The following is a 144,179-nucleotide window of genomic DNA, read 5'->3' on the forward strand; positions in this document are numbered from 1 at the left end:
TATATATATATATATATATATTCGGCCCCATCCCAAGAGTTTCAGTCATAATGGATGCCAATAAGCTTCAAACCAGCATCAACTTCAACTGCAGGTGAAAATGAGGGATTTTAATGGTGAACACAAATATGGACATAGTCATGCACGAGAGAGAGAGAGAGCACTTTCTTAACAGAAAAAAATGATATATTGGCAATCAACCAACCTGCCAGTTTCCGTTTTAAAAATTCAACAAGAAATTCATAGACTTGGCTAATCGACTAAAGAAAATAAGTCGACGCAACAAACCAAGCTTTTTGTTCCAAACCAATTAAAAAGAAAGTTTGAACAAGTTTACTCATTTTTTATCCATCTACAAGTGTATGCTGAGTAACCAATGGGGGCTCAGCTTGTCTGGTAGGAGCAGTTAGTGCACGTCACCTTGTGTTGGGACGTTGCAAGTTCGAACCCAAATGGTATGGTTGTATGACTGGTAGGGGTCTGCCTAACCCCAGCTTTCTCTGTCGAAAAAGTGTGTTAGTAAGCCCCAATTATTCTGCAATGAAGGTCAGCTGAGTCTATCACCGATTTGGAATGTACAGATTCAGTTCGAGAGAAAAGTAAGAGGAATGATTTAAGAAATGCAACAGAAATAAAGCAATGAACTGCTTCATTTGCAAGACTGGATATTTGTAATGTACAGGCTAGGCCAAATGCCCTTTTATTTTTCAAGTATGCAAGATATCCGAACACTTGTGATGAAAGATACACAGCATCTGCTCCCGCAGACTGACCATCTCAGAGTAATTTCCATCCAACAAAAAATAATGTATTTACAAGAACTTTAAATTATGGACACACACTCAAGTGGAATGAGAATCATTAGTTTAAGATTAGGCTGGAAGAGAATAAACAAAATATTATCTTTTCAATGTCCATCCTTGTTCAGCAAGTGCTTCAAGTATCCTACTAGCTGCTGCTGCAGTGTCATTGAGGGGAGGATAACTCCAGCTGTCTGATATCTGCAGCATCCAATCACCACAGAAATCATCAGAAGTATAATCTCAAATATCAGTTACAACTTTAAAATTGATTTTTTTATGACGAGGAATCCTCGCCGAAGTGAGGAAAAACAACTTTAATATTGTTAATCAGCTTTGAATTTCTGTCGTCAAAGCTGTGCAACTTCCATAGGGTTCGAGAACTTGCTTGACAAAAGATGACATCTTATTCTCACAAGAATAATAAATTTTCCATTTTGTGACAGGATAAAAATGAAAAAATAAATAAAATTGAAAAAATTAAAAAAATTAAAAAAAATCATTTTACATAATTTAGAAGTCCAATTAAACTATAATGCCCTCTAATTACTCCCTTGAAAAGTATTGCATTAGTGCAACAGAGAATTACTTACATTCTCATTACCAGTGAATGGTCGAACCACACCTCGGTCCTTGAGGGTTTTATGGAATGAAGAAAATTTCCATCTACACCTCTCAGCTCCAATTACATAAACAGGCATCCTGTAGACCACCATGGGAGAGAAAAAATAAGCACACTGCCAAACAGTTGTAGAAGAGAGGGGGAGGGATGGGAAAGCAAAAGCCTCCCGAACAAGTTCTTCAAAAGCAACAGTCTCGAAAAATGTACCCAGTGCTACAAGCCTCACTCAGCATAGAAACTGAATCTGCAGTAATCACAAAAGCATCGGCCCAAGCCAAATGGCCCATGTACGGATTTGGACCTAAATTCACCATAATGGATTATTAACACCATTGAACAACTTGGTGAAATTATAAAAACATTTCTAAATTTCTCTTTTCCTTCTTCAAAAATTACCTTCACCATCCCATACGTAAGCCTTTGGATGATCACCGAATTCTTTCAGAATTATATCAGAAACCTGTTCATATGATTTAAGAAACAAATTATACGACTCACAGAAAGGCATATATTATAATACAAGGAAAATGAACAGATGAGAAACAAGAACAGAACAATAAAAATGCTAGTGGCACCTTCTGAGGAGTCCTCCTCGAGAAGGAGATTCTCAGGCTACCGCATGTGGTCAGCACCTTGTGCAGTGAAGCAGCTAATTGGTTGGCAAGGTCCACACCATATTTGCAGTGTCCTGCAATTATAATTCTTAGTTCCTAGTCTAAGTTCTACACAATATTTACAACCTACAACTAATTTGGTTTTACCTTGTATAGTTCATATCTGGTGTATAACCAATCCATGCACCAAATGATCATAGCAATCATGAGATTTCAGAAGTCAATGTGACATCCAAACAAAATGAAAAAAAAAAAAAAATCATACACAGGATTTTGGGTACAAATTCCCACAAGCCATGGGTTTACTTGTCAAGAACCTGTATGCTTACCTCACAAGAAAGTGTGAAATAACAAAAACTAGTGAATCTGATCACTTTTCAAGTTTTAACATTTTAGGTACGAGGGATTCAACCGTGAAACCAACTTCTTTCCTCTGTCGTCAACTCCTCCGTGAGAAAGCCTATTGGGCAAGGATGCCACTATCCAAGTGAACCATTGATGCTCAGCTACACAGAAATGGGATGATTTGTTTTTTTCCAAGGAAATTTGTGGAAGTTAGTTTTTCGATTACCCTTTGAGGGAGGATCAAAGAAATAACTGTAGACATGGGGAGAAAAACAAAACCAATAAAAGCAAATATAGGATCAGGAAATAGTGCAGCCAGGAAACACAGTCGATTAATTGTTGGTTGATCTCCATACTAGAATTCTCTTTTCTTTCTTAAACACTTCTAAAAGACATTTGTATGTGTTTTTCACTTAATTCTAATCTATAGATCTATTCATCATTGTATATTCACTAAAAATGTTTTGATCAAATTGATTTGATGAGAAACCTTGATTTCTATTTCACCAAATTTGTGCAATATAAGCCATTGATTCTCAATTGCTCTAAATACGCATTTAACAACAAAACATGTCTAATCTAACACATGTTCTCCACTTAGCTATAGAGAATACGTCTATGAGTTTGGACTAAGCAAACACCAGGAACTTAATCCCTTTGGAGCTGTTGAGGACAATTAGGAGATAAGACTGTTTAGAAGCTACTCTCTCTCTCTCTCTCTCTCTCTCTCTCTCTCTCTCTCTCTCTCTCTCTCTCTCTCTCTCTCTCTCTGTGTGTGTGTGTGTGTGTGTGTATTAGGAATGAGTCCTAAAAGATCAAATAAATAAGGCTTGATGATGATTATAGTTACTAATATATAACTATATACTGTAAAAAAAAACAACTTTTTAAGGCTTTTAATCTTGGGTGATTTTGGACTAGGTCAAAGTTTACCATGTCTAGAAATGGACCAAAACCCGCACCCAGCCATGTTGGGTGGCATACCTGCACATGCACCCACATCTCATCATGTTGACACGGATGCTTCGACCATTTTGAAGAGTCTGTGTGACATAGATAAACATCTATTAGCAAATATTTTGGGAAGTATTGCTAGGAAAAAATTACAAATGAACCAAAAACAGGTATATATAGCTCCACCATTAGGGGATTCTGAATGCCATTCCCAAGACAGGATAAAGAAGGGTGGCATCAGTGGTTAACAGGCAAGAAACTCTAGCCACATCCTAGGAATACAAGTCCTAAGAGAACAAATAAATAAGGCTTGATGACAATGATGATGATAGTTACTAATATTCAACTATATGGAATAATTTTTTTTAAGTATTTAAGGTTTTTTTTAACAGGCGATTTTGGACTTGGTCAACATTGACCATGTCTAGAAATGGACCAAAACCCGCACCCAACCATGCTGGCTGCTGCACCAGCACCCGAACTTGTGGTGCTTCAACCCTTCCAAAGAGTCCATATAACATAAACAACATCTATTAGGAAATATTTTGGGAAGTTTGTTAGGATAGGAAAGGTTGGACACTTTAATTTCTAGTCACCTTATGGAGGAAATATGATGGTACCCATGTGTATATGTATGTTGTGTGTTTGTGTGTGCGTGAGAAAGAGAGAGAGAGGAACTTAAATAGTTAACCATGACAGAATACTCAAAAAGCCCACCTATGAAGGCCAATTGTTCAAATAGTGCTTATAAAATAACCAATGAGAGACTAAGAAACAACCTGCGAAGAGTGTGATGCAAACTTTTCATCATCTGCATGCAAAGAAGGGCAGCATAGATAGAAAACACTCTATTGTAAAGGTACTATTAATTTGTCATGGATCAAGACTTTTTCTAGTCACTCTGGGAGATACCCCTCAAAAGCACACATTTCGATTATTGCATCTCAGAAATCATATGAAAAGTTCTCACAAAATTTACATTAAAGGATAAATCGGCTGTTTGACTGCAATTACGAAAGGACCAATTATTTGAAAATGCAACCACTGATAACCAAGAGATGAATATAGAGAGCAGAAGAAAAATGTTTGTATTTTCATTTTTTATTTTTTGTTTTAAAAAGGAAAAACAACCCCTTGACACATGTTTAACCATGTCTGACACAGTCAAACATGTTTGACTGCATCAAACACTGTCAAGTGTGGCAATCACATGTTGCTCACTTAACCGTGTCGCTTAACTTGTAGGCCATGTCATCAGGGACACGGCCAAAACGGCATGTCCATGGGTCAGTGGATATGGATCCACCTCATGCAGAAGTTGTTTAACCGCACAATCCCTTGATGGGGATTTATTCTATTACATGCTTGTATTATTTTTTGTTTTAAAAGGGAAAATCATGCCTTCACACATGTTTAACCATGTCCGACAGTCAAACATGTTTGACTGCATCAAACACTGTCAAGTGTGTGTCAATCACATGTCGCTCACTTAACTGTGTCGCTTCACTGTAGGTCCATGTCATCAGGGACACAGCCAAAATGGCATGTCCATGTGACATAGTGGATATGGATCCACCTCATGCGGAAGTTGTTTAACTGCAGAATTCCGTGACAGGGCTTTATTCGATTACATGATAGGAAAAGATCCAACACTTCATTCTAAAAGGAATGCTAAGCCTGGATCACTCTTCCGGTGGAAACTCTAGAGTATTTTTGTTATGAACCTGAAACTGATAGTATCCACTGTATGCTAAAGGATTAAAGTTCAGCTCAAGAAAACACAAATAATTCTCAGCATCCATAGAGGTATCAAAGGTTCAGGCATACCCTTAAAAAGCAAAGACTGAGCCCTAGAATCTTTCTTTTCCAATAGCCTAATTATTTAGCCCTGAGCTCTAGAACATTTACTTATCCAAAGATCAAATCAGATACCAAAATTACGGCGCAAAGAAACAACAGAGCACTCTAATTATTGCTGAGTCAATTTGTAGCATTCTTTTAGTCCTATATGGGAAAGAATCCTTTGGCAAATATACATATTAGCTTAGCTAGGGAGCAGAGAAAAGGTTGCCACTTCCTACAAGGTGGTGATCCATGTTATTGAGCTTCCAAACACAAAGAACTTTGGTGCATCATCCATAATAATAAATGCCGAGCGAGAAGAGAACTATATTTCTCAGTAGACCATATCCAAATAGAGAAGCAGGGATCAAAGAGATTACCAGTGATAAAAAATGAATGTCTGGAAAAATACCCTCAGCGATTAAAATATCAAGGGACATTAATGCAACCTCATTATTGCTAAAGGAAGCTGCAGGAGGATCCAAAGAAAGAACCAATGACCAGAAAGACAACCCTAGTGACATATAAAAAACACGCAACAGGAAAAAGAATATACTAATCTTTTCTTACCATTTCTGAACATCTATGTCACATGGATACAGAATGGGAGTCAAAATGGAGTATCTGTGTGATATAGCGGAACATCTATAAGTTACTGAACCAAAAATAAGGCATTGATGATACTCATGATCCCTAAAAAATAAAGCCAACCATGCAAAGGTTGTGTTTACGCTATTGAATTCACATTAAGTGCATGATCCAATACCTACTCTAGATCAAAGACCAAAAGAAAAGATTGTGAAACATACTGTAAAATGCAAATAAAGATAACTACAGATGTTAACATATGCTGTCAAAAACTGACCAATTATAATTCTATGAAAAAATCTGATTGAACCACATCTTACTTGAAGGTCCTCCAATGTTCACCACAAGCAAAGGCTTAGTAAGAGGTGCCAACTCATCATGCCAGGCATTAGCTGAAATTCGCAGTGCACTAGAATCAGCCTGATGTAGTGCCCCGACTGTAAGAATCTGTCATCACGAAATTGTACATCAGTCAGCAGATCCTCCTTGGAATCAGATGTAGTACATTTGACATAAACATTTAAAAATGCTTCTGAGCATAAGCATTAACGTGCTGATCGTATAACATACCACATGCTTATTGGGTGGTTCACATGGGGTGATCCATCTTCGTAGAAAACGGGGGATCTGTTGTTGCCCAGCAGGAGTTAAGGGGTAGTAATCATGATGTGGTGTGACTACCATGTCAAACCTACTCAACTTCACCCTTGGATGTTGTATCTGAAATTAAACCACAAAGGCCGTACCGGCATGCCCATGAGAAATCTTATAGAATATGTCATGAACAGAACCAACTCAGCAAGCACAAGACAACCCAAAACCCCACAACGACTGGGAGAAAAGGGGTGAACCAGGGAAACTCTGTAATTAAAAAAACAAAAAAAAAACAAAGACAATAACAGTTTCTCAGACAAGTCCATTTAATCAATCAGCAAAAAGAGAAACTAATTCAATGAACTTTAGCTTCGAAAGCATAAAAGCTAACCAACACCTACCAGCTTGTGAAACCTATGATTTCACACTTCAACTTAGATATTACTTAGGAGACCCTAATGCTCCCATATGCTAGGTTGGAAAATTCCTTCTGATAACAAAAAAATCATATTCATGACAATTTTGTAGTCTAAAAGTAACAAAAAATCAATAATTTTAAATATTTTTCATGTGATGCTTTTAGCCATTTTTCCCATTTCTCCAATAACAGACTCATGGGCATTCGTTATTGCAAAGATAGCGCCCAAGATTTTGATCCAAAAGAGATTGACAGGTTGCATTTGTCAAACAAATATAGTCTGGCGACTCTGGCCCATATTCTTCCCTCATCCAGTTTTTCGCTTTTGTTTTGTCTTTTTTTTCACCAGAGAATGTGGCTTTTATTTCTTGTGCCACATAATCAAGCCGTTATTTCTTTAAAAAGAAGATGATAAAAAATTAAATCAACTGCAGCTAAAAAGCACAAGCTAGAAGTTCTAGGTGAATGACATAGAGGCTAAAAACAGAAACAGAATTCATTTAACAGATAGAAGCTATGTCACAAAGATAAAGGTTGCAATATGTGACTTGAGTTCAGTGAGCAAGTTCGATTTTTTTAAAAAAAAATAGGACAGCGACATGGAATTTTTTATTTTTTATCAATAAAAACCTAGTTTTTTTATCATTTTACTATATAAAAACACATTTTCAATGATATATTATTAAAATTTATTAAAATATTAAAATACTAAAATAATGTCCATACGTGTCAGAGTCATGCCAGTGTGTCATAGCATGTCCGACTCGTGCTCTAAATGGCGTGTCATTGTAACATAGGATAAAATACCCAAATTGGATGTACGAATGCAATTTATTGATGAAAAGTTTTCAGTAACACCCTTCTCATGTGCCCAGTAGCTATTCCATGATGACCTTCATTGATGTAGAGAATTACATGGATAATACTGCAACAATCCCTTCAAAGAAAAAAAAAAGATATTGGAAGTAAGAAAAGGAAACAAACCAAAATACCTGAACAACAAAAACGCTCTTTGGAGCTAATCTTTTTATTGAACTTGCTAATGAGACTGTATCTCGACCAGAGGCAACAACCAGAAGAGGGCCTTCCCTGAAAGTAAAAGACAACACAGTTAGCACTCAAAACTCATGCAAATCAAAGAAAATTTATGTTTCACAATTTATTGAATATGCATATTTAAGTCCATAAAGCCCAATGCAAGTTGGATATGCATATATGGAAAATCAAATCGTACTTCTCAAAAGTCTCTTGAGCCATATTGGCAATCTGTCTTGCATCAGCTTCTAGTACAGATGACAGGCCTGCACTGCCACCATTTTCAGCAGGAAATGGCATCATTTTTTTCTTTTTGAAGGATGATACAACTTGTGAATCACCCCAAAGCTGTCTTAAGACATAGTCCAGTCTTTTGTGGATAGACACTGGAAGCCATCGCAGCCACCCGTTAATACCTCCAGTTGGTCTAGTAACACGCTGAAGAGTACAAGGAGTAGGTGATTGAAAATGTGACACATTTAACAACCAGAAATTGATTACCACGGTGAAACAAAGAAATATTTTCTCTACCAAATGATCAAATTCAAGCAGAGCAACCTCCGAATCAACTTTTGTTCAAACATGCATTACTTGAACTTGTTTAAGCCAATTTAAGCATAGCTTACTTCACCTCTATGGGAAGTCACAAGTCACAGGATTTCCCACAAGTTCAGGTGGAAGCTATCAAAGAAAAAGCAAGAGAGTGCACACAGAAGAAGATGAGAGAAAACTCACAATGGAAAACTTCATTCGTTAGGGTTAAAACATGAGGAAGTTATACAACATATAGGGTAGATCAATTTTCCTATACTACTAAGATAATTGTGGACCAGTATGGCCCTCTTACTTTGACTACTACATTACACTTCAAAGGATATCTTATGGAATTTTACATATTGTTTTCCCTAACTATTTTTGTATAAAAATCTCACTTACACCCTAAAAGGTGCATTTTCCTACAAACGATAACTAAATAAATTTTTCATATAACAGTAATTTTAGGTAAAACATTTTAAAAGATGTCCTCAATTTTCTCTTCCTAGTTTTTTTTTGTTTGAAGAGTTGCTTACATTTTATCAATGGTTAACCATTTCCTCAAACAGTAGATTGATCTTATCTTTATATGTATTTCAACATGCTAGTTAGAGTTGTTAAGATTTATGTAATATATGTATCACTATTTTGCGTGCTACCCCTCTTGTTATGTATTTGTACATTTCAGTCTTTATATGGGTATTCTTATATTTTGTCATAGTTAGGAGTAAAGTCAACTGTTTTTGTCTTCTAGTGAGGTAGAGGAGAAGTCTCTATTGTTGTATCTCCCTCATTTTGAAGTAATGAGTTCATCTTCTTGCTTTGATATGGTATCAGAGTCATGTCAGATTGAAAGAGAGGGCTGGGATTGTGACTAGAAGGGAAAAGAGACTCCATTGATTGATAATCTGAGTATTGCATTGGGAATCATGCCATGAAGTAGTTGCTGACATCATCACATCAGAATGAAGTTTCAGACTTGCTTTGACTGAGGTAAGGGCTTGATAGAGCTTGATTTTAGTAGCCCAACTGTCCAACAAAATAAAAATCATGTCAAGCAGAGCAATATTGAATTTTCTACTAATTTTTCAAGATTTTATGGATTTTGGGTGAAATAGTGACCAGATTTGAGAAATCTGTTCATACATAGCCAATCAGTGGTTATTTTTGGCTTTGCATAGATGCATTTGGGTCGTTTTGGTGTCAACAATCTATTGGAAGCATTTATTGCATGAACCTTGGCACTTTTGTTGAGGTTTATTGAGGTTTGAGATACCTATTTTAGGCGGAATACCTATTTGGGGATTATTGGTTCAATCGGCTGACTGTGGGTGCAATAATATGCTGGTGTTTGGTAATTTTTTGCAGTGTTGTGTGTAATGTATCATATGATTTGTATCGTATGATATGGTATGATACGTATTGTTACTTTTTAGAAATATGATACGATATGAGTGTGTATCGTACCCGTATCGGGTGTATTGTACGATACACCCATGTATCGTATCATATCGTACGATAGAAGGCATATTGTATGATACAGGTGTGGCGCACTAAAGAAAGACCCCAAACTTACTTTTTAAGTTTTGGGTTTTAAAGGCCTCTTGAGGGCCGACTTCTTCATTTGTCTAGAGGTTGTTAGAAGGGAACCCACGCACTCTAGGAGCCATGAGATCAATTTGAGGGCTTATTCATGCACAAGAGAGAGGGATTTTGCGATTTTCTCAAGTAAGAGTGCATTTCCAGCATTTTTCCACTCAAGGAAGTGGGTTAAGATAAAAAATCCTTAGTTTTTGCTTTTTATTGAGTTTTTTTAGAAGAAAATGGCATCAAAGGATCCGGCATGGCAATGGGGCACTCAAGTAATGAGTGAAAACCGATTAAAAATCAAGTACAACTATTGCCAAAACTCTCTTTCAGGTGGTATCTCTCGGTTGAAGCATCATTTAGCTGGGACACATTATAATGTGCATGCATGCACGTAAAGAAAATTGTCGGATGTCGTGAAATGGCAATGCCAGCAATTATTTGATAATCTGAGTGGAAAAAGACAAGAAAGAGAGATGACTGGAGCATAAATGGAGTATGTTGAGCTTTAAGGAGATGTGTCTTACGAAGATGAGCTTCATACTTTTAATCCTACAACCCCTAGCATAGGATCAGAAGTAGAAAGTTTTGCAGCGAAGGGAAAAAGTATGTATAGTGTCAGTAGTAGTATCGTCATGGGAACAAAAAGAAGTAGAGGAGAAGAAAGAAGAGGAGGAAGAGGGAGTTTTTCGAGAGGAAGTAGAGCTAGAGACTCTATTAGAAGTTGCTTCCCTCCTAGGATTGCCCCTGGGGCACAACCCAACATTCATACTGCTATGACTCCTCAACGTTTAGTCGAGCGCGGTTGGGATATGGTTCTATGATTCCTGTGTTCCTTTCAATGCGACAAATTCCTTTCATTTTCAAGTCATGACAGATGTCATAACCAGTATCGAACCTGAATACAAGATGTCTTCATATCATACTTTGAGAGGAAAAGTTTTAGATACTAATGTGAAAGAAGTGAAGACATATTGTGATGAGATGAGGCAGTCATGGAGAGAAACTGGGTGTAGCATCATCGCATATGGGTAGACAAACAGAAAGTCAAGGACCTTAATAAATTTTCTTGTCTATTATCCCAAAGAAACTATGATAAATTTTCTTGTCTATTATCCCAAAGAAACTATATTTTTTAAGTCAATTGATCTGCCTGATACGCCCAAGATAGTAGTATATTGCTCAGAGTTTTTGATGAGGTTGTGGAAGAGGTTCAACATCAAAATATTGTGCAATTTATTACTAATAATGCAGCAAATTATAGGGCAGCAGATAAAGAATAGGCTAAAAAATTTGGGTAATTCTTTTGGACCCCTTGTGTTGCCCATTGCATAGACCTCATGCTTGAGGACACCAACAGCATGGATGAGATAAAGCAAACTGTTGAATGCTGCCAAGAAATTATTAAATTTATTTATAATCATGCATGGGTTTTGAGTCTAATGAGAAAGTACATTGGTGGTGTTGAGTTGATTCGTAGTGCAGTTACTAGATTTGCTACAAATTTTTTGACAGTGCAAAGTCTACTAAAGAATAGAGATGCACTAAAAAAATGTTTTCATTAGATGAGTGGAATGCATATCCCCATGCATAAAAAAGAAATCTCAGAGAAATTGTAGATATTTTATTCAGAAGTGATTTTTGAGATTCATGTGTGAAGTTGTTCAGAATAACTATACATTCGGTAAAGGTGCTTCGATTGGTTGATAGTAAAGGCAAATCAGCTATGTGTTATTTCTATGAGACCATGGATAAAGCAAAAGAGGTCATTAGAGCTAATTTGAAGGGAAAGAAAAATTATATATACCTATATGAAATATCATTGATTATAGGTGGGATTTATATGTGAGGGCAACCTCATCAACATCTTTATGTTGCAGCATATTATTTAAATCATGCATTTAGATACTCCGCTGCATTTAAAATGGACAGAAAAATCAACAAGAGACTTTTATATTGCATCGAAAGGTTGAACCCTGAGTATAGCATTTAAGATCAAATTCATAAGGAAATAAAAACTTATAATAATACATTGTATGATATGGGGTGAACTGCAACAATGTGAAACTGTGTGAAGATGAGTCCGGGTAATTTATTTTGTCTATTTCAATTTTAATTTCATATTGTTATTTATTGTATGATTGTATATCTGTTAGTGTTGTATTGATTTATCATTTTCTTGTTTTTTTTTCAGACATGTGGTGGGTCATGTTTGGAAGTGATGTTCCAAATTTGAGAACTTTTGTCATTCACATTCTTAAACAAACATGTAGTGCAAATAAATGTGACAGAAATTGGGGTGTCTTTGAGCAAATCCATACCAAAAGAAGTAATAGATTTGAGCATAAAAGGCTCAATGACCTCATCTACGTTCGCTGCAACTTACAACTGAAGCAGAAGTATAGAAAATTATAAAGTTTATGTCATTTTCATGTGTTTATTTAATGTTTTTTTATATCATTCAAAACTCAACTAATTTTAATTTTTTTCATGTCATCTTTTACTATGAAACTTTGGGAGAGGGTGATTGAGTCTAGGTTGAGGAAGGTTGTCATGATATCGGAGAATCAATTTGGTTTTATGCCTGGAAGATCAACTATGGAAGCTATACATCTTCTTAGACAACTTATTGAAAGATATAGAGAGAGGAACAAAGATTTGCATATGGTTTTTATTGATTTAGAGAAGGCATACGATAGAGTACCTAGGGACGTTCTCTGGTGGACAATGATGAAGAAAGGTGTTTCTCTCAAGTACATTAGTATAATTAAAGATATGTATGAAGGAGTAGTAACCAATGTCCGCACTTGTGGAGGGGTGACAACCAATTTCCCGATAACGGTTGGGTTACATCAAGGATCTGCTTTAAGCCCTTTCCTATTTGCAATAGTGATGGATGAGCTTACGAGATCAATTCAAGAAAATGTACCGTGGTGTATGTTGTTTGCTGATGATATTGTTTTGATTGATGACTCTAGAGCTGGGGTTAATGCTAAGTTAGAATTATGGAGACAGACATTGGAAGCTAGAGGTTTTAAGTTGAGTAAGAGTAAGACTGAATATATGGAATGTCGGTTTAGTAAGCAACGAAGTAGTGATGGGAGTGTAGTGAAGCTTGGTGAGCAAGATATACCGGTGAATGATTATTTCAAATATTTGGGATCCATCATTCAAAAGTATGGAGAAATTGATGGAGATGTAAATCATAGGATAAAGGTTGGGTGGATGAAATGGAAAAGTGCTACTGGAGTGTTGTGCGATCGTAGAATGCCATTGCGGTTGAAGGGAAAGTTTTATAGGACGACTATTAGACCCGCTTTACTATATGGTACGGAATGTTGGGCTGCCAAGAGACATCATATTCAAAAAATGAGTGTAGCTGAGATGCGGATGCTTAGATGGATGTGTGGAAATACAATAAAAGATAAGATTCGGAACGAAGAGATACGTAAGAAGGTAGGTGTTGCACCCATTGAAAATAAGATGCGAGAGAATCGTTTACGGTGGTTTGGACATATTCGGCGAAGGCCTAATGATGCTCCAGTTAGAAGGTTGGAGAAATGGGAAAATATATTAGTTAAAAGAGGTCGGGGTAGGCCTAGGAAGACTTGGATGGAGATGATAGGAAAGGATATGAATGCTTTGAACCTCACCGAGGACATGGCGTTGGATAGAAATGATTGGAGGAAAAGGATTCATGTGGAAGACCCAAAATGAATTTCTTTTTTGGTTCATATCGCTGACCCCAATTGTTTTGGGATGAAGGCGTAGTTGTTGTTGTTGTTGTTGTTGTATCTTTTTAGGCAAATCGAAAAAGTTATCATCAAGGAGGTATAAAGAGCAATTTGATTTCATCAGTTTGGAACATTTTAATGAATTGGATGCATAGGTTGAAGGAGTAGGGACTCTTTTGAATGAAGATGGCATTAAATTGATTAACATGGAAGAAGCACATGAGGTAGATGTTGAAGACCTCATATATCTTGGAGACGATGTGGATGTCGAAGGAGGAGAAAAAGAAGATAATGATGATGAAGAATATTATTATGATTATTGAGGTTTTATATAATATGTTTTAAAAAAACTTGGTTATTCAAGTCATTCCAATCAAGTTTGATGGCACTAACTATGTATGTTGGGTGGACTTTATGAGATCAATGGTGGTGGGCTTTGGTTACGGAGGATATTTGGATGGCACTAAAATGAAGCCAAAAAAGGGTGATCCCAATTATGAATATTAACATCGTAGAATGGGAGAAGGAAAACCTGAAGATTAAATCATGGCTTCCAGGCTCTATGGAGCAAAATACTGCTGCAAATATTTTGAGGTATGAAACAGGTAAGGATGCTTAAAGCTATTTTTAAGCAAGTCTTTGAATAGACAAATTGGGCTCAACAAAATATCACCTTGGTGAGGGTTTAAAACAAACAATAGGAAGGTTTGATGCATCTAAAAGAGTTAGTTCTGAAGAATCTAGAAGTGATGTGAGCCTTATTCATTAATTTTATTGTAAGAAGCTCAGTCACATGAAGAAGTCATGCCTTGCGTTGAGGAAAAAGAGGTGTGAGGCCCTTAGAGTTCCTTGTGTTGAAGAGACATGAAAGTCTAAGGATACTTTGCCCATTGTGACCAGTGTTCATTTTATTCCTTCAGCAGGAAGATTTTCAGATTTTTTGTCAGTTGTCCAGTCTAATACTTTAGAGGAGACTCAACAGCCTTTTGCTCAAACTGATGGTTCAGTATCTTCTTCTTCCACTTCTTCTTTGCCTACTTTTGGTAATGCTATTGTTAGTCCTTCGAGTAGTTTATTGGAATGGTGTCATATGACTGCACAAAAGTCTATTCTAACCAATTATCATCCTTGTAGTGGCTCATTTTGCATTGCACATGGGTCCTCTATGGGAGTTTCTAAAGATGGATCTTTGACTCCCTTGTCTTGGGGGGAACTTGAATATCTCTCAAGTTTTTCATGTCGCTTCTTTAGCCATGAATCTTATTTTTGTTGGCTAAATTACTAAATATAATTGTAATATAATATTTTCTCTTGTGGCTTGTGTTGTGCACTATGTCACAGGGATTCGGCTAGCAGGGTGCCACACCCGCGTCGACGCAACTCGACGCAGGTGCGGCACCGGGTGTGGTCAACCCGACCCTGGGTGCATTTACCGCACCCAAGGTCATTTATGTCCAATTTTTTTATTAAAAAAAATTGTTTTGGGGGCCCCTCAGAGACCACCCCCCCGCCCGCTGACCGCGCAGCGGGACCTGCGCCGGGGGGAGCTCCCAGACCCTCCTTTCTGCAAGGGCAAAAACTCTGAATCAGGATCCACAACTCATCAGCTCGACCCCTCCCCTGCACAATATATATATATATATATATTATTTATTTATTTTTGCCGCACCCCCGCACCCAAGTTTTTTTAAAGTGCCGCACACTCGCACCCGCACCTGCACCCATGTGACAGGTTGTGTAGGATCAACTTTTAAGAAAGAAGATTGGAATTGGCCATAAAGAGGGCCTCAGGTCAGTACACCTTGCAGATGTACTCTAGATCATTAGATATGTGAGACACTATGCATTTTGGGATGTTATTCTCTTTGTCCTCCTCCGCAGTTCTTAGAGCCTTCTGTGATGCAGATTTTGGAAGGTCTGGTCATGATCATCTCTCTACTAAGGATTTTGCATTTTTCTTGGAGGCTCTTTAATTTCATGGAAAAGTAAAAAGCAATGAAGAGTTGCTTTATCTACAGCTGAGGCAGAGTACAAAGCTATGGACAGGTTACAACTGAGATTATTTGGGTCAGATAGTTGTTGGGAAAATTAGGGGTTCCCATTTGTGGTCGGACCTCCTTGTATTATGACAATATAAGTGTTATTCATATCGCAAAGAATCCAGAGTTTCATATTGTCAGTTTACCAGGAAAGCTTATGAAGATGGAATCATTTCTCTTGAGCACGTGAGCTCTAAGGATCAAATTGCATGTGTTTACTAAGAGTCTTGCTCCTTTGCATTTTAGTTCTTTCCTTTTCAAACTTGGGATGATTTCTCATGCATCATCTCAAGTTTGAGGGAGAGTGTTAAGATTGATGTAATATATGTATCACTATTTTGTGTGCTACCCCTCCTGCTATGTATATGTACATTTCATTCTTTGTATGGGTATTCTTGTATTTTGTCATAGTTAGGAGTAAAGTCAATTGTAATTGTCTTCTAGTGAGGTAGAGGGGAAGTCCCCTCTATATTGTTGTATCTCTCATTTTTGAAGCAATGAAGTTTCCTTTTGTGCTTCCTGTCACCTTCTCTCTTTTAGAGTTCATCTTCTTGCTTTGATAACAGTTAAAAAAATGGTTGTCTGCACACATAAAAGGTGCATAATAGCAATTAGGTAATAAAGCAAAAGAGACGTCCATCCATGACCTTCTCATATGTCGTTGATTTTTTTTGTTTTGTTGTCATATCATGTTTTCTAATTTTAGCAAAGAGATCATTATAACTTATTTTTATTATTAATGTTTTTGTCATTTTATTTTTAATCTTTATAAAAATTTTAAGATCAATCTGTGCTAGAGATCATCAGGCTCAACCATGACCCAAAACCAACCAGTCATTGGCACAAGTAAAATTGCCTTTTTTTTCCTACCCCTTCTGACCCTCCTCCTCCTCCTCCTTAGGGGTGTCAATGGATCAAGCATGACCCAAACCTGATCAGTGTTCATTAACAAATAAACAGATCTTACTAAATATCTGGTCATGAGGTCCGGTCATCATATGGAGCCAGGTATGGTTTATGAAATTTCATACAAGACCCAAGTCTGACATGAGTCCGGCTTAAGATTGAATTTTTTAATGTTTAATAATGTACAGAAAAAAATAGTATCTTATTGGGTCTGGTCAGAATCTGGCTTACATGACCCTTATATACCCCAAATATGGTTTTGCCTTTGGTAGTTCCGGTGGGACCTAGATCCGGACCTAAAACCAGCACCTCTGACTTGGATCTAGGTTTGAAACAACCCAGGTAGCTGTCAGGTCTGGTGAAGGTCTGATCTGACACTATTTCTCCTACCAATTAGATACATTTTTCATCCCAAGTTTGGTCCAGTAAAGAGTCCATGCTTGACCCAGTCCAAATATGGATCAGCTTACATAGCATAAAATTATGTCAATGATTAAATAACAACGATTGTAGAACTTGCGACCTCAAGCATGAAAGCCATTGTGTTGAGAAAAATATTAAGTGCTATAATTGCAGACAAACGGGACACATCGTCAGGAAGTGTCCCCAATCAGTGTGAGGAGATGGAGCCAGACCCAAAGACAAACCAATTGCTTCAGGCAGAGTTTATGTGGCAACTCTGCCAGAAGTTCTGGCTAGTCCGGACGTTGTGGAAGGTAGACTTCTTGTCTCTGGTGTTTTTGCTCATGTTCTTTTCGACTCGGGAGCAACACAGCTTTTCTACCTCTACTTTTGTTGCACTATTACCTGTTTCACCTATACTTCTAGACATAAGTTATCAAGTAGAAACACTAGTAGGAAAAACCGTTTATTTGGATAAGGTTACCAAATGATGCATGGTGTAAATTGAAAAACGTCTATTGCCGGTAGATCTAGATCTCTTGATATTGAAATTTAAGGGAGTGGATGTTATCTTAGGCATGAATTGGTTATCTAACCATTAAGCAACTATCAACTGTCGGAGAAAAAGTGTCAGTTTTCAACACCCCGAAACCCTGATATTCACCTTTCAGGGTGCTAAAAAACTAGCAAAATCGACAATTATTTCATGCATTCAGGCCAACCGTTACCTACAAAAGGGTTGCCTGGGGTATTTTCATAGCCAGTACTTTGGACCCGCCAAAGTAGATGCCAGAGTTGATGCCACTAAATTTAAGTCCTTTACATGTGCATGAATTCATCTTGGACTACATAAGCTGTCAGAGGATGCATATGCTTGATTAGACAGAAACCAAATAGATTAACATAGTTTAAGATGATATATGCGGCGAATGGTTGAAAAACCAACCCTATCCAAATTGTTTTTATTGAGGGATCCTAATCGTAATAAAGGCATATGTAATAAAACTAGCCTATGTCCATGTGGCTGAATTTTCTGGCTTAGCATGAGATGGAGATAGACCGAACTCATGTTAATCACTTAACACTGTGCAGATCACTTAGTGAGAATTAGAATGCACATGCTAGATAGATAGAGACCAATAGCATACCTCTTGGTCAAGAGAGCTGGCTACCTGTGATCATCGCAAAAATTTTCCTCTCTTGTTGTTTCTCTCTCTTCCTTCTCTTTTCCTTTTCTAACCTCTATTTTCTTCCTTTTTGAAGGGAGAAAAATAAAAGACAGAAAAGAAAGAGAGAAGAGAAGAGAAAAGAAAGAGAAGAGAGAGGAATTCTTTTGCGGGGTCTCACTTGACCTTGATTTGAAAATATTTAGCAAATAACTCGCCTCCGTTTTGAAAATATTGCGGCAAAATGGAGAGACGTGATTCGTTCGTCGGTACGAAGTTCGACCGTTCCTGGCGCCTTACCAGGGGTAATCGAACCAAGGATCGAATTTATGCCTTTTGCTTTGCCTAAATATTATCTAAGAATTTATTCTAAATCTAAATGCACAAAGAATCATGCTTGTGTAATGCAGGGATGTATGTTCTTTTTGGAAAAATGATTTAAAAAAATCTCCAAGTGCTTGATAATGGAGTGAAGAAATGGTTTTTTGAATGGTAGAATCTAACTTAGGACTTGAGATAGATCAGAGAAGTTCTAAGTTTTTGAAATGATCAGAATTGGGAAAATAGCTCTTTTGAATTGGGAAAGAATGGTTTGAAGATGAGATAAAAAGGAAAAAGGAAAGAAATTTCAAAGTCAGAAAATAAACTTTGAACTTAGATTTAGGAGAAGATATAAAACTTGTAATGAAATTTGAATCTAAAATTTGAAATCATGATGGTTTTGAGAAATCCAAATGGTATTTAGAAATAAAGTGGATTTAGGAAGTTCAGATGAGATATGAAAATGAAATTGGATTTGAAATTTAGAGTTGGGAATGGAATTTGAATTCTGGATCCTAAATAGGATTGGATCCAAGATCTGGAATCCAAGATCTGAATCCAAGATGGAATTGGATTCTGAATCCAAGATGGAATTGGATTCTGAATCCTAAAAATGGATTTTGGATCTTAAAATGGATTTAGGATCTGAAATCTGAGATCCAAGATAGAGTTGGACTCTGGATCCTAAGATGGATTTTGGATCTGAAGTCTGAGATCCAAAGTGGAACTGGGTTCTGGATCCTAAAATGGATTTAGATCTGAAGTTTGAGATCCAAGATGGAATTGGATTCTGGATCCTAAAACGGAATTGGATCTGAAGTCTGAGATCCAAGGTGAAATTGGATTCTGGATCCTAAAGGGAATTTTGGATCTAAAGTCTGAGATCCAAGGTGAAATTGGATTCTGGATCCTAGAATGGATTTTGGATTTTGAAAGTCCAAATGGGACTTTTGAAAATGGATCTGGGTTTTGAAAACCCAGATTGAATTTAAAATTTAGGAAGGGAAGCTTTGAGATTCATAATCAATCTCAAACTTTGATTTTGAATTTGAAGATAAAAGATAAACTTGGTTTTGAATTTGAAGATGAATCAGAAATTTCAAAGTTAATTTGAACTTTGAATTTGATTGGAGTTTTGAATATAAAATGAATTTGGAATTTCAAAGTCAATTTGAACTTTGAAATCTGATTTGAATTGGAATTTTTATAAAATGGATTTGAAATCTCAAAGTTAAATTGGACTTTGAGAATGAAAATGAAATAGAATTGAAAATGAAAAGATGAATTTGGATTTTACAAGAATTGAAGATTGATTGAAGAAGATATTAACATCACTTAGAGTTTTGAAAAAGGGAATTTTGAAAATATGATGCAGTTCTATCCTAAATGATGAATGAATTTAAAGAATTTAAAATTGGATTTTGAAAAGCATATCTCATTCTTTAAATGAATTAAAATAAGATTGAAAATATAATGCATCCTTGACTATGGTCATTGAATGTATTATATAATAACCTATATTTAAATTCACGTGAAGAATAAAACATATTTTTGTGATTTTATAGAGTTTAAAATGAAATTAACTCTCAATATACCCTGACTATGACCATTGGTATATGTATTGAATCAATTTTAGACTAAACTCTGATAAAAGAGAAAAATATTTAAAGAAAATATGATGAATTTTGAAAAAGGATCCAGTGTTATTTTATAAAAGATAAAAATATTAAGTCTTGTTTACATCCTGACTATGGCCATTGATGTAAATCATCAACTTAGGATTGATTTACCTCTTACGAAATGGTGCACGTGTCATCCGTGTTTCACCATTGTGAGATTTTGGAAAATAAAGGCAAAAAGCATAAAAATAAGCAATTTATGATATTTATCATGCTCATACATTCTAATCTAATGCTTTGAAATGTAGAATTCTCATTATAGCCTGTCTATTACATCATGGAATCGATATTACAATTTCTAAACCAAGAAAATAACATTTTCCACACACTTCCTGCAAAATCCAAATTAGCTCAAGATGAAAGATATATACATAAAGAGATGTCATGTTATATGCCCATGATGGAATGAATATCCAATGTGCCCATGTGATCTGTTATGCAAATATGAAAACAAAAATTCAAAGTGTATATGAGATGTACTAGATGATACCTAAATATCTAAGGAAAAATGAGGCATTAGTATGCATAAGAGTGACATATTGAGCAAGGCAATGAATATATACAGATTATCTATGCCTTGTATTGTATATAAGTGTGGTGGATTGTTGATGGATGAAAGGGTTGTATACAGGGGAAGTGCAGGAGTGATGCTACGGAAATAAAATTAAGTTTGAAAGTGGGAGATGCATGATGGATATGCTCTGCGAAAACTGTACAGGGGGTATGTGGATATAACACATGATAAATGTATTATACAGGGGGCTATAAAAATGTGGTGATAGGCATAAACTAAGGGGTATGGAGGCATTATAGAGGTGAATGATGTGGTAACTCATGCAGATCCTATTGCATAGACAACGATCCTAATACGATTGGTAGTATGGGATGTAATGCTAGTGGTAGAGGAATGCTTGATGTAAACAAGGTGCTGAAGTGTAGCTGCTAATGCCTACAGAGTTGTGGGTTAAAGCCTTGGTGTACCTGGAACCGTGTGTTGGCTGGGAGGAGCATAACAATATCTTTGGTACGTGCTTTGGCTCTGCTATGGATATATTAAAAGCTACAGCAATATTTAACGCTGCTATAGGTAAAAAAAAATCATAGCGATACACGGGTGTTGCTGGGAATTGAAAGTTGTGAAGGTGATAGTGCAAAGTGGATGCATATGAAATTACTGTAATGCTTCAAAGGGGCTAATATACTAATATGGCAGTATAGATGTGCGTGCTTGCAGGTATTGATTCTAGTAGCCCCTAGAATATTGTTGTATATACTTAAATATGTCACTGCAAAAGGTAAACACCAACATAATTTCTCCTACAAGAGCCGTGGAATTATGCATACTTGGTCAATTACAAATAAAATTTGCTCAATGAGCCAATGATGAAATAATGAGTGCTGAAACAGGTATGTACACTGTGCATGTGCAGGGAAATGAAGGATATTGGGTATATATATATCAAAAGAGAAAAAAAAATACTGCTATAAAGGTGGCTGTTGGAAATAGGCAAGGTTGGTGCACAGTGGGGGCTGTGCATGGAGGAATTGCAGAGGCAGTGATGGGAAGTATGGTAATACAAATGAGTGCTGGGGTTAGGATGCACTGTTGCGTTTCTGAGACCTCTTACCAGTTCAGTTGACCAGGGCTCTACCCGAAAGTGACAGAAGGTGCTGAAGTTGAAGCATGTTCACGCTCACCTGCTTTCATCATATTTGTCGGAAAAACTCTCTTTTCTTGCTTCACATCAAACCTTCTTCCCAGACTGTTGAGATTCAATCCACTTGTGGAAGCTCCCAGGCTTTCCAGCTTTGCAGAAGATATGGTGGTCCTGACGCTGTCAGAATTTTCTGACAGAGATTCTTCGGGCTTTGAATCAAAGGAATTGAGTTTTTTTTTTAGTACCCAAAATGAACTAAAAGCTCATGCTTGTGCTTCCCTGCAGATGACCTTACGCTTTTCTCACTCAAGAAATCATGGTGATGACACAGTACCGAGTAAGAGGAAGAAATGTCAAACATGTCAAACTTTTTTCTAATGGAACTGATATTGAGTATGCTAATTGAATTTAGACTAATTTTGATGGGCATGCCACAATATGTACAGTATCTCGTACCCTCGACTCCAATGAAAACTCATAACTTGGAATATGATCTCACAGTTCTTTAACATTGGCATCTATCTCATTGTATGAACAAATGCTTAAATCTTTCATAGGTGTATTATGTCGATGTCTTCTATGGAATCCAAAGTCCATTCCCATTTCCCCAATCAGCAACCGATATTTTTCTGCACTTGACTTCTTCTTGGTGGCAGAGAAGACAAAGCAGTCCTCGCACATTCTGTGTATATCAAAGAGTTTCTTGTGAATCCAGCAACAAATCAATGAGGAGATGACAGATCGACTTTCTATAGAAATCCAATGCCTTATTCCCCATGATATGGTTAAACCTATAACAAACATGGGATTTGCAAACCAAACTTTCTAATAAATTCTGTCATTGCACAAGAGAGGAAATCATTGAAGAACAAAAGAAATATTAACAGCCACTCAATTAGTAACACAGAAGTGGAACTTGTGGAAATTTTCCAGTAGTTGTACAGTTAGTCTTCTGGTTGCCATTGCCCTTGTTATAGGAATCTAGACAACCTACTCCCCGACTTGACTATCCACTCAAAAGGAGCAGGAAATTTGTACACTGAATATACACACAAGAGTTTTCTCTTTCCAAAAAAAAATGCCTATATACATAGAACTTCACAAGCAAACATATCATGCTTAGCAGAATTACCATTCACATAGTTATCTGTGTTACACAACTGCCCCAAAATCTGATATATATAAAAAAAAAAATGAAATCTGAAGTATCCACTACAAACAAGCATAAGGGATTGTTGGTATTGTTGGGATAGTATATGATGGGCAATCATGTTGCAGAAACTGAACCCGACATCCTACAGAAAAATAAAAGCTAAATATGATGCAGACTTTTCCAAATATCAAAACATGCTGATAAATACACCTATTAATAGATTCACATAGCAAGATAAGCACACATTTTAACTGTAAACAGCAAGCAGACTGGAGCACAGCGGTTGTAGTTCCTATAATGGACATCAATTTTTGCACAAAATTATGACAAGGATTGCAAATCCACTTTGTTTCCTCCAAATTTTTGTTGCAACCATTGAGAGACATACCCATGACCGAGGAAGCATGTCCTCAAGAGGTGTGATGACGCTGGATGTGTTGTAGTAAAATGTAAATGGCAACAGACCTAATCCTACTCTAATGGATCACAAGGGATGGCAAAATACATCGTGAGGGGAATTCCACCATGTCCAACAAGACTATCTGCCTAAGGAAGGAATTAAAGATAACCCGAGGAGCAAGAACTAACGTTTTGCATATCCAATTTGAGAGAAACACAGTTCATACCTTAATTCTTTTATTTTCCAGCACTATCTAATGCACGCATGCAGTTTAATCACTTTCAATATGCAGGATACACGGATAATGAATAATCGTATGCTATGCAGTAAGATTGAAGCTTAAAATAAGGATAAAAAGGAAAATAAAATAAGAAAGGAAGAGATATAGAACCGACCCTAAAAAAAAAGGATGAATACGGACTATTCGTGGCTGGGATCAAAGTCATTGCGGCTATCAGAATAAAAAAAATCAAAGATCGGTAGATAAACAGAGAATCGATCCTTGATACATAAACTGATTGCTAAAAGCTAATTGAAAATCAGATACGGAGGAAAAATCGTTAATCAATTGACAACGGAATTGATAATAAGAAATCACCCAAAAAAAAATGTTGGAACATGACTGTTCCATTTCAATCTTGCTTGTCTGTAACTCGATTAACTATATGCAAATCGAGTCTACAAATGATGCGTTGATGGAATCAAAATAAGGAAAATCACAAGAAAACTGGAAGAACAGGAGGAGGAGGAGTGCTTACCGTGTTCTAAAGGCGACCTTAAAAAAAAGGGAGAAGCCTTTCCTCTGCTCGACGGTGGGGATTTATACCACTTACCCTACAAAATTTCTGGAGGAGAAGGGGGGAAGAATTCTCTATACCCTTGATGGTTGGCGTGAAAGATAGATGGCTTCCTTCGAAGGAACCAGATATGAAGTTTATTATCTCTTCTTATTTGCAAGACCTTCAGAGCTTTGAAGAAGGCGATGGACAACGGATCAGAGGAGGATGCCAATGGAAAGGTGAAGAATCGATTGTAATGGATGACAGTGGAGAGGTAGGAGACGAATCTCTCCTCCCTTCTGTGTGCTCCCCTTTTAAAGAGCAAAAAGGAGGATTCCAGAGAGGAGTTTGGTTGCAGATGGATGGAGGAGACTCCTCAAGGTGGTTGGCGATCGAAGGTGAAAACGAGCGAAAGATGTGCGCGGGAAGGAGTTGTTGAGAATTTTTCTTTTTTTCAAAAGAAGGGTTCCTTTTTAAGAAAACTTTTGTAAAATGGTTTAAAAATGAGGTTTTTAGCAAAATCTTCAAAAACCACTTATTTTTCTCGTAGTTTTTCCAATGTTTTTTGTTTTTTGCATTGTTTTTTCATTTTTGTTGTATTTTTGGAACAAAAATCTAAGATTTTACAGGAAAACAAAGATTAAACACTAAATTTTTGTATTTTTCTGAGAAATATTTACAAAAGTGTTTTTCCGAGAATTTCAGGCCATTTTGGGGAAAATTCTTCAGAAGAATGGGTTTGGACCCAAGTTTTGAGAAAATGTTCGAGTTTTGAAACTCGAATCGAGAAATACAACACGATGGATCCAAACGGGTGCCTGATGGACTGTCCGAGCTATAAAAAACTATTTTTGGTATTTTCTGTAATTTTAATTTAAAAGTTGGGCAACGAGGCTCAGATTTGGATCTGGACAATGGATCCGGATCCGAAATCAAGTTAAACATATAAAATGAATTTAATTTCAGTAAAACTTGAGAAATGTACTGGAATTTAGATTTAAAAGTGACTCAATTACTCAGGAAATGATATCAGGGGCGAAAAGGGAATATTTAAAAGATTTTAAAAAAAATTGGGGTGTTCACACTACCACCAGCCATTCACTTGAGGCTTTTAGGTATATCAAAGAGATCGGTACATATCCCTATTCAAGGAGGGGTAGATACAGTCCCATATGACAGATTCAGGTTCTCTTCTCATGGTGTACGTGGGTGTTCCTTACTTCCTCCATATTCGCTGAAGAACTTAGTTGTCAAAAGTGGCACCTAGGCACCACCTAGACTGGCTAGGCACAAGGCCATTGCTTAGGCTTATGGGTCTGGGCAGTAGGGCCTTGTTTCCTTGCCTAAGCCCTACCTAGTTGTCTTGTTTTTTTCTTCTTTTTTCACTCTTTCTTCCTTTCTTGCTTTCTTTTTCTTCTTCCTCCTCTCACCACAAACCCTTTCTTTTTTCTTCTTCTTTCTTTCTTGTTTTTCCTTCTTCTTTCCCTTTTGTTTTTTCCTTCTCCTTTTCTTCTTCCTTCTCCTTTCACCCCTCCACCTTCTTCTTCTTCTTCTTCTTCTTCTTATTCTTCTTCTAACAATAAGTTTGGATTTTCTGTCTTGAGCTGCTAAATTGATTGGAACAGAACCATCTTGTTTACCATCAAAATTACCTTTCTATCCTCTATCTGCATATAGGTTCCAAATTTGCTTGCTGCGGAATGTGGCTATGGTAGTAATCAAATAACAATATGCAACACAGACAATTCAGTGTGTGGACCAACTCCTACAAATCTTGTCAGAGACTGCACTTAGGAAATGCACAAAAACATCAACATTCAAGGATTAGGAGACAGAATGCAAACATCCTACATTGCAGCGAGTATAAATGCTTTTCAACTGCCCTTGCATCTTTTGCTTCACAATTCACTACTTTGGCTAAAACAAAAGATGCAAAGTGATCTGGAGCATATGAGGCTAAAGCTATCAGGTAGTGCTCTATAAAATCCTACTGATTCTAGCATATTTTCCTGGTAACTCTGGATGTTGCTTGCCACCTCCTCTAGGTTTTTCCTTTTTCTTTCCAATTAATAGTCTTCTTTATATTTTTGGAAAGAAATTTGATGTCAAATATGTTTAATGCCTCCCTTTTGTTTTCCATGTTTTCCATGATTGTTTTGTTAGCTAGAACTTCCCATTTATTGTTTCTAATGGTTTCATTATCAACCTATACCAGAAACTAATTATAGAAGCTAACCTTATATGCACAATACACTAGCATTAGTCACTAGGTTCCCATCATGTGTAAAAGCTGTCACATGGGCACGGGTGCGGATACGGGTACGGAGGGTACGACACAGCAATTTCAAAAAATGCGGATACGGCGACAAAGGATATATATATATATATATAGAGAGAGAGAGAGAGATATAGATATAGATATAGATATATAGATATAGATATAGATATAGATATATATGATTTAATATAAAAAAGGGTAAAATGTAAGAAATATATATATATATATATATATATATACAACTCAAAACTCCAAGACATAAAACTGCAAGCAGTGACTCAAAACTCCTTTAATAGCTCCTTATACAGGCCGTCTCTCTCTCTCTCTCTCTCTCTCTCTCTCTCTCTCTCTCTCTCTCTCTCTCTCTCTCTCTCTCCTGCTGCCAAGGGTGGGAAGGGGGAGGGTTTCGACAGGAAAAACAAAAAAACAAGAGATTGTGGGTTTTGGGTTGCGTCTTAGTTGGACTGACCCAACCCATAGGCCCACGTACCCGTGCCACACTCGGTACCTGTACATGTGTCAGGCTGTGTCGACACGGGTCCGTGGCCTATTTCACCGTGTCTATGTGACAGTGTAAAAGAGGCCCCTCTTCTAGTCACTTGTTGCAATTGAAAGAGTTCTCCCTCAGATTTGGTCATCCTAGCCTATGTTGTGGTCTCTTCAAAGGCAACATCAAATACAATGGTTTATAGTAGGCCTCATTTTGCATAGCGTACAGCGTCACGGTAGCATCTAAAATAAACATTATATAGTGGAATGCATAACTTGAGAAATAATAGTTTATCTTTCTCACAACAGTTGATCTGAAAACACCCATGATGTTGTTGATTCCTTTTTCTTACTAAGAGCACAGCCTTTTCTTATATCTGGAAAGTAGAGCACACCCTTTTCTAAAGTATCAGCTTTGCCCTTTCCTTTTATCTTGAAAGTTGAGCACAACCCTTTTCCTGAAGTATGCAGAACTAAGTCCAGTTTGATTATGTAGAAATCCTTCACTAGATAGCCCAATATGCCAAACTGAAAAATCTGACTCTGACAATATGGACATGCAATTTCATATATTTTCTAATCTGAGTCTAATCCAAATAGGCTCAAAGCACCTTTTTAAAAGATCACGCATATTGAGAAAAAATAAGTGTGTGTGCATACACAATAAGATGTTTCCTGAAAAAATAAAGAATAGGGATCCAAATCTGCTGAATCATGTCACAGACAATTCTAGTCATTATGACAGAACTCCATAATCCTATTCACACACACACACACACACACACACACACACACACACACACACACACACACACACACACACACACACACACACACATGCGTTCCAAATTCCTAACATGAACCAGTCCATAGAGATCTAGAATGTGAAGTCTTCTCTCATATAAGAAATCATAAAGGCAAACCAATTAAGCACACTACAGACAACAAAAGTCATTAAAACCAACAACATGAACAATTTGGTTTCAACCAAATAATCCAAACCCAACCACATAATCATTATCTATATTCGGCAATATCAAGCAAAAACAATTTAAAAGAATGAAAACAAAAAGGAAAGAGAGAAAGAATCAACAGAAACTTACATATAAATACTGCCTATCAGATAATCCGAGAGACCGAACCAATCCGATACACTGATTTTCTGCTCCCGGGAAGCCGTTACCGATGATTACTGCCCGCCGAATGACGCTATAAATTCCACCTTCAAAGATCTCTGGCATCCCTAGAGTACCACTTGGGGGCTCTGGAAGCTTGATTGTCCTCATGGTCAATGCTGGTGAAACAGGGAAACCTAGAAACCCCACAAATTTAACCCAAACTCATGCTTCTCTTCCACTTGTTCGCTAGAATTCAAAACAAAAAATAAAAAAACCACAACTAACATACCTCTCTCTCTCTCTCTCTCTCTCTCTCTCTCTCTCTCTCTCTCTCTCTCTCTCTCTCTCTCTCTCTCTCTCTCTCATGTTAACAACAAATCAGATCCATGTCAAAGAACCTAGGCATCTTGATTCAGGGAACAGATGTTTATGTGAGAATCAAAGATCTTTAAGCATGGAGGTGATTGCTGGCATCCAAAAGATTTGATACACAACTGTGGGATAAGATACACTAATTCTTTGGTACTTATAAAGGGTATTGAACATACAAGACTCAATCATATTAGCAAAAGTTTAAGCAACAATTTATTTGCCATGATTTTTGGGAGATTTTCAAATTTTTATTTTTCTCCCTTTTGGGGAAAACAACAGAAGAAAAAAACAAGCATTTTTAAAATATGAGGAAAACAAATTAAATAAAAAAGTGTGTGAATTTTTACAAATAAAAAATATAAACCACAATAATTTATTTAAATGATAGAACTTTTCATATTTTTGAAATATCATTATTCTGTTAACGTTTTAAAATACTAGCTTTTAGTCATGAGATTTAAATAAATTTTGTGATATTCATCACATTGAACTCAGTTGCTAAATTGTTAGGATCTGATGGTACCATGTCAAGCATGATAAATTTTGTACCCATTGTTAGCATGGATAAGGATGTCAATATTTCGGATCTTCAATCATTAAGCAGTTGAATCCGATATGGATTTCGAAGATAGGAAACATGACCATAGTTCCAGTTGAGTAAAAATGAGTCCATATGAAACCAGATAGGTTGCATTTCCACTGAACCTCAAGCTCAACCGAATCCAATTTGGATCGTCCTTAGATTTGAATGTTGTGACTTGCACAGCTATAAAAAGCTTAGTACATAGACCATATTGGTCATAGTCCAATCATCAATGGTATTTGCTTGTTATCAACTCACACATTCACACTTGTGTGTGCATACAGACAGAAGCATGTCCCTTCGGCCCAAAAGGATTGCAAAACACCTTCTCTTATATACCCATAAGAGTAAAGTATGAAAGCAAACCAATTGAGCACATCACAGACCACAACAATTATCAATATCAACAACACGAACATTTTAACTTCAACAAGACAATCACAAATCCAAACCCACCACATAACCATCATCTAATTTGGCTATCAAGCACAATATCCAAGGCTTCAACATGCAAAATTGATAAAACAAACACAACAAAGAGAAAGAGAGAAATAAGCAAAAGAAACATACTTATATGCCACTTCTTCATCATTTCACAAGCAAATGCCTCAAACACACACAAAAGCAACACCAAGTAAAACCAACCTAAGTTTCTTCTTGTTTTTTTTTTTGAAGATTATCTATTTTATATTATATATTCTCACTAATAAAATCTATCTTTACAGTTTCCATTAATTTATATTAGTTAAAAATTCAATTTGACCCCAACACCAAGCAAGACCCACTTCACATCTATTAGGTTGACAATCAGTTGATGTTTGTACTTTTTGATTGTTTGATTTTGTGCACATATAATATCTACTATTGAATCATTTACAGTTAGTTATGTTAACCCTCATAGGTAATTTTATTAGAAGTGTTGAGGTGAGGTGAAGTGTGTTAAAATATATGTAATTCATATATATATATATATATATATATATATATATATATATATATATATATATATATATATATATATATATATATATATATATATATATATATATATAATACCTGATAGGGGTATTTTTGTCATTTCACAAGTACCCGATAGGGGTACTTACAACAACAACAACAACAACAACTACGCCTTCATCCCAAAACAATTGGGGTCAGCGATATGAACCAAAAAAGAAATTCATTTTGGGTCTTCCACATGAATCCTTTTCCTCCAATCATTTCTATCCAACGCCATGTCCTCGGTGAGGTTCAAAGCATTCATATCCTTTCCTATCATCTCCATCCAAGTCTTCCTAGGCCTACCCCGACCTCTTTTAACTAATATATTTTCCCATTTCTCCAACCTTCTAACTGGAGCATCATTAGGCCTTCGCCGAATATGTCCAAACCACCGTAAACGATTCTCTCGCATCTTATTTTCAATGGGTGCAACACCTACCTTCTTACGTATCTCTTCGTTCCGAATCTTATCTTTTATTGTATTTCCACACATCCATCTAAGCATCCGCATCTCAGCTACACTCATTTTTTGAATATGATGTCTCTTGGCAGCCCAACATTCCGTACCATATAGTAAAGCGGGTCTAATAGTCGTCCTATAAAACTTTCCCTTCAACCGCAATGGCATTCTACGATCGCACAGCACTCCAGTAGCACTTTTCCATTTCATCCACCCAACCTTTATCCTATGATTTACATCTCCATCAATTTCTCCATACTTTTGAATGATGGATCCCAAATATTTGAAATAATCATTCACCGGTATATCTTGCTCACCAAGCTTCACTACACTCCCATCACTACTTCGTTGCTTACTAAACCGACATTCCATATATTCAGTCTTACTCTTACTCAACTTAAAACCTCTAGCTTCCAATGTCTGTCTCCATAATTCTAACTTAGCATTAACCCCAGCTCTAGACTCATCAATCAAAACAATATCATCAGCAAACAACATACACCACGGTACATTTTCTTGAATTGATCTCGTAAGCTCATCCATCACTATCGCAAATAGGAAAGGGCTTAAAGCAGATCCTTGATGTAACCCAACCGTTATCGGAAAATTGGTTGTCACCCCTCCACAAGTGCGGACATTGGTTACTACTCCTTCATACATATCTTTAATTATACTAATGTACTTGAGAGAAACACCTTTCTTCATCATTGTCCACCAGAGAACGTCCCTACGTACTCTATCGTATGCCTTCTCTAAATCAATAAAAACCATATGCAAATCTTTGTTCCTCTCTCTATATCTTTCAATAAGTTGTCTAAGAAGATGTATAGCTTCCATAGTTGATCTTCCAGGCATAAAACCAAATTGATTCTCCGATATCATGACAACCTTCCTCAACCTAGACTCAATCACCCTCTCCCAAAGTTTCATAGTATGACTCATGAGTTTTATACCACGATAGTTTGTGCAATCTTGTATATCACCCTTATTCTTATATAAAGGCACCAAAGTACTCTTCCTCCACTCATTAGGCATCTTATTTGTTCGCCAAATCAAGTTAAAAAGATTTGTCAATCATTCTAAACCTTTCTCTCCCAAGCATTTCCAAGCCTCGATAGGTATACCATCTGGGCCAACTGCCCTTCTTGATTTCATTTTCTTCAAAGCCTCTGCAATTTCTTTCTTTTGAATCTTGCGCATGAAGTCACGATTTATCTCATGAAAAGGAATGGAGAAGTCTCCAAGATCTTGAGCATGACTATCATTAAATAGCTTATCAAAATAATCTTTCCATCTCTCCTTAATCTCCTCATCTTTGACTAAAACCCTTTGCGTTTCATCTTTGATACATCTAACCATACCCAAATCCTTCGATTTCCTATCTCTCATCTTTGCAAGCCTATAAATATCCTTCTCGCCTTCTTTGGTATCCAACTTGTCATAAACCTCCTTATATACCTTAGCCCTCGCGTTTCGAACAACTTTTTTAGCTTCCTTCTTTGCTATCATATACTTCTCCAAATTCTCATTATCACGACTCTTACTTAGATTTCTATAACACTCTCTTTTAACCTTAATAGCTAATTTGACATCCTCGTTCCACCATGATGTATCCTTACCTAGTGGTGCACCGCCTTTAGACTCACCCAATACCTCCTTAGCTACTTTTCTCATACCACCCGCTATCTTATTCCACATTGATTCTGAATCCTCCTCGAGACACCAATCAACTTCCTTAACTACCTGCGCTACAAACATTCCTTGTTTAGCTCCTTTCAGTGCCCACCACTTAATTCTAGGATCTATCCTATGTCTATCCCTTTTGCGGCATTGTCTAATTCTAAGATCTAAAATTAAGACTCTATGTTGTGTAGCTACACTTTCTCCTGGTATAACCTTACAATCGATGCAACAACCCCTATCTCTCTTTCTAAGTAGGAAAAAATCTATCTGACTCGTATTAACCCCACTTTTAAATGTTACTAGGTGAGACTCCCTCTTCCTAAACCAAGTGTTTGCTAAGATCATATCATAGGACAAACAAAAATCTAAAATCCTTTCTCCACTTTCATTTCTTTCTCCTATACCATAGCCTCCATGGATATTCTCAAATCCATCCCTACTAATGCCTACATGTCCATTAAGGTCACCGCCGATGAAAAGCTTTTCTCCATAAGATGTCTCTTGTACTACTCCATCTAAATCTTCCCAAAATTGATGCTTAATGGAATCATCTAAACCTACTTGAGGTGCATAAACACTAATAATATTAATAATATCCGTACCTAATACTAATTTAATAAGTAAAATTCTATCACCCTTCCTACGGACCTCAACTACATTATCTATAAACTGACGACTCATAGCAATCCCTACTCCATTCCTATTCCTATTTATTCCTGTATACCAAATCTTATATCCCCAAGGTTCTATCACTTTAGCTTTCTCACCTACCCATTTGGTCTCTTGAAGACATAAAATATCAATCTTTCTCCTACACATAACATCTACTAACTCTACCAACTTACCAGTTAAAGACCCTATGTTCCAAGTGGCTAACCTAATTTTATGGTCTTGGACTAACTTCTTTACCCCCACCCGTCCAACAAAGTGAGGGAACCCTTGCCTATTTGACACCACACCCGGGCGCCGGTGTGACGCGTCGCTTCTGGGCGACGACCTAGCAACCCTTGCACATTTATCACTGCCTCCGGGCCTAGAGAGTACAGCGCGTCGCTCAGTAGGGAACCCTCCTCATTTTCATAGGGGTACTTGTTTTTCTTATTTTATTTTTCTCTTTATTTTTTGTAAAATCTATTTTTTTATTTTTTGTTTTTTGCTCACACAAAAGGGGCCCCACCATGTAGTCGATGGGGCCCCCAACGGTCACATTTGTGACCGTTGGGGGCCCCCAACGGTCACATTTGTGACCGTTGGGGGCTCCCAACGACTACATGGGGAGCCCCCTAGGTGGCTCTCCTTTTAAGGCCTCTTGGCCCTCTCCCTCTCCTTCTCTTGTGTATAAATAGGGGTGAACCCCTCTTGTATTCCTCACTCTTGAGAGCTCTCTCTCTTTCAATAAGAGGCATTTATATTTTTATGTTGTGTTGTCTCTTGTGGGTTTGGGTATTAGCCCTTCTTTGTTTGTTCATTAGTAGATGTTGTAAGTGCTTAGTGCACTCTTTGCTTTTCCGCATATTTCATTACATGGTATCAGAGCCTTGTGTATGCTCTTCTTCTTAATATAGCTAGTGGTGTAGCTATATTTGTTTTTTTTGTTTCTCTCTCTCCTTGGTATCCTCTTGTGAGTGGTTATTATGGAAGGAGAACAAAAGATTGATCTCTCCTTCAAGCTCAATGGCTCCAACTACATGATGTGGGCCGCCGCCATGGAAAACAACCTCAAAGGGAAAAGCTTTGGGGATACGTTATGGGCACCATTCCGGAACCACAACTCCAACTAACTAAGATGGAAGGCGATCAAGAAAAAGCTCTTGAAGGAGATGCCCGCATGAAGGCCATTGAAGATCACCAATCTAAAATAGAAGATTGGGAAAGTAAGCATGCCAAGATTCTTGTTTGGTTCATGAACAATGTGGAGCTCAAGATTTGCACCAACATTGCCAAATTTCGGATGGCAAATGAAGCATGGTTCTTCATGAAATGTATGTTTACACAAAAAGACCTTGCTCGTCAATTCTTTCTTCAAGAAAAAATCCGGACTATCAAGCAAGGAGAAATGAGTGTTAGGGACTACTTTAGCACTCTTGGCCCTCTATGGGATGAGCTATTCTTACTAGAACCAAAATGGGTTTCTAGTATAGATGTGGAATTAAGGAGAGAACAAATGGAAAAAGAACACTTTTTCCAATTTTTACATGGGCTTAGGCCCGAATATGAACAAGTTAGATCCTCCCTCCTACATAGATCAAAGCCTCTTCCCTTGGAAGATGCCATAGCCGAAATATGCCAAGAAGAAACCCGTCTTGGCATGATTAAAGGAGGAAATGATGTCTTGGCCGTATCAAAACCCGGCAACCATATGAAAACCTACAAACCTCCACATTTTGGAAGGCAAAATAACTATAATGGCAACTATAGAAAAGCCATTTGCCATCATTGTCAAGAACCGGGTCATATAAGACCTAATTGCCCTAAGTTGAATGAAGCACCAAAAAATAAAGTTGCTTCCGTTGAAGAAGCTACTCAAAAGAAAGATGAAGCAATCAAAGGAATGGACTCTTTTTCTCTTGCTCAACTATCGGAGGCACTACAAACTCTACTCAAGATTCCATCAACTTCGGGTGCCGCCGTAGCTTCCTCCTCTCCTCCAGGTATGTCGTCTTGGATCCTTGACTCTGGAGCTTCCTTTCATATGACCCCCCTTGAAAATGAGCTTTCCGATTTATGTAATAATTATAAAAACTCCTATGTTTCAACTGCCGATGGTACATCTTTACAAGTAAAAAGTTTTGGAACCTTAAACTTTTCAAAAGACTTCTTTGTGTCAAACGTGAGAGTTGTACCTCAACTTAATTTAAATCTCCTCTCTGTTGCTCAAATATGCGATCATGGATGTAAAATCTCCTTCTCAACTAAGGATTGCTCTATACAGGATCTCCGGTCCGGGAAGCTGATTGGGCAAGGCCATAGAAGGGGAGATCTCTATTACATGAGCAACTTGAAACTCCCCATTAACTCTTTTTGTAACCATGTCCAAGATAAAAATATTGATATTTGGCATCAAAGACTTGGACATCCAAGTTTCTCAAAAATGTACTCCTTTCCATTTGGAAAGAAATTTTGTAATGAGAAACATTTTGTTTGTAAGAATTGTATTTTTGGCAAAATGAAATCTACTCCTTTTCCAAACCGAACTTTTGTGTCCAAAAGACCTTTTGAGTTAGTCCATTCGGATGTTTGGGGTCCTTCCCCCGTCATGTCTAAAGGAGGGTACTCCTATTATGTCACTTTCATCGATGACTACACTAGGTATGTATGGATCTACTTTCTCAATTTAAAATCTGAAGTCTTTGATTTTTTCAAAAAATTTCATATGATAGTTAAAAATCGATTTTCAAGTAATATCTCTACTCTTAGATCCGATTCGGGTGGAGAATATTTATCAAATGAATTTTAAAACTATTTAGAAGTAAATGGAATTTGTCATCAAAGATCGTGTCCTAGGACTCCCCAACAAAACGGCTTGGCCGAAAAAAAGCATAGACATATCATGGAAACCACTAGGACACTCCTTATTTCCAAAGAAATTCCAAAGAATTTTTGGGCCGAAGCGGCCTTAACCTCAACTTATTTAATAAATAGAATGATATCTTCTTCCTTACAAAATACATCTCCATACGAAAAACTATTTGAAAGAACACCAGACTTCAATAGATTAAGAGTTTTTGGATGTAAATGTTTTGTCCTTACTCATAAACGGGACAAATTATCTCCTAAAGCTATTGAATGTGTTTTCTTGGGTTATGGAGAAAATCAAAAGGGTTTTAGATGTTTTGACTTGAAAAATAACAAACTCTATGTATCCAAAGATGTAACATTTTTGGAAAATGAAAATGGTTTTGTGAAAACTAAAGATATTGACGAAAGTGAATATACTTTTTTATTTGATCTTCTATCTCAAGAAGATGAGACTCCTCAAGAAGAGGAAATCTCTAATGAGTCTTTGAATGACCTAGAGGAAATTCCTCTCGATAATGCTATAGATGAGAATAATAGACCAATCCAAACATATGTTAGGCGAGTTCAACAAACTCAGATAAGTGCCTTAGAAAAATACTCTCAAGGATCCGACATTGAAGAAACATCTTTAAGGAGATCCAGTCGGATCTCCAATCCTCCAAATAGGTTTGTTTCCTATGAGTCCATAACTCCTAGATATAGAGCATGTCTAATTGCGTTGCATTCATTTCATGAACCTTCACACTATAATGAGGCCAAAAATATTCCCCAATGGGTTGAAGCCATGAACTTAGAGCTTAGTGCCCTTGAAAAAGCTAAAACTTGGGAAATAACTTCGTTACCCATTGGAAAGAAATCAATAGGATGTAGATGGGTCTTCAAAATTAAAACCAAGAGTGATGGTTCATTAGAACGTTATAAAGCACGGTTAGTAGCTAAAGGATATGCTCAGGAATATGGTATAGATTATAAAGAAACCTTCGCACCTGTTGCTAGAATGACTAGTGTTAGGACTCTTATTGCTATTGCGTCTGTGAAGAAATGGCCTATCTATCAACTCGATGTTAAGAATGCATTTCTAAATGGCGAATTAAATGAAGAAGTTTACATGGATCCCCCACCAGGAGTATGTATTGGTAAAAATAAAATTCTTAAACTTAAAAAGGCATTATATGGTTTAAAACAAGCTCCAAAGGCTTGGCATGATAGATTTAGTAATGTAATGACAAGTTTAAATTTTCGTTCATGTTATACTGACACTGCTTTATTTGTGAAAAGTGCAGGGTCTTCAGTAGTTATTTTACTACTTTATGTTGATGATATGATCATCACAGGAAGTGATGAGCAAGGTATTAAGGATATTAAAAAGGTTTTGAAAGAAAATTTTGATATGTCTGACCTTGGTTTCTTAAGATATTTTTTAGGAATTGAAGTGGCGTACTCTCCTCGAGGGTACATTCTCTCTCAGATGAAACTTGCTGCTGACATCTGTTCCAAATCGGGTATCTCCGATGATAAGAAGACAGAAACCCCAGAAGTCATCAATGCAAAATTAAGGTTGGAAGATGGAACACCTCTCGAGGATCCTACTCCCTACCGGCAACTTGTTGGGTCTCTAACCTACCTATCCATCACACGGCCAGACATAGCTCATGCTGTCCACTCTATCAGTCAGTTTCAACATGCACCTACAACTGTGCACATGAGTGCAGTCTTAAGGATCGTCAGATATATCAAAAATACCATAACTAAGGGAGTTTTTCTTTCTTCTGCCTCGTCACTTGACTTAATTGCTTATACTGATGCAGATTGGGGAGGAAATCCCAATGACCGAGTCTCAACTACCGGTTTTTGTGTTTTCTTAGGTGACTCTATGATTTCGTGGAGATGCAAGAAGCAACACAAAGTATCATTGTCCTCGACGGAAGCAGAATATCGTGCTATGGCCACTACAACCATGGAACTTGTGTGGCTAAGAAGCCTCCTCAGTGATATGGGCATTGTCATCTCTACTCCTTCGAAGATGTGTTGTGACAACAAAAGCGCAATCTATATTGCAAGCAATCACACCTTCCATGAGCGTACCAAACATATTGAGATGGACTGCCATTACGTTCGGGATGAATACCTAAGAGAAACTATAGCACTACCTTACGTCACATCAGAGTACCAGTTGGCGGACTTCTTCACTAAGGCTCTTGCGGCTCCTCGGTTTTTGTTTCTCCTTAACAAGCTTTCGGTTATATCCCCGTAAAGCTTGAGGGAGGGTGTTAAAATATATGTAATTCATATATATATATATATATATATATTTATATATATATATAATACCTGATAGGGGTATTTTTGTCATTTCACAAGTACCCGATAGGGGTACTTGTTTTTCTTGTTTTATTTTTCTCTTTATTTTTTGTAAAATCTATTTTTTTATTTTTTGTTTTTTGCTCACACAAAAGGGGCCCCACCATGTAGTCGATGGGGCCCCCAACGGTCACATTTGTGACCGTTGGGGGCTCCCAACGACTACATGGGGAGCCCCCTAGGTGGCTCTCCTTTTAAGGCCTCTTGGCCCTCTCCCTCTCCTTCTCTTGTGTATAAATAGGGGTGAACCCCTCTTGTATTCCTCACTCTTGAGAGCTCTCTCTCTTTCAATAAGAGGCATTTATATTTTTATGTTGTGTTGTCTCTTGTGGGTTTGGGTATTAGCCCTTCTTTGTTTGTTCATTAGTAGATGTTGTAAGTGCTTAGTGCACTCTTTGCTTTTCCGCATATTTCATTACAAAGTGTTCCCACATCATTGAAGTGAGGGTACTGCATATGTATCAAGGTAGTGAAGCATACAAATCATGATTGAACAATATCGCTAAGGAGACTCCCTCTCTCCACTCCTCTATGATAGAGTGGGGAAAGGTCTTTTTGCTATATTTAGAAAAAACTACCAGGCCTGAAGGGTCTCAGACACCTCGTGTTTGCAGATGACTTGGTTTTGATGCGGTGAGTAAGTCATGAGAAGATGTTAAAAGGCTAGTGTTGCTAAATTTGTTCTCAGCATAAAGGCTAAAATAAATGAGAGAAATACAAGATTTTGTTGTTCAATGGAGATACATAATTGCAGCGGCTAGTGACAAACATATGTGGCTGCAAAACAGTGGAACTACCAATGGAATACCATCTGTTTTCCCTGATGAAAGGTATTGCTAGGGAAGGTTTGTGGAAGAGAGTGGAAGAAAGACTTGACAAGAACCTTCATAGCTGGAAGGACAACTACTTGTCTTTGACTGAAGAGATTATGCTTATAAAGCACATGGTGGCAACAGTGCCAATCTATTTCTTGACAACATTTCATTGGCCTAAGAAGATCAAGAAGAGAGTTTCAAGAGTATTCAAGGATTTTTTTGGATGAGGAGAAGAGAAACGAAGGCTCCACCACTCATTTAATGAGAAATAGTTACTACCCACTCTCAGGGGTGGGCTTAATATTACACATATCATAAACCTAAACATAGCATTCATTTTGAAGCGTTATTGGAAATTGTTTGAACAAAATGATTGGTGAGAGAGATTTTGAAAACCGAATACATTATCCAAGGATGGCTTGGTAATGGAAGGAGAATAATAAATGGTGGAAAAAATCAAGATTGTCTAAGGATGGCTGAAGTACCTTTTGTTTGTGGATAGAGCAAGAATGGGTCTAGGAAAGTGGGATTCCATCTCATTTTAGAGGTTCCACTCAAATCTTTTTTTCACCTCTTTATTCTTGATTGCCAGGTATCAAAGCATTGCAGTGAAGGTGTAACAACCGTGGAAAAAAAAAAAAAACGTGTCCGACTCGTGTCAGACACGTGCCTTGCACGTGTCAAACACGTGTCACGGTCTGGGCCGCTTTGTCGGGCCCGGATCCGAGCTAGACCCGGACCCGAGCCCGGACCCAGGTTCTCGAACTCTCGAGAACCTGCGTCTTTTAAAAAGACGCAGGTGTCTCGAGCGAGGGGCAAAACCCTCGCCCCTTCTCTCTCTCCTCTGCTCTGATCTCCCCCCTCACGCTGCCTCCGGCGATCGGAGACGCTGGCGAGCGTTCCCCTCAGGCCGCCTCCCCGACGATCCTCGCTGCCGACCTCCCTGCTTGGATAGCGGCTGCGCCAGGGACCCCGAGCACCGACGACACGCCGCCGACCTCTTCCCCCTGTCTTCTTTTGTTTGCCGGCAGGGGGCTAGGCCCCCCCTGCCTTCGATTGTTTCCCCTGCAGGGGGCGGAGCCCCCCTGCACCATTCTGTTGCTCCTCGGCAAGGGGCTCTGTCCCCCTGCCTCTTGCATTGTGTCGGCAGGGGGCGAGGCCCCCCTGCCTCCTGCATTGTGCCAGCAGGGGGCGAAGCCCCCCCTGCTTTTCTGTTTTCGAGCAGGGGCTTGCCCCCTGCATCTCCGTGTTCTCTGGCAAGGGGCTCTGCCCCCTTGCCTTGTTCTTGCTGCCGGCAGGGGGCTGCGCCCCTGTCTCGTGTTCTGACAGGGGGTGCTCCCCCCCCTGCCTTGTTGTGGCAGGTGTGGCAGGGAGCTTCTGCTCCCTCCCCTGCTTTTCCTTGTGCTAGCAGACAGGGAGCTCCTGCTCCCTGCCTCTGCTGTTGTTGCCAAGCAGGGCTGAGGCCCCTGCCTCTGGCACCCTTGTCTGCAGGATGCAGAGCTCCTGTCTCTGCCTCCTGCAGGCAAGAGGCCTGGTTGTCTTGTTGCTTCTTGTTTACCTTCGGCATATGCTAATGTTCTGAGATCTCCAGGTTGAACGGTGGATCCAGCTCGCCCTCTGTGGCTCGAGCTCTTCTTTGCCTACGCTGCATGCGTACGAGGACCCGCAACCCCTTAAGGTAGGGGATTCTTGCGTGAAAAGACAATGAACTGATAAATGCTAAAATAAGAAAGATAACTAAAAGAGGACGATATATGTATACGTATAATATATATACGTATGTCTTTACCTTCAAGGACGCGGTTTCGCGATCCTTGTCCTCTTTACTTTCCTGCACTTTCCTTTCTGTCGCCGCCGCGCTATATGTGCCTAGGCTTTCCATTCCTGTCTTTACAGTCCATGTCTTTTAACTCAAGGACGCGGTTTCGCGATCCTTGTCCTCTTTACTTTTTCGCACTTTACTTTCATGCTGCCCCGCGCTTTGCGCCTTGGCATTTACTTGCTTATGTCTGCCTTGTTCTCCAGGATGTAGATCCTGGTCCTTCTTTACGTTCTTGCACTTTACTTCCTGCATTTATTTGTTGCCCTGCGCTTTATGCATCATGGCCTTGCTTCTTTTTACTTCTCGCGCTTTACCTTCCTGTGCTGTCGTGCTGCTCTTGCCCTTATCTTTTGTATGCGTTTGTCTTTACCTTGTTGCCGCACTTCGTGCATATGCCTTGCTCATTCATGTATTCCATTGTTGTTGTATGCTTCTTTACTTGCTTACGCTTATCGATCTATCGAGGTGCAACCCTATGTCTCGTGAGTCGTCCTTTACACTTGCGTAGTCAGTATAGGATCTCCTACCTCACGAGTCGCTTGTGTAGTTGCCTGCTTGTGCGTTACGATGATCGAGGTATGATCTCATACCTCGTGTGGAGCTTTAGCGTTCTACCCTCGCGGTGCGGCTTCGCCCCCGAGTCTTGTCCCTCGTCGTACCTTTGTATTAGTATGTGCATGAGTTTGCCTTTTATCAGCTTGCACTCTCTGAGTGCAACTTCGAGTGCATAGTGTATATCGTCTCACTTGGCTTACAAGCCACGACACACACTTATGCACTTCAGTTCTCAAAAGACATCGTCTTAGGTGCAAACCTATTTTCAAGATGTATATCTTGTAAAACAGAGGTAGCGGTCGAACCTCCCAAATTGATGTATTTGGGATAGATGTGTTACAACCTTAGTTTGCTTATTCGATACGACTTAGATAACCTTATTTAGGATCTTGTGCGCGAATAGGGGCGGGGATCCTAGCAAGGTACTTGCGCCATCACTAGATCGGCGTTACCTCACCTCTGATACGAGACCTAGTTTCTAGGCTTTCTGGTTCAACCAAGATTGTAGTGACTTCCTTTGTGAAGGTATTGTTGGATCTCTTACGAAGAATCCATGTTCCTCCTCTTGTAGTTGTACCCTTAGTCACATACGATATGTTTGGGCTACGAGAGCAGAACGAGAGGTATACAGTAACCTCTAAGCGTGTATTGACAGATTAAGCTAATCCTGTTATGTTGCTTTCGCCTAATAGGCGGGTTGCTCGCAATTGTCTAAAGGACCCGAGCACGATCAGTTGGAACTGGAATGATTTCACTGTAGGCTTCTATAAAGTATGAGCATTGGGAATTCCTGCGAGAGATCCATACCCCTCTCATCGTGGTTGTACTTTTGAACAGGTACGTTGCGTACTACGATGAGTAGGATGAGAGGTCTATGTCTGCCTCGAACATGCAATGGCATGTGTTTGAGATCACAAGAGTGATGTTTCTACCCTCACTAGGGATTGACCCCTTTCAGCGTGATTATGCATTTGAATAGTTGCGATGCGTACTGCAGTGAGTAGGATGTGAATTGTTTGGTTGCCTTGAACGCGCAATGGCGCGTATAACACACTTAAATAATAATCATGCGCCTTCACAGGCAAGATGCTCGATTGGGTTGAAAGACCAGAGCATGAGAATGAGACGACGGTTAAGAAACCCTCCGTCGTGCTCATTCGGGACGGTTCATCAAGAGAGAGGATGGATGGTACAAAACTCCGATGCACAACCATATGTGGCAATCTCGGGCAAAGATCCGACCTTCCCCAGTCATCGGAGGTTAGGGGAAATCCTTTGAGCCACTTCTGCAGAAGTACGGATGCGCATCCATTGGGCCTTTGTTTGCCTTTGGGGATTTACTCTCTTGCTCACAGACCGTCCCCTTAGGAAGCGGACTCAGTCAGTCATTCTGGGTATAATAAAATACATAGCATAATGGACCCCCGAATCGATCTCGGCTGTTTCTACGTTTTGCCTTGTGCGTACCCACAACGGCCTGCTCAGTAATGAGACAAGATATAACTTATGTGCATGATCTTGAGATATGCATATTGTGACGTGCATTGCTTGCTTGCTTGTTAGCTCGGTAGTTAGGTATGCTACTCGTTGAGCAAGGAACGCCTGTCGAGGCGTTACCCTTTTTGGTTAAACTGCTTACGCAGTTCTGTGCTTGGTGATAACTAGCTTCTCATACTAGTTGATTGCTTATCCTGTGTAGCTTACAAATTGCTTGTGATGCAATAGCTTGTGCCTCACGATTAATGTAGCTGTTGGCCGATAGGCTGAACCATATAATGGTACTTGTATTTATTACGAATGTTGTTATGAATACCTGTCTTTTGCAATTGCTTTTGTTTGGCTGGTGGATAGAGTTAGTTACTCTTTACCTATTATATTTGTGAGATTGCTATAGTGGTCTGTTCAAGCACTCTGATCCTTCCTGCTCTTTTACGTAGCTGTCTGCTTTACTAGAGTTTTGCTTACTCCACAGCACATTTGGTTAGATCTGCTAGTCTTGATTTGGTTAGATCTGCTAGTCTTGCTTGTTTCTGCTTGGGTTAGCGTTTATCTTACTTATTGCAGCTTCTGCTCTTTCTTGTCCTTTGCACCCCTACTAGTCTGTTGTGTGACTGACCCATTTTCATGGGCAGGTGGTGAACAGGTTGAGACAGCTTGCGATGGCATGATGACGCGATGCACTCAAGGCAATGCCCTTTCTTGACGTTGCGCTCCTGGGGATACTTTTGATAGATGCGGTATAAGGTTTCTTTGAAAGCATCTCTTTTGATTATAATTTTGCATTTCTAAAAAACTATATTACCAAAATGTGGTTCTTCTTTTCATTTCAATAAAATATATATTTGAACTGCAAATCGGTTTGTAAGGGGGAATCTGCCTTTGGTTGTAATGTGCTCAAGGTCTAGGGACTTGTTGTTTTGAACCTGATCTTCCGCTGAACTTCTGTTTTAAACTCTGATAAATGATTGATTTCAAAGCTTTCAACCTTTTTCATAAAAGGTTTCAAGTCCATGATTTTGGGGCGTTACAACTTTTGGTATCAGAGCAACTGGGAAAGTGGTAATCCTTGATTATCCGCCATCTACATCGCACTGTGAGTATCTATTTCTCTTAAATTGTTTTGTAGTTATTTTAATTAAAGAATGTGTTTTTGCTTAGATGTCGTTCAATAAACTGATCAAATCTATAGACGCATTAACTGGAGCAGTTGAGCAGCTCCAAGCGATGGTCCAGAACCTGGATCATAAGGTTGATAGGTTGGTTTGCACGAGCACCAATCTAGAGCGAGGTGTCAGCCCTTCATGTTTTGTCTGATCCGATGTGCCTTCGGAACCCTGTTGATTGTCACTTTTGCAGAAAGGTGGGTCATTCTGCTGAAGAATGCCACTTTAACCAACGACGCGACCGAAAGTCTGTCGAATATAGTACTGACGACAAGCGTCGACCTACTAAAAGACAGAAACTAAGTGAAGAAAATGAGCTTCAACGATCGTTAAACCCAAAGTGTCTGAGATGCGATCGTGTTCACCGAGGACAGGCATGTCCCCGAGCCTCTGGTGGCTGTTTTTATTGTGGCAAAGTGGGCCACTTTATCCGTGATTGTCGCATAATGAAGGTCGATGTCCTTCGGCGAGTGGGCAGTATGCCCCAACCTTCTCAGTAGTAGCAACAGAACACATAGAAAACGTCGAGTAGACACTTTTGTTAGTCTTAGTTTTAGACTTTTTGTGTGTATTGTTGCATATTTTTGTTAAGTAAAAGCTTATCGATGGAATTTCGTGTGACTTTGGTGTCTTTGTGATCTTAATGATTATGATGCTTATTAGGTTAATGACGTATCACGCCTACAACTGATTAACTTTTATGTGGTTGACTTGTACGCCTACAAATCATTAGTTTAGATCACTTATATATATGACACGTCACGACTACAAATGATTAGTAGTTTGATGATACATCACGCCTACATAACTATGTTGCAGGGGTTTCCCATTTATGATGGGTTGTGTGATTTTTTATCATCCTTATATAGCATGATTGGCGAATATTATGAGTATTGGACTAGAGAAGTCTTGTAGATATGTGCGTGTGTTTCACGCTGAAGTGGTCGAATGCGATGTGCTTCGAGGTAAGAATTGTGGATGCATATCATGGTGCAAAGATTTGAATTGTCTTATTTGCACATGCAACTTGAATCCTGTAAATTTATTGAACTGCGTAGGAGCTACGTAAGTTGAAGTTAAGTTGATTCATAATACGTTATTTGCGTAATTTCTGTGTATAGAATTTATGCTTTGATTGCGCATGCTTTGAGGTTCTATTTGAAGATATAATGTTTCTTGTGGCATTTATGAGTTGCGTAGTTTAAATCTTCTATGTAATGCGATTGATATGCCACGTGATAAGAATTGTTGGAAGAATGTGTGATTCTGTGTTTTGTTCTGCCATGTGAAGTGATACGATGCATATTGTTGATATATATGCTTATGCCCATTTTGGTGGTTGCTGACCCTGAGTGCGGTCATTTGTTTTAATCAGTCGATTGTGTTGAAGCATGTATCACTGGGTATGGCGTCTGTTGAGGATCTGGTCTCCAATGGATTATCTGCGAGGGGGGGGGGTGTATGACCAAAATCAGGTGACCCACTAGAGTGGTAGAATTCTGTGAGGACGTGCACTATCCAAGACCGGGTAGCCGCAAAGACGATGAACTGTGAGGAAGTGTATGGTCCAAGACCAAGTATACCATCTAGGGCGGTAATTCCTCGTGAGGTCGTACATTTTCCCATACCAGGTGATTCGGCGTGGATCTTGTCGATTATTAGTGGCTATCGACCCAGTGAGCGGTCATTTGTGTTGATTCGTGTATCGCAATGATTTTCTTTGTTTATGGCATTTTGTTGAGGATTGAGTTCCCAAGGGTTTTCTGTGAGGGTTCGTATGACCAAGATCTGGTGACCCACTAGAGTGGTAGAATTCTGTGAGGACGTGCACTGTCCAAGACCGGGTAGCCGCAAAGACGGTGAACTGTGAGGAAGTGTATGGTCCAAGACCAAGTATACCATCTAGGGCGGTAATCCCTTGTGAGGTCGTACGTTTCTCAGGCGGGGAACTTGTGTGACTTTGATTTTCATGAAAGGCTATGGTGAGCTCTGTTGATCTTCTGATATTGATTAGTATAGTCAGTTATGAATCTATAGATTTGGCTTTCTGTTTTAGCATGATTATATGCCCAACTCAGATGTGAGAATTAGATCTTTATTGATTTTTAGATCTTGATCATGTTTCAGACCTTCTGTGGAAGGGTGGGCTTTTATAAGAAAGTATGTCGCCTTAAGTGAGTCTTGATAGGTGGCAGTTGGCCGCATTAGGCCTTGGGAGAGTATAGATTGTGGTTATTCATAACGCAGAGTTTGTTAGAATTTGCGAGTGTGACACACGACGTCTTGACGATGATTTAGAGACCCCGTTCAAGGAACGTAAGCTAGAGCAATGTCTCGTTTTGTCTCTTCATCCTTTATCGCGTCTAGTAGAAGTTAATGTTTAACCTTTCCTTTTGGTCTTCTGCTAGACTCGTTTTCTTTGATGACTCGTCGTGTCTCTTCACCCTTGAAGATAACGAATAAGCATTCTTATAAGCCTTCTGCTAAACTCCTCCTTTTATGACTCTCTATGAACTCTTGCGAACTCTTGCGGAGACAAGTGTTAGTAAATTCACACATACGCTTTGTTCGATCAAGTTGTTGGTTTCGAACCTTTCTTTGGGACTCATTATGTGTTGTCCTGATCCCTTCAGAAGCTGGTGTATGGGGGCTTATGTGCGCACGTGCATCCTGATCTTTACCTAGTTCCCTTAGGCTGCGGTCTAGGCAGATCACCTTCCTATGAAATTTCGAGGACGAAATTCTTTTAAGGGAGGTAGGATGTAACAACCGTGAAAAAAAAAACGTGTCCGACTCGTGTCAGACACGTGTCACGGTCTGGGCCGCTTTGTCGGGCCCGGATCCGAGCTGGACTCGGACCCGGGTTCTCGAACTCTCGAGAACCTGCGTCTTTTAAAAAGACGCAGGTGTCTCGGGCGAGGGGCAAAACCCTCGCCCCTTCTCTCTCTCCTCTGCTCTGATCTCCCCCCTCACGCTGCCTCCGGCGATCAGAGACGCCGGCGAGCGTTCCCGTCAGGCCGCCTCCCCGACGATCCTCGCTGCCGACCTCCCTGCTTGGCTAGCGGCTACACCAGGGACCCCGAGCACCGGCGACCCGCCGCCGACTTCTTCCCCCTGTCTTCTTTTGTTTGCCGGCAGGGGGCTAGGCCCCCCCTGCCTTCGATTGTTTCCCCTGCAGGGGGCGGAGCCCCCCTGCACCATTCTGTTGCTCCTCGGCAGGGGGCTCTGTCCCCCTGCCTCTTGCATTGTGTCGGCAGGGGGCGAGGCCCCCCTGCCTCCTGCATTGTGCCAGCAGGGGGCGAAGCCCCCCCTGCTTTTCTGTTTTCGAGCAGGGGCTTGCCCCCTGCATCTCCGTGTTCTCTGGCAAGGGGCTCTGCCCCCTTGCCTTGTTCTTGTTGCCGGCAGGGGGGCTGCGCCCCTGTCTTGTGTTCTGACAGGGGGTGCTCCCCCCCTTGCCTTGTTGTGGCAGGTGTGGCAGGGAGCTTCTGCTCCCTCCCCTGCTTTTCCTTGTGCTAGCAGACAGGGAGCTCCTGCTCCCTGCCTCTGCTGTTGTTGCCAAGCAGGGCTGAGGCCCCTGCCTCTGGCACCCTTGTCTGCAGGATGCAGAGCTCCTGCCTCTGCCTCCTGCAGGCAAGAGGCCTGGTTGTCTTGTTGCTTCTTGTTTACCTTCGGCATATGCTAATGTTCTGAGATCTCCAGGTTGAACGGTGGATCCAGCTCGCCCTCTGTGGCTCGAGTTCTTCTTTGCCTACGCTGCATGCGTACGAGGACCCGCAACCCCTTAAGGTAGGGGATTCTTGCGTGAAAGGACAATGAACTGATAAATGCTAAAATAAGAAAGATAACTAAAAGATGACGATATATGTATACGTATAATATATATACGTATGTCTTTACCTTCAAGGACGCGGTTTCACGATCCTTGTCCTCTTTACTTTCCTGCACTTTCCTTTCTGTCGTCGCCGCGCTATATGTGCCTAGGCTTTCCATTCCTGTCTTTACATTCCATGTCTTTTAACTCAAGGACGCGGTTTTGCCATCCTTGTCCTCTTTACTTTTTCGCACTTTACTTTCATGCTGCCCCGCGCTTTGCGCCTTGGCATTTACTTGCTTATGTCTGCCTTGTTCTCCAGGATGTAGATCCTGGTCCTTCTTTACGTTCTTGCACTTTACTTCCTGCATTTATTTGTTGCCCTGCGCTTTATGCATCATGGCCTTGCTTCTTTTTACTTCTCGCGCTTTACCTTCCTGTGCTGTCGTGCTGCTCTTGCCCTTATCTTTTGTATGCGTTTGTCTTTACCTTGTTGCCGCACTTCGTGCATATGCCTTGCTCATTCATGTATTCCATTGTTGTCGTATGCTTCTTTACTTGCTTACGCTTATCGATCTATCGAGGTGCAACCCTATGTCTCGTGAGTCGTCCTTTACACTTGCGTAGTCAGTATAGGATCTCCTACCTCACGAGTCGCTTGTGTAGTTGCCTGCTTGTGCGTTACGATGATCGAGGTATGATCTCATACCTCGTGTGGAGCTTTAGCGTTCTACCCTCGCGGTGCGGCTTCGCCCCCGAGTCTTGTCCCTCGTCGTACCTTTGTATTAGTATGTGCATGAGTTTGCCTTTTATCAGCTTGCACTCTCTGAGTGCAACTTCGAGTGCATAGTGTATATCGTCTCACTTGGCTTACAAGCCACGACACACACTTATGCACTTCAGTTCTCAAAAGACATCGTCTTAGGTGCAAACTTATTTTCAAGATGTATATCTTGTAAAACAGAGGTAGCGGTCGAACCTCCCAAATTGATGTATTTGGGATAGATGTGTTACAACCTTAGTTTGCTTATTCGATACGACTTAGATAACCGTATTTAGGATCTTGTGCGCGAATAGGGGCGGGGATCCTAGCAAGGTACTTGCGCCATCACTAGATCGGCGTTACCTCACCTCTGATACGAGACCTAGTTTCTAGGCTTTCTGGTTCAACCAAGATTGTAGTGACTTCCTTTGTGAAGGTATTATTGGATCTCTTACGAAGAATCCATGTTCCTCCTCTTGTAGTTGTACCCTTAGTCACATACGATATGTTTGGGCTACGAGAGCAGAACGAGAGGTATACAGTAACCTCTAAGCGTGTATTGACACATTAAGCTAATCTTGTTATGTTGTTTTCGCCTAATAGGTGGGTTGCTCGCAATTGTCTAAAGGACCCGAGCACGATCAGTTGGAACTGGAATGAGTTCACTGTAGGCTTCTATAAAGTAGGAGCATTGGGAATTCCTGCGAGAGATCCATACCCCTCTCATCGTGGTTGTACTTTTGAACAGGTACGTTGCGTACTACGATGAGTAGGATGAGAGGTCTATGTCTGCCTCGAACATGCAATGGCATGTGTTTGAGATCACAAGAGTGATGTTTCTACCCTCACTAGGGATTGACCCCTTTCAGCGTGATTATGCATTTGAATAGTTGTGATGCGTACTGCAGTGAGTAGGATGTGAATTGTTTGGTTGCCTTGAACGTGCAATGGCGCGTATAACACACTTAAATAATAATCATGCGCCTTCACAGGCAAGATGCTCGATTGGGTTGAAAGACCAGAGCATGAGAATGAGACGACGGTTAAGAAACCCTCCGTCGTGCTCATTCGGGACGGTTCATCAAGAGAGTGGATGGATGGTACAAAACTCCGATGGACAGCCATATGTGGCAATCTCGGGCAAAGATCCGACCTTCCCCAGTCATCGGAGGTTAGGGGAAATCCTTTGAGCCACTTCTGCAGAAGTACGGATGCGCATTCATTGGGCCTTTGTTTGCCTTTGGGGATTTACTCTCTTGCTCACAGACCGTCCCCTTAAGAAGCGGACTCAGTCAGTCATTCTGGGTATAATAAAATACATAGCATAATGGACCCCCGAATCGATCTCGGTTGTTTCTACGTTTTGCCTTGTGCGTACCCACAACGGCCTGCTCAGTAATGAGACAAGATATAACTTATGTGCATGATCTTGAGATATGCATATTGTGACGTGCATTGCTTGGTTGCTTGTTAGCTCGGTAGTTAGGTATGCTACTCGTTGAGCTAGGAACGCCTGTCGAGGCGTTACCCTTGTTGGTTAAACTGCTTACGCAGTTCTGTGCTTGGTGATAACTAGCTTCTCATACTAGTTGATTGCTTATCCTGTGTAGCTTACAAATTGCTTGTGATGCAATAGCTTGTGTCTCACGATTAATGTAGCTGTTGGCCGATAGGCTGAACCATATAATGGTACTTGTATTTATTACGAATGTTGTTATGAATACCTGTCTTTTGCAATTGCTTTTGTTTGGCTGGTGGATAGAATTAGTTACTCTTTACCTATTATATTTGTGAGATTGCTATAGTGGTCTGTTCAAGCACTCTGATCCTTCCTGCTCTTTTACGTAGCTGTCTGCTTTACTAGAGTTTTGCTTACTCCACAGCACATTTGGTTAGATCTGCTAGTCTTGCTTGTTTCTGCTTGGGTTAGCGTTTATCTTACTTATTGCAGCTTCTGCTCTTTCTTGTCCTTTGCACCCCTACTAGTCTGTTGTGTGACTGACCCATTTTCATGGGCAGGTGGTGAACAGGTTGAGACAGCTTGCGATGGCATGATGACGCGATGCACTCAAGACAATGCCCTTTCTTGACGTTGCGCTCCTGGGGATACTTTTGATAGATGCGGTATAAGGTTTCTTTGAAAGCATCTCTTTTGATTATAATTTTGCATTTCTAAAAAACTATATTACCAAAATGTGGTTCTTCTTTTCATTTCAATAAAATATATATTTGAACTGCAAATCGGTTTGTAAGGGGGAATCTGCCTTTGGTTGTAATGTGCTCAAGGTCTAGGGACTTGTTGTTTTGAACCTGATCTTCCGCTGAACTTCTGTTTTAAACTCTGATAAATGATTGATTTCAAAGCTTTCAAAGTCCATGATTTTGGGGCGTTACAGAAGGAGATCTGAAACAAATCTTTAGGATGGGAAATCATCTTATGTAGACAGCCTAATGATATAGAGCTGTATGAGTGGAAGAATTTGATGAAGCTCATTAGAAATAAGAGTTTGACTGACCGTGAAAACGGACTAATCTAGAACTACTCACACTCTAGTACATTCTCACCGCCTCAACTTATTTTTCCCTGTTTCCTCTGGTGGTTGCACCTCTTCCTTCAAAGGGATCGTGTCTAAAATCAAATCCAAGGGAGTGAATATTTACTTGGCTAATATCCTTTGAAGCAGTTCTTACCCTTAGCAATTTAAAGTCATGAAGGATGCTAGCAAAAAGATATTTTCTATGTGCATGGGGAGAAGAGGACTGTTTTCATCTCTTTTAGGAGTGCAGTTACTATTTTGAGCCTTGTGTGGTCAGACTGGGGAGCTGATCAATGAGACAACACCATAGCATGACATTGAGGAAGTTGATCTTGGCAGGGTGGGTAGAGAAGAAGGGATCCAAATGGTTATTCATCTCAAGAGCTTGGCCATTTAATGTATGCTGGCTTATTTAAAAAGAGCAGAACCTGCGGATCTTTAAGGGGAATCCCAATGATCCAGCTTTTATTCACGTGAACTGCCAACTCTCTTTATGAGTGATTGCATGAAGTGTTGTGGCCAGACTGACTTACCTTTGATTTAGAACACACAGGATTGGCTGTTTTTCTTCTTAATATTCTGTCATTTCAGTGACTTCTTATCAGCCTCTACAACTGTTTTCACTACTTATTTCTAATAAAGTTTGGCTTTTCTTAAAATTAATAAAATAATTTACAAAGAAACAAATGAAATCAGCAATCAAAGTCCATAAAAGACAATAAAGGTATATGATGTACATGTATAAATTTGAATACATAAAGAGGTCCTTAAAACACATGATCTAGCATTGCTTTAACTTATGTAATAAGTAAAAGAATTACGGCTAGTTTTGGCTTATAGCTTATTGATTATTTGAAACTTATTTATTATGAGAACATATTCATGAAGCGATGTAATGTTGCTATTTAATAAATATTCCAACTTAATTTCAACTTGATCACAAAAAATTGCATCAAACAAAGTCTTAAGAAACTCGAGACTTTTAAAAGAAGAAGAAGAGAACACCAACCTCTGACCTCCATGCAGAAGCAACAAGCTGGAAACTTTCACAAACAAGCTCTTTCAATGACAAACCTTCAGCTAAGCAATTTCAGAGTTCGAAAAATAGGAATAATTCTGCTACTAGTTGAAGATTATTGGTTATAGGACGATGGTGAAAGAGACCACAAAATGCTGTCCAAGAAAATCTTGCCATTTTCGTGCAAACAAGAAAGTGGGCACTGATTAATGGAGCAAAATAGTCTAGCAAATGCATGATACAGATGAGAACAGTAAAGTTATGTCCACGAACGCGGATACAATATGGGCAAGGGACATGCATAAATGGTTTATGTGAAAATTAGGACAGGACGTCTTCTCTTGAAAGATTAATTTATAAAATTACATCGCGCAATAAATTTTGTATACATAAACATAATTTCTACGAAATTTGATTAATCAAGGAATATACAAGTAAAGTTCAAAAACCAAATAATTAAGAAAAACTCAAAGAATGAGGGGAAAAAGAAGAAGGGAAAGAAGAAGAAGAACGAAGACAAGCAGAACGGAAGAAGAAGATACGAAGAAGAGAGAGAGTACCTGGGTGGGGGGGACAGCCTCTTCTTCTTCTTGCTTTCGAGAGAGAGCGAGAGAGGAAGGTGCCTAACCCATCGGGCCCTCTCCCTTTTTTTCTCTTTTTGGGGAAAATTTAATTCAAGGACCAATATTTTTCCTTAAATTTCAAAATAAGCTATAATTTTCTGAAATTTCAGATATTAGCTAAATTTTTCCTGAAAACAGTCAAACGGGAACTTCACAACGTCTATCATCTTGGAAATCGTCATTCCTTTTTGGTTTCTTATATACTCCCTTAAAAATTGAAAATACTCATTTATCTTCATAAAAAGAAAAAGTAAACAGTCTGAACTCTGCATGATAAATGTCACTGCTGTAACGTGGTTAAAGAAAAATAATAAATACAGGTCCTTGTTTATCAGTTTTTAAGAATAGAAAATTTTTTATATTTGAAACAAGTGAAAAAATTTTGTTTTAGAAAAAATATCATATCAAAACTTCTCATAGATTCCTACTAGTATGTTTCTCACTTTCAAACTGTGCCCTTGGTGGGAATTCTTTTTTCAAGGATGGGAAGTTCTCAAGTTTGTTAATTCTTTCCATCATCCGTGAGCACCATAGAGACGTCAGAACCTTTAGTCGATTAGCAAAGCGGAAACGCCATTGAAATTCATTACAACATCGGTGGGATCAATGAGCTTTGCAACCTTCTCCGGCTAGGATCTCTCTCTCTCTCTCTCTCACACACATTGGTTACAATCTTTTTTGTTTTCCCTCCACTACAAGAAAAACTCTAATTAGCGACAAAAATTTACGATGAAATTTTTTTGTCGCAAATTTATAACGGATTAGCTAGAGAAAACTATCTGTCGCTAACCTTCAAATTATTTGCAGAATTAGCGATGGAAAAAATTCCATCGGGAATCCGTCGCGAATTAGCGATGGATTCGCTACAGAACAATTTTGTCTCAAACTCCGTCGCAAAATCACGATAGCTCAACAGCAAAAAAAAATTGTCGTTTGTCTGTCTCACATTTGCGACGGCGTTTGCGATAAAATATTGTCGTCGCTAATTCGTCGCTAAATTTCTCATAAATCTCTAATACGAGCCCCTTTTCCCTTTTCTGTTTCATCAGTCGCCTGCCCGCCACCCGTCGACCTCCCGTTGTCCGCCCACTGCCCGGCGACATCTCGTTGCCCGCCTGTCACCCATCGACCTCCCGACGACATCCTCTCTCTTTCCCCTCCCGTTCTCTCTCTCTCTCTCTCTCTCTCTCTCTCTCTCTCTCTCTCTCTCTCTCTCTCTCTCTCTCTCTCGTTGCTCCCCCTCTGTGTTTTCTGGCGAGCCTCCTTCCAGGTACACCCTCCATCTCCTAGGTCTTCTTCCTCCCTAAGACTGACAGACTCCTCAACGACCCCCCTTCCACCATGTTCGGCAGCCCCTTCATCCCCTTCCTTTTTCTTTTTCGGCAGCCCCTGTCGCTCATGTTCCTCTTATAGAGGGTTGGCAGAGGCAAGACCCTATCATCGGCTGGCTCGAGAGGGCCGACAGGGGCCAAGCCTCTGTCGCCCCCTCTCCTTTCCAGCAGGGTTGCCGCTTGTGTTGCCTCTTCTGTCAGGTAGAGGGCTCCCAGGGGAGGGGCTGCTCGTGCCTCGATCGGTAGGGTGGCTGGACCCCCTGTCTGCCTCTTGTTCAGGCAAGTTGGCAAGGGCTGAGCCCCTACCACCTCCCTTTTTCTCGGTAGGTTGGCAGGGGCCGAGCCCTGTGGTCGTCTCCCTCTCTTTTTTATCTTTTGGTGGGCAGGGGTCGAGCCCTGACACATCAGTCTTCTTGATGAGGCGGCACAACGCAGCCAAGCCATGTCGCCTCCCTGTTTGCCTCGGTAGGTTGGTAGGGGCCAAGCTCTGCCAACTTTCACCGGCTTTTTTTTGGCAGATTGGTTGGGGTAACGCCCTTGCCGCCTATAGTTTTAGGGCTCGTTTCCGACAGAGGCATCACCCTTGTTGTCATCGGGTAATAAACTTCATTTTAACATAATGTCTCTTGCAGATTTCTTAACGGATCCCGTTTGTGCCCCGCCACCCATGGTAAGTAAGTGACAAAAGCAATGAAAATTGGGTAAATACCTGTGGTGAGTAAGTGATGCATGTGCATCACCGGTTATTCAATTTCTTGGATGCAACATTTTTCTGTTCACACACTCACTTAGTTGTGGATATCTAGGACTGCTTTGATGGAGTTTGAAGATCATGTTGAGTATGATTTTAATGTATAAAAATAGAAGTGCTCTTATTTTTGGAGTTCGGATTTTATGCTAGTCATGGTAGTAGTTAGCAGGATATTAGAGTGTGTTTGATGCAGGTACATGTTTGACATTGTTTTGATATGAATGATTTGAATGTATTGTAATGTTTAATGTGATTGTATTCATGCTTGTATGAAGTTACTTTCAATTTGATTATGACTTCCATGTGAAATTGTATTATGAAAACATGCTTCAAATGAATATATCGTGTTATGAATGAGTTTGCACATGAAAATGAATGATAAGTTATCAATGCTTCAAACATGCTTCAAATGAAGGGATTTGCACATGAAAATATTAAGTTATCAATGCATGCATCATAGTTCTTGTGATTGTATGACATTATATATATATGTATATATATATATCAAATCATTACATCTACCACGAATGCATGAAAAATTTGATATTTTCTTCATCATAGCATTCGGATGATTCTCTTTTAACTGGTTAGCATAATATCTATAACATCATACGACAAAATAACTGCAAACCATGAATGAATGTACCGTAGGATAGTTGATAATGCGGTATCGCTTGAATATATGGATAGTGTTGACAGTTTTATTGAATTTGCAACGGCAAGTGTCAGTACAGTGGATCCCACAGGTCGAATTAGGTGTCCCTGCAAGATTTGTAAAGACAATTGATTTATAGAACCTCATGGAGTTAGACATCACCTATAAAGAAAGGGTTTTGTGAGTGATTATTAGAATTGGACGTTTCATGGTGAAGAATTTAAGAACAATTTTGATGCACAGGTGAATGTGGTGCATGATAATTCATATATGGATTTGATATTTGATGCTACAAGACCAAAACAAGGTTCTGCTATGGGTCCTAGTGATGTAACAACTAGGGTAGAGGAAGAAGCATCAAACGATGCAGCTAGTAGATTTCATGATTTACTTAGAGATGTTGATGAGCCACTTTGGAATGATTGTGAGAGTCACACTATCTTATCTGCAGTTCTTCAACTAGTGAATTTGAAGTATGAGTCTAATTTGAGTCAATCATGTTTTGATTGTTTGTGCTCTATTGTGAAGAGTATGTTGCCCAAAGATGAGAAATTGTCACAAAATTTCTATCGTACGAAGGTTATAATCAATGCTTTAGGTATGGGGTATCAAAAGATAAATGCTTGTCCAAATCACTGCATGTTGTATTTCAAAGATCAGAAAAATAGCAAATCATGCCCATCATACGGGCATCCTCGATTCAAACCAAAGACAAGAGGCAACTGTAGTACAAGGTCAAAATAAGTGTCATACAAGTCGCTCCGCTACTTCTCTCTCACCCCTAGATTACAACAATTATATATGTCTTCGAGGACAGCTAAACACATGAGATGACACGCAAATAAAGTTCGACATGATGAAGACAAGATCACGCATCCTATTGACGCGAAAGCTTGGAAGCACTTTGATCGTACTCATCAGACCTTCGCAATGAAAGTGAGAAATATTAGGCTCAATTTATGTATAAATGGATTTAATCAATTTGGGGGTAGATCAACTCCATACTCGTGTTGGCCAGTATTTGTAACCCCATACAACCTTCCTCCAAGCTTGTGTATGAAGCGTCAAAATCTTTTCTTGTCTTTATTGATCCCTGGTCCGACCTCTAGGTCAAAATCTTGATGTATATTTAAGGTCATTGATTGATAAATTGAAAGTACTGTGGGATGACGGTGTTCTCACGTATGATAGCAAAAAAAAATAAATGTTCAATATAAAGGTTGTTGTTTTATGGACAATCAGTGACTTCCCTGCATATGGTATATTATCTGATTAGAGCACACATGGGAGGTTGCATGTCTGTATTGCATGGAGGATACAAAATCTTTTAGATTAACGCATGAAAGAAAGCTGTGCTGGTTTGATTGTCATCATCGATTTCTACCCAGCGACTATCCATTTCGATGATAAAAGAATGTGTTTCGAGCAGGCACAACTGAAATGGAAGGTTCACCCACAAGATTGTCTGGCATTGAGATTTTAAGAAGATTGTGATACTTTTCATATGGACTAACAAATGCCCGTAGCCTGACGTCTTTCTTTGGATTTATGAGGGATCACAATTGGACAAAGAAGTCTATATTTTGGGATCTACCATATTGGTCAACCTTATTGATATGACATAATTTGGATGTGATGCATTTGAAGAAAAATGTGTTTGATAATGTGTTCAATACATTAGTGAATGTGAAAGGAAAAACAAAGGATAATCCGAAGGTCTGTATGGATTTAAAAGTAATATGTAAAAGACCAGATTTGGAACTCAAATAGTACAATGGTAAAGTACTGAAACCAAAGGCAAGGTACGTGCTTGGACCAGATCAAATAAAGCAGGCATGTCAATGGTTGAGACAATTGAGATTTCCAGATGGATACGTTTCTAACATTGCTCGGGTTGTGAAGATAGACGAGAGACAATTATATGGGTTGAAGAACCATGATTGTCATGTCTTTATGCAACGATTGATACCCCTAGCATTCCATGATATGTTAGACAAACCTATATGGGGGGTATTATCCGATTTGAGTAGAGTTTTTAGAAGATTGTGCGTATCGAAAGTCGTAATATCTGAGGTAAAGAATCTCGAGGATTCTGTCGTCACTACTATTTGTCAGCTAGATAAGATATTTCTGCCAACATTTTTTGATGTTATGAAACATTTGATCATACATTTGCCATATGAACTAATGGTTGGTGGTCTTGTACAATATCGATGAATGTACTCATTTGAAAGGTATATGTTTTCTTATATTTTTCTCTTCAATGCTATTGAAAAATTTATTGTAATCCGAGATGTATATTTTTGACAGATGCATGTTTGATCTAAAAAAAAAGGTTTGGAATAAAGCAAGAGTAGAGGGCTTTATTTGTGAGGCATACACTTTAGAAGAGATTTCAAATTTCTCATCTATATACTTTGAACCTCATATTCCAACACGTTACACATGCCCACCTCGTAATGATGATGGAGAACAATTTACTATAGCTGACAAACTGTCGATATTTCAACCACTTGGGCATACCTTTGGCAGTTGTCGGTCAAGATTCTTGGAAGATCAAGAGCAAGACGCAACACAAATCTATATCATTTTTAATTGCTCAGCGATCGACCCATACAACAAGTATATGTAGACGCAATACAAATCTATATCCTTTTATGTTTTATACGTGCATACATAGTTCAGTAATATAAGTATTTATTAAGTGCAGACAATTTGATCTAGAGTTGCGAAGAGAACTTTCACATCTCACTGATGCAGAAGTACAAAAGAACATAAAAATAAGTTTGTAGCATGGTTGATAGAGTTGGTAAGGATGATGACATACATTATCTCCGTGTAAACAACAATAAGTTACTTAATTAGTCATGATCAAAGTCATTGTTTATGCTTGTAGGTCCGCCATAGTGATGTTAAAGATCAAGGAATATGTGATTTACAAAATTGTCTAACCAAAGTTGTGCAATGTTACAACGGGTATATCGTAAATGATTATCGATTCTATACAAAAGACTACGGTGTAAATAAGTCAATGATGAATAGTGGCATGTGTGTCAAGGGTAGCAGCTACAGTGAAAATGAACATGACTACTATGGTGTTATAGAAGAAATAATGGAGTTGACTTACTTAGGCATAAATAATAGGGTAACTTTATTCAAGTGTCATTGGTTTGATCCCACTGCAACAATAGTCGACAAAGTCTCAGGCATTATGAAGGTGAATCATAAATCAAGGTTTGGAATATATGAACCATTCATATTAGCCTCACAAGCTCAACAAGTTTACTATACTTCATATATGAGTACAAAGAAGTCATATAGAAATGAATGGTGGGCAATTTTCAAGGTGAAGTCCAAACTATACCCCGAGTATGATTAGTTACATGAAGACAAGTTAAATGAAGAGAGTGATTACTATCAATCAGACGATATGTATGACTTCTCTTATGGTCATGATGTCGCACATGATATGCATGTCATATCTCTATTGGTCGATGAAACATTCATTGAAGAATGTGATCCAAATGATATACCAAGTGGATGGGCGGCCAATGAAGAAGAAGATGAAGAAGAGGAGGAGGAGGAAGAAAAAGAATATGAAAGTCAAACAAGTGATGAGAAAGAATTCTCGAGCTAGTAAAATAAATTTTGTAATGCATACCTCTATTTGATATAAATGTTTTGAATGATTTGAATGTATTGAAATATATTGCAATGACTTCAATGTATTGCATGACATTTTTTATTCTTTAATTATGTATCATCGATACGTATAGAGTTATGATTTGAATGTATTGTAACGTGTTTGAATGATTTAAATATATTGCAATATTTGATGTGAATGATTTGAATTATTTGAATGTATTGAAATATATTGCAATGGTTTGAATGATTTGAAGTTATTGCAATGTTTGAATGTATTGCATGACATTTTTTATTCTTTGATTATGTATCTTTGATACATATAGAGTTATGATTTGAATGTATTGTAACATGTTTGAATGATTTGAATGCATTGCAATATTTGATGTGAATGATTTAAAATATTTGAATATATTGAAATTTATTGCAATTGTTTGAATGATTTGAAGGTATTACAATATTTGAATGTATTGCATGACATTTTTTATTCTTTGATTATGTATCTTCGATACATATAGAGTTAGAATTTGAATGTATTGTAACATGTTTGAATGATTTGAATGTATTACAATATTTGATATGAATGATTTGAATTATTTGAATGTATTAAAATGTATTGCAATGATTTGAATGATTTAAGATATTGCAATGTTTGAATGTATTGTATGACATTTTTTATTTGTTAAAATATGGTTCATGGAGGTTATAATAGTCGATCACCTAGTGGTAACCAGTCTCAACCTTCATCTTCACGGGTTGCTTCGATATGTATATCATTTAACTAATTGTATACTTGATTAGTTTAAATATGCATTGTGTGAATTTCTAACTTATTTTTTTACAGATGATGTTTCGCCTACACATGACCTACCTACACCAGTTGTTCATATAAGTCACGAGACAACGCTGAATGCAAGGTCTTCTCAGTTTGACACAAGAAGACTCATTCAAATAGTGTATATCGATAATCGACCGTAAGTATTTCATTTTCACTTATCCTAACTTATCTTATAAATATTGTATATTAATAGTTAATGTGTACCAATTCATGTGCAACGCAAGGTTCGAGCCATAAGAAGTAATACGAGAGATTAGGCATTCACTAGTTCAACATCTACCAAGACCGATCGCTCAATGGAAAGAGTACCCGAATGAGGTGTTGGACAGATTGTGGTCATCATTCATGGTATACAATCGTTTTTCATAGTTAATGTGTTTCATATTTAATTTGTTATTATAGTCATGTCTACTAACTTTCTAAAAGTATTTGTAGGTTTCGAATCGCTTCATGACTACGATGAAGGAGCAGGACACAAGGAAGGTGTGGCAGAAGGTGGCTGTCAGTTGATTTACAAACATGCTGCACAATATAAAGACTGCAGTAAGAAAAGCATCTCACAGGATAGATGATCCACTGCAGTGAAAGAGTCATGGACCTTCTACTATCAGGTCAGATGTTTGGGATGCAATGCACGACAAGTGGGCGGAGCATGAATTTTGAAACCGCTCAGCGAAGACTGCACAAAACTGAGCGAAGATGCTCGATGCCCATCTACACACAGGTGGATCTTGGACTTTTGGGAGCCACCTGAATAAAATGGTAACTCATCAATATATATATATATATATATTGTCAGTTTTATAAGTATTGTTGCATACCTATTAAATAATTTTTTTATCATTTAACTTCGCAGAAAACAGAAAAATGAGACATTGTGCCATACAAGGATGTGCTTGTTGAAACACATACACGTAAGACCACATGAAAGTTCGTATCAGAGAAGGCGAGAACGACAATGGTATGTATTTATTATATTAATAAATATTATAATATATAAATTATCATAAGCATTATAATTCTTAATTATTAATTCATACTGTAATCATTACTTTGTAGAAGTCATATGAGCAACAAATGGTAGAGCGATATGGCGATGACTCTACTCAATATCCACCTTTTGATCCTGCAACATAGGTGACTGCAATAGGTGAACCCAAAAAAGGTCGTGTATTCGGGTTTGGGAGTAATATAAACACTTCACCAGTCCTTGGCTCCTCCAGTCACGGCTCACAGAGTTCTCCCGCCAACATTAACTCCAAGCATCCAACTAACCCGCCTAATTCTTGAGATGGTGTCTGTCAGCTTGTTAAGGACATAATGCATGACTATTTACATGAAACAATTTTCGACGTTGTCCGTAATGAGTTGTGCAACTTTTTTTAATACAGGAGAACTTCGTCTGCAGGTGCCTCTTAAGTATGAAAGTTTCATGTCGTTAGATTTCAAGCTAGTATATGCATAATTAGAACACATATTTGCATGATTGAATCATTATGAATTTTTTATGTCAGCCTTAGAATAATATGAATTTTGTTAATATCCTTCACTTTATTGCTAGCTAGATTATATGTAATTCACTCATGTTACTTTGATTGTCTTAACTTAGGTGCATTGCATATAATTTATTTTATTATATTTTATTTATCAATATTAGGTTTTTATGATTAAATTATTCAATTTATGCTCTTTCATTAAAGAAATCAATAATGAGGACACTTTAGCCATTTGGTTAGATTAAAAAAAGGCCAACTTAATGAATTAGTACGGAACTTGTCTTTGAAACATAGGTAAAAAAAGAAGGCAGATAAACGTAATAACCGATATCTTGGGTGAGCTTTATTGCAAATAGCTGATAACTTAGACAGCCTTTTGCAAATTAAAGTTTTAGACCTTGCCAATACCCACAGTTTTAATATAGGGATTAGTGATCTTATAATACAAACCATGCACTTGGAGTAAAGAGATAATAAGGGATAGTTTGGGCTATAAGCCAACAATGGTTCCCCATGCTTGGCTAAGTGGGTCAGTTTAAGGCATTCAAGCTGAAAGATGTCGTGATTTCAATACTCAGAGTGTGCTGCATCCCTTGCGATAAGGCATTCTACATGAACCAAACCCAGTAAAACCATATTTTTCTATCATTTTTACATTGAAAATTGCAGGTCTTAATAGGAACTGGGGTCAGGTCCAGGTCTGGTATAAAATTTCACAAACTATACCTGGGTCCATGTATTAATCAGACCTTCAGGTCCAGACCCGGGTGTTAATGGGGTCTTCTTATTTATCACCATAACTGAACCCTATAGGGTTTGGTTCGGGTCGGGTATGGGTAAACGAGGCCCATTCACAACCCTACCTCCAGATACCCCACTTTTGGTTGATTCAACAAGAGCAGAATCTACTATATCTTTAAGATGTATGGTTTTAGGGCTACGCCGAACAGCATTACAAGTTATCACAACTTTTGGTCTGCAATCAATAATCCTTTGGGCAAGAGACTGCAGAAAATCCAGCAAATACAACCTGCAGAAAACCGACAGTTGCCAATTTAAGTTCCTTAAAAAGTCAAGATGGAGATCATCTCTGTGTGCGTGTACATGTGCCTGTTAGAAGATTGGGCACAGACGGTTATAAGAAAATTTAGCAGATTCAAAATGCTAAGTCTATGGTCTGCCCCTTTAGCTTTTTATAGTGCTGAAGGTAGTTTGGCAAGGTCAGATTCAGTGGATCTTGATTCAGATCCAAGAATCACAGACCTTATTAGTAACAGAGTAGAACTAGATATACCTGGCAAACCTTCTCCAGTAGTTCATTGTAAGTCATATACCCATCTCAACCAGGTTCATTGCCTTCCCAGTACAATGCTATTTTGCCACCCTTTCCTGATTCAATCTGCCGATCCAGAGCATTGTAGCATATGTTTGTTTTACCTCCTTTGAACCACTGTTCACAGGCACCAATAAACTTTTGTTAGATTTAGATTCAATGTTTAGAGATTAAAATGTAATCTTTTAGCGTACATTAAAGCATTAGGCATAGGCCTAAAAGTGGAGCAACAACTACATAATAGACCATGCAAGTTCCAAATAATAATTTCACTCATAAATCAGAAACCAGCAGATAAGGTGCAGGTATAATACTATTGATAAAAGGAAAAAAGAAAAGCCCCGATCAGTCCTAGCTGATGCATAGTTCAATCCCGAAGTTTGCAAAGGAAACAGTCAATCTCGATCCAGAAGTCTGTAAAGAAAACAGTCAATCTTCCATTTCATTGATACATGACTTTATCTTTTGCCTTTTTTTTTCTGCAAGGAGTTGATGAAACCTAACTATAAATTCATTGTCATGAGACACCAACATGCAAATTTGTCCATATACCATACCATCAAGACATGGTTTGAGTACCGGAAAAACAGAACTAATCATGATTCTACGGCACCGCATGAACTATTACTCTGAGATAAGCAATGTTACAATTTCCCTTCTCGAAATCATTCTTGCTTACTTCTAAATCTGATCTTCAACTTATACTACAGATTTCTGAATAGTTGCAGCTTCTCATTTCAAGATAGCTATCCAGCAAACTCATGCACTCTTCATGTAAGTGCTTAAATTGAATGATAAACACAAAGCCTTCCTTCCCAAATGAGATCAAACTAAAATCACCCATTCACTAACAAAACTTACAAAACCTACAAAACCAGCACAACGCTCCGCTACACTCAGATCTGGGCAACGGTATGCTAAAAAAATATATATAAAATATAAAAAGTTTTAAGTCTTTCTACTCCCGTTTGTTTCCTCACACAACAACAAGAAAAATGATTTACTACGGTCTAAAAGCTTCAACTAACACTACGAATTACAGCAACTTTCTAAGATTTGAAAAAAATAAATAAAGCATAGACATTAGATCTCACACGGAAGGTAGTAACAGGGTATGGTTAAGTACGGGCATGGGTGCTCTCACTTACCTCGATGCTCACCCTTCCCTTCCGTACAACCAAATTCTCCGTGAACACTTCCTTCTCCCACTTCACCTTCCAGTAGAACTCCGATGCGATCTCTGACCAGAAGCCCGCCGAATCCGCAATCAATCTCGTGTACATTTCCGTATACTAATCTCTGAACAAAAGGAAAAGGAAGAAGAAAAAAATCACAACAAAATCCAGAAAAAGAAAACAAAGAGGGGAGAAGGGTCAGGAGTAGAAGATAGTGTCACCTGTTCCGGGGAGCAGAAGAAGAATCATATCCAAGAAAGGTGCAGGACCAAAGCCCTAACTTGCTGAAATCTGCGGCCAATCTTCAAAGGGCCCAAATATGCGGCGGATTCAATCTCCCTCGCAATCGACTTCCAGCAAGATCTCAGAATCTTCGGTGAATTTGCAGGTATGAAGTAGAGATCCCAGAGAAAACCAAGAGAGAGCGACGTCAATAGAGAGAGGCGGAGATGATCAAAATGAGAATATATTTTTTGGGAGAAAATAGAGGGAAGGGCACACGCCAAATCATTTTTTTGGGGGAAAATAGAGGGAAGAGCGTGCACAAATAATGGGTCAAGTTTTCACTGGCGATGTGTTTGTTGTCGCCAGAGAAACACGCGTTTTCTGGTGCACAATAATGTTGCGCCCAAAAAGATGGTTTACAATGGCGCTGAGGGATCCTGCACCAGTGTAAGGTTTCTGCCATGGTTTTAAAACTCGCCGAGTCAACTCGGTGACTCGGCTCGGCCCTCCAGCGAGTCAACCCAGCAGGGTAAACTCGGCTTGCCTTGACTCGGCCTGACTCGGTCGAGTTCTGGGATATTTGAAATTTGATTTTTTGGGTATTTCAAAATAACAGTTTAATAATAAATAATAAATTACAAGACAAACCAGTTCAAAGATACAATAATCTATCAATCTTTATGTGTTGATTAAACATATTGGCAAAAAAAATGATTCAAAGATCTAACAAAAAAGTGAAGCATACACGTATCGATGCTTGTACTTCATGTTCTGGTGTTGGGTGCCTTTGAGTGTTGTTTTATGAACACATATCATATCCTTCATTGTATATAAAAATACATTTCTGTACAAAGTCTGTATCACACCTGTGCATAACAATTTGTACCCTGTCATCCTTATTTTTTGACATAAACACCCCTATCATACCAGTTGTGCTGATCTTGTACAGTATGCTTGTACATGTATCCATGTGACAACATTTCCCTTGGTCATAATTGGAATTTCTTCTGGTGATTCATTCTCTTATTGTTGTTTTACCTTGTTGCAACTAATTCAATCTGGCTTTTTATGCAAGATGATGTGTTGCTGTTCTCAATGAGGTGAGATCACTAGAAAGGATCAAAGGAGAGCTAACAAAAGCTAGGGTGTCTCCTGGAGAAGTTTAGCTGAAATTCCTAAACCATTCTATTTAGAAATTTGAGTTTAAGTATGTTTCTAGACTCAGTTACATGGGGCATTCATTGAATACCAAAGACATGCTTGTTATGAAGAAGTGTCTTCATGTAACTTGATCTTTCCATGTAACCTTGTTATGAAGAAGTTTGTACTTTTTCTACTCTGAACTTGCAATTTTTATTGTCAACTCTTTAGACTATATGTTTACTGAAAAACATGGTTTGATACAAATTATATATTGTTTTTCTTTTAAAATCAAAAGTTAACAAAACCCGGTCCGAGTCCGAGTCACGAGTCAATAAAGAACGAGTCGAGTTCCGAGTCACGGGTTTTAAAACCTTGGTTTCTGCAACAAAAAAATGAGCTTTACAATGGCGCTACCGCCAGTAAAACTAGTTTTTCTTGTAGTGCATCCTTTTTGCCGATTTATGCATATCAACTTTAGAAGGGGAGTGCAAAACATGAGTATGTCCCAAATGAATACCTATAACAACCCATTTTTCTTTTTCAGGACATAAACCAATGGTTATTTTGGCTTTGCAACCACATTTTTTAGAAACTCTTTGCTTTTTTAACTCTCCATTGGGTTTCTTGAACCCTTCTTTTGTGCATTTAAATTGCCTCCAATATAATACGCCCTTTTCTTTTTTTGAAGTATTCATGTGTGTGTCAAAACCACCCATCCTGCAATTGTAAAAATTATATGCATCATGTCGCTCTGAAATTCCATGGCAATAGAAGGTACATACTACAATGATACAGAATGTATTCTTTGGTTGTTTCTTCTTAATGAATATCACTTTCATTCATATCCAAAGTAGATACATGACCTTCAATAGCTTGCTCTCCATCTATGTCACATGGGTGCAGGTGCAGGGGTGCGACAAAAAAAAATCATATATATATATATATATATATATATATATATATATATATATATATATATATATATATATATATAATTTGTGCAGGGGAGGGGTCGAGCTGCTGAGTTGTGGAGCCTGATTCAGAGTTTTTGCCGTTGCAGAAAGGGAGGTCCGGGGGCTCCCCCCGACGCGGGTCCCGTTGCGCGATCAGCGGGCGGGGGTCTAGGAGGGGCCTCCCCTGGTGAGGGGTCTCTGGGGGGCAGCGCCCCCCAGAACAATTTTTTTTTAATAAAAAAACTAGACAAAAAAAAATAAAAAAATGGACACAAATGACCCTGGGTGCGGTCAACGCACCCAGGGTCGGGTTGATCGCACCCGGTGCCGCACCGCACCCGCGTCGACGCAGGTACGACACCCTGCTAGCCGAATCCCTGTGACATAGCTCTCCATCCATTGGTAAAATAAATTCTTCATTTGTATTTAAAGGAAAACTCACATCAATATTCTCATAACTACCACCATCCGTCTTGCTTTGAATATCTAGTCTCATGTTTACATTACTACCAAAAGACAAGCCCAATTTACTTGCCACATTCAAATTTGTAGAGCATTGACTTGTATCCATATCTTAACTCTTCTTTTACCTTTCAAACAAACATTGAAACAAATATCAAAGAGGTTAAAGAGAAAAAAAAAGATAAATATTTGTACCTATAGAAAAAACCAATAGAAAACATGATTATATAAGGCAATGAAGGCTGTGGTGTTGGGAAGTGGTAGTGGTGGTGGTGGTGATTGTTATGATGGTGGCAGAAAAAGCAAAATGTGGAGAATTTTCCAAAGAACTAAACAAGAAAGAATAATGAAAGAATTATAAACAACCCTTTTGCGGAATATCTCACAAACACCATAAACCAATTAAAGAAACTAATCTGCGAGAAAATTGGATAATAAATGTTGGAGAAAAAGTTCAACATTTTGAATCCCAATACCAGAGGTTTATGGGCAACTTTGAATCAAGAAAAAGAAACGATCCCCGTCATTGGTGGGCTTCAGAACAACAAGATTTTCTCATGCAAGAGTTGCAAACATATTGACATGGCAATAAAAAATGTAGAAAACAATCTGAACATGGGGATCCATTTATAACACTTTCTCAAGAGCCAATCAAGAACTACCTCTTGATAGCCTTTGTGAAATGTGAAAAAAAGCACAAATTCACCACTTGAGAAAAAGCAATCACCAACATGAGCTCTCTTTAGTATAAAAAAAAAGAACAAGTCAACCAAGAAACTCCATGATAGAAAAAAATTAACATATTTGTTTTGTGCTTTCAAAGAAACAAAAATCACCAACCTAATTTATAAAAACCAGAAACGATGCAAGAAAAAGCATTTCTATGTCTACCCAAATTTAAAAAATAAAGGACTCTTTGTTCAATCTTTTTGAAGATGTTTATCATTTATAGTTGTTGCATTATGTAATCTCTATCTGCAATTTATCTTGGCTTCCCAGGCACCAAACAATAAAACCCCTAAAAATTTATAGAAAATGTAACCCTAACAAATTCATAGGCACTAAACAATAAAACCCCCAAAAATCCAAGGAAAATGTAACCCTATAATAAGAAAAAAAAATGAGGAAGGAAGGTACCCGCTACTAAAAATCGGAAACAGGGATGGAATCAGGAGGAAACACGATGATTGATCAACTCCTCAACAGTGAAGAAAGAGAGTGAGTGCAATGGCAGCTCACAGCTGGCAGTGGGGACAGGGAGAGCGAGAGGGCTTCTGGTGTCCTCAAAATACTGGTGGAGCGAGAGGGATTTTGGCAATGATTGGCTCACAGCGAGACAGTTTCCGATGCGCCAATCGTCTCAACCTCCACAACAGCAAACAATGTCAAAGAGAGCCCGTTGATCGTCTCCACCTTCACAGCAACGAGAGAGAGAGAGAGAGAAGGCAGCAATGAGAGAAAGGGGAGAGAGAAAAGGAAGGGCAAACATATGTGTGTTTGTGTTATCTATTCTGTGAAATCATGAAAACATGCTTAGTTATTATATATATATATATATATATATATATATATATATATATATATATATATATATGCTACTTTTCTTTTGGGATTTTTTCTGTGAAACATTGAAAGCATGCACAGTTAATTTTAATTGATTATGTTTTATATATATGTTCCTGTGTTTGCTTTTGATGATTTTTTCTATAAAATCCTAAATCCTAAAAGCATGTTTAGTATTATGAATTATGTAATATGTTATTTATATATGTATGTGTTATTGTCCTTCTATGAAAGGTTGAAAGCATATTTTGTTGATTATACTGAATATGTTATGAATAATTGAAATATATATATATATATATATTTGTGTGTGTACAATTATATATATGTATATTCTGGTTATGTATATTAATATATTTTGTGAAAGCATGTGTAATTGTGTACTTGTGTAATGAAAACATCTTATTAGTAAAAGAATTAAACATATTTTTATGTATATTATGCACTTTTTTATTTCAATTGGGGTACCAACTAGTCCTCAATTAGCCTTTTTAGGTCTACCGACTAGGCACCGCCTAGCACTTTTGACTACATAGTGTGCTGTTGATTGTAAAGCCTTAAAAAAACTTGTTTATACATCATAATTGGATGATCAAGAGCTGATCCCTATAAAACCAAGCATGTAGATCACATCTCTACGGTTAGATTCAAGAGAAAAGAACAAAAAAATCCAGAGTCCTACCCTTCCTTTTGCCCGTAATTTCAAAAATGGGCCTTACATTTCTGAATTTGCTGATATGAGCCTTTGCTTTCCTGAAAACTGACAATCAGAGTCCTGCCCTTGCTATGGTGTACTAAGTTATATCATAAGTCAAATTATAATAATAACCTTCACAATCAAATGTTTAAAATATTTACCCCTTTTCTTTATGAGGATGAATGAGCAATTTTCAATTTCAAGGGACAACACAGGAAACCAAAGAAGAATCATGTTTTCCAAGATGAATGTTCACATGAGGTCCCTATTGGACAGTTTTTAGGAAACCTATGGCCCATTTCTAAAACTGCATAAAAGTGTGGCCCATGTTTGGAATTAGAAGCAAAAGGTTGGCCCCTGAATAGAATTCTCCCTAGTGAAAAACGAAACCTAAACTTATGTAGATCTTAGATATCAGAAACTTAATGGATATCTGAAATGACCAATTAATTATTTTAATGAAGTTTGACAAATAAAATTACTATCTGGTATTTGATCAACACCAGAGTTCCTGATTCCTGAGTGCAAGTGTACCTAAATATTTACTTGAATGAAGGAAGCAAACTGTAACGTGGCAGTAACCGTTTCTACGCGTATGATACACTTGTGGCCTCTCTTTATTGGTGCTCGGTTGCATATAAACCTAGTAAACAAGACAAACAAAGAGCAAACAGAAATTATGATCAAAACAAAATAAACAAATTTGATTATTTCTGCCATACTGTGAAGTGGTAAGAATGTCATACTTCTGTGTGACGGCATTTGTTGCAATTGCAGTAGATCAGTGGAAGGTGTTCTACATTTAAGTTATGATTGAATAAATACTTCATGTACATGTCAATGTTACAAGTCAACAGATGATACTCAGACGTGTTCACTGACGGCTAAGGCCCTAAGCTGTTACCAAATGTAGTGCAGAAACTTGCACTCTTAGCTACTGATCCGTGCTGCTGTTCATGCATGTTTCTCCTCGCACATTGTGATATGATTTTAGTTTTGTGAGCACACTTATGGATTATATTGGCACTAACTCCAGTATTTATACCCAGTTGAAGCATTGAAGTACATCAACTTGGTCAGGTTTCAGGTGATGCCCAAATGTACTCTAAACTCTGCTCAAGCTTTGTGTGTCTGGTGAGGATGCCCAACATGAACAGTATCTGCTTGTGTTGAGAACGGCTGATATCTCCAACTATAAACTCATGAGTTGTACCATTCACCTCTATGAAACTAGATCCAGGTGATTTTCTAATTCCTTTGTCCTTCATCAAGACCCTCGTCCTCTTTACATCATCCCATCTACTGTTTGTAGCATATATATTGGACATAAGGACATAAACCCCACTATCATAAGTCTCAAGCTCGGTAAGATGCCCAAGGATCTGTTGGCAGAGCTTAACATCACCACAGGCCTTGCAAGCACTAAGCATGGCACCCCAAATGCGTACATCAGCTTGCATAGGCATGCTTTGTATGAGAGCCTGGGCTTCCTCTAAGAGCCCGGCACGGCCGAGCAGATCTACCATGCATCCGTAGTGCTCAATCTTCGGTGCAAGATTATAAACATTCCTCATGCAATGGAAATGCCAAAGTCCTTCCTCAACCAAGCCAGAGTGAGAGCAACCACCAAGGATAGCCAGGAAAGTCACTTCATTGGGCCTGATACCTGCCTCAACCAGCTTTGAAAAATATGCAAGGGCTTTCTTCCCGTGGCCATGCATAGCTAGGCCTCCAAGCATGGCATTCCATGAGAGGACATTCCTGTGGTGCATTCTGTGAAAAGTATGCATTGCCCTTTCTATACAACCACATTTTGAGTACATGTCCACTAGAGTTGTTCCGATGTGTACATCCCATTCTATATGTTTTCGATTGATGTATTCGTGAACCCATCGGCCGGTAGCCAATGCCCCTAAGCTGGCACATGCTGAAAGCACGCTGGTTAAAGTCATCTTATCCGGTTCAATGCCTGAGATCTGCATGTCATGAAAAACCTTCAAAGCATCCTTGGGACTGTTGTTCTGTACCAACCCAGTGATCATGGTGGTCCAGGAGATGAGATCCCATTCAGCCATCTGGTAGAAAACCAAATGTGCATCATCAAGGCACCCACATTTCACATACATGTCAATTAGAGCATTACCTAGAATCAAACCCACTTGAAGTCCACACTTAAAGGTGCTGCTATGGATTCCTCTACCCATGCCTGACATGCCCAACCGTGCACAAGCAGAAAGTGTACTTACGATGGTCGCCGTGTTCGGCTTCACATCCATCTCTAAAAATAATTGCAGGGCCTCCTCTGGCTGCCCTCCTCTAACATAACCACCAATTATGCTTGTCCATGAAACTACATCTCTTTCAACCATTTCGTCAAACACCTGGCGTGCACGGCTGCATTCCCCACAGACAGCATACACATGAACAAGTGCATTATGCACATAGAGGTCCCCTCCAAAACCCACTTTCACAATACTTCCATGGACCTGTATAGCTTCCATAATCCCTGATATCTTTGAACATGACTTCAAGATAGCCGGAAATGTGTAGATATCTGGCGTCAAGCCCCGGCCAACCATCAACTTATAGTAAGAAAGAGCAAGCATTGGCTTACTGGTGCCGGCATATGCAGTGATGATCGTGTTCAAGATAAAGCCATTTGGTTCATGAAAAAAAGAAAGGAGGTTTTGTTCATGGTTAGTGTCAGAGAAGCATAACATGGTGTTGATGATCTTGGGGAATGCAGAAGTGTCTTGGACGATACCACTAGTAATGAGCTGTGCCAATGTTTGTTTGTAAGATCTAATTGTGGTACATCTTTCCAGTAGGTTTGGAAGAAGAGAATAAATGCAAAAGCTACTTTTGGGGGTCATTGTGTGAAAGAGTGAAAATTAAAAACAGTTGGAATAAGGGGTGTATAATATGTTGGGAGGGGCATTCTCCATTGGACATGTCTCAATCCAGCTCCTCCCTTTCAGGATTATAAGGGCCGGTTCTATGTTTAATGAAAATCTGAAGTTACAGTTCCTGGAAAAAAGGAAACGAAAATGAAAGGCTACAGGCTGTGATAAAACCATCTGCTGTGGCGATTTATTGGGTAACTGCGTTAGCCAGGCTTCACCCCGTTCCGCAAAATCCAACAGTGGTATCAAATCGCAGATCAAACAATCCTGTCAGTGATCGAATCGACCCTGGTGCGGGCGTACGTATTGACGCAGGAACCGATCACTTTCTCGGCAAAACTGATAAAAGGAAATAAGCGAAAAAGGTCAGTGATTTCTGCAATTATTTTTTAAAGAAACCAAAAAAAATCGTTTGGGTACTTATACGTACCCGGTTTTTCTTGTGACCGGCTACGGCCGGAGTCTGTCACAGGAAAACTGTGTCGGCAGTGGGTTTGTAGTCTCTCTAGCGACACAGTCCGCCACTCGGATTCTCTGTAAAAAAAACAGAGAAAGAGGGAGAAATAAAAAATAAAATAAAATATTTCCGTGTGTAGCAGAGTTGACAGGCTTTACCGGGGAACAGAGATCTCCAAGGTTATTCCAAACAACGGGAAGCCACCGATTATCGGTACCCGTTTGCACATAAAAAATAAAAAATAAATAAAAATAAAAAGAGAGGGAAAAACAGAGGGTTTTTAGTCCTCTGTCCTTGCTCACCTCACATCTGTAGGAATCCGGCCGGTGGTGGAAGAAATAGGATTCTTTCTCCCTTCCCTCTCATTTTGTTTCTCTCTCTCGGCAAGCCCTATCGAGAGATTTCCCCTCTGATCGATCCTTCTTGTGACGTTGGACGATTATCCCTGTTATTGGTGACTGTCATCAAAGTGTGAAATCTCTGGACGGGCGGTGAATCTCCTGTGACCTCGACCTCAATGGAAGGACCTGTACTCTGAAAAATTAAAAAAAGGGCCTCTTAGACTTAATCCTCCTCCCTTACGTTTCAGGGAAAGAAGAAGGGCCTCTTAGACTTAATCCTTATTATTATTAAAAATTACATTTTAAGACCTTTCTAGTTTTTCTGTTTGGTGGTTCGGTTTATGTGAGATTCCAGAGAAGAACCTGTACTCTGAAAAATTAAAAAAAGAGGTTTCTGTCAGTTTTCATGTCAGTGTTCTGATTTTCCGTTTTTACGGAACAATATAGACTTTTTAAATAATTATATAAAAGCTGTTATACTTTCCTAAAAACTCGAAAAGCATCAGAATAACAGAAACAATGTTCTATTTTCAAATATCTGACTTTTATGAAATTATAGAAAAGTGATTGAACTTTTCTGTTTGAATTCGAAAAAGTTCAGAATTACTGTTATAGGATACAGTTGAGTTACTTTTTACGGAAGCTGCTTTTGACTTTTCAGGAATTTCAGAAAAGTGGTTTCCCTTTTTATGATAAAGTCAGAAAATTTCATATTATTGAATGTTGCAGAACAGGGTTCCTGATCTTTTCTGAAAATATAGAAAAGTGGTTCTTTATTTACTGAAAACCTCTTATGTGCTTTGTATTAGGGGTGGCAAAACCTGACACGACCCGCCTCTTAGGCGGGTTCGGGTTTGGCTTAAACGGGTTGTGCATAAACGGGTCAACCTGCCTATCCCGTTTATTAAACGGGTCGGGTTCATGTTAGGGATATGCCAACCCGCCAACCCGTCTGACCCGTTTAATAAACGGGTTAGGCGGATGGGTCAACCCGTTTACCCAAACCCGACCCGCCAACCCGTTTACCCAAACCCGACCCGCCAACCCATTTACCTGACCCAACCCGTTTATTAAACGGGTTAACCGGGTTAACCGGGTCGGGTTAGCCGTTTAATAAATGGGTCGGGTTCGTGTTTGCCACAGCCGACTTGTTTAATAAACGGGTCAGGTTTGTGTTGAGGTATGCTGACCCGCCAACCCTACCCGATTGCCGCCCCTACTTTGTATGGTTATACTTACTATTGTGATGTATCACGTGTTTAGTGTTTTAAAATATTATTTGTTGCATGCTTGAATTTAAAAGTTAGATAGAGAGAAATTGGTAGGCCCCAAAAATGAAATCCATTTTAATGTGGTGACGTCTGGACTGAGTCTCTTATCACAACTAGATATCAAAATCTAATTGAACCGGATTCAATTAAAACTGATTAGATTATACGTCAGGCACAATAAAGTCTGAAATCAAAAGCCAATTAGATCAATTTGGATCTACTAAACTGAATCAGGTCTACGTAGAATGAGCAGATGATAAAAGTATGTCAGACATAAATGGATCTTGTTGCAACTGGTTTAGACCATGGTTGGCTTTCTCCTCAGTATCGGATCACCCATTTGCAGCTTAGTGACTTGGATGAGTCAACTCGGTGACTCAGATGAGTCAAGTTTTTTTTTTTAATTTATTAAAAAAATAACAAAATTACATATTACAATTTTATATCAAAAATTTACATAACCTAAGGTCCTAAATCAATCATAAAGGCTATAAAAAACAAGTTTTGCTAAATATGATTCATACTTAGCTAATTTGAACATTTAAAATGCAATATCATATATTTATTGGACATGTATTCATAATAAAAAGCTGCTAATGATTCAAAAAAATGTTTACTAATCATTATAATCCAACTAATCTCAACATGACAAATAGAATTCAGTCATACAAATTCACGCAAGCAATTAATCATAGATGGGTCGATTGTTCCCCAACACACAAACATCAAGATCAAATAGCAAAACTTGTCCTAAACAGTTAAGATCTAATGTATGTAAAATAAACACAGTATGCCACGTTCATTACGTTGTCAACATTTTATACTAAATGACTATAAAATGAGTATAAATGACTATAAAAATATAAATACATTTTTCATGCAGGGTCTTTAGGTCTCTTGCTTCCTCTTCATTTTCTGAAAAAAAAAATAATACATTTCATTTTAAAAATTCTTGTTCTAATTTTTCTATGGACGAATGCATTAAATTTTAAAAAAATGATGAAAAACCCTATCGTTTGTTAAATCCCTTTTGGGGTTCTTAAAACCCCATTTTGTTTCTCTAGATTAGAGCTCTAAAAGCAAAATAACTTGCGCTGAATATTTTATATTGGTGTTCTTAAAACTCCATTTGGTTATATTGGATTAGGTTCTTAAAATCCAACTTACCCCATTTATCTTCTCTTTATGATTTTATAAAAAAAATCAAATAACTTATGCTGCGAGGAAAAATCAAAGTTAAGATAAAGGATCAAATTATAATACAAACAAGAAATTTTGAGTTAAAGAGAGCATAATGGAGTTCCTATGCCGCGAGGAAGAAGGAAAAAGTTGTGTAGCCAACTAACCTGGCCAGCAGGATGGTGGAAAACAGGTGAATCAAGTACAATGGTGGGGTTGAGTGTAACGCCCCAAAATTTAAAACTTGATTTTTTTTTGAAAAATTTGAAAATAATTTTGCAATGAATATTGATATTTGAAAATGATGTTTTTGTTGTTGCTACTAGGGTTTTGCAATTCTAAGCGAGCTATAGGGGTGAATCAACATCAAGCATATCAGAGTAAAGACAAAATCAAATTTTTATTTATAGATCCATTGTCAAAGTATATTATTCAAAACAAAGCTTGGGAACAAAATATGATAAACAACAACCCAAGTTGGGCCTTGGATCCTCTGAAGAGTGTTGGTCCTCGATGTTGCTCCTGCCCCCTATATCCATTGCTCATCCTGACCTCAACCTAAACAAAACTCCATTAAAAGTTTCGACTTCTGATAGTCTGTCAAGTCTATACCAATTCCAAGTAATTAAGAATATTAAAATACATGCAAGTGCCATAATCTAGCTCTATTTGTGCAACTCAAATGTCGCAGTTCATCCAAATCTAGGACTAGAGTTATTCCAATGAAAAGTATGAAAAAACACATAAAAGAACATACTTAATTGTTTTATATTATCATGGCATATTTTCATTTCAAACTACTAGTTAAAAGGTTTTTGTTTTAATAATTAACCCCTACTATGGGTACTCACAGGGGTAACTTCGAGTTGCAATTGAGACCGAACTCTATAACTCCACAAAAGATGGTCCAGTAAAATTCATTTTTTTTAGAAATTATCAAAATAAATAAAGGAAAAATTTCTCTAGAATAAATACGATAATGTGATGTTATTTGAATGGATTTGGTCCAAATGGATCTTAGAACCGAACGAGATCATATAGATCTAGTATTTGGATTCAAATATAGCAAATGGATTCAGATCCCAGATGGATCTGAAACTCAATTGGAATTTAAGTTGGATCCTACAGGAATCCAAATATTGTATAATTCAATCAAGATCTGAAACCCAATTAGAATTTAATTTAGATCATACTGGAATCCAAATATCATATAACCCAATCAAGATTCGAAAATCAATTAACAGATTCCATATATATGAGAGAAAAGAAAAAAAATCTGAGAAGGTCAAAAAGTGAAATTGAAGCCCGTTAGCTGAAACTTGAATAAGCGTTTATTTAAATTTAAATTAGACAAAATGTGCAACAAAATAAAGTGTGGTGTTGTGGGGAGGTTTGTTGCCTCTTAGGGGTTTGATGCAAGTTCAAATCCCACCATGCCCATGCATTTTTCATAAGGAAGAAATATGTTATGCATTTTGACAAAACGCCTAAAAGCTTACACGTGTATAAATAAAATAAAAGACTCTAGTTGCAATGAAACAAAATATAGTGCACTAGAAAGGTTCGTTGCTTTTTGGGGGAAAGACTCAGGTTCAAATCCACATGAATATGGGTTTTTATCTCTTTTTACAAAAAATGTTGGAAATTTATTGGAACTACACATTTTTATTTACTCTAGAGATAAGTAGTAACTTAGTAAACTACCATACATTTTTTTTATTCACTTCAAGATAAGAAAAAAAGTAAAAACTAAATGGGTTGAAGTTGCTATTTTTCCTCCCATTCTCCACGATTTTAGGGATGTTTACGTATATAGCTAGAAAGAACAAAAAAAATTAATTAAATTCAACAAAAATCTCTCCCATCCTCCATGAATGTAGGGGAGGCTTCTGTGTATGATGGGTAAAGGGAAAAAAAGAAAAAAAATAGTTTTGAGAAATCAAATAGGCATGAAGGAGGAAGGGCAAATTGGTCTATTGTTTTTATAAGCCTATCAAAACGATAAGCCTAGATTTCTTGTTAAGAAGGGACGGTTCAAGATTTCAACATTTTTTTAGCATGTAGCCGAAAAAGATAAAAAGGGGATCTCATAAGTGGCAAAAATCGTGATACACAATTTTTTCTCTCTCCCATCCCTCCTCTCTCTCATCTCACTCGTCCCTCTCAAAATCTCTAATTTTTTTCTATATGTCTCTCTCACGTTAGGAGAGGCTCCAGGCTCCAACTGGGATTGAAAGAAGCACCAGGATGGACGATACCAGTCTTATCGATTTTTAGTCAGAGTAAAGTTCGTCAATAGAGGTAAGGGGCTGATATCTATGTGTGTGTGCATAGTGCCATGAGGCACGTATAGGTGTTAGACTACTAGAATATATGTACGATGATACATACATTTAAACCATTAGCCTCAACCATGGTTAAAGTAGTGTATACATCTAATGTGGTTCTATAGTTTTGCATAGATGTATAGTCTTAAACAGTAATCTGCATATTTGAGCAGATTTGGATTTTTTTATCTGCATATATGTATGCTATTAAACTTAAATCTGCATACTTGTGCAAATATGATGCTAGATCTGTAAATAAGAAGAATTGATTTTTTTAGTTGCATATAGAGGGGTACTCTTAAACATAAATCCTCATATTTTTATGCATCTAATTTTAATCTAGATATAAGATCGTTGTTAGACTCTTAACTCATGACGTTGTATCATGGACAACCATGATGATATGCTTTGCCCAATATGGCTATGATCGTGAGACTTTTGAGAAATTTTAATCTTCAGTATTGGGTCACAAAGTGATTGTCATGTTTTGATCTGTAGTACATTAACTCATCTAGCAATCATCATGTTCTGAATAAGAATCATTAAAAGTTGTAGGAAAAAAATGGGGAAGCATAGAACTATTTATGGTTTTGTGGTTGAATTAGTTTTTTAAATGCGATTTAAAAATCTGAAGAGGTTTGGTACAAGTTTATTATTTCATGGTGTTAAATAAGATAGGTTGGTCAAGTGATCTTGTTAAGAGAGAGAACGTTTAGTATGCATTATAATCCATGAGCATTTGATTTGTATTTTTTTTATAAAATATCAATGATTTACATGTGTACTTCTTATTGTGTATGTTGTTAGTAATGCATCGTGGAAAGATGTATATGCATATGCAATACATTCATATTGTGATTTGTGTTCTTACACCTTATTATGTGCAGATACACACGTTGCACAATCTCGATTTAATTTTTTATTTCAAGAGATTTTTTTTATATGCTTATACATATATTTACTGCAGGTTGTAACCAATAACATGCAAGGTCAGTTCAACCCCAACCCAAGTTCCTTGGTGCCTTTGAATCATAGGATAAACTAGACCAGTGTACCTGATCTGGCCGGGTATGCCTCAATCTAATTCAATCAGGCCTGACCCGTGCAACTCATACAGAGTCACGCTAGTCAGATGATCGAGATCCAGCGCAGGGTCAACAGACTGGGAACTGCTCGGTTCCCAACTTGTTGACCGTGTACTATTGTGGCTGACAACCATTGTGCTTAACAATATATTTTGCATCCCGTTGGGCACAATTAGATGGGTCACATTGACCCCAACCGCAATTGTTGTAGTCCTCGCAGACACAACTGCAAGGGTTTTAGAGGTCTGCCTATGCCTAGTTGTGGTTGTTGCAGACTGCCAGCATGTATATGACTCGTCGCATTCCAACTACAGTCTAAAGGGAACACACACACACACACACACACACACACACACACACACACACATATATATATATATATATATATATATATATATATATATATATATATATATATATATATATATTAGAGACAAAAGGTTTGGTACGATCTTTTAAATTATAAATGCTTGAATTTGCAAAACCTCAATTTTATACATATCCTCATTTTATTCGACAATCCAAAGAAAAATAAAAAATTTGGTTGGTTTTGAACATTATAGTGTACACAAGCACACTTTTGCAAAAGCTATGCATTTTACTATTTGTTCTTGAAATAAATGTTTATCTCGTTCTTGAGTTTGTGAAATATAGAAAATGGCAATTGTACTGGTTACTTCGCTTGCAAATGAAATATATGTTACATCAAAGATTCACTATTACATACATACTCAGAGTAGGTCTGAAACTCACTAATGTGCACATACATTGGTTATGGCAAAACTCACTGCAATGCACATGTTTAAATAGTGAAATGATTCTTATTATCTGCTTATGAAGAAAATATTATGTGTTAGATGAATATGCAAATGAATGAGATATCAATGATGTATTCATGTTGCACATGATTTTGTATGTGGCTGACATATGAATGTTGTGACCCATGTTTAATGCATGAATCACCCTTTGTTAAATACATATTTTTGTTATAATTGCATAATTAAGAAAAAACTATAAGGGCATGATGGTACAAGATTGAAACTGAGCATACAAAACCCTTATGGTGTCATATGAGCACTTATGATACTAATTGATTTGAATATAAATTGAATTATGATTACATGCAAATGTTATGACCATATCCAGGTTGATATATGCTTGTTCTGCAAAAATTTGCATAATAAAAGATATTTATCATGTCATGATCACGTGAAAGCTTAAAACTGAGCTTGCAATTCCGCAGAATTTCTATAGTACCATACGATCACTTATGAAATGTTGAACTTATGATATGCCATGTGGTAGCATAATTAGTGAGGTACGATACATACACCCTAGCTAAAAAATAAAAGCTAAAATAATGCATATAAAAATACTCGACTCGAGTTTGAGCCATAATTCTGAAAAGTTGTATTGGTACCTACTATGCACTAAGTTGAGAAATGTTCATACACTTTATCAACTCGAGTGTGAGTTTGGGATTTTAGAAATCCCTTATGGTGTAATGACTCACACAAAAGAAATAAACAAGATTTAATATATGCATATATAACCTAACTGTGAGATTCTAGGTATACCTGAAAGACAATATATGTTATCAGTTTCTTGAGATTTTGGGTATACCTGAAAATGATATATGTTACTAGTTTTCTAGAATTCTTGGTACACCTGAAAGATGATGTATGTTACCGGACCTGTGGTCTACCTTGGAGAGGGTAGATGATACAAGCTCCATAGGATAATTATGTTTTCGTGAGAGCGAGGCATCTCACCCGGTTCTTAGTATTTGGAGTTAGGGGGGTAGGACTACCAATACGTCCTAGGTGGTAGATCCAAGTCTTTTGTAGAAGTTTTCAGGCTGCATCCTATTTCTAGTTCTAGTCAATGGAGAGTACTCTCTCGGTCATGAACTGTCCCCTTTGGGTCTCCGTACGGCTAGTCATAAAGGGTATTAATTGAAAAAGCATAATATACCCCCGTGTGGTCTCAGTCCGCTACGATATCAAATTCTTGTGCGTACCCAAAGGGTAATTAACAAGAAAAACATAAAGTCAAACTACTTTTACATGTCTTTAAGTACATACAATGCTTGATGTTACAATTGTTATAACATAAATATGATTCATTCATGTGATGCGTAGCTTAGTAATGTCTTCCTTTATATTCAAATTGTTATAACATTCATTCATATGATGCATCACTCGTTAATGTTTTCCTTTATGTACTAAATAATGAGTTGTTTTGTATTAGGTGAATCTCATGGAACTTACATAAATTTTATCATTTTCATATCACTATTTGAATATGTTGCACATATACTTGTACATATAACACTGAGCACATTCATATTGATATTATGCTTCTTACTCAGACGGGGAGTAGTCTGATCCCATCTGAATTATTACTTTTCAGGAAACAGACAAAGATATCGGAGAGACTGCAGTCGTTACTACGGGCGGTGCCATGAGATCATATATTCTCTGGATGTCTTGAGGAACTTTGACTCTAAATTCATTAATTGTATTATTTATGACTTGTAATATTTCAAGGCAAGGCTTTACTTCACTTAATGATACTGAGTTTGTGTTATCAACTGTAATCTGCTCAAATTATTTAACCGAGGGATTAATAAAATATTTTGACTGTTATTTAAAAAAAAATTTAAAATTTTCAAGTTAAATATTTGGGGCGTTACAGGTCCAATGATCGAGAGAGAAATCCACCCTTGGCCATAAACAAGGATGTATCATAACCTTTTGCAAAAGTATGAAAACTATGAACCTGGGATATATATGTGGTAGATCATATTCTGTATCTTAGATTACTAAGGACATCAAGTCATTGCCACTCGAGGGGCCTATTAACAATGCATCCATTGGAGTTTGTACCATCTACCCTATCCAAGGTAAAGATTATTCTTAAATGGGTATGAAGGGTTGTCGCTATTACAAGTGATGTACCTCACTCTTATAGGTCAGACTAGGGTTCAGTAACCTGAGTACTTGTTTAGAGTAACAACTATGGTTTTATGTACCCAACCCATTCAATGATAACTCCATATATACGAGTCTACGGTTGTAAAGGCATATGCCACTTTAGGTATGTGTGTAGGCATATTTTCTTTATCAGCTAGTGCCCTTTTTCGCATTTCATGGGTTCAAGTCATCGTGAGCTCGCATATGAGCCAACTCAATACAGTTTTATGCCATACACACACTACTATGTGCCTGTGGCACCAATAGGTTCCTCGAACCTTGGGCCTCTATCGGGCCATAATTAATTGATTTTATGCATAACATCCATTCTTAGATGTGACAATTCACTTCTTATAAGGTTTCGCAAACCCAAACCCTAGCTTTATTATCAAGTTACAATAATCATCGCAAATACTTAGGCATGCTTAAAATAACATATGTGAACTTTAAACATTTGTAATCGTAAAGCGATGTAGGTGAATTATTTTGCATGTGAATTGAATTATTCTTGTAAAGTGATACATGCACCTTAAACGTTATTTTACTTGTAAAGTGATGCATGTGAATTAATTATCATTTTACTCATAAAGCGATGCATGTAATTTAAATATTTTCCTAATAAGGCGGTGTATGCAATTTAAAGTGATACATGCAATTTGAATATTATTTTCATTGTAAAGCGATGCATGTGATTTGAATATTTTTCTTGTTAAGTGATGCATGTAATTTGAATATTTTTCTCGTAAAGTGATGGATGTGATTTAAATATTTTTTCTCATAAAGTGATGCATGTGAATTAATTATCATTTTACTCATAAAGCGATGCATGTAATTTAAATATTTTCCTAATAAGGCGGTGTATGCAATTTAAAGTGATACATGCAATTTGAATATTATTTTCATTGTAAAGCGATGCATGTGATTTGAATATTTTTCTTGTTAAGTGATGCATGTAATTTGAATATTTTTCTCGTAAAGTGATGGATGTGATTTAAATATTTTTCTCATAAAGTGATGCATTCAAATTAAATATTATTTTTTTATAAAGTGATGCATGTGATTTGAATATTATTTTCTTCATAAAGTGATGCATGCAATTTGAATAATTTTCTCATAAAGTGAAGCATGTGATTTAAATATTTTTTCTCATAAAGCGATGCATTCAAATTAAATATTATTTCTCTATAAAGTGATGCATGCAATTTGAATATTATTTTCTTCGTAAAGTGATGCATGCGATTTGAATATTTTCTCGTAAAGTGATGCATGTGATTTAAATGTTTTCCTCGTAAAGCGATGCATATGATTTGAATAATTTTCTCGTAAAGTGATGTATGTGATTTAAATATTTTTCCTCGTAAAGTTATGCATTCAAATTAAATATTGTTTCTCTGTAAAGTGATGCATGCGATTTGAATATTATTTTTTTCGTAAAGTGATGCATGCAATTTAAATATTTTTCTCGTAAAGTGATGCATGCGATTTAAATATTTTTCTCATAAAGCGATGTATGTAATTTTAGGGTTTTGTAGGTGAATAAACAAATATTTTTATGTGAAATAAAATACATGCAAAAATTAAAGTTTGGCACATTAAACAATACATGTGAACAAACCATTTTTATGCTGAGCAAAACACATACAACGTTAGGGTTTGCACATAAAATCATGCATGTAAATACATCATTATTTATATGTAGAGCAAAAGGATGCAAGCACATGTCCAATATATTTCTCCAGAAATGAACTATAATATACTTTTTCAAGAAATACAAATATATGGGGTATTTTCCAATAAAATATATATATATATATATATATATATATTCTCATAAATATATAGGTATTTTTTTTATATATATTCTCATAAATATATATACTTTTATTTTCCATGTATTTTATGTACAAATATATCTATCTATCTATATGTATATATATATATATATATATATATATTGTTTTATATTGCATATTGAACACATGCGAGGCAATACAAACAAATCACAAGCGCAACAAGAATATGAATTTAACATCAAAACTATGAGCATTTGGTATGAACCTACCTCGTAGATCATGTCGAAAAGAGATGAAAATTTTTCAAAATATCCCAGGAGAATTTTTCACCAAGACAAATCTCTGATGATCCTTAAGCATGACAGATTTGGGTCAAGTCGCGAGTGCCCAAGCTAAGCTAGGTGAGCTAACCAGGTCAGCCTAGGGATGAGTTGGGAACTGGGTCACTATAGGAAAAACCGGGCCAACCGAATACTGAACCAGGTCAGTCGGGTAGGAAACCGAGTCAATGGGACTGAATCGGCTAAGGAGGGGCTTTGAACCAAGCTAAAAGGGGTTGGACCGAACCACTTGGGGAACCAAGTCGTGAGTTGGGCGACCGGGTTACAAGGGTGGGTGACGGTTTGGTCAAAAACCAAACTGAACCTAGTAATGTTTGGTTGGTGGGCTAGGCAAGAAGGGCTGGGTGTTGATTGGGGTCAACACCACTACCCAAAGTGGTGGCTGAGGCAATAGGACAAAGAGGAGGCAACTCGTGGATAGGGAGGAGGCAACCACCACAATGGTGGTGCAAGGGAATGGTTAAGGGAGAGAGCTGGTCGTGTAAGAGGAGAAGGGTAGGGGGATGAGTGAAATGGGAAGGGAATGAGGGGGTATTTATAGGAGGGAATAGGAGTTGGGGTGTTGCCAAGTGTCAAAGTGGGAAGGTCCACTTGGTGAGAGGCTTGGGACAATTGTAAGGGGGAAGGGGAGGGTGTGGAATCCCATGGGCTGGCCCATGGGTAGGATAAAGTTGGTATGGACCTTGGGTAAGGCCCAAATCTAGTCCACAATGATCCAACCTAGTCTTTAGTTTGGGTTGGTTAGAGTTTTTGGTTAGGTTTTAATTTTTTAACTAATCCCTAATGAATTTCTATTTAACACTAAGTACACATTTTAATTAATTTAAAAGTGGATTAGGAAATTTTGACAAAAATAATCACTCACTTGATTGAGTCTGGTCAATAATAGGTGGACGACTATAATCCTTAGGTCAAATCTGTCTCTAAATTATTCTAAAATTATTATTTTACCCTTAGAACTTGCCAAGCATATTTTGAAAGCATTTTAGCTCTGATTTTTATGTAATCAAGACTGTTCTTCTTGGAATTTCGATATGAATGCAATTCAATGTTCAAAACTCTAAAAATAGACCTAAAAATTATGATTTTTTTCTTAGTGTTATTGGGCATGCTTTAAGCTCGTATTAACTCTGATTTCAATGAAATCACTTTCATTCTTTTTTAACTCTCAATGTGAACGCCACCGTACTCTCAAATAACATAATTTAGATCTTAAAGAAAAAAATTATTTATAAATCACTGTTTTGCCATTACTTCAAATTGGGTTCAATCCAAACCCAATTTAGATCGGGTTCACTTAATGGATCTGATAAAAGATAAAAAATATGATATCTGGATCCTTAGTTAAATAATTTAGTAGTTCTTTTAATAATCAATTTTCTCTATGAAATTTCTTAGATATTATTAACTATTCAAGATTCAACGATAAAATAATCTTAATAAACATATTACTAGTGATAAAAATTTGTGGTTGTTACATTGAGGCCTGGTGGGATGTTGATGAATGATGACTGAGGGCCGATGACGACAAGACCCAAGGGGTTTCCCAACTTGAACCTCAACCGTCCCTCTACACCTTTGTCACCTCCATCCCCCTTCCCAGCTAAATCCACTAGCCTGTCGCCACTGCGGGAGCAATCAGGGCATTAAGAGAGGCGATGATGCCTAAGATCAGCTGCAAGAAGGAGCAACATTCTGTCTCGAAGTCGTTCTCAATGAAGGAGGAGACGAGGGTCATGGAGCTAGGGCTAACCTCCCCTTGAAGAACCCCTCCAGTGAGTGTCTTCTCGAAATATGGTGGTCGAGAGGGGATGGATCACAAGAGAGACTGAAAGAGGGGCCATGAGAGTCGAGATTTAAGAGAGGGAAAGAGCGTCGAGTTACCTCCTTTAGGCTTCGAGCCTGCTATCGCCAGATTCTCTATCACCGATACTGAAAACCGGTAGCGGAGGCCGGAGGGGGATGAACTACAGGAGAAGAGAGAGCCCTCTTTCTTCGGATTCATAGATGGTGAGAGTGAGGGAAATACTAAAAGGGGGCTTTAGGGTTTCAAAAAATAAAGCATCGTGTTTCGGTCAATTCGTATTGGTCTCGTGACTCGTCTGAGTCACCCAAGTTTTGCTTTAAATCGATCAATTTTTGGTATAAAATGAGTTATACAAAGGATTCTAATCCGAGATGACTCGGTCAAGTCATGAGTTGACTCACCGAGAAATCTAGCCATGACCCATAATATCTAATCAGAGTTGACATATAATTTTTGGTTTTAGCGCATTTGGTTCAGACTTGATTGATGTAAATTGGTTTAGGTGGAGCCTAGTCATTGTAATTGAATCTGATTCAGAGCAAACCTATATGGATCATTTTTTATGATTGAACCTAGAATGACCTTAATGAATTGGATCAAATAAACATGTGATGAGGCGGATCATACCTCTGGACAAGGAATAAGCCTATCCAGACTGGTCAGACATTTAATTTGTGTCTATTTAGTTAGGGATACCTTAATGGATTGGATTACACATATTTGCAACAGGTCTGAATGTATCAACCCTATTATATTGGGTCAATTTTTGGATTGTTCAAAATGAGATTGGATCTAAGCAAAACTAGTTAAGAGGAAGAGGACCTAGGTTAGATCAGATCCAATAAAATTCAATTGGATCCATTTATCTTGTGCTAACCTCTATGGATCATGTTTAAATAATTGAATTAGATTTGTTGAGCAGAATGAATTGGTTCAAAACGAGATAGAGCCTATTTGGATATGGCTAAGTTATACTAGATTAAGAGGATCCAAGGTATATTGGTTTATACTCTAATTGATTTATTTAGATCCAATCAAATAAGATCAGATATAGTTGGAATGGTCAAACCAGATTTGATCAATCAAGCATATTATACTCAATGGGCTTAAATAAGAAAATAAATCAAATCAGGTCATGCATAAAGTTCAATCTTGATCTTGTCAATCCAATTTTGGTTAAGTTAGTCCAAGGTTGGCTCATCTTAGATCTAATATACCTTATTTGAAACTATGTAAACCAAATTGGATCTAGATGGACTTGTTTGGATTTGCATACCTTGAATCGATCCAATTAAGGCAATTGGTCAAGTTGAACCAGATTGAATCCAGTAATTGAAGATTAAATCTTCTTGGCTTGAATTTGTTGGACTAAAGTACAAGTCATTCTCTCTTAACCATACATATTGGTTGATTCAAATCAATGATGATTACTCTTGATTATATTGGTCAATTCAAGTCAATAATATTTAATCTTAATTAAATGAGTTAGATCTCATGTGTTTGACTATGTAAATTAGGAACTAAGATTTTTTTTGCTCAAAATCATGCAATATATTACAATGTAGTCAAGATACTCATCTACACAAATAAGTTTGAAGATGGATTCAAATAAAGCAAAATCATTCATAAATATCTCAAGAACGTTGTCGACCATATAGAAAAAATCGCCATCATGCACCGCTGAAATGTTGTCGAGGCATTGCAGAACCCGAACGATATTCTCCTAAATGCAAAGGTTCCATATGTACAACTGGTCATCGAGGTGAACGACCACCTGATTATATCCAGAATAACCATCTAGGAAACAAAAATAACGCTAGTCCGCGAGTCTCTCTAAAATATGGTCGATGAACGACAACATGAAGTGATCCTTTCACTGTTCAACTTTCTATAATCGATGCACACTCACCACCCCATTGTAGTCCTCATGGGGACACTCTCTACATTCTCATTCAGAGTAACGGTGGACCCAGACTTCTTGGAGATAACCTGGGTGGGGCTCACCCACTAACTATTGAAGATGAGATAAATGATTCTTGCGTCCAACCATTTGATTACCTCTTTCTTCACAACTTTCTTCATATATGGATTCAACCTCCTTTATATCTCCCTTGAGGGCTTGACACCCTCATCCATGATGATCCAATGCATGCAAAAGGAGGGGTCTATCCCCTTCAGATCTACCACCAACTATTCAATTGCATCTTTATGCTCATACAAAACCTGAAGAAGCTGACACTCCTAGGTGTCCATTAGGTCTGCAAAAATAATGACAGGGAGAGTTCAATCCTTGCCTAAAATGGCATACTTAAGTGAAACTGGTAAGAATTTTAACTCAAGTTTGGGCAGACTCTCAATAGAAGGTCGGGCAGGCTTCTTTGCCAACTCAGGGAGTGAGTCGAAGTGTCAAGTCCAATTCAGCTCACCAGACCATCTATCAATCAATCCAAGCCTATCTCCCTCGAGTGATTTATCATCCTTCTCCTGAGGTGGACCACTCAACGTCCATATCAGCTCTGCTTCTACCAGGTCTTGAGCCAAATCAGCCTAGAAAGAAGCATCTTCTTCTGAAAGACCCATCATTGCGTTGAAAATATTTAACCTCATCTTCATGTTGCCAAACAAAACGTCCATCGCACCACTACGACAATTGATGCATGCGTTGGCAGTAGTCAGAAAGGGGCGACCAAGAATAATAGGCATATGTTTCACTTCATCCATGCCCTCTATATCCAAAATGATGAAGTCTACAGGAAAATAGAAATCCTTCACCTTGACTAACGCATTCTCAAGAATCCCTCATGAGACCTTAATCGATCTGTCTTCTAGCTACAGGGTCATAGGTGTTGACTTCATCTCCTTTAATCCAAATTTATCATAAAAGAAACCCGACAAGATATTCACACTTGCCCTAAGGTCGATCAAAGCATGCCCAATAGTGATGTCTCCTATGACACACGAAATAATAGAAGTCCCTAGGTCCTTGAGCTTCGATGGAGTTTGGTGCTGGAGCACTGCACTTACCTTCTCAATCAGATAAATCTTCTTCGGTACAATGGACCACAACTTTTGTTTTTGCATACAAAGCTCCTTTAAGAATTTTACATATGTAGAGACCTGCTGGATGGTGCCAAGCAAGAAGAGGTTTATCTGAACATGCTTGAATATCTCAAGCATTACCTGCATGTTTACTCCCTGCTTGCCAAACAATTTCGGCCTCTCTAGTGCCTCAAGAAAGGGAGCTTTGGGTATATAGGACTTGGAAGGCTCAGATGAGGGAGCCCTCTCACTTTCCTGAGGTTTGATTGATACTGCTTCTCACTCCAAAGGGATATAATAGCTTGAGTCTGCTCTTGATGGACATCTGTTCTATGTAGGCCATGCATCAGCTCCTTACCCCTAGGGTTAGCCACTGACTGACTAGGCAGTGTCCCCTTGCTTTGCCTGCTTAACGCCTCAGTGAGTTGTTTCATCTGCATTTCTAATTTGGTAATATACTGCGTGTGGGAGCTTATATTCACCTTGATATCTGAGAAGGTCTGCAACATCTTGTCCTCAAAGGACTGACTGGATGCAGACTCCTAGAGTGGAGGCTGGCTAAATGAAGGCTGCACTGAAGGGAAACTATATTGCTAGAAACCAGACACATAACCGCCTTGCCTTGGTGGGTTCTGAGAAAGTACAGAGGGGTGTTGTGGATTCCTTCATGAAAAATTAAGATGGTTTTGCCAATCCAGATTATAAGTATTGAAATATAGTTTAGGCATAGGTTTAGCGAAACCTTGCACCATCTGAGCTTGATCCTGGACAAACTCAGGGTATTATGGCACAACTGAGCAGTCAAACACATGATGTGCTGGGCTAGCACACAACACACACTTGCACGACTGGGGAAGGATTTGACAATAATTGATCCAATTTCTGGGTCAACATGTCAACCTTGTTTTGTAACTCAATGTATGTTCCTATCTTATAAATGCCAACCTTCTTTGCTATATCTTGTGCAAGTACAACTCTCTTAGATTGTGAGGCCAAAGCGTGGTGCATCAAATTCTCACTCAGGGTCTCAAACAAGGCCCACGTCTTATCCTCACTCTTCAACATGAAGGTGCCCCCATAGGATGCATCAAATATCTGACGGTTCTTCTTAGTCAGCCTATCGTAAAAGTACTATACCAGTTGCCAATGGGGAACCTGGTAGTAGTGACACTTTCAGAGATCTTGTATCCTCTCTCACGCCTCATAAAACTATTACCCCTCAATTTATGAAAAGCTGGTGATGGCTTTTCGATACTGGTTTGTCTTACCAATCGGGAAGTATTTCTTGAGGAACTCTCTTTGCATGCGTTTTCAAGTGGTAATTTAAACTATATCTAAGGTCTTTAGCCAGTGCTTGGCTTTGTACTTAGGAAGAACATGAACAACATCAATCTCAATGCATCATCTTCAAAATTATTGATCTGCACCATAGAGCAAATCTCGAGAAACTCATCGAGATGATGGTAGGGGTCTTTGTTGCTAAGATCATAAAAAAATGATAATATTTGGATTATACTGGCCTTGATCTCAAACTGATTGGTTCTTATAATGGGTCTAGCGATGCAGGAGGCAAGAGTGTATTCATTTGGAATGAAATACTCCCTCAGAGGATGGGTCAATCATTGATCCTCAACCATGGGGCTGGATCGACGGGCTTTCCTAACAAGGGACTCGGGGTCCTCTAAAGTGTCCACAAGCTCGAGGTTAAGTGAGCGTCACCCTTGTATATACCTCAGGGTATACTTGTGTAACAACCATCCTAAAACATAACTTTCTGTCTACCTAACACGCAGCGTGATCAAACCACAACAAACCACGAAGTAGGCAAAATAAAATAAAGCAGAAAAACAGTAAACACGCACCACACACTTGCACCTAAACATATATTATGCAAAAAGCAAACTATGAGCACAGTACCAATCATGCATAGTCACCTCCTAAGGGTAGCCTAATAGGTGGGTCATGCATGAATAATAAACTGGTCTCTAAGGCTCATAAGCACGCAGTTCTACAATTCTAAATACTAAAATAAACTAACAATCCTAAGTAATAAGCAGAAAAATAAACTAGCAGTCCTAAATAACAAAAAACAAACTAGCAATCCTAAGTAAAACGAGGACACACAATGGGCAATAAAGTGAATACTTGTATCTTTCGTCGTTCTCCAGCAACAATGCCAAAAATTTAGTGTAAATTTTATGAAATAGATTTTTTAAAAGATATTTTTGATGAAAACGATTTATGCAAGCTAGACACCAAATAATAAAAACCAGCTCACATGAGTGGTGGAGTCCAAGTCGATCTCAAGGAATGGGAGAAACACTTTGTATTCTGCAGAAAACTAATCTACTCTTTATTGCCTTGAAAAATAAAGGAATTAATTAATTAATTAACTAAGAGTGCAGCCCTCTACGGAAAGCTTAAACAAATAATAATAAAGTAGCCTTATTATAAACCCAATGAATCAAATAAATAAAATAAAATCCTAAGCTAAAAATAAGAGAAAAAGCGTCTTCAATGCTTGAGCTTCTAGTCCCTTGCTTGAATTTTATTTATATTCTTCTTGCTTATTTAGGGCTCCCTGAGGGGCTCAAAGGGCCTTTTGAGAGAACTTTTTAGAGACCTCAGAGGGCTCTTCTGGGGTACTTTTGAGGGCCCATCGTACGATCAACCACTTTCCTGCAAAATAAAATCATAAACTGAGCAGAACAACACAAAGAAACAATACCGATATTTAATAATTTAATCAAGAAAATCAAGAACTAGTCTGACAAACTAACTAATATGCTAAAGGATAACTAACTAAATGACAAAAATGAATAACAAACTAACAACTAGTAAATAACACCTATGAATCAAATTAACTAAATTGAAAATAAACTAAAACAAACTATTCAACTAATTAATTATAAAATAAAGAAACCATGGATAGCACTAATTCCATTATGCATAAAATAACTAAGACTAATTAATAATTCTAGTTTAAGAGAGACATGACTTCCAAACTAGCTAATTTACACATAACATATAACTAGACCTATCTAACTATTCAATCAAATAAGTTTTAACCAATAAACTACTTAAACAAGAACACATGAATTTAACTATGAAATTTAAAAAAATAATAAAGAACTACTTCTTCTAAAACAAGTAACAAACCATATCTACTTTTGAAAATAATAAAAATCAGAATTTAACTAATGCACAACTAATCTATAAAACAATTTAACTCCTAAAAGCAAACTGACTTCTTGAAATAATAGAGTATTTAATTACTCAACAGGGGTTTATGCAAACGAATAAGAGCACGTGACAACCATGGAATCATATAAACCACACCTTATAATGTACCGATCACACTTAGCCGATTGGTGCTATCTCAAAACTTGAGGAGATCATACATTCAATCCATGATCCTTCAGGTTGTCACACTGGTTGCATCAAGTCTGGACCAGATATCCGAATGATCCAAACTTCACAAAATAAATAAAATATAATGCTATTCAATTTGGCTGTATCTGATCCCAACCTGTAAGTTTGTAGATTGGCTCGATTCTAGCACTCTCACGCTGAACCGGCCTGGTCTAGATCTGATTCGTGTTAAACCAAATCAGTACAACACTAACACAGTGGTCATGCCGATCTGGTTAATAGAACTAGATCTAATTCGTGACGTCGTGCTCTTCTTCTAAAGAATATCTAACTAACAAGCATGGATAGAACAATAGAAAACTCTATCTATAAACTAATGACAAACTGCATGCTATCTCTAAACCGGTTCTCTTCTAACTATATGCAATGCTAAACATGATATATGCATATATATATATACATATATATATATATATATATATATATATATATATATATATTCTTTTTTTTATGAATAAAATGAAGCAATGCAAATAGATATAATGAATATGCTCTACTTTATGCAATAAAACACTAATCGAACTAAAAACTATGGAGAAGCGAGGGAGAAGAAGCAAACCTCACAATTCGCCTTCGATGGAGGGGTTGAGAAAAAGAAGATGGTCTTTCCACTTGTTGTAGACACCCTTCTGACAAAAGAGAGACAAAAATACCAGCGAAGATCAGGGCTAGAAAAAAAGAAGAGAAAGAAGAAGAAGAAGGAAGAAAAGAGAAGGAAGCCAATTAGGGAAGAAAGAGAGAAAGAAGAGGAAAGAGAGAGACAAAGGGGGGGGGGGGGCATCAACTTCAATAAGGAAAAAAAATGTCCCCCTCTTCTCAAAAGCACCCATTTATAATTAGAAGTTAGGTTTAAGTAGGTTTTGTTAAAAAAAAATTCAAAAAAATTTCATGGATTTTGCAAATATTTCAAAAGACTTCATTTTCTAAAAACCTCTTCAATTCTACAAAAGGCTTAAATTATGATTTGATAAAAATCAATAAAACCTTTAGCAAACAAGCATTTTTAAACATTTATTGCACATAATCATACATGTAAACCTGTAACATTATGCATAAAATTATGCATGATCAATAATCTAATTTCGTATGATATATGGTTGTTTTGAAATAAACTTGACGTCTGTCTTGTTTGACTTGATGGGAATATCTCAAGTCAGATTCATATATAAATTGAATCCAATGAACTTGAACTTAGATCTATGTATGGATCTAAACTAATATTTTAAAGGTTCATGTGTTTTTTTGGTATGTCAAGAAGCATAAAAATAAGTTTATAGCCTTTGACATAATCAATTAATAAGATAAAAAAGGAATCTCTCATATGATTTGAATCTAATTCATATCAAGTTGGTTTTTATCAGTAAACTTGTGTTTTATCCTAAGAAATAATACATGTGTTTGACATGTGATGCTTTATATTGATAAATCGAAATGCATGAGAAAAGTAAAAGTGCAATTTAATTTTGCTTTTTTATGTAAATAATTGTTTAAAAATGATGATAAATAATCATAATGAATTAAGTTCCTTAAATGGTTTGTTGTATAAAAAGCTAATTGAATATCACAAGGCTAATGAATTATGAGCAACATGAGTTGGATAGTCCAACTCACGATGATTTGAATATGGATATATCGATCCAAAATGATTAAGAAGTGACTAACCTTATTAGAATATATATGAGTTAAATAAAATATGCATATTAACTTGATGGTTGATTCTAGGTACCTAGAGATGTTTGCAAATCCAACAATGTTAATTTTTTTATGGACATAAATGGTGTGAGGTTGGTTTAACAGTAAAAATGGTAAGTGTATTTGTCAAGAATCCATGCAAGTGATAAATGTTTTCACTAATATGCATATAACTTCATTGCTATCTGTAAGTCAGGGTATGTTATACTCACTTAATATAGACTATGTGCAATGTGGGTACAAGATGTCTTAAGGTCATAAGAGACCCTAGTTGATCAATTTATATATGAGCTTCATAAAGAATTGATTATATGAGATAAGACAATGTTGTTGATATGTGATATATGATCATGCATAATTTTTATGCATAAATTCATACATTGTCATGCATGATCATGTGCGATAATTAATTAAAAATGCCAGTTTGTGAATGTTTTCATGGTTTTTATCAAAAAATATAATTTGAGTAAATTGAGTTTTTTTGAGTAATTTAGATAAACTAATTAAGTTTTTAAAAAATATTTTTAGAAAGAGAGGTCTTTTGAAATATTGAAAATTGTACACTCTTTCTGAAAACCTAATTAGAAGACTATAAATAGTTTTGTTTGAGAAAGAGAAAACATTTTTTCTCTTTGTAGCCTGACCCCCCCCCCCTCTCTATCCTCCCTGCCTCTTGTTCTTCCATTCTCCCCCTTGTTCGATCGACTGGTTGCCTAACTCCTTGCTTCTTATGCTTTTCACTATTTCTTCTAAACCTCATCATCGCCGGTTCTTCTCATACCCTCTCTCAGAAAGAGAGTAGAGTTCGTTTGGTTGCACTGGTAAAAACCAATTTCTTCTTCTTTCCCTTTCTCCATAGTTTAGTTTCATACCATGCATCATAGTTAGATTTTCATTATTTTCATGGCATATTGCATGATTTAATTTTAGCATATCATATATCCAATGTTTATCATTTTGAAAAAAAAGAAAAGAACCCATTCACCACGGCCTGTATCACGTAGAGTCTCATCAAGAGCAAGTCAACTTTGTTATGACCCTTCGGAGTGGGAAAAAACTCATCTCTATTCAGGAGAAGACTGAAGAGCCCGAAGATATACCTATTGATCAGTCGATCTCCCCTACCAGGCCCAAGAAAAGCGGGCAGAGCCCACGGCCTATGTTTTCTCTTTCATATATTCCTAGAGCCATTTTTTCTTAGACCTTAGTAAAACTGAATGATTTTGTCAAACAGAGGGCTAGAATGCATGAAATACTTGACATATTCAAGCATGTTCACAAAAACCTCCTCCTGCTTGATGTTATCCAACAAGTGCCCGCCTATGAAAAGTTTCTTAAGAAACTTTGTACCCAAAAAAGAAATTTGAGATCGTTACCCAAGAAGATCTTTGTGACTGAGCATGTGAGCTCAGTGTTTCAGCACCAAGCCCCACCTAAACTGAATGATCCTGGGGCACCGATCATCTCTTGTGTCATAGAGAACATGACCACCGAGCGTGCATTGCTCAATCTTGAGGCAAGTATGAATATACTACCAGGTTTCCTTTATGACATTTTTGGAATTATGGATTTAAAATCCACCATGTCCATCTTATAGTTGGCCGACAAGTCTACCAAGCTTCTTCGAGGAATCTTGAAAGATGTGTTAGTCAAAGTCGAAGACTTTCATTTTCCTATTGATTTTCTCGTTCTGGACATGGAGGGCAATGATGTTGCTCACCATACTCCTAATCATTTTTGGCAGACCATTCTTGGCCACTACCAACGTTCATATTGATTGTCGTATTGGAGAGATGGATGTTTCTTTTGACAAGCATTTGCACATAAATATTTTTTATGTTGCCACTAGAACAACAAGAAATAACAAATACTTTCATGTGACAGACGTCATAGAGAAGTAATCTGATCCACAGTTGGATGCTTGTATGGGTAGATATTAAATTTATGGCTCACCATTAGATGAGAATAGTCTCCACTTGGAGACTAAGCTCGTTCATAGCATACGAGAGAAGCATTGCATGGTCTAGAGGGGTAGAGTTGGAGGAAATGTTGTAGGAAGAGTCATAGGTGAAACCATTTTCTTCAGACCTCTTAATTGAGCATGACTTTATGTTCATTGATCTCATGAACGATGAAAGGTCTCCATAGATTCGTTTGGCTGAAGATGTAAAATTTAGCGCTTTATGGGAGGCAACACATATTAGTGTTGTAATATTAGTAGTTTTTTCTGTTTTATTTTTTGTTTTGAGTTATGTGTGTGGAAGATAGATCATGTATACATTGCATTTGGTGCATTTTTATGAGTTATAAACAATCAGACATGTGAAATCTCTATAGAGCCAATACAGGGTAATATTAGGTAAGATTCCACAGTATAGATCAAGTGACTTCTACTACTTTCCTCCTTTTCCTTCTATTTCTCATGTGCATTCATATAGTTTTATGCAAGCATGGGAGAGTGCCACTGAGGACAGTGTCATTCAAGCATGGGAGAGGGTGTAGTTTGCATACCCAATTTTTTTCTATCTTTGTACTTGGACATTGATGAAAACTCATAAAAATTGAGCTTCTAAGGAATGAGTTTGACCTTATATGAATGCTTTATATAATCTAACATTTTTAGAGAATTTTTAAGCTCCAAAAAAAAAAAATTGAGACTGATCTAGGAAAATATGGTTATTTATGTGAATTTCAAAGAAATGACGATAGATGCGTGTTACCGTTTATTTTGAATCACAAGTATGAATATACATAGTTTATTTTTAAAAACTAAGCAAATGAACAAAATTAAAAAGAAGAGCTCAAAAAGTAAAAAAGAGCATACATTTAGCTTTTTCGATCTCTTTGTATCCTCTAGTAGCTGAGCTCAGACACAAGTTGAAGTGTTTGATTCCCATGCCGAAAAGGATAGCAATGGAAATCACTTATTTGTCTAAGTTAATATATGTGGCTTATTTTGTTCGATCAAGTAGAGCCTGAAGGATGTTTACACCTGGTGCCCTAAAGCCATTTGGTATGGGAGTCATCGGCCTGAAAGCTCATTACATGGACTTTATAGAGAACCTAATAGATGTTGACATTGTACATGACAAGAAGCAAGCTATAGGTAAACTATGAAAATGAAAGGTCTAGTGACTTAAGTCTGAGGAATACTTTGTATCTAGTGTTGTAAGGTCGTCGGGCCTGGGATTCAGTGACCCAAAGCTCGTTATATAGGTCACGAAAACTGGAAATTTGAAATAGTGCTCAACAAAAAGAAAGAAAAAGTGTGGAAAAATTAAAAATCTGAAAAAGAAAAAGAAAGATCATAAAAAAAAAGTTCGCTACTTAGGAATAAGTATTGAGAAAACCTGTGCAAAAAATATATGAGTGAGGATAAGTAAATAATGACATATATATTTGATTTTCTAATAATAAAACATAAATGATTATGATATTTAGAAAAGTAAAAGAAAAAGTTTTATTCTGTGGTGGCCTGTAAAAGACTCTAAATATGTCTTGATAATGTAATGACATGTAATATTTGTGAAAACAAACTCCTTGATTTCCTAATGCTTCTTGAATTTGAATCTTTATGCATACATGACATAGATGTTTGTGGGTAGAATCACTGCAAATCCTCATGAGACCTTACTCGTCCACTGGGGTAACCCAGGGGTTTAAAGGGCTTGTTGCATATGCTAAATGCAATCGTGATTTTTACGAAAGTGAGTTAACTTTTTGTTCTTTTTTATTTTTGTTAGGTCAGTTTGCTCAAGGACTAGCAAACGATAAGCATGGGAAAATTTGATCATGCATAAATTCATATATTGCCATGCATGATCATGCATGATAATTGATTAAAAATGCTTGTTTGTGAAGGTTTTCATGTTTTTTATCAAAAATATAATTTGAGTAAACTGAGCCTTTTTGAGTAATTTTGAAAAACTAATTAAGTTTTTAGAAAATATTTTTAGAAAAAGGCCTTTTGAAATATTGAAAATTTTAGGGACTCTTTTTGAATATTTTCTGAAAACCTAATTAGAAGATTATAAATAGTCTTATTTAAGAAAGAGAAAACATTTTTTCTCTTTATAGCCTGTGCCCCCCTCTCTCTCCTCTCTGCTTTCCCTTCTTCCTTTCTTTCCCTTGTTCGATCGACTGGTTGCCTTACTTCTTCTTCTTGCTTCTTATGTTTTTCACTCTTTCTTCTAAACCTCATCGTTGACGGTTCTTCTCATCCCCTCTGTCAGAAAGAGAGTAGAGTTTGTTTAGTTGCACAGGTAAAAACCAATTTCTTCTTCTTCCCCTTTCTCCATAGTTTAGTTTCATACCATGCATTGTAGTTAGATTTTCATTATTTTTATGGCATATTGCATGATTTAATTTCAGCATATCATATACCCATTGCTTATCATTTTGGAAAAGAAGAAAATAAAAGAAAAGAAAAGAAAAAAAACTAGAAAATAATAAATTAATCATTTTTCTTGGATTGTAGGTAGATAATCATAGGTTTAGTTTAATTTCTTACTTTGATTCATGTTATTTGCTGTTTCATTTAGTTTATTAGTTGAATTAGAAATAACTTAAAATAGTCGTATTAACTGAATAACATTTTTTTTCGTCTCTGTGTTTTTCTTTATTTTAGTCTTTTCTGTTCATAGAGCTGACATTTTTTTTAGTTATTAACAAATTAATTAGTTGTTTATTTTTTAATTGGTTTGCATTAACATGTTAAATTAATTTAGTTGATTGATTTTTGTGAGTTGTCTTGATTATCGAATTGTTAGATTATTTGTTTGACAAAGTAGAATAGACAATTATTTTTTTTTACTTATTTATTTCAACAAATTAGAGTAGAATTAATTCTTGTATTCAACAATTAGTTTAGTTTATTTAAATTTCCAGAATTTATATTTTCAGCATTTAGATCTTAAGTTCATTGTTATTTATTGATTATCATTTTTCTGGATAGAATTAGCTTAGTCGATTTAGGTAGCCTTAAATTCCTACAACTAGTTAGTTTTAATTTCATGTTAAATCTGTATTTTTTAGCCATTCAATTAGTTTAAGTTTAGTTTATGTCATTAGAATAGTTAAAAATTAATTAGTTAATTTAATTTAGTTTAATTACATTAACCAATTTTATATTCTTGCACTTAAATTATCGATTTTCGTAGATAGGTTTATTTATTGTTTGATTAATTAGTTAATTAAAATTTCTTTTTAAATTCAGTTAGGATAGTATTTCACGTTAAATTAGATTATTTCATTATGGTTCACATTTTTTTTGATAATTAGTTAATTAGCTTAGTTTCTTTCTTATTATTTGTTTTTAGTTAATTTCATAGTTTGTTTCTTGTTAATTAATTAATTAGCTATGTTAATTTGTCCTCTAGCTAGTTTGATTCATAGTTATTTCATGTTAGTTATATAATTAGTTATGCCATTTTTTTTAGTATAGTGTATTTCATACTTGATTAGTATTTTTTTTTTATTTTTCTTAAAACTAACCTCTGATTTTCTTGTAGTTTTCTCTCATATTTTTGTGTTTCGTCTAATTTTTTTATAGAAGAACATTCAGACGTATAGTGCACCCCAAAACGAGCCCTCGAAGAGCCCTCTGAGATCCCAAAAAGGTCCTCTTAAAAAGCCTTTTAGGCCCCTTAGAGCCCTTGAGGGAGCCCTTATAAAGATCATAATCATTTAAGGAAAGGACAAGAACCTCAAGTATATAAGGATGTTTTTTCTCTTTATTTTAGATTAAGATTATTATTATTAATTTTTTTATTAATTTGGGTCTCTAATAAAATGGTTTATTATTCTTTTGTAAGCCCTCCATAGAGGGTAGCACTTTCTTTTATTTATTTTAATTAATTATTTTTTTTTCAAGGCAACAAAATAGTATTGTGTGGGGTACAAAAGTATTTTTCCCGTTTCTTGAGTTCGACCTGTACTTCACTACTAGTGTGAACCAGTTTTTATTATTTGATGCATGGTTTGCATAAATATTTTTATTGAAAATATATTTTTAAAATGCTTTATTAAAAAAGTTGCATCAATATATGAGCAAAAGCATGATGAAACTTCACCTTGGTGGTACTCTAGATAATAGTATATGCTTGTTTGCTTTATTAAGCTTTTAATTGCATACGTTTGATGCATTATTTGCACTAAGGGTTTTAATAAAAATTGATTGAAAGAATTTCATATATATATATATATATATATATGTGAGATAGACATGATTCATATCATGATGGTGATATGCTAGTAAAAGACCTCATGATGTCATGAAAAAATTCATAGTGTATGAGAATAAGTCTCAATCGTTAATATATATGTTAATATGAAAACTCATATATCTTGAATATAGTTATTCTCAAGATATTATGAAAGCAAAAATTATTTTATGCATAGGCTGCCAAGTTTGGGATGCCTATACAATTCCACATGTTCATGAGAGATAAATTGATAATGTCAGTGTAACAACTAATATCATAGAAAATTCTATGACGTGAGTTATGTCTCATAATTAGATAATTAACCTTTTGTTTTGTGCATGATATGAAAATAAAAATTTGATAGCAGTGGATTATTTACCTCTATGTAATTTGAAAGTTGATTAAGTAAGATTAAAAACAAATGACCTTTAAGGCATGTGAGTCGGAGCCAATATTTATGAATAAAGGTCATACGAGGAAAGTATAAAAAATTTGCATAATGCATGACTAGCATACGAGTAATTAAAGCCTTATGAGGTATGTATGAAAAAATTCGCAGAATGCATGACTAGCTCGGCTCCTTATAATCCTTACATATATCTAAAGGAAGGTGCAACATCTATAACCAATGATGATCGACGATGTTCTTTCTCTAACAATCAAGTTTTTTTTATCATGTTTTGCACTGTTAATTAATCATTACTATGTTTTGAGAGAAAGAAAAACAATTCATATGTAAAAAATAGTTACCATATTCAAGCACTTATGTGAACTTATCTACTATCCTTCATGTTGAGCATTGCATGTACATGCCTTCACATCATAGTCTCTTTTTTTGCAGGTGACTCCAACCTCATACACAAGATTGTGTGAAACGAAGGACATCTTGATAGTTAACATACAGTTCCCAGACCAACTTTATACATAAATAGAGGGGACAAATTGATAGAGTACAACAATGCTTCTTACCAGATTGCTTTCCACTATAATATTACCTACCTTTACTCTTTCTTCTTTTCACTGAAATATATACCACTACCCAAGTTAGGATGTAAAAAAATACAACATATTATTTCTTTTAATATTATATCTCTATGTTTTATTTTTTTGAAAGAATTGTACTTTATAAATCATAATTGAAATTAAGAACTATGTTCTATAGCATATATATATATATATATATATATATATAGAGAGAGAGAGAGAGAGAGAACTGTCAGGTCCCATTTTTCATTCTGCCCTATAGGTTTTAAGTGTTTTATGATAGATTTGAATCGTTAGATGTGTTTAGCATGATCAATTTAGCAGAAATAGATTCTTGGATCATGTTTTTTTTTTTGATGAAAAAACATCATTTTATAAGCCAGAAAAAACTAGTACCTTTAAAGCCATTGATTTTAGATCACCAGAAAAACCTGTATACATGTCAAATTTTGGCGATTCAGAAGCTGATTCCCACTGAACAAAATCTATAGATCACATCTATTGTGTTAGATGTGAGAAAAATACTTAAAACTATGATTTTTGAAGGGACCTAATGAGATCTAACGAAAAAGAATGCATTACGAATGCATTACTTTATATATATAGTAGTGAAAAGCTACCCAACTACATCCCTACCATATGGTACTCGATAGCTTATGATAATCAATTTTTAGTGTTTTCTTAAAATTCTGACCTTACAGATGTGTTCAACATGATTGATTTACTAGAAATTGCCACTTGGATCATTTGATTATGATTCATGAATAAGTTTTTATAAGCTTCCAAAATCAATGGTCTACAATTTTCATAAATTTTTGAGGCTTCAAATACCATTTTTTCTATCCAAAATGCATGATCCAAGTGTCAATTTTTACTAAATCAATCACACTGAACACATCAGGATTTCAAAAAAATACCGAAAAAATGCTTAGTGGGTAGGGTTGGTACATTTTCTATATGGTAGGTTTTCATTTCTCTCTTTCTCTCTCTCTATCTATCTATCTCTCTCTCTCTCTCTCTCTCTCTCTCTCTCTCTTTCTCTCTCTCTCTCTCTCTCTCTCTATATATATATATATATATTAGTAATGATGTGGTTCTCCCTCATCACCTACTCCCACCTAATTGAACTTGATTTTTTAAAATTTGAGTATTTTTTCTTTAATCAGACCCTATAGATATAATCTGCCGTCATTATTTAGTGGAAAAACAAATTTTGAATCATGTGATTATGGAATACATGTAGGTTTTTTAAGATCATTAAAAATCAATGGCTCACAATGTACCAAAATTTTATGACTTAAGAAAACCTATTTTGATTTCCAAAAAAAAGATCCAAAACATGATTCCTATCAAATAAACTGTGTTAAATAAATCTATAAGGCCAATTGATTTTATTGCTCTATGGATGAAGCAAAATATGTATCGTGCCATGTGAGTAGTAGTTGCATGATCTGCCTTTATAAAACTAAGGAAGTTCCATTGAGGCAGGAACAATCGTTGTTTATTTTTGTCACTTTTCAAATTGTGGAAATTTAACCTGACTTGGTCTGACGGTGTCTTACCAATGTTAACGGGAAGGAAATGACCCAAGTGAACTAGTGAAGCAAGGAGTAAAAGTAAAGCATATTAGGAAGTGTTTGGAAAGCAAAGATTAAATATTCTTTTTTTTTAAGTTTTTTAGAAAAGGCTCCCAAGGATGAATTTTTGGTTGTTTGCTTATAGATTTTTTGTTGATTGCTTATAAATTTTTTGTTGTTTGCTTATAGATTCAGAATGAAGGTATAAATGCATAAGATGATAAAGGTGGACATGCATGAAGATGGACATCCATAATGTACAATAGAAAAGTCACGATAGTGAAGTATGCGATAAACTTTTAATTTGTTATAATGAAAATGTGTATGATTGCACAAGGTTTTTTTGCATGAATGTATTTTTTTTTGAAAGTCCAGCTGAGGTTAGACAGAGCCCTATTAGAAGAACAACCACCCCATGTGACAAAGGGATTCAATTTGACACAGGACCCCGCTTACCACCTCAGTGGTTTTTACATGAATGCATTTGTGCCTTCATTTCTTGTTTTTTTTTATTTTTGACAAATAATGGTGGTGGTGGTGGTGATGATAATAACACTTGGGTGGAAATAATGGTTGTGACTCCTATGGTAACTACAATGTTGAATGTGAATGTGTTTTTATAAATGCTTGGATGGTTTTTTTGTAATTAATTTTTTTTGTTAAATCAATCATTAACGCATGAACATTGACTAATTATGACCAATAAACTTGATATTGATGCTTTTAATGAATGAATGAATATATGTATGAACATGTTCATTTCTAAATAAATGAATATATGTATAAACATGTTTATTTTTTGAATGAGTGTTTCCCATATTCATTTATGAATGAAAGAATGGATACATATATGAACATGTTCAACTCTGAATGAATGAATGAAAATGATGGGTTGCCCTCTCTCTCTTTCTCTTTCTCTTTCCTCACCATTGGATCTGGTTCAGATCCAACGGTCAAGAGTGTTAGGCCATCATCAAGCTCTTTTAGATTAAGCACAGACTCATTACTCTTTCTCTCTCTCACTATACATACATATATATACATATACATATACATATACATATACATATACATATACATATACATATATCTTGTATACGTGATCACCCAACTATATCGAGTGAAAACATGTTTTATATTTAGTACCTGTTATGGTTGTTCCTTTGTGACCTACTTTGTACAGTTGTGTCTAGAATCTGTTTTGCTTTGGTTGAGTCATGATGTAAGTGTTGAGTGACTTGTAACTTTCTTCGAGCCACCCATATACTTTGGTTCATGTTAATCAATATCCTAAAAGGTTAGCCTGTAGATCTGAACTGTAATGTGACTGTAGGCAAAATAGTAAAGGAATGCAAATGTGTTGAGCTTTCTTTGTTCACACTCGCTGTGATTACCTTCAAGTGATTGCAATTTCTCTCTCTATCTTCTCTTTTGCTCTCTTGCACTCTCTATACTCAAAGCTTTCGCAACAGAAACCGAGCGATCAGATAAGCTTGCGACGGTAAGGAAGGACTATCGCGTTGCACTCACCTGTTAAAGAAATAGGCTTATGACAAGTGGTACTAGAACCCATTTTCGAGTTGGGGAAGGGACTCTGGAGTCAGTGTCGAGATACGCACCGACAAGTCGTGATTTGTGAGCAAGACATCGTGGTGCTCCAATATAACTTGTACAATACCAAAGGTAGGGCAATTGCCGAGACCGAGGAGATGGGTTCACCTTGGGGCTATGAGCAGATGATCGAGACTGTCAATAGACTGGTGGCTGATGTGACTTCGCATGATAAAGCAATTTCATGCGCATTAGAGTTGTTTGGAGGAATGGACGATGAGGTAACACAACTGCAGAAGCATGTAAACTTGCTGATGGGGCAAGTTATGTCACTGACTACGATAATAACCACCCAGTAGACTGAAGTATGAGAGCTTCAGTTGAAGAATCGCACGTTGCAACAGATAGTGACCCTAAATAGTGAAAATGGTGATAGGCTATCAAAGATAGATATGCCGAGACCAACAAAGTTTAATGTCTTCAGAGACAACAAGGCCATTGAGAATTTCCTGTTCCAGATAAAAGACTATTTGAATATTCAGAATGTACAAGCCAAAGACCTCAGGGTGAAGGTTGCAGCAACTCTGCTTGATGGGGATGCTATAGCTTGGTGAAGACAAAAACGTAAGGACATAGAAAGAGGGCATTGCATTATTGATATTATTGAGGCCTTCAAAACCGAGCTACAAAACTACTTTATGCTGTGAAATATACAACGACAAGCATATCAAATGGTGTCAGAATTGAAGCATACTAGAGCCTTGACAGATTACATCAGGACATTCTGGAAGTTCATGTTGGACGTACCCAATATGCCAGATGAAGGCAAACTCAACTGGTTTATTATGAGACTACAACCATGGGCACAATCCAAAGTGAAAAGAACCAATCTAGAGACTTTGGAAGATACATATGTGACGATCGAGCGTTTAATGGATACTCAATGCAAGACCTTCACTCCATCGACCAAGGCCAGAAAGAAGCCGGACTACGGAGGCAAGAAAGAGTATCAACGAGACAATAAGGGTGAGGCGTCGACCCAACATCACTTCGACAAGAAGCAAAATTTCAAGAAGTAAAACAACGACAACAAAGGACGAGTTGTGACTTGTTAGTTCTATGGTCATAGGCATATCACAAAGCAATGTCCAAAGTAATTCATGAAGGACAGCGGACATGCCAATGCAGTGCAAGCAGAGAGTAGTGATACCAAGGTCATGCAACCTAGGATGAGGGCCATGCAGACCATAAATGTGGTCAAAAGCTATGCAATGGAAAGCATATCGATCAACAAAGAACTCATGTACTTAGAAGTCATTACGAATGAGAAGTCTACTATGAAAATGATAGACTCTGGAGCCACACATAACTTTATCTCGCGAAAAGAGGTAGAGCGGTTGGGCTTGAAGCTCAGGCCAAAGTAGAGGACCATCAAAACGGTGAACTTTGACGCCCAAGCAAGCTCGATGGCAAATATTTTTGGTTGAGTTCGATTTTGTATTGGAGTATAAGGTGGAGAAGAACAATGTTGTTGCTGACACCTTGAGTCGCAAGGCGAAACTGACGGCTGGGAGTGTGAAGCCTTTTGAAGTTCACTTGAAGGATGCGCTGCTAGACCGCATCCGCGAAGGTATGCAACAAAACACAACGGTGTAACACGTTGTTTCTCTTGCACAAGCAGAAATGACTCACTGATTTTGGCTATGAGACAACCTTCTCGTGATAAAAGGGGGACGCATCTTCGTGCCACGATGGGAAAGCCTCCGTCGTGAACTGCTTAAGGAGTGACATGATACACTATGGGCTGATCATTCAGGTCAGGAGCAGACCTTAGCACTCCTTGAGCATAGCTACTATTGGCCACAGATGAGAGACAATATGGAAGGGTATGTGTGAACGTGCCTCGTCTGCCAACAAGACAAGGAGACCAACCAAAAGACTGCCAACCTTATTGAGTCTCTGTCTATTCTAGATCGTCCTTGGGAAAACATTTTTATGGACTTCATTGTTAGTCTATCGAAAGTAGATGTCTTCAGCTCCATCCTAGTGGTGGTGGATCATTTCTCTAAATATGTCACCTACATCCCAGCTTCTAAGGAGTGCCCCATAGAGAAGACTGCAGAGCTGTTCGTCAAGCATGTTGTGAAGCATTGGAGTATACCAAGAAGCATTGTGAGCGATCATGATGCTCGCTTCAAGGGCAAATTCTGGCGTGAAATGTTTCGGCTACTCAGCTTTGATCTACTATTTTCAACAAGTTTCCACCCACAGACAGATGAGCAAACAAAGTGCATCAACAGACTGTTGGAGCAATATCTCAGGCACTTTGTTAGTGCCAATTAGAAAGACTGGGTGAAGCTCCTAGACGTGGCCCAATTCTGCTATAATCTTCAGAAGAGTGAGTCTTCTGGCCACAACCTGTTCGAGATAGCTACATGGTGGCAACCGCTGATTCTGCATACTCTAGCCACACAGGAGAAGGGAAGGTCATCCTTTGCCTATCAGTTTGTTCGAGACTGACACAAGCAGACTGAGCTTGCGAAGACATTTATGCACAAGGTGACTAAGAGAATGAAGAAGTAGACAGACAAGTAACATTGACTTGTTGAGTTTCGTGTTGAGGACCAAGTGTTGGTGAAGCTCTATCTTGATTGCACAAACATCTTCTATGGGTGACACCATAGACTGATCATGAAGTATAATGGACCATTCACCATCACCAAGAGAGTAGGCAAGCTGGCGTATAAGTTAGACTTGCCTCCAGACTTTAAGGTGCACCCAATGTTTCGCGTGTGCAATCTAAAATTGTTCTATGCGGATGAGGGAGATCCAAAATGTAACGTGTCACAACATGCTTCTATCCGACAAAGGGCTTTGACAACATAATGGGCTGAGAAGCATCTCAACAAGATCCTTCGTCACAAGGTCAACTACTTGATCGAAGCGAAGAAGTATTTTGTACAGTGGAAGGAGACAGTGGAACCGACATGGGAGCCAACATTCTGGATGAAAAGCCGCTATCCAGATGAAGTCAAGGCTTACCATGAAACAGATAGCGCAGAGGGCGGCACATGATTTGAAGGGGAGAGCATGTTCTCTTGTGACCTACTTTGTATAATTGTGTCTAGAGTCTATTTTGCTTTGGTTGAGTCATGATGTAAGTGTTGAGTCACTTGTAACTTTCTCCGGGTTACCCTTGTACTTTGGTTCAGGTTGATCAATACCCTTAAGGGTTAGCCCATAGATCTGAATTGTAATGTGCCTGCGAGCAAAATAGTGAATGAATGTAAATGTGTTGAGCTTTCTTTGTTCATACTCGTTGTGATTACCTTCAAGTGATTGCAATTTCTCTCCCTCTCTTCTCTTTCGCTCTCTTGCACTCTTTATACTCAAAGCTTTCGTAGCGGCAAGCGAGCGACCGGATAGGCTTGCGGTGGTAAGGAAGAATTGTCGCGCAACATTGGCTTGTTGAAGAAATAAGCCTGTGACAATGGTTGTAGAGGTTTATTTTGAAATAATCCCCTATAAAGAATCAAGTTTATTTTGGAATAATCCTATTCAAAACATTTTAAAATTTTGAGGAATAAGCAAAGATAAGTGTGATGCCCATAAAAACAAAAAAAGTAACCATAAGGTGATAGTATCTACTTATAGATACCATTGACATGAATGCTGGTATCAATTTTCACAAAGTTTGACCAAGAAAAGCTCATTTCTTCCACTAACACCATTTCAGTTTCTGACAAATTTAACAATAAAGGGTATTAGAAAAATACTAAAGTGCATCACTTGCATTATGCAACAATGGATCAGTGGATCAAGTCTAATATGCTTGATGCCTAACTGCCAGTCTCATGAGAATACCAGTTGGTAGCTCCCATGTTTTGTATTACTGCTTTGACACTCAAGCATATTAAACTGCTTGGTCTACTCATATTTAGGTATCAAGAAACACACTCACACACTTTAATTGGTCACTGTAGTTAGTTGGGAGTGGACAAGAATTATGAGTTTAGGTTTTCAATGTTTTATCTGTGGGCAGATACAGTGATCGAGGCTGAACACTTAAATAAGTTTGGGCCTTTAAAACGGGCCCCCACACCTCCCCCACGCCTCGTTTCATCTCATGTTTAGTAAATCAAACCTTCAATTGGGATTTTAGGCACCATTTGGATGAAAGGGGGCAAAACCTGGTTTTCTAAAAACTAGGTCTTTTTTTTTCTCCTTTTCAAAAAAAATAAAAATAAAAACAAAGGTTTTTGGCAAATTGGGTTTGCCAAAGACCTGGTTAGTAGCTTGTTAGGATGACCAAAAACACACAAAGTTTGGTTTTTGGTTGTTTAAAAATGAAAAAAAAAAAACTAGAAAAGAAGGAAAAAAATGTTTGGCCACATGCAGGCCAGCCATTAGCAAGAAAAGGGCTCAGCTGGTGTGATCCAGAATGGATGGCACCAGCCCGGCTGTTTCTCGACTGGTGGCTTGCCGGAAAATGGCTGGACATGAAAAGTTTTACGACGAAAAGGGGGGGTGGGGGAGCTACTTGGCCATTTTCAGGACAGCCCCTATTCGGTAAATGATTGAGCTGATTCTGTTAAGGATGGGCGGTGCCAGTCCTGTCATTACGCGGTTGTTGGCTGTCCAGAAAATGGTTGGAAATGTAAATTTGTACATCATAATAATAATAAAAGTGGTAAACTACCTAGCCATATTTCGGCCATCCACCGGCCGGAAAATGGCCACGCTTGTGTTATCCGGTCCCGGCCATTTTTCGGCTGGTGGCTGGTGGGAAAATTGTTGGATGTAGTAATTTGATACAGTTACCATGTTAAAAAAAAACCATACTTAACATGGTTAAAAGGTGAAACCAAAGGGCAACTCAAATAGAGAGAGTTAAGCAATTATTAAAAAAATTTATAGGAGATGGATGGTGGTGCTCTTTTTTTTGTTCGACGAGGAACCCTCGCTGAAGCGGGTCACTTAATGGGCCGGCTCCCTAAGTGACCATAGGATGGTGGTGCTCCATAAGTGACCAAGTTAAATCATAGGATGGTGGCTAGGGGCATCAATGGGTCAGGTTTGACCCAGATCTGACCCGTAACAAAACTTACAAGGTCAAGGTTTTGTGATAAACAAGGAGGTCCAATAGAATTAAGGTTAGACTCAAAGGGCCTGACTAATATATAGAGCTGGGTATTTGTGAAATTTCATACCAGACCCAGGCCCGGCCCGACCAAGATGTGTATTTTTTCAATGCAAAAAGGATAAAAAATATTATTTTACTGGTACGGTCCGGTTCTGGTTCATGTAATAATTATAGAATCCGAGTATAGTTTCTCTTATGGTAAGTCTGATTGGATCCAAGTCCAGACCCAGTACCAGCATCCCAAATCAGATCTGGGTTTGGTGTCACCTGGGTCCAAGTCAAAGTCCAAACCCTACCCATTGACACCCCTATTGGTGGTGCTCTTTGACAAGTTCAAACAGTCATTTATCTTGACAAAATAGCCGTCTTAAAGGGGGAGAGAAAAAAATAGACATTGCAAGGAGAGAGAGAGAGAGAGAGAGAGAGAGAGAGAGAGAGAGAGATTAATGAAATTGCCAAGTTAAAGCAGTATACAATTAATTTGTTAAAAAAACAAAAGATGTTTAGGAAAAAGTTACAAAGGGCCAATTCTTTTGACTCAGCTACCCTTCTTATGGTTTTACAAGATTTATTTATTTATTATTTTTATAGATTATTTAGTAAAAACATATATTAAATTTCTATTTATTATGTTCGACAGGTTTTCAAATTAAAGAAATTAAAAAAATTAACATCCCAGTTAACAATACTAAATTAAGTATTTTTAGGATTAGCAAGCTGGGGTTAGGAAAACCATTAGCAATTACAATCGATAATCAACATACATAGTGCTAAGTGCTGCATAAAGTTTCAGCAGTTGCAAATATGACAGGAAACAAGCTGAGCTATCGTGGTTCTGCTCATGTTTGGCTTGTAAAAAGCCTGTTCACACTCGTAAAATAGGCTCGTCAGATAGAACAATAGGCACTCAACTTGGCTCGGCTCATATAAACTCGTTAGGTAGCGATACATTTCAGACATATTTGACATGTAATTTTTTTGTAATCTTATTTATTCTAACTCTAAAACAATGGAAATTTTCAATATGCAAACCAGCCCAGACTTAGCTCATTCAACTCACACTGATTATGAGCTCAAACTCGGCTTGGCTCACCAAAAGAATAAGCCAAAGCTTGAACACTTCAAGCTGGTCTCGTTCTACTAGTTTACCAAGCCCTAGTTGCAAAACAAGGCATGGTTGGGTGATGGGGCCCAAGCCACAAAAACACAGAAAATGGAAAATCGCTACACGTGCTACAATTTTCTGTGGCTTGAGTATTTTGTCCAGTACTCAGGCCTGATTACTGTATCTGCTTTGTGATAGGAAAACGACATGCTAGTTCAACCACTTGCAGCTTTTTCAATAGGTTCTAAAGATGAAGAAGAGTGGTATCCTGTGCCAAGCTGAAGGCCCAGGTTCCAATCACTCTGCCACATAGGGCTTAAGAGATATCCGGTAAGAGTCTGCCTAACCCCAGGTAGACTATAAAAAATGAATAAGACCAAAACAAGTTCTTTTATTACCGAGGTAGTATCCCATGTAGTAAGCAGGAAGCCAACATGGGGCGGCTGTTGTTCTGGTAGGCGTCCGACTAACCCCAGCTTGTCTTAAAAAAAAACTTTTTTTTATTAAAAGGTTTCAATGTACAACAAATTGAGAAAAGTACCAGAAACTGACTTTTCAAATAATATTTCAATTAATATATATATATATATATATATATATATATATATATATATATATATATATATATATATATATATATATATATATATATAGGCAAGCTAGGGTTAGGTAGACTCTTACCAGTTATACAACAATATCATTGGTGTTGGGTTTTCCTCTTTATGGGACCCATCTATCGCTGATAACTGATCATTTATGACATCATCAGTAGTTCGATGCATATTAATTATCGCGGCAGAATTTTCAAGCACGATGCTTGATCTTCTCAAAGACGTTTTGAAGTATTCGTTGGATAGCGATTTGTAGAAGTCCTCACAGTTGAATGACGATTTAGCTGTTCAGAGTTTTGAAGATCAGTGATTTATCGATGGTGATTTGTGGTTAGTGCTTTAAGCTGCATAGCGATTTGTTTCAGTATTCTCTGGATAGCAATTTGCAGTATTCGATGAATAGCGATTTGTGATAAGGCAATTCTGGCGCATTGTAAGTTGTGCAAGACGTTTAGTCTTTCTCATTAAATGCGGGTCTCATTCTTTATTTAAGGGACGGATGAGAGAGAGAGAAAGTTAGAGAGCTGAGAAAAAGCAGAAAGAAAGTGTGAGAAACACTTTTAGAGCACCGAAAGAGTGTGTTGTGAATAAAGGCAAGAAGTGCTGTTACACTTCTTTTAGGACAACTTCGTGAGGCTGGTTCTTCAACGCATTCATTCTTTGTTCTTCAGTGAGGTATATCCTCTTTTGTTTATTCTTTGTTACACCGTGTGTGTTTGTAAGGCTTATGCCTTTTGACTACTTTGTAATCTCTGTTTGAAAATAGTGGAAGGTGCTGACCTATTGGTCATCGTGGACGTACTTCTATTTGAGAGGGAACCACATAAATCTTTGTGTGCTTCTTTTTATTTTCATTGTTGGTTTACCTTTCTTTCACTGTCATCTATGTATTGCTTCCATCGATTCACACTTGTGGGAAAGCCAGTTTCTTTTCCAACATCTGGTATCTGAGCTTTGGTTCCTCTAGTCTCAGTTCATTATATTTGTGTGTGAAGTCATGAAGAACAATGTCGATCGTATGATCAGTTTGAATGGTACAAACCAAATGACCTGAAAAACAAAAATGAAAGACCTTTTGGTTTGTAAAGATTTGGATGAACCTATAGAGGGTGATAACGGCAAACCAGAAAGAGATGAAAGATGATGAGTGAAGAAAGCTAGACAGGAAAGTTGTCGGTTTCATTCGGTAGTGGATTGATGATAACGTCTTTCATCATGTATTCACAGAAACTTCGGCGCATGGTCTTTGGACCAAACTAGAAAGCCTTTATGACATGAAGACGACAGTGAATAAGGCTTTTCTATTTCAAAAGCTTGTGAACCTCAAATATAAAGAGGGCAACTCTATTGTAGAGCATCTAAATGAGATTAAAAGCATTGTGAATCAGTTGGCCAAAATGAAAATCACTTTTGATGATAAGTTGCAAGCCTTGTTGCTCCTTAATTTCCTTTCTAAGAGTTGGAAAACCTTGGTGGTCATAGTTAGCAACTTTGTACCTGATGAAACGGTAACGATGAGCCAAGTTATCAGCAGTCTGCTGAATGAAGAAACCAGAAGAAAATCATCAGGTCCTTCCCTCTCTGAGGCACTTGTGATTGAAAATCGATGGAGAAGGAGTAAGAGCAAGACTCTGCACTATCGTGACAAATCTAGGGTCACTCACACTCGAGTTTAAAGAAAAATGTCGAGTATTATTATTGCCACAAGAAAGAGCACATGAAGCAAGAGTGTAAAAAGCTCAAGTTCAAGGAGCAGAACAAAGAGAAAAGCTCAAAAGAAAAGCAAAGTGCCACAACAACAGTCACAGATGGAGAGATCATGGTTATCTTTGATGGTACTAGCATCAATTTGATCGGTCAAGAGATTGATCGGGTAATTGATTCTGGAACTTCATTTTATGTTACCTCGCGGGCTGATTTCTTCACTTCCTATTCACAAGGTAATTTTGGGAATGTTCGAATGAAAAATGAAGATGTGTCAAAGATTATTGCATAGGCGATATTTGCTTGGAAACAAGCGTTGGTTGCAAATTGTTACTCAAAGATGTTAGGCATGTACCAGACATCTGACTGAATCTGATCTCTGCCAGAAAGTTGGATGATAAAGGATATAATAACACCTTCAGTGACGGGAGGTGAAAGCTAACCAAAGGCTCTTTGATGATAGCAAGAGGAACGAAGACCTGCTCCCTCTACACTTTGCAAGCAAAGATCTGTAAGAGTGTTGTGAATGTTGTAGAGAATGACTCATCCACAAAGTTATGGCATAAAAGACTTGGGCATATAAGCGAGAAGGGGCTGCAAGTCTTGGTCAAGAAAGAGCTCCTAACAAGGGCAGAAGGTACATCTTTGCAACCATATGTTCATTGCTTTCATGGTAAACAGAATAGAGTTTCTTTCCATAGAAGCATTGCATCTAAAAAATCTCATGTGCTAGATCTTGTACATTCTGATGTGTGTGGACCTTTGAAGGTCAAGACACTTGGTGGTGCATTGTATTTTGTGACTTTCATAGATGATCACTCTAGGAAAGTATGGGCTTATACATTAAGAACTAAAGACCAAGTTCTACATGTATTCAAGCATTTTCAAGATATGGCTGAAAGAAAAACTGGTAGACAATTGAAATGTGTTCGTTCGAATAATGGTGGCGAATACATTGGGCCATTTGATCAGTATTGCATCAATCATGGCATCAAGCATGAAAGGACCGTAAGGATGATACCTCAACAGAACGGGGTTGCTGAAAGAATGAATCACACCATTCTTGAGAGAGTTAGGTGTTTGTTGTCACACTCTAAGTTGCCAAGATCCTTTTGGGGTGAGGCAATGAGGACAACAATTGATCTTATCAATTTGTCTCTTTTTTTTCCACTGAATGAAGATGTTCTAGAGAAAGTTTGGATAGGGAAAGAAGCTTCCTATGGTCATTTAAGAGTGTTTGGCTGTAGAGCATTTGTTTATATTCCAAAGAAAGAGAGGTCCAAGCTTGATCCAAAGGCCAAGCAGTGCATATTTCTTGGCTATAGCCATGAAGAATTTGGTTACAAACTGTATGACCCTGTTGATAAGAAGGTGGTCAGAAGTTGAGATATTGTCTTCTTGCAAGATCAGACCATTGAAGACATTGGTAAGTTTGAGCCATCAGAGTCCAGTACAAGAGATCTTGTTGATTTAGATCCCCTTGATGCACCAACTATTCATGATTTCGTGGAGGAGGTGCCACCTTCTCATAATGATGCAGAGGAAGAAAGTGTTGAGACAGAAATTGAGGGAGAGCCAACACCCTAAGAGCCACTTCCTTAGACTCTGATAAGGAAGTCAATTAGAGAGAAACAACCATCTAGGAAATACTCATCAAATGAGTATATGTTGATTAGAGACCAAGGTAAGCTAGAAACTTTTCAAGAAGTTTTAGAGAATGAAAACAAATTTGAGTAGTTCAAGGAAATGAAAGAGGAAATTAATTCATTGCATGAGAATCACACCTTTGATCTGATAAAACCACATAAAGGGAAGAAGGTGTTGAAGAACAAGTGGGTCTTTAGGCAGAATACTAATGGAAACATCTCTTAACCTAGATTCAAGGCACGACTTATCGTGAAAGGTTTTGGTCAGAAAAAGGAGGTTAACTTTGATGAGATCTTCTCACCAGTTGTGAAAATGTCCTCCAACCGAATTGTGCTTGGTATAGCAACAAGCATGAACTTAGAAGTTGAGCAGCTTGATGTAAAGACTACATTTCTGTATGGTGACTTGGAAGAAGAAATTTATATGGAGCAATGTGAAGGCTTCATTGACAAGGACAAAGAACACCTTGTCTGTAAGCTAAAGAAGAGCTTGTATGGATTGAAGTAAGCACCAAGGCAGTGGTATAAGAAGTTTGCTTCTTTTATGACTGAGCATTGATATTCAAAAACCTCCACAGACCATTGTGTATTTGTGAAAAAAATTTCAGATAAAAATTTTACCATTCTCTTGCTTTATGTGGATGATATGTTGATTGTAGGTCAAGACATCAGCAGGATAAGCAAGCTGAAGTTGGAGATGAATGAGACCTTTGCCATAAAGGATTTAGGTTCAGCAAAGCAGATTCTTGGGATGAGAATCGTTCGTGATAGATCACATGGGCTGATCTGGTTATCTCAAGAGAATTATATAAAAAAGGTTCTTGAGAGGTTCAACATGGATAAAGCAAAGCCAATTAATTGTCCTCTTACAGGACATTTCAAACTTAGCTCAAGTCAATGGCCTGCACATGATGAAGAAGAAATTGAGATGCAAAAAATTTCCTATGCTTCGGCAGTAGGTTCTTTGATGTATGCTATGGTCTGTACTCGACCAAACATAGCTCATGCTGTTGAAGTTGTTAATCAATTTCTGTCAAATCTAGGAAAAGAACACTGGGCAACAGTGAAATGGATTCTAAGGTATCTTCAGGGTACTTCGAAGATGAGTCTGTGTTTTAAAAATGGTAAACCTATTCTCGATGGGTTCACAGATTCTGATATGGCTGGTGACGTCGATGATAGAAAATCTACTTCTGGGTATTTGATTACTTTTGTAGGGGGGACAGTTGCATGACAGTCGAAATTACAGAAATGTGTAACTCTCTCCACCACAAAAGCTGAGTTCATCGCCATTACAGAATCAAGTAAGTAATTATTGTGGTTAAAGAAATTCATGCAAGCGTTGGGCTTGAAGCAAGAAAAGTATATTTTTCACAGTGATAGCCAGAATACAATTCACTTGAGTAAGAATTTCTTATTTCATTAAAGATCAAAACATATTGATATTCGATACCACTGGATTCGAGATGTCATGAATGACAAATTGCTGCAACTTGAAAAAGTTCACACTGATGATAATACATCAGATATGTTGACTAAGGCAATGCCCAAGGACAAGCTTGAGAAGTGTCGATTACTAGCAGGAATGGTAGAAGCCTCCTTATAAGTCGGGAAGGGGGAGAATTATTAGGTTTTCGTCCTTATGGGATGCATCTATCTTGGAAATGGATCGTCTGATAACTGATCATTTATAGCATCATCAGTAGTTCAATGCATATTTATTATCAAGGCAGAATTTTCAAGAACGATGCTTGATCTTCTAAAGGACATTTTAAAGTATTCGCTGGATAGCGATTTGTAGAAGTCCTCACAGCTGAATGACGATTCAGCTGTTCAGAGTTTTGAGGATTAGCGATTTATCAATGACGATTTGTGATTAGTACTTTAAGCTACATAGCGATTTATTTTAGTATTCGCTGGATAGCGATTTATTTCAGTATTTGCTGGATAGCGATTTGCAGTATTCGTTGGATAGCGATTTGTAGTACTCGTTGGATAGCGATTTGTGATATGGTTGTTCAGGTGCATTGTAAGTTGTGCAAGACGTTTAGTTTTTCTCATTAAATGCGGTTCTTGTCCTTTATTTAAGGGACGGATGGGAGAGAGAAAGTTAGAGAGCTGGGAAAAAGCAGGAAGAAAGTGTGAGAAACACTTTTAGGGCATTGAAAGGGTGTGTTGTGAACAAAGGCAAGAAGTGTTGTTACACTTCTTTCAGGACAGCTTCGTGAGACTGGTTCTTCAGAGCATTTGTTCTTTGTTCTTCAGTGAGGTATATCCTCTTTTGTTTATTCTTCGTTACACCATGTGTGTTTGTAAGGCTTATGCCTTTTGCCCACTTTGTAATTTCTGTTTGAAAATAGTGGAAGGTGCTGACCTATTGGTCGTCGTGGACGTACCTCAGTTTGAGAGGGAACCGCATAAATCTTTGTGTGCTTCTTTTTGTTTCCGCTGTTGGCTTACCTTTCTTCCATTGTCATCGTTGTATTGCCTCCATCGATTCACACTTGTGAGAAAGCCAGTTTCTTTTCCAACAATTGGGATCCACAACGTCCCAACATAAGGTGACGCACAATTAGCTATACATACCAGACAAGCAGAGCCCCCAACTGGTTACTTTATATATATATATATATATATATATATATATATATATATATAGGAAATGAAAACCTATAAAATGGACACGAGGCTAAATTAAACATGATATTAGATTTTTTAATATTTTTTTTAAATTTTGACCCCAGATTTGTTCAGCATGATTATTTTACTAGAAAATGATACTTGAATCATGCATTTTAGATAAAAAATGGTATTTAGAGCCTAAAAAATTAATGAAAGTTATATGACAGCAGTTGACTTTTGAAACCTTATAAAACCTATCCATGCATGGAATCAAATGCTCCAATAAGTAATCCCTATAAAACAACCATATCATATGTGTATGGTCAGAATTTCAAAAAAACAATAGAAATTCAATAGCATGTTTCATTTAGCACTGTGTCCATTTTGTGTGAATATATATATATATATATATATATATATATATATATATATATATATATATGGAGAGAGAGAGAGAGAGAGAGAGAGAGAGAGAGAGAGAGAGAGAGAGAGAGATTTTATAATTGCATTTTTTTTAAATACAGGCATGTACTATTGAACCCTGAAAATCCCTGGTCAGATGAGCGTGAGAGTACATCACCATGTGTGCCACTCAACCAGGAGGAGGGAATTTCACCCACGGTAAGTTCTTCAACACAGAAGAAGGGACCATTTGGTCATCTACCCAAGGGATGGAACCATCCTATCCATTCCCTAAGCCATTCAAGGATTATGTTGTGGTTACAAGTAAGCTCACCTGGCTCATGATCTCTTCTTTCACACAATAGAAATAATATATTTGTTTTCAAGGCTAATTGGTATTATTTTGTCAAATGTTGTCATAAGAGAGCATTCATATTTTAAGGGTCGCATTTAAAAAAAAGCACAATATCTCAATAGGTCTTATAAGAACAAATTAATAAAAAAAAAACATTAATTATGTATGTTTAATAAAATTATCATGTTCATCTTTTCTTCTAAATTGCCTTAGGTGAATGGTGGAAACGAGATGTGATAGAGATGCTGAAAGAAGAATTGCACACGGGTTCAGAATTTCCGGTCCCTGATGGGTAGACAATAAACCGCTAACCCGATGAATCGCGATCCAACTCATGAATGAATTGCCGACTACGATTTTATAAGAAAATCGTTGAGTGTGTTAATTGGAGAAGCGTGTTTTGAAGAAAGACAAGGTAACTCGTATTAAAGACAGTCAATCCAAAAAAACAAGAGCAAATAAGAAAATACTTGATACAAACATTACCTTATGATATAAAACAAAAATAAGGTTCTTTAAATTATCAATAAAAATATTAATATAGACATAACAATTCAACAGTAAAAAAATTAACATAGCAGTCTCATAAAATCATATAGATCACATATTTGTCTAAAATTTTATTAATTTCAACATTTTTGCGGTCTTAGGTTTTATAAATTCATTTTATTCCTTTAAACTGATTTGCATCTAAAGATAACACACTTTTGACAAATTTTACGGTATAATTAAAATATTAACATGTCAACAATTCTAGAAGCATGATTATAATTTTTTATATATCTACATTTTTATAATTTTTATCTGTTTATAGTTATTAATATTAATTTTATGATTTTTCCAATTAATCATATTTAGCAAAAAAATTGCATGCCAACACTACAAGAAAAACTGTAATTAACGTCGAAAATTTGCGACGGATTTTTTCCATCGCAAATTTGCAACGGATTAGCTAAAGAAAACTATTTGTCGCTAATTACCGACGGAGTAGCAATGGAGAAATTCCGTCGCTACTCCCTCGGTAAATAGCAACGGATTAGCGATAATAAAAAATCATCTCAAACTCCACCGCAACTTAGCGATGGATTAGCGACAAAAGTTGTTCGTCGCTATGAAAGTCACTAGTTAACGACGGAATTGACAATGCAATATTGTCGTCACAAATCCGTCGCTATTTTTCAATATATGCCCGTCTAAGTCACGACATTCTCTCTCCTCTCTCTATGATTTTTCCCAAAATTAAACCCTAACGTCCGCCGCCCGTCTCTGCCGATCCTCCTGTCCGCCCGTCTCCCTCTTTGAAATTTTACGACGACCACCGTTGTCGGCAACCTCAGCCACCGGCGATAGTGTTGCCGACCTCCCGTTTGTCTCTCCCTCTGCTAACCCGACATTTCCCCTGCGAGCGCAACTCTCGGTCTCTCTGCTGCATTTTACGGCAAGCCCCGACAACGATCACCATCGTCGATGACCACCTTAGTCGATCAACCTTCCTGCCAGACCTCCGAGACCCTCGAGGAACCCCCTTTGCTGCAAAGCCCTTCTTCTTCTCGTCTTTTTCTGTGTTGTCGAAACTGCCGACGCCGACATTCACCGCCTCGTCGGTCCTCAGGTACCAACTTACCCTCTCTCCCCTTGTTTTTTTTTTGCAAGTATAAAGTGTAAAGGCTTTGACGTGTATGCCTCATAAGCCTTGAGGCGTATGCCTCGGGGTAAGGTGCCCCTTGAGGTGAGGAGTACACGCCTCATTTTTTTGGTCATATGGGGGCTTTGGCCCCCATTTGACCAAAATTTAGGGTTGCAAATCATTCTCTCACTCGCTACTCTCTCTCGTCTCTTACTCGTCTGCTCTTTGTATGTTTTTTAGTTATTTGGGGTTATGCCTATTTCCTTCATTGATGTATGATGTATCTACATGACCGAAACAAGTTTCTTTTGCTTAACAGGAGTTGAAAACTAATGTTTTCTCTTTGATGTTTTCTGTTCCTGTCATTTTCCTACATTCCTGCTCTTACCCATTTTGAGTATCTTGCTAGGCACATCTGATACTTTGTTTAGTGCTCTTTGTTTACGTTAACCTTTTTTTTTAAATTATTATATGCAAGTTTTCCCGTCTTTTTTATTTGCTCTCTCTCATGCTTTTTATTTGTGTGTTTTTCTTGGATAATGATGTGTTTTTTGATGTTCAATACTTTGTTTAGTGCTCTTTGTTTACGCTAACCTTTCCTTTGTAATTGTTGTATGCAAATTTTCCTGTCTTTTTTATTTGCTCTCTTTCTCTTTGGCTTTTTATTTGCTTGTTGACCTGAATGAACTCGACCAACAAAGTAGTTTTTCTCTAGTTATCTAGAAAAAAAAGAAAAATAAAATGTTTGATGTTGAAACTACTAAAGGTTGAAAGAAAGAAAGTTTGCTGACATGACCAAGTAATGCTATTACTAGACCCAAGGGGTTCGGTATAGTGGGATGGGGCTTACGTCGTTTGACAACCAACCTAGGTTCAAATTCCATGGGCATCACTCCCTTGCATAAGCTGAAGCTTGGCGACTCCCTGAAGTTGAGGGTAAGCCCTCAGAGTTTTATGTTGACAGGACAACAACCGTAAGTACGACAGGCTGAGCCAGCGTGGCTAGGTCTTTGTCTTTTCGCTTGGGGCGGTTTCTTCTAGTAAAAATAAAAAAATGCTATTACTACCATCTACTTTTCCTTTCCAATGGAGGTTCAAATTATAAAAAATCGGTATTCACTATTGTGGTTGTGGTAGGGGGGCATGATAAAATCTGAGAAATTGATCTGTCTGTCAGAGCAACAACTAGTGGATTGTGGTGTTCATGATAAAGACAAGTGCTGCAGTGACACATATAGTGGACACAATTGGCCCATCTATGCAACCAACTAGTGAGCTTAGAACAAACACAACCTACCCTTACAAAGTGTCTGATGGGACATGACATACTACCAAAAATCAGTAAGCATGTGATGATCATAGCCCATTATGAAGACATACCTCCCAATGACAGAAAGTGCAGTAATACATGCCATTGAATTGCCTAGTAGCCAGATTCTATTGCTAGCAATTCTATCTTTTTTTCGACTCTATACCTAAAGCCTATTTAATGTTGACTATGGATCTAATATAAGCCATGCAATTACTGCTATTGGGTTGCACAAAAATGAAACAAACAAGTACTAGATATTGATGAACTGACATAGATTGGAGAGAGATTTGGAACTGTGTCCACAAGATTCGTTTGGATCAACTTTTGTTATTTAGATTTGTTTGGCGTGATTAATTTCTATAGATTTCTTTTCTTATATATAGGGATTCTTAGAGACTTTTAGAGTTCAAAGGTTGGATTGATTATTTACGATAATTTTTGTTAATTCTTGCTAATCATCCTTGATTTTCAATAGATTTTAGTTTATCATAGACTAGTGCATAATGGTTTGCAGAATATATTGTAGATTTTTGCACTCAACGTTTATAAGCCCTGCATCATAAACCCTCGGGTGAACATGAGTATGAAACATGATTTTAGTGAAAGAAAAGGCTTGTGCAGTGCAACAAAGGACATCTTACCTTGTTTAATAGAACACATATGAGCATAATAGCATCACATATAAAGCCTTTTGACTGCCTTAGAGTACATATGAGCATGATATAGTCACATATATAGTTTTTTGACTGCCTTAGAGCACATATGAGCATGACAAGATCACATATACAATTTTTTGACTGCCTTAGAGCACATATAAGCACGATAGAATCACATATACGTTTTTTTGCCTGCCTTAGAACACATATGAGCATGATAGAATCACATATACAATTTTTTTACTGCCTTAGAGCACATATGAGCATTTCGAATCACATATACAGTTTTTTTTATTGCCTTAGAACAGATATGAGCAATGATTGCAATGATTTGAATGATTTGCAGGTATTCCAATGATTTGAATGATTTGAATGAATTGCAATACTTGATTTGAATTATTTGAATGTATTGAAATACTTGATGTGAATAATTTGAAACAATTTGAATGTATTGCATGACATTTTTTATTTGTTAGAATATGGTTCGTGGAGCTTACAATGGTTGTTCATCTAGTGGTAAGCAGTCTCAACCTTCATCTTCATGAGCTCCTTTGATAGGTATATCATTTAACTAATTGGATACTTGATTAGTTGAAATGCGCATTTTGAAAATTTCTAACATATTTTTTTATAAATGATGTTTCACCTGTACATGACTCACCTACACTAGTTGATCATACAAGTCAGGAGCCAACACAGGATGCAGGGTCTTCTCAATCTGGCACAAGAAGACTCATTCGAATAGTGTATGTCGATAATCGACCGTAAGTATTTTGTTTTCACTTATTGCATATCTTATAAATATTGTATATTGATATTTATTGTGTACCAATTCATGTGCAACACGAGGTTCGAGCCACAAGAAGTAGTACACGATATAAGGAATTCACTACTTTAACATCTACTATGACCGGTTGCTCAATAAAAAGAGTATCCAAAAGAGGTGATAGACAGATTGTGGTCCTCATTCACGGTATACAGTTGTTTGTCACAGTTAATGTGTTTCATATTTAATTTTTTGTTATAGTCATGTCGACTAACTTTCTGAAAATATTTGTAGGCTTTGAATCGCTTCGCGACTATGATGGAGGAACATGATGCAAGGAAGGTGTGAAAGAAGGTGGCTGTCAATCGATTTGCAGACATGCTGCACAATATAAAGACTGCAGCAAGAAAAGCATCTGGCGGGATAGATGATCCACTGCAGTGAAAGGGCCATGGACCTCCTACTATCATGTCAGATGTTTGGGATGCAATGTGCGACAAGTGGGTTGAGGATATATTTCAAAACTGCTCAGCGAAGGCTGCACAAAATCGAGCGAAAATGCCCAAAACTCATCTACACACAGGTGAATCTAGGACTTTTGGGAGCCACCTGAAGAAAATGGTAACTCATCAATATATATATATATATATATATATATATATATATATATATATATATATATATTATCAATTTTATAAGTATTGTTGCAAACTTGGTAACTAAATCTTTTATCATTTTACTTCACAGAAAGCAGAAAAAGGAGGCATTGTGTCATACAAGAATGTGTTTGTTGAAACAAATAAGCGTAAGACCACGAGAAAGTTCGTATAAGAGAAGGCGAGAACGACAACGGTATGCATTTATTGTATTAATAATCATTGTAATATACAAGTTATCATAAACATTGTAATTCTTAATTATTAATGCATACTGTAAACATTATTTTGTAAAAAGCATATGAGCAACAGATGGTAGAGCGATATGGCGATGTCTCTACTCAGCATCCATCATTTGATCCTACAGCATAGGTGACTGCAGCAGGTGAACCCAAAAAGGGTCGTGTGTTCGGGTTTGGGAGTAAGATGAACACCTCACCAGTCGTTGCTTCCTCCAGTCACGGCTCACAGACTTCTCCCATCAACATCAGCTCCAAGCATCCTATTTTTTTCGGTGCCAGATCGTTAAGGATACAATGCGTGACTACTTTCATGAAACAATTGCCAACGTTCTCCAAGATGAGTTCAACAATTTTTTGCAGAACAAGAGAACTTCGATTGTAGGTGCCTCTCAGGTATAAAAGTTTCATGTGATGTATTTCATGTCGTTAGGTTTCATATAACTTTGAACACATATGAGCATGGTAGAATCACATATACAGTTTTCTGATTGCCTTAGAGCACATATGAGCATGGTAGAATCACATATACAATTTTTTAACTGCCTTAGAATACATATGAGTAGGGGTGGCAATCGTGTCGGGTTGGCGGGTCAGCATACCTCAACCCGAACCCGACCCGTTTATTAAACGGGTCGGCTGTGGCAAACACGAACCCGACCCGTTTAATAAATGGGTAACCCGACACGACCCACCAACCCATTTAATAAATGAGTTGGGTCGGGTAAACAGGTTCTCAGGTTCGTGGGTCAGGTTGGCGGGTCGACGGGTTGGCGGGTTGGCAGACGGGCTGGCGGGTTGACCCACCCGCCTAACCCGTTTATTAAATGGGTCAGCCGGGTTGGCGGGTTGGCATACCGCCAACCCGAACCCAACATGTTTAATAAACGGGTTACACGGGTCAACTCGTTTATTAAACGGGTTGGCTTAAGCCCAACCCGAACCTGCCTAAGAGGCGGGTTGGCGGGTCGTGTCAGGTTTTGCCACCCCTACATATGAGCATGGTAGAATCACATATACAGTTTTTTGACTGCCTTAGAGCACATATAAGCATGATAGAATCACATATAAAGTTTTTTTACTGCCTTAGAACACATATGAGCATAGTACAATCACATATACAGTTTTTTTACTACCATAGAGCACATATGAGCATGGTAGAATCACATATACAGTTTTTTTACTGCCTTTAGAACACATATGAGTATAATTGAATCACATATAAAGTTTTTTTACTGCCTTAGAAAACATATGAGCATGATATAATCACATATACAGTTTTTTGCCTGCCTTAGAACACATATAAGCATGATAGAATCACATATATAGTTTTTTTACTGCCTTAGAGCACATATATGTGAGCATGACAGAATCACAAAAATAGTTTTTTTACTGCCTTTAGAACACATATGAGCATGATTAAATCACATATAAAGCTTTTTTACTGTTTTAGAACACATATGAGCATGGTAGAATCACATATACATTTTTTTGACTGCCTTAGAACACGTATGAGCATGATTGAATCACATTTAAGTTTTTTTACTGCCTTAAGAACACATATGAGCATGATAGAATCACATATAAAGTTTTTTTACTGCCATACAACACATATGAGCACGATAGAATCACATATATAATTTTTTTACTGCCTTATAACACATATGAGTATGATAGAATCACATATAGAGTATAATTTATTTCAGTATATTTTGTTAATCAATACTGACTTTTCTTTTCTCGTGTAGGTTGCTAGTGATAATCAACGTAGTAGAGTTGAAGGAACAGATCTAGACAATGAACAAGAGGACGCACAAAATCTTGGCGATGATTAGATTCATGTGTTGAATTTGTTCTACCTTCTTTTTGTTTAAAAAATGTAAATGTTGAATTGTAAATAATTAGAACTTTCGAATTTTACAGTGGATCGATTAATTGTTTTAGTTTTCTTATATATGTATTTTGATGTGCACTTTGTTTTTTATTCACAGGAAATATAAATTGTACAGAAAATATAAATTGTATCACAAGAAATTTTTTCTCGATATTTAATTTTTAAATATTTCTTTTTAATTTTTTTCCTTGTTTGCGACGGATATATCCGTGGCTAATTACTATTAGCGTTGAATGTAGTGACGGATTAGCGATGACTATAATTCCGTCGCAACACCAAAATCACCGTATGGTAACGACGACCTTGCAACGGATGTTGGCATTCGTTATTCCGTCGCCACTTAGCGACAGAACTGGCGACAGATACATTCCGTCGCTACATAGCGACGGAATAGGCGACAAATATATTTCTTCGTGAATTAGTGTCGAAAAATTCGCGATGGAAGCTATCCGTCTCTAATCCAATGCTAATCCGTCACTAAACAGCTTAGCGACGGATTAGCATCGGATTAACAATGGATTTAGGTCGTTGCTAATCCACAAGTTTCTTGTAGTGCAAGGTTAACCGATTTTTGTGCCGATTAATTGTAATTTGCCGAAGAAGGCAACCCACAATGATTTAGGACGAGTTTGGCTACTATGGACTTGAATATAACCTGAAAAAGTATTTCCTAGGATACATTGTTGGAGTTCAAAAACCTAATGCAACAGAGTCAAGAAGCATCTTACTCACCAGATTGGGTGTACGTCATAGTCATTAGGGTTGTCATGGATTGGATTTTATGCAATATCCTACCAAATCTATCGGTTTAGTCCTTTTTGTAAGCCAAAATCATATCCCATTATAATCAGATGTGGATATTGTTTTGATTTTTTGCCACCGAATCCAACAAATATTTGGATTAATTTAATAGATATCCAAATTCAGTTACATGTAAAAAATCAATTTCGACATGTGCTTTTCCCCATCTCCATCAGATTTAGAATCCAAATCTGTTCAGCCAATATCTAATCAGTCGGATCTGGTTTTGCCACTGATCCAAATCCGAACCGTTTACACCCCTAATAGTCATCTGCTGATTGGGTCTAAACATGAATAGGGTACATGCCCAGCCTGAACCTGTTCTAAAATGTTCAGGATGACATACGATAATAATATATATTTATAAGTACTTGGAATTAAGCAGGCTAAATCGAACTTGAATTGAATATGAAAGCAGGTTAATTACATTTGTTGCACTTTATATTAAACCGGTGTATCCTATGCAGTCTATTCCTAAGCCATCCTAAATGGCTTAGAAAGGTATATGTATAGGTGTTTGCTCAATCTAAACTTACAAGTATATAGCTGACTTAGTAGTAATTATGTATTATAGATAAGGTAACTTTTATCTTCAAATGTGTTTCTAGAGCGGTCAGGAATCAACGATCATTATTCACTAAAACTTGATGTCAAAGAAATCAAATTTTTTAGTTAAATTGATGATTTTTAGTAAATGAGCAATGATAAACACAACTAGTAATTTGAATTAAGTAAAAATACCTGTAACAAAGGGGTTTCCTGTTCAAATTTCCATAGAGACTAACCCCAGGTTGCTTTTATAAAAAAAGAGAGTAAAAAATACCTGCAATTATGCATTTTTCTAAGTTACTGTTCCATTTACATTGTCCTGGAAGTCCGACTTATTGATAGGGAAATGATTACATCCTATTATGTGGTCCTTGCTCAATTTATATTTGGAAAATTTGCAATCACCATTAATTTAACTAGTACATTATTATATATTGTTCTGTGTATGCTATAGTTTGCTATTATGCACGTATATATTTTTTCATTTTAGTTTGGGAATGACGACAACTTTTACAGTGAAGGATGGTACAACAAATGAAACAAGTATCATACCTCCACTACCGTACACGCGCATGTGTAATGGTACGGAAGTTATTAAAACAAGTGGGCCCTTTGACCCGTCCGACCATTGAAAGACAGGGAAGTGGTAGTACAATTACAAGTTGTACGTAAGACCATCTACTTTCAGTACTTACTGTATGCTATGATCAGTATATTTAAGTAGAGTCGTTTTCCTCGTCAACTTCTTCAAAGTTTTTTTACAATTGTTAAAATTTGACTTACTTCACTTGTTTGATAAATTTTATGACAATGTGAATGCTTAAATCATATTATGTGACAGTCATCTTTTTTATTTTTAAGAAGCAAAGGGACATATCTAACTTCAAGCCAATTTCGATTACAGGCTATTATTGATCAACTATAATTTTTTTTTTTTATATATTCATAATAAAGGTACAAATGCATGAGATGATAAAGGTGAATATGCATGTAAATGGATATTCATAATATACAATAGAAAAATCACTCCATGATAGTAAAGTATGTGATAAACTTTTAATTTATTATAATAAAAATGTGTATGATTGTACAACGGTTTTTGCATAAATGCATTTTTTATGAAAGGCAAGTTGGGGTTAGGTCGACCCCTACTAAAAGAACAACCACCCCATATGGTAGAGGGATTCGATCTTGGGCCTTCAGCTTGACACAAGACCCGCTTACCACCTTGGTGTTTTTTTTGCATGAATGCATTTGTACCTTCATTTTTTTTTTGACAAATAATGGTGGCGGTGGTGATGATGATAATGACACTTTGGTGGTGGTAACTACAATGTTGAATGTGAATGTGTTTTTATCAATGCTTTGCTTTTTTTTTATTATTAAATTTTTTTGTTAAATCAATCATTAATGCATTGACATTAACTAATTATGACAAATAAATTTGATTTTAAAATTTTTAATAAATAAATGAACATTTTTTTTTGAATAAGTGTTTCTGAATGAATAAATGAAAATGACGGGTTGCCCTCTCTCTCTCTCTCTCTCTCTTTCCTCACCATTGGATCTGGTTCAGATCCAACTGTCAAGAGTGTTAGGCCATCATCAGTATCTTTTAGATTAGGCTCGTTACTTTCTCTCCGTCTCTCTCTCTGTATATAAGTTTTGAACAAATCTCAAAAATCAATCCCGTAGAAAGAATCAGGTTTATTTTGGAATAATCCTATTCAAAACATTTTTAATTTTTGAGGAATAAGCTAATATACGTGTGATGCCCATAAAAAAAGCAACCACAAGGTGATGGTATCTACATATAGATACCACCATTGACATGAATGCTCATTTCTTCGACTAACACCATTTCAGTTTCTGACCAGTTTAACAAAAGAGGGTATTAGAAAAATATTAAAGTGCATTGCTTGCATGATACAACAATGGATCAGTGGATCAAGTCTAATATGCTTGATGCCTAACTGCCAGTCTCATGAGAATACCAGTTGGTAGCTCCCATGTTTTGTACTACTGCTTTGACACTCAAGCATATTAAACTGCTTGGTCTACTCATATTTAGGTATCAAGAAACACACTCACACACTTTAATTGGTCACTGTAGTTAGTTGGGAGTGGACAAGAATTATGAGTTTAGGTTTTCAATGTTTTATCTGTGGGCAGATCCAGTGATCGAGGCTGAACACTTAAATAATTTTCATACCAGACCCAGTCCTGACCCTACCAAGATGTGTAAATTTTCAATGAGAAAAAGATAAAAAAATATTATTTTACGGGGTATGGTCTGGGACTGATTCATGTAATCCTTATATGATCCGGGTATGGTTTCTCTTATGGTAAGTCTGATTGGATCCAAGTCCAGACCCGGTACCAGCACCCCAAATCAGATCTGGGTTAGGCCTCACCTGGTCTGAGCCAAAATCCAAATCTGACCCATTAACACCCCTATTGGTGGTGCTCTTTCACAAGTTCAAGCAGTCATTTATTTTCACAAATAGCCGTCTTAAAGGGGGACAGAAAAAAGAAATCATTTCAAGGAGAGAGAGAGAGAGAGAGAGAGAGAGAGAGAGAGAGAGAGAGAGAGAGAGAGAGAGCATGAAATTGCCAAGTTAAAGCAGTATACAATTAATTTTTTCAAAAATTGCAATATTGCAATGTAACGCTTTTTTGTTACAAAAACAACAAATGTTCAACAAATTTATATTTCCATTCAATGGGCACATGACAAAAGATGTTTAGGAAGATGAAAACCTACAAAAATGGGCACCATGTTAAATGAAACATGCATGATATTAGATTTTCAGTATTTTTTTTTTAAATTCTAACCCCATAGATGTGTTCAGCATGATTATTTTACTAGAAAACAATACTTGAATCAAGCATTTTAGATAAAAAATAGTACTTAGAGCCTCAAATATTTATGAAAATTATAGGCCAGCGGTTGATTTTTGAAACCTTATAAAACCTATCCATGCATCGGAATTAAATGCTCTAAGAAGTTATAATCCTTATAAAATAACCATATCATCTGTACGGTCAGAATTTAAAAAAAAACACACTAGAAACTCAATAGCATATTTTATTTAGCACAGTGCCTATATATATTTATATATATATAGTGTGTGTGTGTGTGGAGAAAGAGATTTTATAATTGCATTTTTTTTTAAATACAGGCATGGACTATTGAACCCTGAGAATCCCTGGTCAGATGAGCGTGAGAGTACATCACCATGTGTGCCACTCAACCAGGAGGAGGGAATTTCACCCACGATATGTTCTTCAACACAGAAGAAGGGACCATTTGGTCATCTACCCAAGGGATGGAACCATCCTATCCATTCCCTAAGCCATTCAAGGATTATGTTGTGGTTAATTACAAGTAAGCTCACCTGGCTCATGATCTCTTCTTTCACACAATAGAAATAATATATTTGTTTTCAAGGCTAATTGGTATTATTTTATCAAATGTTGTCATAAGAGCGCATTCATATTTTAAGGGTCGCATTTAAAGAAAAGCACAATATCTCAATAGATCTTATAAGAACAAATTAATAAAAGAAAACCATTAGTTATGTATGTTTAATAAAATGATCATGTTCATCTTTTCTTCTAAATTGCCTTAGGTGAATGGTGGAAACGAGATGTATTAGAGATGCTGAAAGAAGAATTGCACACGGGTTCAGAATTTCCGGTCCCTGATGCCTACACAATAAACCGCTAACCCGATGAATCATGTTCCAACTCATGAATGAGTTGCCGACTACGATTTTTATAAGAAAATCGTTGAGTATTAATCGGAGAAGGTAACTCGTATTAAAGACAGTCGATCCAAAAAAAAGAGCCAATAAGAAAATACTGAATACAAGCATTACCTTATGATATAAAACAAAATAAAGTTCTTTAAATTATATATCAATAAAAATATTAATATAGACATAACAATTCAAAAGTAAAAAAATTAACATAGCAGTCATTTAAAATCATGTAGATCACATGTTTTTAAAAAATTTGATTAATTTCAACATTTTTGCGGTCTTAGGTTTTATAAATTCATTTTATTGCTTTAAACTGCATGATTTGCATCTAAAGATAGCATAGTTTTGACAAATTCTACGGTATAATTAAAATATTAACATGTCAACAATTCTAAAAGCATGATTATAGATTTTTATATATCTACATTTTATAATTTTCATCTGTTTATAGTTATTAATATCAAATTTATGATTATGCCAATTAATCAAGATTTGCGATTTTGCCTATTACTCATATTTAGCAAAAAATTTGCAGGACAAGGTTAACTGAGTTTTGTGCCGATTAATTGTGATTTGCCCAAGAAGGCAACCCACGATAATTTATGACGAGTTTGGCTACCATAGACTTTGATAACTTGAAAAAGTATTTCCTAGGATACATTGGTGGAGTTCAAAAGCCTAATGCAACAGAATCAAGATTGGGTGAAAGTCATAGTCATTAGGGGTTGCCATGGATTGGATTTTATCCAATATCCTACCAAATCCGTCAGATTAGTCCTTTTTGTAAGCCAAAATCATATCCGATAATAATCAAATGTGGATATTGTTTTGGTTTTTTGCCACCGAATCCAACAAATATTTGGATTAATTTAATGGATATCCAAATTCAGTTACATGTAAAAAATCAATTTTGATATGTGGTTTTCTCCATCTCCATCAGATTTCGAATCCAAATCTGTTCAGCCAATATCAAATCAGTCGTATCTGGTATTGGCCACATCTGATTCAAATCAGAACCGTTTACATCCCTAATAGTCATCTGTTGATTGGTTTTAAACATGAATAGGGTAGCCTGAACCTGTTCTAAAATGTTCAGGATGACATACAATTATATTATGCATTTATAAGTACTTGGAATTAAGCAGGCTAAATCAAACTTGAATTGAATATGAAAGCAGGTTAATTACATTTGATGCACTTTATATTAAACAGGTGTGTCCTATTCTGTATATCTCCTAAACCATCCTAAATGGCTTAGAAAAGTATATGTATAGGTGTTTGCTCAATCTAAACTTACAAGTAGAAAATATGTATTAGATAAGGTAACTTTTATCTTCAAATGTGTTTCTAGAGCAGTCAGGAATCAACGATCATTATGCACTAAAACTTGATGTCAAAGAAATCAAATTTTTTAGTTAAATTGATGATTTTTAGTAAATAAGCAATGGTAAACACAACTAGTAATTTGAATTAAGTAAAAATACTTATAATAAAGGGGTTTCCTGTTCAAATTTCCATAGAGACTAACCCTGGCTTGCCTATATAAAAAAGAGAGTAAAAAATACATGCAATTATGCCTTTTTCTAAGTTACTGTTCCATTTACATTGTTCCGGAAGTCCGACTCATTGATAAGTTAATGATTACGTCCTATTATGTGGTCCTTGCACAATTTATATTTGGAAAATTTGCAATCACCATTTATTTAACTAGTACGTTATTATATATTGTTCGTTATGTGTATGGTATAGTTTTCGTATGTATGTATATATTTTTTCTACACGCGCATGGCTGCTGCATTGCCATATTGATTGCCATTTTACTTGGGAAAGGATGGTCCAACAAATGAAACAAGCCACCACCGTACATGCCCAAGTGTAATGGTACAGAACTTATTAAAACAATTGGGTCCTGTGACCCGTCCGATCATTGAAAGCCAGGGAAATGGTAGTACAAGAATAAGTTGTATGTAAGACTTATTATATAGTATGATCAGTATATTTACTTATAGTCTCTCTCTCTCTCTCTCTCTCTCTCTCTCTATATATATATATATATATATATATATATATATATATACCAACTAGAAAACATGCCAAACCTACTCACTAAGAAATATTTTATTATATGTTTTTTTTTTTGAAATTCTGACATTACAGATGTGATCTATGAGCTTGTTTTTTATAGGAATCAGTTCTTGGAGCATTTGATTCAAATGCATGGATAAGTTTTTATAAGGTTTCAAAAATTAATGAATTATAATTTTCATAAAATTTTGAGGCTCCAAATACCATTTTTTACATCCAAAATGCATGATCCAAGTGTCAATTTCTAGTAAATCAATCATGATTATCACATATCACTACAAGAAAATAGGTGTGTAACGACGGATTAACGAGAGAAACACATCCGTCGCTATAATGAATGAAATTTACGAAAATAGCGACGGATGTTATCCCGTCGCCAACTCCGTCGCTACTTAGCACACCAGTTCGCGATGAACAATTTTCTGTCACTATGTAGCGACGGACTTGGCGACGGAATATATTCCATCGCTATGTTCGTAAATTTGATTTACGGCGGCTTAGCGACGGAATTCATCCGTCGCTAATCCGTCGCTAATTGTCGATTAACCTAATCCCAAACTTCTTTTCCTTTTCTTCTTTCGTTGCTCCCGCTCCCGTCGTTCGCCCGCTCCTGCCGTTCGCCCACTCATGCCGTTCGTCGTCCGGCTGTTCCCGCCGTTTAGGTATTACGGGAATCGCGAGCACCAACAGGGGGTTAACCTTCTGCTGGAAAGGCAGGGGGTCGACCCCCGTTCCGGCAGGGTGTTAACCCCCTATGTTCCGGAAGGGGGTCTACTCCCTGCCGGAACAGCAGATTTAATAAATTATGCTGTATAATTTATTTATTTATTTTAAAACATTGTTTTTTGCAGATTTTTCAACGGAACCCGCTTGTGCTCATCCACTCGTGGTAAGTAAGTGACAAAAACAATGCAAATCGAGTAAATACTCTTGGTGAGTAAGTGATGCAAGCGTATCAAATGTTATTTAATTTATTAGATGTAACACTTTATTTTTCACACACTCACTTAGTTGTTGATATTTAGGGTTGCTTTGTTGGAGTTCGGAGATCATGCTGAGCATGATTTTAATATATGAATATGGAAGTGTTCTTATTCTTGGAGTACGGAGTCCATGCTAGGCATGATAGTAGTTAGTGGAATATTAAAGTGTGTTTGTTACAGGTACATGTTTGCCATTTGTTTGATATGAATGATTACGATGTATTGCAATGTTTGATGTAATTGTATTCATGCTTGCATGTAGTTACTTTCAATTTGATTATGACTTCCATGTGAAATTGTATAATAAAAGCATGCTTCAAATGATTGTATCGTGTCATTAATAGTTTGCACATGAAAATATTAAATTATCAATGCATGCATCATATTTCTTGTTATTGTATGATATCATATATTGCATGATAAATTTGATATTTTCTTTATCATAGCATTTTGTTGATTCTCTTTTAATTGGTTAGGTTATTATTTGTAACATCATAAAAAAATGACTGCAAACCGTGAATGGATGTACCGTAGGATAGTGGACAATGAGTTATCGCATGAATATATGAATAGTGTTGAAAGTTTTATTGAATTTGCAACGGCAAGTGTCAGTACAGTGAATCCCACAGGTCGGATTAGGTGTCCCTGCAAGATTTGTAAGAATAATCGATTTGTATAACCTTATGGTGTTAGACATCACCTACACAGGAAGGGTTTTGTGAGTGATTATCAGAACTGAACGTTTCATGGAGAAAAAATTAGAAACAATTTTGATGCACGGGTGAATGTGGTGCCCGATAATCCATATATGGATTTGATATTTGATACCGCAGAAACAAAATTGGGTTCTGCTATGAGTTCTAGTGATGTAAGAACTGTCGTAGATGAAGAATCACCAAACGATGCAGCTAGTAGATTTTATGATTTACTTAAAGATGCTGATGAGCTACTTTGGAACGGTTGCGAGAGTCACACTATCTTGTTTGCAGTTCTTCAACTAATGAATTTGAAGTCCGAGTATAATTTGAGTCAATCATGCTTTGACCGTTTGTGCATGATTGTGAAGAGTATGTTGCCCAAAGATGAGAAATTGCCACAAAATTTCTATCGTGCGAAAGTTATGGTCAACGCTCTAGGTATGGGGTACAAAAAGATTGATGCTTGTCCAAATCAATGCATGTTGTATTTCAAGGAGCAGGAAAATAACATATCATGCCCGTCATGTGGGCATCTTCGGTTCAAGCCAAAGACAAAAAGCAATGGTAGCACGAGATCAAAGAAAGTTTCATACAAGTCGCTCCGCTACTTTCCTATAACTCCTAGATTACAACGATTGTATATGTCTTCAAGGACAGCTAAACACATGAGATGGCATGCAAATAAAGTTTGACATGATGAAGACAAGATCACGCATCCTGTTGACGCGGAAGCTTAGAAACACTTTGATCATACTCATCAGAACTTCGCAATGGAAGTGAGAAATGTTAGACTCGGTCTATGTATAGATGGATTTAATCCATTTGGGGGTAGATCAACTTCATACTCATTCTAGCCAATATTTGTAACTCCATACAACCTTCCACCAAGCTTTTTTATGAAGCATCCAAATCTTTTCTTGTCTCTATTGATCCCTGATCCGACCTCACCTGGCCAAAATCTTGATGTATATTTAAGGTCATTGATTGATGAACTAAAAGTACTGTGGGATGACGGTGTTACCACGTATGACGCAAAAAAAAACAAAATTTCAATATGAAGGTCATTGTTTTATGGACTATCAGTGACTTCCCTGCATATGTTATGTTATCTGGTTGGATCACACATGGGAGGTTGGCATGTCCGTACTGCATGGAGGATACAAAAACTTTTAGATTGACGCATAGAAGAAAGCCTTGCTGGTTTGAGTGTCATCGTCGATTTCTACCCAGCGACCATCCGTTCCGACGATAAAGGAATGTGTTTCGAGCAGGCACAACTGAAATGAAAGATCCACCCACAAGATTGTTTGACATAGAGATTTTAAGAAGATTGCGATACTTTCCAGATGTATTAACAGATGCTCATAGTTCGACGCCCTTCCTTGGATTTGGGAAGGATCACAATTGGACAAAAAATCTATTTTTTGGAAACTACTATATTGGCCAACCCTATTGATATGACATAATTTGAATGTGATGCATGTGGAGAAAAATGTGTTTGATAATGTGTTCAATACAGTAATGAATGTTAAAGGGAAAACAAAGGATAATCCGAATGTCCGTATGGATTTAAAAGTAATACGTAAAAGACCAAAATTGGAACTCAAAGAGTATAATGACAAAGTACTAAAACCAAAAGCAAGGTACATGCTTGAACCTGATCAAATAAAGCAGGTATGTCAATGGTTGAGACAGTTGAGATTTCCAGATGGATATGTCTCTAACATTGCTCGGGCTGTGAAGATTGACGATGGACAGTTATATGGGTTGAAGAGCCATGATTGTCATATCTTTATGCAACGATTGATACCCCTAACATTCTATGATATGTTAGACAAACCTATATGGGGGGTATTGTCTGAGTTGAGTGGATTTTTTAGAACATTGTGTGCATCGGAAGTCGTAGTATCTGATGTAAAGAATCTCAAGGACTCTATCATCACTATTGTTTGTTTGCTAGAAAAGATTTTTCTGCCAACATTTTTTGATGTTATGGAACATTTGATCATACATTTGCCATATGAACAAAGGGTTGGTGGTCCTGTGCAATATCGGTGGATGTATCCATTTGAAAGGTATATGTTTTTTTATATTTGTCTCTTCAATGGCAGATATTTCAAATTTGAAATATATATTTTTGACAGATGCATGTTTGACCTCAAAAAAAAGGTTCGTAATAAAGCAAGAGTAGAAAGCTCTATTTGTGAGGTGTACGCTTTGGAAGAGATTTCAAATTTCTCATCTATGTACTTTGAACCTCACATTCCAATATGTTACACATGCCCGCCTCGTAACGATGATGGAGAACAAGTAACTGTTGTTGAAAAACTGTCGATATTTCAATCACTTGGGCATGCATTTGGTAGTTGCTGATAAAGACACTTGGCAGATCGAGAACAAGACGCAACACACATCCATATTCTTTTTAATTGCTCAACGATCGACCCATACATCGAGTAAGTATATGTAGACGCAATACAATTCTAAATCCTTTTATGTTCTATATGTGCATATATGGTTCGGTAATATAAATATTTGTGGTTTGCAGACGATTTGATCTGGAGTTGCGAAAAGAAGTTTCACATCTCACTGATGCAGAAGTATAAAAAAAATGTGAAACTAAGTTTGTGGTGTGGTTGAAAGAGTTGGTAAGGACGCTCACTTAAATTGTGTACTTGTAAACAACACTAAGTTACTTAATTGGTCGTTGTCATAATCATTGTTTATGTTTGTGTGTAGGTCCGCCATGGTGATGTTAAAGATCAAGGAATATGTGATTTACAAAATGGTCCGACCAAAGTTGTGCAATGTTACAATGGGTACATCGTAAATGATTATCGATTTCATACAAAAGATTACGGTATAAACAAATCAATGATGAATAGTGGCGTGTGTGTCAAGGGTAGCAGCTACGATGAAAATGAACATGATTACTACTGTGTTATAGAGGAAATAATAGAGTTGACTTACTTAGGCATAAATAATAGAGTAACTTTATTCAAGTGTCATTGGTTTGATCCAACTGCAACAAGAGTCGACAAAGCCTCAGGCATTGTGGAGGTGAATCATAAATCAAGGTTTGAAACATATGAACCATTCATATTAGCCTCGCAAGCTCAACAAGTTTATTATACTTCATATCCGAGTACAAAAAAGTCAGATAGAAATGAATGGTGGGCAATTTTCAAGGTGAAGTCCAAACTATACCCTGAGTGTGATCAGTTACAGGAAGACAAGTTAACTGAAGAGAAATCAATCAGATGATATCTATGACTTCTCTTATGGTCACAATGTTGCGCATGATATGCATGTCATATCTCCATTGGTCGATGAAACATTCATAAAAGAATGTGATCCAAATGGTATACCAAGTGGATGGGCAACCAATGAAGAAGAAGATGAAGAAGATGAAAAAGAAGAAGGAGAAGAAGAAGAAAAAGAAGAAGAAGAAGAAAAAGAAGAAGAAGAAGAATAAGAATAAGAATATGAAAGTCACACAAGTGATGAGGAAGAATTCTCAAGCTAGTGAGCAAAATCTTGTAATATAAACCTCTATTTGAATGTATTGCAATACTTGATGTGAATGATTTGAATTATTTGAATGTATTGCAATACTTGATATGAATGATTTGAATGTATTGTAATGATGTGAATGATTTGCAGGTATTCCAATGATTTAAATGATTTGAATATATTGCAATACTTGATGTGAATGATTTGAATTATTTGAATGTATTGCAATACTTGATGTGAATGATTTGAATGTATTGCAATACTTGATGTGAACGATTTGAATGTATTGCAATGATGTGAATGATTTGCAGGTATTCCAATGATTTGAATATATTGTAATACTTGATTTGAATTATTTGAATGTATTGAAATGTATTGCATTGATGTGAGTGATTTGAAACAATCTGAATATATTGCATGACATTTTTTATTTATTAGAATATGGTTCATGGAGCTTACAGTGGTCGTTCATCCAGTAATAGTCAGACTCAACCTTCATCTTCACGAGCTCCTTTAATAGGTATATTATTTAACTAATTGGATGCTTGATTAGTTAAAATGCGCATTATGAGAATTTCTAACGTATTTTTTTACAGATAATGTTTTGCCTATACATGACCCACCTACACCAGTTGATCATACAAGTCAGGAGCCAACACAGGATGCAGAGTCTTCACAGTGTGACACAAGAAAACTCATTCGAATAATGTATATCGATAATCGACCGTAAGTGTTTTATTTTTACTTATTGCATATCTTATAAATATTGTATATTGATATTTACTATGTACCAATTCATGTACAGCACGAGGTTTGAGCCACAAGAAGTAGTACGCGATATTAGGAATTCACTACTTTAACATCTACTAGGACCGGTTGCTCAATGAAAAGAGTATCCAAAAGAGGTGATAGACAGATTGTGGTCCCTCATTCAGGGTATATAGTTGTTTGTCATAGTTAATGTGTTTCATATTTAATTTTTTGTTATAGTCGTGTCTACTAACTTTCTGAAAATATATATAGGCTTCGAATCGTTTCGCGACTACGATAGAAGAACATGATGCAATGAAGGTGTGGCAGAAGGTAGCAACCAATGGATTTGCAGACATGTTGCACAATATGAAGACTGCAACAAAAAAAGCATCTGGCGAAATAGATGATCCACTACAATGGAAGGGCCATGACCCTATTACTATCAGGAGAGATTATTGGGAGGGAATATGCGACAAGTGGGCGGGGGATGCATTTCGAAACCGCTCAGTGAAGGTTGCACAAAATCGAGCGAAAATGCCCGAAGCCCATCTACACACAGGTGGATCTAGGACTTTTGGGAGCCACCAGAAGAAAATGGTAACTCATCAATATACATTTTCTTCTGGTGGCTCCCAAAAGTCTTAGATCCACCTGTGTGTAGATGGGCTTCGGGCATTTTCGCTGGATTTTGTGCAGAAAAAAGAGTCATTTCAAACTAAATCTTATATATATTGTCAATTTTATAAGTATTGTTGCAAACCTGTTAACTAAATCTTTTATCATTTCACTTCGCAGGAAGTAGAAAAAAGAGGCATTGGGCCATACAAGGATGTGTTTGTTGAAACACATAAATGTAAGACCACGGAAGAGTTCCTATCAGAGAAGGCGAGAACAACAACGATATGTATTTATTGTAACAATAATCGTTGTAATATACAAGTTATCATAAATATTGTAATTCTTAATTATTAATGCATACTGTAAACATTATTTTGTAGGAGGCATATGAGCAACAGATGGTAGAGCGATATGACGATGACTCTACTCAGCATCCATCATTTGATCCTGCAGCATGGGTGACTGCAGCAGGTGAACCCAAAAAGGGTCGTGTGTTCGGGTTTGGGAGTAATGTGAACACCTCACCAGTCGTTGCTTCCTCCAGTCACGACTCACAGACTTCTCCAATCAACATCAGCTCCAAGCATCCTATTTTTTCCGGTGATGATGTACACCAAATCGTTAAGGGCACAATGCATGACTACTTCCATGAAACAATTGTCGACGTTCTCCGAGATGAGTTCAATAGTTTTTTGCAGAACAAGGGAACTTCGATTGCAGGTGCCTCTAAGGTATGAAAGTTTCACGTGATATATTGCATGTCGTTAGATTTCATATAAATTTGATTACCTTAACTTAGGTGCATTAGATATAATTTATTTCAGTATATTTTGTTTATCAATACTGACCTTTTATATAATATTTCAGTATAATATTTTTACTGCCTTTGAACACATATGAGTACGATAGAATCACATATACAGTTGTTTTCCTGCCTTAGAACACATATGAGCATGATAAAATCACATATACAGTTTTTTGACTGCCTTAGAGCATATATGAGCATGGTAGAATCACATATAGAGTTTTTGACTGCCTTAAAACACATATGAGCATGATATAATCACATATATAGTTTTTTGTCTGCCTTATAACACATATGAGCATGATAGAATCACATATAAAGTTTTTTGACTGCCTTAGAGCACATATGAGCATGATAGAATCACATACACAGTTTTTTTGACTGCCTTACAACACATATGAGCATGATATAATCACATATAAATTTTTTTGCCTGCCTTAGAACACATATCAGCATGATAGAATCACATATAAAGTTTTTTTATTGCCTTAGAACACATATGAGCATGGTAGAATCACATATAGAGTTTTTTTGACTGCCTTAGAACACATATGAGCATGATATAATCACATATATAGTTTTTTGTCTGCCTTAGAACACATATGAGCATGATAGAATCACATATACAAATTTTTTGACTGCCTTAGAGCACATATGAGCATGATTGAATCACATATAAGGTTTTTTATTGCCTTAAGAACACATATGAGCATGATAGAATCACATATACAGCTTTTTTACTGCCTTAGAACACATATGAGCATGATTGAATCACATATAAAGTTTTTTTACTGCCTTAGAACACATATGAGCATGGTAGAATCGCATATACATTTTTTGACTGCCTTAAAGCACATATGAGCATGATTAAATCACATATAAGTTTTTTTCACTACTTTAAGAACACATATGAGCATGATAGAATCACATATACAGTTTTTTTACTACTTTAGAACACATATGAGCATAATAGAATCACATATACAGTTTTTTTACTGCCTTAGAACACATATGAGGATGATAGAATCACATATAGAGTATAATTTATTTCAATATATTTTGTTTATCAATACTGACATTTCTTTTCTTGTGTAGGTTGCTAGCGATAATCAGCGTAGTGGAGCTGAAGGGACAGATCAAGACAATGAACAAGAGAACGCACAAAATCTTGACGATGATTAGATTCATGTGTTGAATTTGTTCTACCTTCTTTTTGTTTCAAAAATGTAAATGTCGAATTGTAAATAATTAGAACTTGTAAATTTTACAGTAGATCGATTAATTGTTTTAGTTTCCTTTTATATGTATTTTGATGTGTACTTTATTTTTTATTAACAGGAAATATAAATTGTACAGGAAATATAAATTGTATCACGAGAATTTTTTTCTCGATATTTAATTTTTAATTTTTTAATTTTTTTTTCCTTGTTTGTGATGGATTAGCGATGGAAATATCTGTCGCTAATTACTATTAGCGTTGAATGTAGCAACGGATTAGTGATGCCTATAAATTCGTCGCAAAACCAAAGTCGACGTATAGTAACGACGACCTTGCGACAGATGTTGGCATTCGTTATTCTGTCACAACTTAGCGACGGAACTGGCGATAGATACATTCCATCGCTACTTAGCGACGGAATGAGCGACAAATATATTCTGTCACGAATTAGCGTCGAAAAAATCATGATGGAAGTGATCTGTCTCTAATCTGACGCTAATCTGTTGTTAAGCTGTTTAGCGACAAATTAGCGACTGATTAGCGATAGATTTAGGTCGTCGCTAATCCACAAGTTTCTTGTAGTGACACTACATTGTCAATATGACATAGTAAATACCTAATGACTCAACAAGCATTTCAAATTCTGCATCGATGCTTGTGATGATACTAGTTTAAAATTTTATATGTATTAAAAATTGAATATTAATTAAAATCTAAATAATATATATAAAAAATAGATTTAACATGCATTCACTTATTATATTATAAAATTAGCAATTAAAAAACCTTAATCTAAATCATATATATAAAAAAATAGATTTAGCATGTTTTCACTAAATAAATTATACAATTATGAATTAAAATGCAATATCCCTACAATCTAAATCATATATAAGAAAAGAAAACAAATTCAACATGTAATCACTAAATAGATTACACAATTATGATTTAAAATGCAAAACCCCAAAAAACTAAATCATATACAAGAAAAAATAGATTCAGCATGCATTCACTCAATATATTATAAAATTAAAAATTAAAAATTAAAAATTAAGATGCAAAACCCTTAAAATCTAAATCATAAATGACAAAAAAAGCAAATTTTGTATGCTTTCACTAAATAAATTACATAATTAAAAATTAAAAGGCAAAACCCTTAAAATCTAAATCATATTAAGAATATATATATTTTTTGTATGTATTCACTCAATATATTATAAAATTAGCAATTAAAATGTAAAACTTCTAAAATCTAAATCATATATAAAAAAATAAATTTAGTATACTTTAATAAATATATTACAAAATTAGAAACTAAAATATAAAATCCTTATTTTCTAAATCATATGTAAGAAAAAAAATAGATTTAACATGCATTCACTAAATTATAAAATTATAAATTAAAATACAAAACCCCAAAAATTTAAATTATATATAAGGAAAAAATGTATTTACTAAATAAATTATAAAATTAAGAACTAAAATATAAAATCCTAAAATCTAAATCATATGCAAGAAAAAGAACCCACAGATTTAGCATGATTTTACTAAATAGATTATAAAATTAGGAATTAAAATACAAAACTTTTAAAATCTCAATCATATATAAGAAAAAAATAGATTTAGCATGCATTCACTAAATAGATTTTATAATTAATAATTAAAATACAAATTCCTTAAAATCTAAATTATATTAACAAAAGAAATAGATTTATCATATCCACCCTAAATAGATTAAAAATTTAGAAATTAAAATATAAAACCTCTAACTTTTAAATCATATATAAGAAAAAAATAGATTTAGCATGTATTTAATTAATAAATAAATGATAATAAAAGAAATTAAAATAAAAAAAAACCCTTAAAATGCTCTCTAAATAAATTAGATTTAGCATTCCTTCAATAAATTAGATGTAATTAATAATAGCAATTAAAATGCAAAACCTCCAAAATCTAAAGCATATGTGAAAAAAAAAATTCATTCAATCATTAAATTGCAAAAATAGTGATTAAAATACAAAACCCCTAAACTTTAAACCATACATGAAAAAAATAAGATTTAGCATGCATTCACTCAATAAATAAACTATAATAATGACAATTAAAATGTAAAACCCCTAAAATCATATCTTTTTTAAAACCTTTCTAATAAGACAATTCATGCAATTGAGACTCTCACCCCTAAGACTTTCTTTGTCTTTGGTCAAATAAGATAGGAAAACTCAACTTGATTAAGATTTTTCTCTTCTAATTTTGCCTTACCTTCAAGCAATTAGTTATGGGGATACAAAATTAAGTCTCAAGGTATTTTTGTTAAGTCTAATGGTTTCTACTAAGGCTTGAACTTTATAGCACTAAAGCTTTATGTGAGTATATTTAATTGCACCATCTGTCTTTTGGTGTGCTCCTTAAAGTCCTTGATTTTAACTCGAGAAGGCTTTATTCTTCACTTTTACCATACTTTAACCTAAAACTTAGAAATCATAGGTTTCATGACTACTCAATCGAAGAGGGATGCCACTATCTATCCAATCTTTACCTCTTGAAAGTTGTATGATCGACGCCTATCACATTGTCATAGTCCAAAGGTGAGTATTGGCTTTCTCCTAACACACTTTTTTCTATTCTAACATGTAACCCTAGACAACCTCATGATCGGAGCCTACCACCTCGTTATGCGGTCGAAGTAAGTATCATCTTAAATGTACTGCTCTTTTTTGTGCTTTGCTTTTTTTTTACATTTTATCTTTTTGTTCTTTTCTTCTTCTTTTTTCACACTTTTTTAATGTTTTTTCTCGTCGAGATAAAAAAAAGACTCCTCGGGAAGCCAACTTATAAAACTGATTAGTATTAAAGTATTCAACCCCTAACTTTTTAGCTATTGAAATTGATTTGGTATAAAAATATAAATATTTTTTCAAGTTTTAGTATAAAATCATTCATTGATTTTTTTTTTTACCTCTTGAAAATTGGCATCTTGACATAAACAATCTTATTAAATGCATGTTCTATGTTGAGTAAATAATAACACATCTAATGGAACCGATAAAGCAATAAATACTTGTAACTACTATTTTTGGAAGATCCAAATAAGACCTTAACATAAAAACAAAATAGGGCCATCCCCCTTGTCCGAATGCTACCTACTCAGATTCTTTGACACCCCCTTATGTAATGGGCACCTCGCGGTCGCGCATCACTAAAATACTTAACGTCCTCCAACCATTCAAACCAAAGATCATGCAATTGACGTTGAACGGCCAGTCTTTTGCTACCTAACAACCATTTGACACAGCTGTGGGGCCCAAGCAACGAGGGAGGGTCAGTAAACGTGTACAAATTGCATTGCAGCTGATCCTCCCTCCTAGGAAACCTCAACCGTAGGAATGGTTGTTGAGGCCTCCTATTACATAAAGTGTTGATCCCCATAACCTCTTCTTGTTTATCATCATGAAAGGCTTGGAAAAAGGTAAAGATACCGTCATTTATATTCTTCCTCATAGAAAAAGAAAATATTATGAAGCGAACGGGTGACGGATTCATTTGAATGAGCGAAAGAATGGAAGATAGACTACTGAATCTTCTCGTGGTGACAATCACTGACGGCTGTGTACCATGTGATAGGGCACCGGTCATTTTGGTTTGGTCACTGATGGCCCTTTGTTTAAATGTATATATACCTTTGCGTGCTATCAAAATTGCATTGGCATCCTGATATGAACAAGCAACCCAAAATGGTCCTTCTGCTAGTGCAGATTCTAGCGTGCCTTCTCTCATCCTCACTGCCACT

The 144,179-nt window shown here is 36.9% G+C and overlaps 2 protein-coding genes across 5 annotated transcripts; both read right to left on the reverse strand.

Moving 5' to 3' along the window:
• Nucleotides 1-668: 668 nt before the first annotated feature.
• Nucleotides 669-52,634, reverse strand: LOC149834488 (mitochondrial fission protein ELM1-like). Of its 4 annotated transcripts, none has more exons than XM_090010148.1 (11): nt 52,580-52,634; nt 28,041-28,249; nt 8,012-8,250; nt 7,770-7,866; nt 6,336-6,485; nt 6,086-6,212; nt 1,998-2,110; nt 1,819-1,882; nt 1,630-1,723; nt 1,394-1,502; nt 669-1,001 (listed from the first exon to the last, which is right to left on the reverse strand). In XM_090010148.1, exons 2-11 carry the CDS (start codon nt 28,221-28,223, stop codon nt 900-902), a joined length of 1,278 nt encoding a protein of 425 aa, XP_089866274.1. In that variant the 5' UTR covers nt 28,224-28,249; nt 52,580-52,634; the 3' UTR covers nt 669-899. The 4 variants fall into 4 exon arrangements, with proteins under 4 accessions (XP_089866274.1, XP_089866273.1, XP_089866275.1 ...); XM_090010147.1 differs by lacking the exon at nt 52,580-52,634 and adding an exon at nt 52,011-52,106; XM_090010149.1 differs by lacking the exon at nt 52,580-52,634 and adding an exon at nt 28,345-28,362.
• Nucleotides 52,635-61,964: 9,330 nt separating this feature from the next.
• Nucleotides 61,965-72,713, reverse strand: LOC149834489 (Pentatricopeptide repeat (PPR-like) superfamily protein). The gene is made up of 9 exons (XM_090010151.1): nt 72,569-72,713; nt 72,240-72,343; nt 69,653-72,148; nt 69,441-69,549; nt 67,784-68,059; nt 64,085-64,234; nt 63,837-63,987; nt 62,650-62,805; nt 61,965-62,385 (listed from the first exon to the last, which is right to left on the reverse strand). The coding sequence occupies exon 3, from the start codon at nt 71,777-71,779 to the stop codon at nt 69,983-69,985; it is 1,797 nt and encodes a 598-aa protein (XP_089866277.1). The 5' UTR covers nt 71,780-72,148; nt 72,240-72,343; nt 72,569-72,713; the 3' UTR covers nt 61,965-62,385; nt 62,650-62,805; nt 63,837-63,987; nt 64,085-64,234; nt 67,784-68,059; nt 69,441-69,549; nt 69,653-69,982.
• Nucleotides 72,714-144,179: the final 71,466 nt, after the last annotated feature.

This window comes from Nuphar pumila, chromosome 6, assembly GCF_984573655.1.
Source record: "Nuphar pumila chromosome 6, dmNupPumi1.hap1.1, whole genome shotgun sequence".
In the NCBI taxonomy this organism is placed as follows: Eukaryota; Viridiplantae; Streptophyta; class Magnoliopsida; order Nymphaeales; family Nymphaeaceae; genus Nuphar; species Nuphar pumila.

Bases quoted from the DNA above. Each gene is read 5' to 3' on its own strand.
- LOC149834488 (XM_090010147.1), bottom strand. The intron at 6,213-6,335 runs GTATGTTATACG...TCGTGATGACAG, and splicing joins AACCACCCAATAAGCATGTG to ATTCTTACAGTCGGGGCACT. The intron at 2,111-6,085 runs GTAAGATGTGGT...TTATAATTGCAG, and splicing joins GAACATTGGAGGACCTTCAA to GACACTGCAAATATGGTGTG.
- LOC149834489 (XM_090010151.1), bottom strand. From the start codon at position 71,779: ATGACCCCCAAAAGTAGCTTTTGCATTTATTCTCTTCTTCCAAACCTA.